At 46.6% G+C, this 144,179-nt stretch overlaps 1 protein-coding gene across 2 annotated transcripts; it reads right to left on the bottom strand.

The window, feature by feature from the left end:
• Positions 1 to 31,028: 31,028 nt before the first annotated feature.
• EMC10 (ER membrane protein complex subunit 10) lies at positions 31,029 to 137,904 on the bottom strand. Of its 2 annotated transcripts, XM_078655294.1 has the most exons (8): positions 137,749 to 137,904; positions 132,187 to 132,253; positions 130,157 to 130,269; positions 127,748 to 127,846; positions 82,732 to 82,913; positions 70,135 to 70,228; positions 68,558 to 68,650; positions 31,029 to 31,634 (listed from the first exon to the last, which is right to left on the bottom strand). In XM_078655294.1, exons 1-7 carry the CDS (start codon positions 137,854 to 137,856, stop codon positions 68,567 to 68,569), a joined length of 747 nt encoding a protein of 248 aa, XP_078511420.1. In that variant the 5' UTR covers positions 137,857 to 137,904; the 3' UTR covers positions 31,029 to 31,634; positions 68,558 to 68,566. The 2 variants fall into 2 exon arrangements, with proteins under 2 accessions (XP_078511420.1, XP_078511419.1); XM_078655293.1 differs by lacking the exon at positions 68,558 to 68,650 and having other exon boundaries at positions 137,749 to 137,903.
• Between the last annotated feature and the right edge of the window lie 6,275 nt (positions 137,905 to 144,179).

Below are 144,179 nucleotides of genomic sequence, written 5' to 3'. Positions count from 1 at the left end.
TCCTAACCAAACAGATACTAGTACATTTAATAAGGCTCCACTCTTTTTGTTAACATCGTGTAGTTCCTCCCAGTCATAGCCCTGCGAGACTCATTTTTTTATTGAAACACATATTGATTCCACATTAATGGACTGAGTTAATTAAGGTTTGTTTCCTATCATATAGGCACTGGGAAAATTGAAACTTCTGCTTCCAATACAATCATAGAATTTCAGAGTATGAATTGCTTTAATCTAAGAAATTCCCCATAAGGGATGCTGTTTTTTAGATTTTGTGGACGGCTACTCAACACATGTAGCGTACTATTCCCAGCTGTTGCTTTTCTGAACAAAGCGGTAGTGATTTTCCCCTCCTGTATCTCGATTCTCAGGTCCAAATAGCTTGCTGCCACCAAACTAATCTCACCTGTGATTCGTAGGATGACTTCATTGTTATTTAGAAGTGTTACATATTCCTCCGCCTGACTAATTGGGCCGTTCCACACCAAGAAAAGGTTGTCGATATATCTATACCACAACACAATATTGGTGGACCATTTCTCATTGATGGAGGCCTAGGCCACCTTCTCCTCCCACCGGCCAACGAATAAATTCGCATAGCTGGGGGCGAAGCAGGAGCCCATCAGCGTACCCGAGACCTGCCTATAGAGGTCTCCCTGAAAGAGAAAGATGTTGTTAAACAGGTAGAATTCCATTAGTTCTAGCAGCATGCTGTTATGCATAGCGAATTTCAATGGACGTTTCTGCAAGAAATATTCTACTGCTTTTAAACCTTGCGAGTGATCAATGGAAGTGTAAAGACTAGTGCTGTCCAATACTATCAGACAGTACGTAGGCTGCCACTCCAACGCCTGTATGAGATCAATGAAATCCGTTGTGTCCTTGATATATGATTTTAAACCAAGAACTGCCTCAAATAAAAAATTATCTAAAAACCTGGAGAGATTTTCAGTCAAGCTGCCCATCGAGGAAACTATTGGTCGCCCAGTGGTCTGTCTCTATCTTTGTGCACCTTTGGTATATATGTAATGCTCCAAACTCCTCCAAGAAATTCTCTCGAAGAAGACAGCACTCACGGGGGCAGGTTCCAAAACTTTATTACGAACCACAGGCGCGTTTCGGCAACAGCCTTCGTCGAAGAACTGGCCATCCATTTGGGAGATTAAGTTTATTCTGATTCATACTTCTCCCCATATATACATATATTTCTTACACACATTTTCTGTATAGAATTGTATAAGTACTTGTACATATAGGGGTACAATCATGTCGCTGATGAGTTGATTTCGAGGTACAATGGAAAATTTAAGTACATGTCTCCAAGTGTTAACAACAGGATTTCTTCATTTCTACATTGATTGATTTTTTTGATTCAGATTTTTTGATCCTATCTTCAGGATTTTAGAACTTGAATTTCTTGTATTTACCATTGATATTTGGTTCCTTTAAGGTTTGCTGAAATGAATTTTCACTGAATTTTTGGAAATAATATTCTGAAATGAACTCCTAAAGATTCTTTTGAATTTTCTGTAATTAATTTGTATATCAATATTTTGACTGCTTTTTCCACCACCTGTACATTTGACTGATGAATTTTATTCCTATGTGGCAACATGGATTTTTTTTTTATCCCTATGAGGCTTCATGGGCGATAATATAATTTTGAAAGCTCAGCCAGGGCAGGATTAAAGATAGGGGGCCATGATATGTCCCATATGGGGTGTTATCGATATATCTAGGGGTGCACGAACGCACAATGGCCCATCTAGGGCGTGATAACTGGGGGTTTTTTGGGGTGGGGTCTGTATGTACAGACTTTACGGATGGCGAGATATTATTTAATCTTTTCCGCATGTTGTGGGGATGAATATGTGAAATCAACTGTATTTACATTATGAAATTGCAAAAGCTTGTTTTAAATGTTATTCACCCTTTTGATTACGTTCTTTTGGTACCCTTTTTACTTGATATGAATTGTGTATCATGGGCTCTATTAATAGGACCAAGATGGCGCTGCCATTAGTGGTGGTATCTTTCACCCGGTCCCATGAGGATTAGTCCTTTGTCAGTGTTGCCACTTGGAAACATGTTGAATGACGTTTAAATATGGTTGTGGTTGGCGTTTTTCGGCCAACATCGAAAAGAACATAGACGAAGGCTGTTGCTGAAACGCATCTGTGCCTGTGGTTCTGAATACATTTTTGGAACCTGCCACCGTGAGTGCTGTCTTCCTAGGGAGAATTCCTTGGAGGAGTTTGGAGCATAATTGATATGCGGGAGCACCCCCGCAGGATCGGCACCCATCCGCGAGTGCATCAAGCTGGTGCGACAGTGGAGCGGTAAATATATATATATATTAATATATATATATACCGTCCATAGATGTATGAAGGACAAAGAGCAGCTATGGAGCAAAGAGCAGAGAAACCCGAGCCTCTGCTTGGGAAGTGCATATGAAAAGTGAGGCCCAAGACCATGTGCACCAACAACGCATCAGACGCAGCACCAACAACGCATCAGACGCAGAACCAACTGTCGACAGGGAGGAAATCAGACAGGTCAAACACCTAAAGGAAGACGAAGGCGAGAAGCACTTCCTAGCACCAAAGAGTAAAGAGTAGACAATGCCACCAGAATCAAACACAGCTAACGCTGTGGCGCAAGTTGGCACAGTAGGTACCCAGTGCCTGCGAACATGCCCAGTGTGTGGTAACATACCGTGCCAGAATGGGATATGGAAAAGAAACTGTCTCTGAAGTGGAACAGAACAACACGCTCACAAGAGACAGACACTGGCTTAAGACTAAGACAGCCAACATAGGCAAAATGGCAGAAACACCGCTAAACGCTTGAAAAGACAGCCTAGGCAAGAATAGGGGTTTACGTGAACAAGTTGGGGCGAGCCAAACGTGGCGCAAACCCAACAATATTCTGGAGAGGTCTGGTATCAACAGAGGGAATTATTTTCCAATCGTAAAGTACGAATATGTAAAAGCGTGAAGAAGCGAAAAACATATCACTAAGTCTACAGCATGAACTATAGTAAAACTCCCCATATAGGAGATAGGTAACAATCCTAAGAGACCTCGCCTGATCCTCAGTGAGGACCCTCCCAATGAAGAACATTTTCTGAAGCATCGTACTCACACCACCCAGTAAGACATCTCCAGTGGCAAGTAAGAATGGCTATACAATAACCAACGAATACCCCACATATGGTATGTTACATCCCTATAAAAGGCAAGGGATCGCCTCTTGAGCCTAGCTCTTATACAGAGGAATTGAAAATAATGACAGAAACAGCTGCATAGCTGTACAGTCCGTCTGGGAAATAACAGCTTGAACCCAGAAACTGACACCAGAGTAAAGTAGTAGTAATAGCCCAATGCAAAGAAAAACAAGAAATCCACAACAAGGGACTAGAAAGAATGCCATTCACTGAAGACCAGACATGAGACGCTGAACCGCGGAGTCCGCATGACTGTCAAAAAGATGGGCCCCATCAAAGGGCAAGTCCCAAAGACCCTCCTGAACATTTTTGGGAAGACTGCCAACACACAGCCAAACATGGCGACGCAGAGCAACTGACCTGGCCATGGCCCGACCCACAGAATCAGTGGTGTCCATGGCTGATCGATTTGAAAATTTCGCCAGCTCACAACCATCCGGAGTATCCGAGTCAGATCAGCCCAAGGGCCTTCCGGAAGGGAGGGAAGGAAGGAAGAGCTCAACCGAGTCCCAGTGGGTGAAAGTAGCCAGTGCAAACACGCAGGATGTGTTCAAGGACCGGAGGGCCAAGCTCCTGGACGCAAACATTTGCCGACCACATGTCTCAAACCAACGGGATTGCTTAGTAGATGGAAGCAGCAGAGGAGAGGACAAGGGCTGCAATGCTGAGGCTGTCTGGACAACTAGCCCTTGAGCCCTGGGGTGTAGGGACAAACAGACTGGGTCATCTTTAGCCGGGCGGTGACGATGTGCAATAGCACATTCCACCGGGTCTCCCGAGGAGGACCTCGCCCAGGTCCCTAGAATGATGTGGTACAACGACCCACCAAAGGGTAGCAATGGCTCGACATCCACGTTGCCCTGGTTGAGCAGATCCGACAAGGGATCGGAGGGCAGAGAGATAGAAGGAGGCTGTAACTGTAAAATGTTGGCAGCACTAGCCTCCGGCGCCATTATTGGAGACAACAGCAAATCATAGTTAGGGGATGGTTGCAGGCTATCGCACCGACCAAACACTAAAGGCCCTCCAGTCCAAGAACGTCCTGGAAGGAGCTGCAATTGCTCCACAGCAACATGTTCCGAAGGTGAACCTGTCGGCAAGCTCCCAATCTGTGTTCCTACCACCTATGTGAGGCCCAAAGACACGCCAGGAAGAGGGGTCGGCCCAAAGGTGGCCCGCAAAGCTCTGTAATATGCTTCCATCTGGGTCCTAGTTGCTGAGGGACCATGTCTGGTAAAGACGGGTGCCGACATCACAACTACGTGAGGCAGACGCCTCCATGACTTACTCTTGTGCTTACCTGAGGAAGGCGAACAACGTCCTCTGGAATGACTCCGCGACCTGCCCCGAACCGAAGCCCCACCTGGAGAGGGAGACCGACGATGCCTGGACTCAAAGGGACATTCGGGTGGAAAATTTCATCTTACGTTCCCGCAGGGACTTCGGTTTCAGCTTCCGCCAGGCGTCGCACTCCTCAGAGTCGTAGTGCTCGCCCAAGCACCACATACAAATCACGTGCGGATCCCTCACCGACATCTGCCACATACAGAACGATTTAAAGCCTGAAGGCATCGACACACTGTTCCCCCGACACGAAAGGAGTCAGAGAGGCCAAAAACAAAAGCAGGCCAGAGGAACCGCTTCTCCTGGATCCGCATCGCAGCACACAAAAGAAGAAAACGGACGTCTGCGCATCGGGAAGGACTTATACGGCTCCACTGATGTCATATCCGTGGACACCGTCAGAGCAGAGCCATATAACGTTGTCCCCCGGCGCACAGAGTTACTGCTGGAAAATCTCCGGATCCAGACTGGTGCCTGGGGGATATTCTAAGTTAAGGAATCTGCAGCTAGCTGTCTCTATCAGATAGGGATGTATGTGCTCCTTGTTATGTCAAAGATCGACAGAGCCAATCTTCCCATAAAACCCATCCACTTATCAAGCCCACTCTTAAAGCTATTTGTGTACCACCCATCCAAAATACATGCAGTCACACCTCATATACACCTAAGACATGATGAAGGCAAAGGACCTAGTAGATATGGTGTCTAGCCAGACCTTTTTTGTTTTTAACAGAGGAATAGGTAAAAAAGCCTGTACCTCTACCTTTGAATTAGGATCAAGCTACCGCTACCATCAATCACCTCACAGCCTGTGCGAAGGGGACGGTAGCCACTGAGAAAGGGGATAGGCGTTTGGTGTCACCAGTTGCCAAAGGACAGGTCCAAAATAAAATGGTAGGGCACATTCAATGGGCTTGCTTGATTGTCAAACTCACTGGAAGTAAAAACACAGGGCAGTCCAGAAAAATGTGATAACTCCGAACAACACAGATCTACAAAGCCATGCAAGTGACTTTTGTTCCAATGTTAACCTTAAGTTTCTTGGGACACAATACACGTACTTGGCATTGATGGAGTGAGGTTCAGTATAATATTTTGTTCTGACTCGCAAAGTTAAACTTCCATAATATTATAACTGTATTAATAAGCACGAAATGAAAAGTACTAATCAACTTAGTTTTAAAATGCATTACACGAAACAAGGGACTAATTTATGTGCTCTATGTTGCACTTGCAAGTGTGTTGAAAATAATAAACTAACCTTGTCTATTGTCTGTCTATTGTCTTTGTCAGTATTAAATGCGGCTATTTAATTAATGGCATGTGCTTATGTTATGTCTTTTCGTTTTTATGTGGCATTAGTTCATGGAGAATTCTTTGCGGCCTAAATGAAGATGGTAGATATAAACATGCTGCTTTGTGTGCGTCAGCTAGGTAACATAGATTAATGGGTTAATAATTAGCAAAGGGGGTGGGTAACAGAATGGGTTTCAATACTTTAATTAAATAATGTCTTGTGTTTGTTTGAATACTAGTTTCCAAGGGAGAGACTTAAGGCCTAGCGTTTTAAAGATGGTGTTTATAATCCTGTCCAGTGTGGAGTCCTGCACGTTTTCAGAAGTGGAAACTTTTACTACATCGACAGTTGTCAAAGAAATATGAAGAATAATTTGTGCAAGACGTGCTCTGAAAGTGACAAAATCAAGGACAGGATGCAGCAAGACTGCCAAGCTAAATAAGTAACGGACTGTTACTTGAAGAATGTTGTATTTCCGAGGAAGCCGAAAGACATGTATTTTGTCGGACAATGAAGTCAAAGAAAAGGCTCGGTTTTGGGTTGGAAACGTGATGAGCTGACATGGACTGACATCTGTCAGCCAATGGGAACTCTGGATGGCAAGAGAAAGAATACATTTTAGTGAGATTAGTCAGACAGAAAAGGTATAAAACCTGACCCCATGAGCAGGAGGGCGCTTCTCGCTTTCCGATTCCTGAAGGGCGTGTCGTGCCATTGGACTCTTTGGCGCACATAAGGATAATAGGCCCAATTGATTATTTCCTTTTCAGACGGAGCAAAGAATAGTTAGGGAATTAGATTGAGGGATTGGAAACCGTTATTTTGCCTTATTTCATGCTTACAGGTTTGTTTTAAAATGTCAATCTAATTGATCATTCCTCATTAAATGCTGCTTATTTGCTAATAAAATAATGATTTATTAAATAAAATGCTTTTTCTTTGAAGAATAAAATTAATAAATTAGATTTTGATTCAACAAGCTGGTCTTGTTTATTCATGGTCTAGTTATCATTAGCTGATCCATTTGCCTTAGTGTCAGGATTTCCCGTCAAGCGGGAGGAAAACGCCGTGATCAGCGAAATCGGACTACAAGTCCCAGGACGCCTAGCGGGCGGAGTTATGCAAGCGGGAGCCGTTGCATAACACAGGGTGCAAACACGCCCATAAAGGAGGAACTCCGAGGGAGAAACGCTGTTGGATATTGAGTTCAGTGCCGGCTCGTTATGCAGCGGAGTCAGAGGCGTTCGGAGTAGCACGGAGCAGAGAAGCTGTCTACGAGAACGGAGGTAGGTTGAGTCGTTACTCCCTGGGCCGTGTCTCGAAACAACTACCTTGAGTCTGCTTTGGTGCTCAACCTAGCCGCTGCATACAGACGCCGTATCAAGCGGCGGATACAAGGCTTGACATATCGGACGCTGGTTGGAGCCGAGGCTCCCAGCCCTACCCGCCTGAAGGCGCTACCTGCTGTGACGCACACCGGGAGGTGTTTGCCGCGTCACAGCCACTAGAGGGACAAGGCTGATCGAGCGGCTGCTCTCGCCTTGAGCTACTGACTGGTGGGGACCCACTGAGAATCAACACCAGGCGGTGTTAAGAGTTCCAGGGTACATCGAGGAAGAGGTCGAGCGGCGGCTCCCTCCAGGTAGAGACCCCGGCTGGGTGACTCCCTGTTTCCTCTGTACCACCATAGCATAACAGTGCCCAGCTCAGCATTTGGGGTTAAGAACTTCTACGACGAGTGGTAACGTAGAAGGCTGGAAGGTCCAGTAACATATACTTTGTTTATGGTAGTATTGTTTAAACAACATTAAAACCCCTACTACTTACTTACGTGTTGCGTCCTCCTTGCAAGTGTGAGATACCGATCCCGAGACCACTGGTCGTTACACTTAGTGACTTAATTAAAATGATATTTGCATAAAATCCATGGTAAGAGATGATAAACTGCAGATGTATATAAATGTGTAAATAGTTTGTGAATAGGTTCTAATTAATTAGGTCACATGATTCAGTTGCCCAAAAATTGCCTCATTGGTTTATGGGCCTTGTGAGTGATTTACGATTAATGGTGAGTATCATGGTGATGGGTAGCGTTGTTGAGACAGTTTTTCTATAGGGGCGCTGGATCAATTCCTTGGTAGCAGAGTTACGGTTGCTATGGTAACTGTCATGCTACATGGTAATTACATAGGATCGATGTTTAACATATGTTGAGTTTGTTCAGTTGTTATATGTAGTCGAAAGGTTTTTTCCAGCAGTGTGAAAATTCCTAGTTGTGCCGGCAAGAGTAGTGTAACAGGTGAAGTTGCACAGTGCATTTGTTCTGTTTCAAAATAGTGGTATTGTCACATATCACTAGTGTTGTGGTTGTACAGCACAAGTTTAGGGATTCTAGGTGTGCTAGGTAGAATGTATAGTGAGGATTGACTATGAAATTCTAGCTTTTGAGTATAGGGACTTGGAGCCAGTTTTAAAACTCACTGTGAAAAGAGTAGTAGAATTTATCCAAGCTTGAGTGAAGGGTAAGGAAGCGTGGTCTATCTTACTGGCGAGTGAGGTTTTCTTTGGTTGGTTAAAGTCCTACCAAGATTCATGTATGATGGTTAGGGATATTTTCCGTTTGAATGTGCGTAAATGAATTTTGTAATACACGATCAAGTGAAACTTTGAATTGTCACTTTAAGTGCATTCAGAGAGAAACTAGTTCGTTATTATCTGTCAGAAGGGTAGCGTAGCCTTACTTTATCAGTGAAACTAAATATTCTGTGAAAATAGCGTCGTCTATTTCACGCAAAAGAATACTTGAGTGACTGTAAAAGCTATCACTGTATTTAGCGAAACGGACAAATGGTTTGTTTTTCTGGAGTTACTAACTGAATTCCATTGAAAAGTTTTGTTAAAATGGCGCTGTGAAAATATTTTGTGAAGGAGGGGTATGCTCTAGGAGTAAGAGAAGAGAAGCTGCAGCGGCAGTGTACGTCACAGGGTCCGCGCTGTGATTGGCTAACATACGTCACAGTAATGGCGCTGATTGGTTCACGTGACTAAGACGAGCTGACAGCTGATTGGCTTATCCTGAACACAGCAAATCTATTGGTTGAGCAAGGTGGTGACGTAGCTTAGCCTGATTGGCTTGTTGGTGTGTTTCACGCACGGATGGGTTGGTTTTGCGGAACAACCGGGAAACATTTACGATCTATTCTAAGTAAGCGGAATCATTTAAAAACATGGATTATTATTATATTAAGCAGAAAAAGAAACTTTCATGGTTTCAGAAACTGAAAAATAAATTGAAATCCGATAAGAAAATTGAAACGCGAGGTGGAAAGTTACTACATAAGTACAAAACACCTGCAGCTTATATGGAAGGTGAATATGGTTATCATACTTGCCTTTGGTTTGAGAATTGGATGGATTATACCAAGAATGATGGTGTTTTAGCATGGCCGGAAGATGGTTCCTTTAACATTAAGGTTATGAAAAATTTAAGAGACAAGATGATGACACTTGAACCAAAGCCTAGACCTACACAATTTGAGGCTTTAGCTGAATGGGAGGATGAGATGTTTGAATTGGAACGGGAGAATAAAGGTATAACAAGAGGTACCAGATTGGACATACAAACACATGAGGATAGAATGCGTCGATGGAGACGTAGTGCATGTGATGGTCTGTATCCAGCAAGATTTGGTGAGGCAACTAGTCAAAACAATGCCCCAAAAAAAAAAATAATGCTGAAGAAAGTGAATTAGAAGATCCAGTTTTAGAAGAAATTTATATTACAAAACAGAAACAGACTCCTTATCAACCAGCTTGCACATGGTCTTCCCAGATGGTTCCTCCAGGAACTACTCCAAGTGCTCCTCCTAGAGAAATTATTAATGAGACACCACCCAGATTAAATCCTAATAATGCAAAAACTCCTGAGAGAGTAGAAACAAGATCTAACTCCAGTATGTCTGGTGAAAACAGAAATTCTGTTGAAACCCCAATTCGCAGGAATGAAACCCCAAGAAATGTAATGAGAACAGAAGGTTGGTGGGAAATGCCAAATACTTCAGAATATTTTCGAACAAAATGATGAATTAATACAGCAGTTAACTAAAAGCATGGAAGCAGTAACGGTACCAGTAACAATTGGACCTGTTCAACCAGTATTTGATCAAAGAGAAGTTAGACACTCAGCTTTAACTATTCCATTAAAAGCAGAAATTCAGAAAGTGGCTAAAAAATGTTATTCAGATTTATCAGAAATTCATCGAGAAAAAACAATGATGCCCGATTTAACTTTTAATCAAAGTCCGTTATGTAGAACACCAATTGGTGCAGAATCTGATACTGATTCACCAGAAAAGAGCATAAATAAAATAGATTTAACGCATACCCCAAAGACTCCAGAAATTAAATTATTTGATGTTGCAAAATTGAAAGCAGATTTGGAGGAATTGATTATTGGCACAATTGGACCTGACAATTTGAAGCAATATCAGGATGATGAATTATTGTTTATTTGCAAAAGTATACAATGCAAAACGAAAACAAAGTATGATCAATTAGAGGAATTAGCTGCTGAACTGGAAATTGACTTGAGTAGACTGAAAAATTTGGGGAAAAGTTACAGAGTGGATTTCTCTGAAAAAGACATAGAGAGCATGAACACCACAGGAAGAATAATTCATATAAAATAATTAATTGTGTTTCTAAACAGATTAGGTGAATTAAGTAAATGGAGAGTGAAATGGACAAAGAAAAGAGAGGAAGAAAGGAGAGAAAGAGGAGAGGTAGCAGGTCAGTTTCCAATGAGAGAAATTGCTGGTGGTGGATATGTGCATGTTCCTTTGTCAAGACAGGACATTTTACTGTTTACAAATGATTTCCCTCGGCTGAGAGAAAAGCCTGTGGAATGGTATTGACAGGTGGATAGATTTATTAAGGTTTCAAAAGTTCTGTGGATTGATCTTGATGGATTCTTGGACATTGTTGCCCCATCGGATCTTTGGACAGAATGTAAAATTTCTGTAAGTTGGCCCAAGGAAGAACCTGCTCGAGATAGAATAACAGGTGCTCCATCAGCAGATGTTATGGATTTGTATGACAAAGTAATTGTATGGTTGAAAAACAAGATTGCTCCAAAAGAAGTTGATTGGGTTAAAATAGACAGAACAAATCAAGAGCCAAAAGAATCAGTACATTCATTTTATGAAAGGTTACTGTTGGTTTTTAAACAATACAGTGGCTATGAAAAATTAAGTGAAAAGGATATGAGCCACTTTATATATAGGTTTGTTTATGGTTTAAGACCTGAAATTGGTGAAATGATTAGAAATGGAATTGTTGGTTGGCAATCACTATCAGTTGATGACATTTTGAGAAAAGCAAAATATTGTAGTGATGAAATAGATGCCAAACAAAAGAAGCTAAAGGAGAAAGCTATGTGGGCACAGGTGAAGGTAGCTGAACAGCAAATAGCAACTCTGGAAAACAAAAATGTTAATCAGAATCAAGGAAAATTTAAAAGTAATAAGCCTAGATTGATGGGAAATATTGAAGAGTTAAAACAAAAACTCCCATGTTTTAATTGTGGCTAAATTGGACACTGGAAGCACGAATGTAAAAATCCGCCCAGAAATTTTAAAAATGCATCATTAAATCCACAGATGCAGAAGGAGATAAATCTGCAGCAACAGCTACAGCGACAGGTAGTGAATCAGCAGAGTCAGATTCCACAACCGCCACTTCCAAACTGTGTAAATGTGCAAAGATACAATACAGAAACGGAATTCTGCGGAGGAGAGCAGGTAAACAGATCGCAAAGAGTGAATGTGCAAAATGTTTCTCAACAATATTTGATGAAAGAAAATGGAGGGAGTGATTCTGAGGACTACTTATGACGGTGCCTGAGAGAGGAGGAAGAGTGTGTGCTTGGAGCCACTCTTGAGGTAGACCAATCAGGTCCATTTGTAAATGGTAAAGTGAATGATGTAGAAATCACTTTTCTTGTGGACACAGGTGCTACCCGTTCTACTGTTAGATTAGTGGAAATAAAAAACCTACCTCTCTCTGGTGATACCATCCAAGTAGTTGGTGTAGCCAATCAACAAATTAAAACAGATTTAACAGAACCTGTCAAAGTTGAAATTGGTCAATTAAAAGACAAACATAGATTTGTAGTTTGTAACAGCAGTCCTATAAACTTGTTAGGGAGGGACATTTTATGCAAGATGAATTGTAAAATATATTGCTCACCAGATGGTATTGAGCTCCAACCTCAAGAGGAAGATGGGCTTTACAGGTTAACAATGTTAAATGGTTGAAGCAGAGGAAAGTAAATTATTTCCTGCATTTGATAAAGATCATCTTCCAGAAGAATTAAAAGAAACAGTCAATGCTAAAATTTGGGATCTTTCAGGAAGTGAAATGGGTTTGATGAAAAATGTAGACCCAGTTAAAATAACAGTGAAGCAAGGAGTAGATTTTCCAAACATTCCTCAGTATAAAATGAAAGCAGAAACTATAGAAGGTGTTATACCTGTAATTGAAAAATTCATAAAGCAAGGTGTTCTAAAAGAAATTGAGAGTAGCCCATGTAATTCACCGATTATGGGAATTGAAAAGCCAAACAGAACTTTCAGGATTGTTCAAGACCTGAGAAAGGTTAATCAGATAGTTGTTCCATGTTGCCCAGTTGTTCGAAACCCTGCGGTAGTTCTTTATCAGAGTCCGCATGATGCAGAATGGTATACAGTTATAGATCTTTGCAATGCATTCTTTACTGTTCCATTGCATCCAGAAAGCCAACAAATGTTTGCGTTTAGGTTCCAGGATCGCATCTTAGCATGGTGTCGTATCCCACAAGGGTATACAGAGAGTCCATCTATTTTTAATCAGTTGTTAAAGAAATCCTTGGAAAAGTTAGATTTGCCTGGAAAATCAACATTGGTGCAATACATAGATGACTTCCTTGTGGCTGCAAAAACACGAGATAACTATTGTAACAGATACTATTACTCTTTTGAATCATCTGGCAGATGAGGGACATAAAGTGTCTCCTGCAAAATTACAGTTTTGCAAACAAGAAGTGAAATATCTTGGTCAGAGGATTGCAAAAGGAATCAGGCAGGTAACAATTGAGAGAATTAAAGTGATTCAGGGAATGCAACCTCCAAAGACACAGAGACAGGTCAGAATGTTTTTGGGAATGGTTGGTTATTGTCGCCAGTGGATTAGTGGATTTTCAGTAATTGCAAAACCACTTCAGAGACTGACAAAAGCAGACATAAAGGACCCGATAACTCTAACAGAAACTGAGTTAGAAGCTTTTGAGCAGTTAAAAAGAAGTTTGTGTGAAGCACCAGCATTGGGAATGCCAGACTATGAGAAGGAATTTGAGCTGTATTGCAGTGAAAGGGAAGGTTGTGCATTATCAGTTCTGATTCAGAGACATGGAAAACTGAGAAAGCCAGTAGCCTATTTCTCAGCAGTTCTTGATCCTGTTGCAAAAGCATTACCTGGCTGCTTAAAAGCAGTGGCTGCAACAAGTGTAAGCCTTGAACAGAGTGAAGGAATTATAATGGGATTTCCTGTAAAAGTTTATGGACCCCATTCAGTTGAGATTCTTCTTACTAGAAGCAAAACACAGCATTTGACAAGTAATAGATTAACCAAATATGAAAAAGTAATTCTGGGATCAGATAATGTTTCAATAGCAAGATGTGTGAATTTAAATCCTTCCACATTATTGCCCGATGGTACAGTAACAGAAATTAAAAGTGAGAATGACATTGATCATGAATGTCTGGATGTTTTAGAATATTGCACCAAACCCAGGCAGGACATTAAAGATGTTCCATTAACTGAATCAGATTTTGTTTACTTTGTTGATGGTTCATGCTTAAGAACAGATGAAGGTGTTCTGAGAGCAGCATATTCTGTCTGCACAGTTGCGAATGTAGTTGAGGCTTCCTGTCTCGAAGGAATTCGTTCAGCTCAAGTAGCAGAATTGATTACTTTGATTCGTGCTTGTGAAAGAGCAAAGGAGTTAAGGATTATCATAGTGACTGATAGTCAGTATGGATATGGCGTAGTCCATGACTATGGCCAGCTCTGGTCTCAAAGAGGTTATTTAACTTCTGCGGGTACTCCAATCAGGAATGCAAAATTGATCAAAAGATTGATCGATGGCATTCAGCTTCCAGAGAAAATCGCTGTTGTGAAATGTACAGCGCACAGGAAGGGTGATGACTATATAACTAAAGGAAATGCTTATGCTGATGAAATCGCGAAGTTTTGCGCGAAAAATAATATTTCAATCAATCGGGAGAAAAACAATGAACATGTTTTGAACTCACTTCTGCTAACATTAGTAGTTGCGACATGGCAAGGAGTAAAAGATTTACAGGATGAGGCAGATGATGAGGAAAAAGACACATGGTTAAAAGCAGGTTGCAGACAGCGAGAAGAAGATGAGATTTGGGTTTACAAAGATGACAGACCAGTTATGCCAAATAGCATGATTGCTGACATGGCTCGAATGTATCATGGTCCAGGACATATTGGAAGGGATTCTATGATCAGGTTGTTTAGGCAGACATGGTACAATCCAAGGTTCAGACTAATTGCAGAATCTTTTTGTCAGAGATGTTTGACTTGCCAGCAGATCAATCCAAACAGAAAAACAGTTGTGAGCATGGGAACCATAGGACGGGAGGGTGGTCCTTTTACTAGATTGCAAATGGATTTCATTGACATGCCACCCCATAACAAGTTGAGATATGTCTTAGTGATAGTCTGTTTGTTTTCAAGATGGGTGGAAGCGTTCCCAACACGTCACAATGATTCAGTTACTGTTGCAAAATTGCTTTTAAGGGAGATCATACCTAGGTATGGTTTTCCAGTGACTGTTGAAACTGATCATGGCACACATTTTGAAAACAGACTATTACAAATGATTTGTGAAGCATTGAATATAAAACAAAAGCTGCATTGTGCCTACAGACCAGAAGCATCAGGTGTTGTTGAGCAAATAAATGGTACAATCAAGAGTAGAATAGCTAAAATGTGTCTATCTACAGGAGTGAAGTGGACAGACGCACTTCCACTTGTTTTGATGTCTTTGAGATGTACTCCTGATAAAAAGACAGGTTTGAGCCCCCATGAGATACTTATGGGCAGAGTCATGAGACAAGCATTTGTTCCAGGTGGTAAATTGATGAGTATAAATGATAACGTCATTTTGGAATACTGCAGGAACCTTTCTGACGTCGTGACTTCTATGTTCCATCAGGTGGGAACTGAAGTGATAACAAGAGAGAAGGAACAGGCTCATGATCTGTTACCAGGAGACTGGGTGAGGACAAAAATACACCGGAGAAGAAATTGCCTAGTACCCAGGTGGCAGAAAGCAAGACAGGTGATACTTGTCACAACAAATGCAGTAAAGTGCAGAGGTTTGAAAAGGTGGATTCATGCTAGCCACACCATTTGTGTGCCACCACCTGAAAATCCTAACGAAGGTGACACTACAACTGATTCAGATTCTGAAGAAGAACCTGAAAGAAATCCAGATCCTGAAGATCGACAAGAAGGTCGACATCTGGAAAATTCAATTGCGAATGAGGCGTTGAATGAAGAAATTGAAGAAATCGTGATACTTAACTCAGAAGATGATGAAAATCTGCTAGAAAAAGAAGCAGAAGAAGAGTCTGATCAAGTGGTGATTCAAAATCAGGAGAGTATTGAAAAGCAGATTGGAAGCTCTGAAGGCAGAATCGGTAATTCTGAAACTGGGAAGTTGGAAGTTATTGCAGAAGAAGCAGAAGACGCAATTCAGAGTACCAGCTATAAGGATGATGTTCCTAACAGAGTGAAACTGCCAAGTATAGAAGAACCTAGATTTAGATTTGAAATCTCAGATACTGAATCAGATGAAAGTGATAAAGAATCCAAAGTGAAAAGTTCAAGAAAAAGAGCTTGGAGAGCAGAGTGTAACTTAACTGAACCAAAGAAGAAATTATCAAGAAAAGGAGATAACTGGCCTAATGAGAATGAAGGTCTGAAATTCAAATTAGTCAACAGATCAAAAGAGCAAATTAATGAAATATCAAGTCAAAAAGGAGATACAGATAAGAAAATTCAAGCAGGGAAAAAGATTGAAGTAATTAGCAGTAGGGCAAAAAGAGTTGTAAAGCCTAACCAAAAGTACAAGTCCCCTGAGTGGACTTCTATAATAATCCCAACAGTAGTGGAAGTAAATAGCAGTAGTCAGGAAGATTTAAATGACAAGTGATAATGACTGATTTTGTTTCAATTTAAAGTTAAAATTTGTTTTTGGCATAAGGCTGAAGAACTTGTGTTAGGTGACACAAGGTCGAAGAAATTGTGTTAGCTGGAAAATACATCGATGCAAGACATATGGTCGAAGAAATGTTGTTAGAAAACAGGTTTAATTAAAAAAAAATATATATATAAATAAAATAGGGGGGTCATTTCATGCAGAGCAGCAGGGCATATAACAATCTGCGCAGCAACTGCTCTCGCCCCTTGGAGGGTAGTAGGAGCATAGTGATCATTTATAGTTGCTTAAGTGAAACTTTGGAGTTGGGCCAGGGGACACATTGGGTTGTTCCAGGTATTACTCTAGGTAATGCTGAACAAAGTTATGGAAATCTGAGCCTCAGTTCCTCTTTCTAAAGAAACCGACGGAACATGAAGGGCCTAAGGGAAAGTGACAAACATATTTGTGGACATTGAGAACGTGACACAAGGGTGCGCATGTTTAAGGTTTAGAAGAAGGACCGAGAAGTAGCTGACCCACTGTTTTTGAAGTCTAACACACAGTAGTCTCTCAGAGCTCGAGAATTAGTGTATTGAAGCGGAGCAAGGAGGAGCCCCTTTAAAAAAAAGTTCAAAATGTCAATACTTTTGAAAGGGAGAGAGAGGGAATAACCGCATCTGTTCTTTAAGTGGAGAAAAATATGTATGCAATGTTGGTGAGTGGACAATAAGTAAGCGCATGGGCAAAAACACAATGCTGCACACAGTACTGAAAAGCTGGATATAAGACTGCTGTTACAAGTAGAAAATTCGCAATATGAAATACAAGCAGGGACTGACAACCATCAACATGCATTTGCTCTCCTTTGAAAATTGGTATTTAAAAGAACTTATCAGGTGGTTTTAGAACTTAGCAAGAAATGGCTGAAGTAAGGCACTGCCTGTCATTTGGATTGCTGGAATAAACAGGTAATGAAACAGTAATTTTATCTAAATTCATCTAATTTTAAGTCCATTTCTTTATTTCTTTGGCACCTAAACTCACTGAAGAACAAGTGATTCACCTTTGGTAATGCTTTCCGGTGGATAGTCTATCTTACTGCAGACTCCTCACTCACCTTTATAATATTCCCCAGGTGCCAGAGTAGGTCTGGAAGTTTTCGTAGCAGAGCTCTTGTGTGCTACTTAGGGATGTTACGCAGCTCGGCGTTGGACTCATTCCACCTGGAAGTGACAGAGCAGAGCTGCATATAGGCACCAATGACTTAAAGCAGCTTTGGACACAAAACAATAGGAGGCACCTGTGTGCAGATCTCAAAGGTGGAACCTTTGTAGATGATAAAAAAAGACAACTCCACGGAATGGAGAAGTGGGAGGGCAGCAAGGCATCTGCCTCACCTTTCGAATAGCTATCAAAGCAGTACCTTCTCAGGTGGAGGGTCTGTGGCGTGGGCTCAGACCAAAACTTCCTGCAGCATCAAAGGAGCTAAATGTCCTTTCCGTCTAGGAAGTCATTCTACATGTGCCCAGACGTCAATGTTACGGCCTGTAAGATGTCTAGAGCAAGCACTCTCCATGTCAATTCAGTGGTAGCATCCTTGGCCCTGGTGAAATAAGCCCTCAGACCTTCCAGAGGTTGCATCTTGGCAAGTGTGTTACAGATCTTTATGCACACGACTATCCACTTCACGAGAATCCTTTTCTGCACTGCTGTATTTTTCTTAGTCCTGAAGAAAACCACTAAAGCTGATCTTCTGCCCAATGGTGTTTTGGGCAAATAATGTAAAAGGTTTAAGACTCCCTTGGGGATCCAGTCCACAGATTTTCTCCTCCTCTTTCGAGGAGTAAGGAGGGGAGATGAATTGATCAATGTAAAAAGGCATCACAAATGTAAACAAAAAGGTTGCCATGGTTTTCAAAACCGGTTTGTCTGAAAAAAAGGTGGAGTAGGGCAGCTGCACCAAGAGAGCCTGATCGTAATGAGGTAGAAGGTTTTGAAAGTCAGACACAAGTAGTCATGCATTGGCTTGAAGGCGGTACATATGAGGAACATCAGGACCAACTGAAGATCCAGCTGTGGAATGATAACCGGTTTGGGAGAGGAACATGTATGTAAAAAATAAATTACATCACAAGGGGGGATTCAAACAAAGATTGTTAGCTTGGCAAATGCAAAAAGGCTGAAAGGGCCAACAAATTACCTTTAGTGGTGCCCAATGCACGACCTTGCTCAGTCAGAGATAAAACAAACAGAGCATTCAACAGTTTTGCTTGTAAGGGATCGGTGTTACGGACTCCAAACTAGACCACCAATTTTTCCTAGAGTCTTGCATAAATAGACTTTGTAGAGATTCACCTGGCCATGAGGATGATTGAGACAACATCCGGAGGTAGATGAAACACAGTCAACTTCTGCCGCTCACACATGGAAGTAGCGATTGCACAGGTTCAGATGCAGAACAATGTCCTACTGCTACAACAGAAGATCCTCCTGCAGCTGAAGCCTTATCGGAGGACAGATGCTCATTCCCAGAAGTCCTGAGTACCACATTCCCCTGGCCAAATCCAGAGATTGTGGGCAGGGTAATTCCTGATCTACTCAGAACTCAGCAGGAGAGGCAGAGGTCGGAAGGTGTACAAGAGGCCTGTACTCCACACTAGCCTGAATGAGTCTCTTACAGACTGCATTGTTGGACGAATGCCAAAGAGTAGGGAAAATGAACAATACCTACTTACGCCTACTACTTAAATTCAGAATGAGGGCGGATATGGTTTAATTTGGTGATTATGATTTTGTGATCTCTCATTCAAATAAAAGATCCAAGACCAATATCTTATCATGTTTAGGTTTAGACCCTATCAAGAGCCATTTTAAATGTGGCAACTGTGTGGCATGTCAGTTTACATCCAATAGTCGCACTTTCTAACATGGTAATGTTAACGTTGAACTTAAACATCATACCAACTGCCTATCCATCAACTTAGTCTATTGCCTTTGGTGCCTGTGTAGATTGATTTAAATAGGTCAAACCTCACGGCAGGTGAAAATGAGAACTTAGCAACACAAGTCGAATTAGGAGCAAGCTTGCGAAGGCCCCTTTGGTGATGGATTTTCTGGAACTTGGTCACACTGAGGATGACATCAGATAGCAGGTGATTGAGAAACCATTAATTTCACCAAGGGGAGATGTGGCATACACCCTGCAATGCATGGAATGCAAGTGGATCGACCAAAGCAATTCCTTAAGGGCAGGACTGACCACCATGGAACGCCACAATTTAATTTCGCTCATGGACTTGCTTTGTGCATCGCAGTATCATGTTTGGTGATGAACTCTGATAATTATGCTGGAATATGGAATTACGTTGTGAAAACAGACACTATGCATGTTTACCTTTGTAATCTTGATCTGTGCCTTTGCACAAGTACATGTTGGGATATTTTGTCCCAGCTGATTTACCTTTGTAATCTTGATCTGTGCCTTTGCACAAGTACATGTTGGGATATTTTGTCCCAGCTGATTAATTTGCACGTATGTAACTTTATGCATTTCATTTGCTTTTTCTAATTTTGATTTTACTGGTGCATGTTTGTATGTTTATTCTAACTAGAATCTCAATACCTTCCCGCCTTGCCATCATGATCTATTTTTTCTCTTTTCTGGCCTCGAAGGGCGCATCTTAATTTTGGGTGGTCTAAGCAATACAACCTTCTTTTGACATGGTCCCTTGGATCATTTGATCCTTCTCGTTGTTTGTGAGACATTTCTTTCCGGCCCCTTACCCTGCCACAGAACTTCACCCCCCTTCCTCCTGGAGATTTTGCGCTCCAGGGCTCGCATGAAACCCCATATTTGTGGTAGGCGTACTCCTGGTCGCAAGCCTCTCATTTAGACAGTGACTGTCCATTGAGACCACAGTTATTCTTCGTTCCGATTGTGGAGTTTTTCAGACTTATTAAAGATGCCTGTTTGCAATTAATTAGCCTCATAGATTTGACCTCTTGCAGCATCACCAATGGTCTGGGAAATTTGGGGTGCATCTGTACTTGTTGTGGAATCAGCTCTTTGATCAAAAAATGGGAACGAGATCAATTGGTCGAATCAGTCTTCAACTTCTTATGCTTCTTCTTAGACTTTGACCACAAAGACATGTTGCAGGAATGCTCTTGAGAGTTGAAATGGATCTGCACCCACAAATTAAGTCCATGACTTCTTTCAGTGTTCTGTGACATACAGCTTCACTTCACCTTCAGGTGCATGAGGGCACATTCTCCACACATCTTGGCATCGTGGCCCGAGCCCAAAAACCACAGATTGACTTCATGAGGATGCATTAACAACATCTGTTTCTGACTGTCATGGCACGGTTTGAACTGTGACTTCTTCAGTGCGGATATTGTTCTCTTGCACACTGGAAAAAGAGAATTTGAAGGGATTTGTTAATCAGTGAATCGGTAAGTGAAGCCATAGATCTACAGCCGAAGGCACACAAAGAAAGGAACTGATTTCAGCATTCTGAGGAGGCACCTATATGCAGCCCTGCAAACTCCGGGGCGGAACGAGGCCAACGAGAAGCTGCACAACACCAACTTAAAGAGAGCAGGAGCACTGCTGTGAAAACGTCTGGATCCAGTATGGCACCTGGGGAATATTCTAAAGAGGATGAATCTGCAGATATTTTAATCAGTCAATTGTCTTTATACCTTGAACAACTAATGACAGACAACCACATGATGTTAGGCGCTGGAGGAGTGGCTAAGCTAATCCTTCTTGTTTAATCACCATGTCCCAAGTGAGTCTGCTAAAGCAGTTGTCATTGGTCTTAAAGTCTCTATATTTAACTTGGTTCATTCTTTTCTGTCTAATCATTCCCAGGCTGGTTCCCTTGGAAACTTTTACTTCACGGCCAAATGCCTTATTGTGGGAGTGCCGCAAGGCTTAGCTTTTTCTCTCAGTCAAATGCTTATTAATCTAAATATATTTCACTGCTGGTTAAATTTATGGATTCTTTTGGCACCTGAATGTTTGGTTGCACACAACACTCAAATCATACTTAGACTGGACAGGGATCACCAGGTACTTCAGGCTCAGTTTAAGACGTGTTCTGTGCTTTGGCCATCTGGATTAAAGCAAACTCACTCTCCTTGAAAGGCAGGAAGACAGAAGTGTTAGTCTTTAGTGATTCCTCCTTGCGGATACCATTTTGGTGGGAAGAAATCTTTAGGTCCATCTCTCTGCCCTTCTACGACAGCTCACACTCTAATCGTCATCTTAGATATATAGCAGATGTTTGAGCCACATTTTACATGTTTACTTCTCCCTGCTGTCTCTTGATGAAGAACATTCAGAAAGTTCTGCCTTTCTTATCAAATTCTACAAACAAAACTTTAGTATATGAACTAACTACATCCAGGTTAGACTATTGTAACTGTTTATTTGCTGGTCTTCTCTGTTACCTGGCGAAGAAACTTTATCTGGTTCAGAAAGCAGCTGCAAGGTTAGTGCTTGGCCTTAACAAGCGTACACATATTTGTACTTACCATATGCAACTACATTGGTTGCCTGTACACAAACAACACTCATGTTTCTATCTTAAGTCAGTTTATTGCTTTCTTTTTGACCGCTACTGTATGCCGCTTCTCTTTTTAAAAAAAAAAACTTTCTTTATTAAGCAGAATAAGCCATTACATCGAAAGCCACTTTCTATAGTATAGCAATCTATCAGCAAGCTAACTGTGATGTACAGTATATACACATCAGGTTCAATTTTCATAAACGGTGCAACTCTACAACTCTCCCCCCCCACCCTCCCCTGCACTAGTCAGCACAATACAGCAATTCAGGTCTAGTGGCGTCGTAACCATGGCATTCGTAGTGATTGAACAATGGGAGTCTCGTCTCCCTACAACTGTATTTTATGAAGTAGTGTGTAATTTCGTAAAGGTCTGCATCTCGGTCCGGACATGAGCTCAGTAGTACACAGATCATTCACGTGCCATGCAAAGTAGAACAGTCCAACAAGATGCCCCACGCTCCACCTCCACTCACAGATCCATAGATGAGCTTATTCATTGTGTTCTTGAAGTCCCGTCTCAAACTCTGTTATCAATGCATTCCAATCAAGCGAAATGGGATGTTTCCTAAGCCCCCTACGCTCCCCTCTGTGTAGTTCCAGCCCTTCTGCTTTACCCCACCGTAACACCTCTTTGCCCCACACCTCTACCTCTGGCGGCCTAGCCGATTTCCACCTCATAGCCACCGCCCTCCTTACCAACAGTAGTGCTAAGTCCACAAATCTGGTAGCTACACTCCTTTTCTTCTCTTTGTGACCTATTCCCAGCATGCCATATAATGCGGATGTGGAGGGTCTATTCGGCGCCAACCCATCTAGAATTCGGGTAATCGAACCCCAGTAATGATCCAACTTGGGGCAGTCCCAAAACATGTGTGGGAGTCCTGTGTCCTCATGTTGACATCTGGGGCAATTGTCAGCTGCGTCAGAGAGCATAATGTGCAGCCTGTGGGGGGGTTAAGTACGCCCTGTGCACAACCATGAGCTGTATATATTTAAATTTGGGGTTACGTGACACCTTCTTAGGCACTTGCAACACCTATTCCCATTCTCTATCAGTGAGGGTTCTCCCCACATCCTCTTCCCAGCGCAGTTTAAGGGGTTGCAGTGAAGCAGCTCTGCCGGTTTTGATACCACTAGCCAGCCACTTTGTTAGATGACCACCCGTCCCCATGAGGTATAGCATAGTGGTCAACGTGTTTGTGTCCCGTTCTGACCCGTCTCTCACCCAGTGTGTGGTCAGGTAATGTGTAACTTGTGCATGCATCATAAAGAGTGCCACTGGCGCATGGTGTATGTGGGTAAAGTCCGCGTGTGTCATGATCCTACCCTCTGAGAAAAATTCCCCAACCTGTGTGACCCCAGCATCCGTCCAACGCCTCAACCTCCTTTCCGTTAGCAAGCCAGTGCCCAGTGGAATACCCAATAAGGGGGATCGTGGGTGCAAATGAAGAATGTCTGTTCCTGTATCGGGCGGCCTTTTTCCAATACGTGATTGCCAATTTAAGTAGTGGTGGAGCCGACTCGGATATTTTAGCCTTTGGAAGCAGAAGCCGGTGTATATCGCCCCGCTGTCTGTCAGCGTCCGTCATGTCCAATTCGTGGAGGTTGCGACCGGCCAGCCAGAACGCCAGTCACTGCAGTTGGCATGCATAGCCATAGGCGATCAGGTTTGGTACCCCCAAACCACCCTTGTCCGGGGGGAGTTGTAATTTGGCCAGGCTTATTCGTCGCCTGCCCGTTCCCCATATCAGTTCGGTCACTATCGCATTGAGGGACTTGAAAAATAACATGGGTATAACAACAGGTAAGTTCGTGAAGAAATAGATTAGCCTCGGCAGTACCACCATTTTAGAGATGGCGACTCTGCCCGCCACCGACAGGGGCAGAGTAGTCCAGAAGCGCACCTGAGATTGCAGGGCGATCAGGGCCTTGCCCAAGTTGCCAGCCAATATTTCTTGTGGCTGACGATACACCTGAATTCCTAAATATTTGAAGGTCACTGCCGCCACCTGAAATTGATGCGGCGCAAATTGGATGTGTGATACATCCAGGGGTTTACGAAAGCCGAAGCCATACGATTTGGCCTCATTGATCACAAGGCCTGAAAGCCCGTGGAAGTCTTCAAAGACCGCCGGTAAAGAGTGTAGCGGGCCGCTGAAATCATTAAAAAACAGAAGTATATCATCAGCATATGCTGATATGATATGGCGGGTGGCAAGTCTGACGATCCCAGCCGCGTCTGCAATAGTGCGCACTTTTATCATTAATGGTTCCAGTGCAATTATAAAGAGTAACGGTGACAACGGGCAACCCTGCCTCGTGCCCTTCTCGATTTTGAACTGGCCTGAGATCTATTTGTGCGAACCCGCGCTGTAGGGTTCCTGTATAGTAAGGACACCCAGTTTATGAATTCCGGTGGGATTCCGAACCGTCGCATTACTGCAAACATATAGTCCCATCGTAGGGAATCAAAGGCTTGCCGGAGGTCCAGGGATATGCACCCTTCTGTGTCCCTTCCCGCATCACTGGGTGACATCAACTTACTGAGTCTCCTTAAGTTTAGGGCAGTGCTCATGCCCGGCACAAAACCGCATTGGTCAGGGTGTATAACGTCCGGAATGCATTGGGAGAGGCGTGTGGCTAGGAGCTTACTGAGGATCTTATAATCCATATTGAGTAGCGACAGGGGTCTATAATTCTCCGGCTGCGGGGCGTCTCTGCAGGGCTTCAGGAGGGACACGATCACAGCCTGTAAGGTTGTGCTCGGTAAGGAGTCACCCCCCTAGTGCCTCCACGTAAAGTGCATGTAATTGGGGGGCCAGGATGTCTACATACGTCAGATAGAATTCTGCCGGAAGGCCGTCCGAACCGGGCGCTTTATTCCGCGGCAGGGCTTTAATGGCCTGCCGAACTTCCATTAGAGTAATGGGTTTCGAGAGGTCCGTGCTCTGTGCCGCAGTCAACTTAGGAACACACATGTCAGAGAAGAACGTTTCGTGATCTGAGAGTGGAGGGTGCAGGCCATACAATTCTGAATAGTACCGTTGGAACGGGTTATTGATCTCTAATTGGTCCTGCACTAATATTCCTGCGTTATTGCTCACTTCTAGAATAGGGGCACTCGTCGGTTCATTGCGCGTTAAGCGCGCTAGAAGCGCACCCGCCCTGTCAGCTCGGGTGTGTTGTCTTGTGGTGTATTCCCCATAATCCACCACTCTTAGTTCCTCCAGTAGCTCCGCATATTGTATGTGCGCTTCCTGAAGCTGCGTGAGAACGCCGTCCGTGCCAGCGGCTTCGCTCTCTAGCATCGCCAGGCCATCCTCCACCACCCTCAGCTTACTAAGTATCGTGCGCTTAACTCCCACTCTTGTACCCATTGCCACAACCCGCACAGTCGCCTTAAGCGCATCCCATTCAATTTGCCTGGAACTGGCCGTACCTCCGTTTTCGGTGAAATAATTTGTGCTTGCATCTAGTAGTGCAGACCTGAACACCGGGTCCTCTAATAGGCTCGGGGAAAGTTGCCATGTCGGGATCGGGGTAGACAGCCTCCCCCAGTATATTGTCAGCTCCACTGGTTTGTGGTCTGACAACGTCTTGCCCATGTGCTGTACAGATACAACCGTTGCCATCAAAGTTCTGGAGCAGAGCAATCTGTCAATTCTAGTGTGTAATTTGTGTGGTGGAGAGTAAAACGTGTACTCCCTATTGGAGGCATTTAGTGCCCTCCAGGCATCGACCAGTTCCCATCCGTCCAACCATCGTGCTAGCGCCGTTGCCTGCTTCCTACTCTCCGTGCCGTGTAGTGGTGGGTGCGATCTGTCCATTGTTAAGTCTAATACTGCATTACAATCACCGCCAAGCACCCACTCATGCCCCGTCCAATCTGTCAACACTCTTCCAACATCGGTAAAAAACTGTGACTGGTCTGTATTCGGAGCGTATATACTACCCAACACTATGCACGTACTATTTAACATCCCCTTCGTGAACACATATCTGCCGTCTTTGTCCACTCTCGTTTCTATTGGTTTGAAAGGGACTGTGTTTCTAATCCATATAGCCGCCCCCCGGGAGAAGGCGGAAAACGCCGTGGCGAAGAGTTGGCCCTTCCATTTCCCCAGAGCATAGCGCTCTCCGCCCCATTTAGGTGCGTTTCCTGGAGATATGCTATATGTATCTGCCGCCTATTCAATTGAGCCAATATTCTGTGCCTCTTATGCACGGAGCCCATACCTCTCACATTCCAGGTGCAGACCTTGTAATCATTAGGAGACGTCATCACCCCGTGTAGTCCCAGTTCTGGACGCCACTTCGGACCTCATGAATACTAACCATATGATAAACATCACCAGTGCTGTGTACAATAGAGTCTCCCCAACATTACGGACCTCTCCCCTTGAACAGAAAGGACCAAACTTTAACACCCAACAGGGGTGTTAACAGAGCGCTATGGTGACTGTGCCTGGGGGGCGTGTGCCCGGTCGTGAGAGTTCAACAGTCACTTAGTAAGAGTCTCTTCTTCAGAGTCCCCATCAAGAGCAGATGTCCTGGGCCCTAGACCCCCCCCCTCTGAAGCCAATTAAGTCAATCTCTACTTTACCAAACCACTCTGTCCGGATCGGTGATCACATGTCTGCTGCCATCTGCGCCGTGATGCGAGGGAATAACTGTAGACTGCCCTCCGCATCCGATGCCGTTGTCTGTGAGCTTGACGGGCTGGCGGGCATCGCCCCGCCGTCGGTATCATGGTCCGCAAGGGCGTTGGATATTAGCAGGGCCGTCGCCATCGAGGTACTCCCCTCCGCTTCTCCGGAAAGTCCTGGCCATCAGAGTTTTGCGTTTCTGGTACTTCCTCTCTGAATCGCGGGGACGGAGGCAGTGTGAGTGTTACCTCCATCCATTCCGAGGCCTCCTCTGGTGTGTCGAAAAAGTGAGTTTTGCGGTCGTGAATGACTGAGCCTAGCCGGGAAGAAAAGGGCATATTTTACATTACGGTCTCTGAGGGCGCGTTTCGCTCCCCAAAAGGACGCCCTCGCCCTCTGCACCGCTTGTGTGAAATCCGGATAAATGGAGATTGTTCGATTTTCATACTTGAGCGGGCCTTGATCTCTCGCTGATTTCAGGATTGCGTCTCTGTCTTTGAAATGGGGGAGGCGCGCTATCAATGGTCGAGGCGGGGCTCCCGGCTTCGGAGGCCTGGGGGGTACTCTGTGCGCCCTTTAGACGCTATACATCTGGGTAAGCTCCGCTGAATCCACCACTGTTTTCAGCCAGTCTTCCACAAAGCGGGTTGGGTTCGTCCCCTCACTTCGTTCCGGCACTCCTAAAATGCGTATGTTGTTGCGACGCGAGCGCCCTTTGGCGTCATCCACTCTCTCTCTCAGGCCTCGCATCTGCTTCTCAAAGTTTTCTATCCACGTGGAATGTTCCGTCTGTTGGGGCAGTAGATCCGCGATGGCTAGTTTGTGTTCAGACACCTTTTCGGCCAGCTTCTTGTGGTCATCCTTCAGCAGTGACAGCCCCGAAGAAAGAGTGTCGATCCGTGTCTCGAGCGCTTCTCTGGAGGCCCTGATCTCAGATAATATAAGATCCAGTTTGTCCTCCTGCGTAGGGGCGCCCGTTGGGGGTATCACCTCTTCATTGGAGGATGCCAGTGGGTCATCCGAGCCGCAGGCATGCGGCCCCTGGCGGAGAGGCTTGTTTCGCCCCATTGAGCTGCGCAGATGATACACTGCGCTGGGCAGCGGTGAGTCCCGTATGTTTCCCGCTGAGCTAGTCTGTCCACACGGTGGGGGTTCAACTATTACGGTCCTTCCAGTCGGAGTCAAAATTAAGCCCCTCGCCTTCCTCCCACGCAGCTCGTGTGATGGTCTCTCGCACTCTCAGGCTCCCAGTCTAGTCATCCCAGGGCTCAATGCATGGGCGTGTGAACAGAGCCAGCCAACCTCTCCGTGCCGTCCGTCTACTGGGCCGGTATGATTTCTTCCGGGCTTCCTACGACCAACTGCCACTCCCCGGTGTACTGGCGCGGTCCGGCCTCGTGAGTGCACCCACAGCAGCTGTGGCACAGCGGGGCAAGTATTTGTCTACACCCACACTATCCTGTCCGATCAAGTTTCACAGGGGGCACCCCCTCGTAAGCGGTCCATCAAAATCCGTACCCCAGGGCTCTGGGCAGCGGTGGTCCACCAATCCCTCGTGTTATGGTGCTCCACAGGCCGCCCGCGTTCACATCGTGGGGCGGGGGAGCCGCACTCCCGGTCGCAGGCGGGTGTTCAAGGCACCTATTTTCTTGTGCGGCAGCAGTGGGGCCCGCGGGGCCACCCCTGTCCGTGCGGAGCTCCTTCGCGACCTTCAGTGCAACAGTCTGACACCGCAGTAGGGCCGATCTCGCATGCAGCCGCTGGGCAGTTCGGAGATTCCCGCACCGTGTTTCAGGGATGCTCAGCCCACTGCCGCCGCCTCGCGTGCCCCCGACCGCGGCGGCCGTCCCACACACCAGGCAGCTGTCTGTGTGTGCCCGCGGGGGCTCCGACGGCAGAAACCGGCAGCGCAGATCCCGCCGTGCAGGAGTGGTGTTGTAGCGCCGGGGACTGGAGCACTTCCGGTCCGCCTCCGTGCGTACGGTGTGCCGCGGCTCCTCCGTGTGCAGGCCTCGTCCGATCTCGGGAGCTCACCAAGGCATATGCCGCATTGGAGTGGTCCCAAGCTGCGGCAGACCTCGTAGCTGCTAGTCGCAGTGGCACAGAAGTTTGGGGGGGGGGATCAGGCCCTATAAGGACAGGATAATTGCAGGATTTCGGGGAATTCTATCGGAGCGAGCTCACTGCACGTCCGCCATTCTCAGCCGTCGGCCACGCCCCCCTGTATGCCGCTTCTCTTTCGGCATATATTCCAGTCAAGACCTTAAGTTGAAGTTCTCGTCACTTTTTGTCTTTGACCCAAATTAGATGCTTCAGGTTAGGCAACAATTCCGATGGCGGTAACTGGAAAGGGTTGAAATGCTCTACCTTTTTGCACTCAATCTGAAAGGTACCTTATTAAATTCCAGAAATTGCTAAATACTCATTTGTTCAGGACTCAGAGTTGGCCTTTCTTAATACTGTTCCTTCCAATCAGCCTTTCTGGGATGTTATGCTGCTTTATAAATTAAAAAATAAATAAACAAATAATGGAATTGATATATAATACTGAACCTACCCTAATGCACTGCTGGCACGACTGTTTTCACAAGTCCAGGGCAGACTTACTTGCATTTTTAAAAAAAAAAGAAAAAGAAAAAAAAAAAAGGTTTGCAATGTCAACCCTTTCATTCATACCAAACAGCACTGCAGGTCTCTTTCTGACTGTCAATAGCTTGGTATCTAGCCTGTGCTGCTTCCACCACCCAAGGGACCAGTATAAAATATGCTTTTCACAATACACCACACAGACAACACTGCACACTGTCAAGCAAATACTGCAAGGGCATGAATGGGCTATATTTTTTCACCAATCAAATGCAGAGCAGCACGTATAAAAGAGTAATCACACACGAGGCCCTTAGTAATATGTAGTAAAGGCATTTTTTTTTTATTCAAGAGGCATGACTGACTTTTTATCACATTGCAGACAGACCTCAAACGGTGCAGAATGCGGCAGCTTGTTTAGTTGAGGGTATTCCTCCAGTATCTCCGTAAACTGCACTGGCTGCCCGTAAGTAAAAGATGTCAATTCAAAGCCATGACATTGGCCTATAGGGCTACGCAGGGAAAAGGCTCGGCCTATCTTAAAACCTGCTTGCGTCCCTATCATAATGCCAGATCACTGCGTTCAAACTCCCAGTTTCTCCTAGTCACTCCCAGGTTTAAGCGAACTCGAAAGGGAGGAATTTTTTTTTAAGTTTCTGCTTCTCAGCAATGGAATAAACTACCTTTGTCCCTCCGAGTATGTCCATCTGAATCTCTATTCCGTAAGGCCCTCAAAACACATCTTTTTGATTTATAATTTGTCCTATATCTGCCCACTGCTTCCAGATTCATTAGCGCCGAGAGGCCCCGTTGGGGCAGCTGCGCGCTTTACAAAACACACAAATAAATAATAAATTGCTAGCTGCATCAATCTCAGGGTTACATTATGATATGAGCAGCAGGTGTTACTATTACCCAGTGCGATGGTATGCTTTTTTTTGTTATTGGCCTTGAAACGAGGAAAGGTTAATCTGGCCTGTTGGCGTTACACCGGTAACCTCCAGGACGTGCATGACACAGCAGCATAACTACATTTCTGTCTTTCATATTACAAACACTGCATGCTTTACATCACAGATACCAACTGGATTGAAAAAGAAGGCAAGCTGGGCTAACAATATTCCTCCCAGGGAATGTTATAAATCTGGATGCTTTCTTACTTTGGCGGTTTCTACAGCTTCACTGTAATCGGTATCCTGGAAACAGTACAATGAATTACAGGACTTGCAGCACTTTCAAACACGACAGTTCTTAAGTCAAGAGTAAAACACAGCACATTATGGTCACGCTCACATGGTGAGATATATTACGAAAACGTACCATTTTCTTTTTAGTTGCTTGTGTGTAAATCGTAGATTTATGTTACATGTCAGCTTCCAGTAGGCAGAGGTTTATACACAACCAGTTTTTTTGTTGTTGCTTTTGTCTACACAAATGGTTAGGACAGTAGAATAGCCTTATGAATGCAAATGATTGCCTTAGTTTAACTGTTCCTGCAGCAGCCATGTTATCTTGCTCATGCTAACCACGCCTAAAGAAAGTGCCCGTCTAGGTTTCAAGTTTTTTTCAAAGCTTGGCTCTCAAAACAAGAAAGTTTGAATAAATTCCTCAGCCAAAAATATATAATTGGCATTCTTCTTACAACTGAACATAATCTTCATTCATCAGGATCTCAGTCTCCAGCACCAGTGTACTCCCTGTGTTAAATTCATGTGATTCCCATTACAACACTATATGAAAAAACCTATAACTTTGTGCATTGCCTTGGTTTACTCCATTGAAAGTCACTGGGGGAAAGATTCTAGAAATTCACAGCTGATCGATTTATTTTTTAAAGAACCCTCTCAGAGTTCGACTGTTGTGTGCCTTAACTCTGACAGCCTCCACGCCCCCAGTTCATTTAAAACATTTAGACAAGTACAATCCAGGGCTCTGAGATTCTGGGAACTCTCACACTGCTTTGAAACTTATATACCACAGATAGTTTCAGACATCACACAAGGGAGTTCTTTGTAGTACATTACTGCAAAAGTACTATCTACGTAAATATACCACTGTGGAAGACCACAAACAAGTATCATTTCTAGAAGTGTTTATTGTATATCATGATACGATCACAATTTAGGTTACCCCTCGCCCTTTGATCCCAGGAGAGCCCCCATGTAGAGGAAATCAAAAATTCAATTTATGCATCCAGCACACCTCGAGAAAAAAACAGCTATGGAAGTCTGAGCTTTCTAAAATGATGAAATTGACAGTCTTTGGCACTCAAGACTCGTTCTAATCCAGACAAAGCACATCTCAATCTCGGGCACGGGATCAATGGCTGCTTCAATCCGTACATAACTCTTACATTTTTTTAACACAAAATACTCCCATTCAAAAGGGAGAATAAATAAGACATTACTCCATATTGTGCGCTGCTCCTGCAATGCCCCACCCTTATACGAAACAGACAAAAATCTTAACATGAGATGTTGTCCTGAGCCGTCTCACAAAGACAGTCTGCAGTCATGTGCAAAGTTCTTCACTTCAGAAATCAGCTCCCATAAGAGAAGATGGATGCCAGAGTTCCAACTTTAGCCAATCACCTTCCTCCCCCGCCGCCACCACCTCCTTGATTTCCTGCATCTGGCGCTCCTGACAACATCAAGTAGAGAACCACGGGAATAATGTACATCCACTAAAAGAAAAGAGGGGAGGAGAGAAAAGAACACAATGACTAACTTCCCGAATCTGGAATGAAAGTACCACCTCAGTGTTGGATGTACAACAGGAGCCATGCACAAAGCAGACACCCACCAGGTTATGGACACCCCACAATATCTATAACGGGTTCAAAGTTATAAATATCAAACAAGACTTTTCCAGAGCGGACATTCAGCTTATAATCACACCTAAACTGACAAATCACACCACAAACAAAACATCACCTATCTTCGTATTACATGCACCTTGTCACATAGTAAAGGTCACTTACTTTAGATACACTTGTATTCTTAGTTCTACTACCACCACCCATTCTTCCATAGTCCCCAAGATAGGAAAACTATTGTTGTCAATCCCAATGTGACTAACTGAGATCATTCAAAATGCAATTAAGGTGATGGCAATCTTTCTCCCTGCTAACTATGAAGGTATAACAAATCTAGAAGAATTAGAGCTATAGTCAATTTTTCTTAATATACCAGAGGGTCAGACGGTGATCATGGAGCTATAGGTCGTGGAGGCTAAAAGTTGGGTCACCAAAGTGAAGTCCAAACTAGCCCACAGTCCAAACATCAAGCCTCCTAAGAAGTTCTCATCCACTGGTCAACTTAGACGCAAAAGAGGCAAAACCAGTCTTGCTGACTCTCTGGCCGCTGACTATACTGAGGCCGAACTGCTCTGCTTGTGTCCAGTTTCAAATTCAGAAGCGCAGATCATCTTATAAACATTAACAGTAGGCACCATTAGCAGCTAAAGCAGTGCACGTATCAAGCATGGATTCCTTTTAATCCATGTAGTCACAAATGCATTTTGGGACTGGTGGATTAAGATTTTCCCAGGCATTGAATCTTGAAGACAATTAAGGTCATCTCCCTGTATAGGTTTGATGAGAACTTCGGAATACCATCTATTGAGGCCTTTCAACCCCCTCAGACAAATTCCTTTTAGGGTAGATGTCCGTCTCTGGGCAAGACCCAGACATTATTCATTTATTCACCATCAAGGTATGTTGGCATTGGAACCTACAGCCTAACACTATGAAAAGCTGAATAAAAGAGTGTAATTAATTACCTTGTTAAGGGCAACAGTAAAACACAAAGCTAAGTCTTCATTCAGGGTCTTCCTAAATTGCAAAAGGGAAGGTTGTGAACATAAGGCAAATCAGTGAATGCTGGTGTCAGACAGAATAAGTATCCTGGGAGAAGACAGAGTAGCGCAAGATGGAAGGAAAGGTTACTTGTAAACTTAGTTCTTCTCCAGGAATATTTTCTCCAAATTCATCAAAGGTAGGATATTGGAGCAAATATCACCAAAATATGTTTTTTCGACAAACATGGCAAATTAGGCTGCATTTACCTTTTTTTTTTTTTAAACCAATACACAATAGCCAAATTGAAACATAAAAGCACATTTGGCTAAAAACACCATTGCATAATACTGTATAATAAACAAAAAGCAGCAAATGATGTCCTAATAACGAACCATAGCTATTTATATGTGCCCGAGAGACTTTCACGAATTCCAGACAGCTGCACGGCCCAACGATGTCCTTGTAGGAGGATAGGGAGTTTGTTTTTGAAGCATAGAGAACATTGTAACAAGAGGCCTAAGTTAAAAATTGTAGCCCAGGGGTGCAGGACCTGTTGAAATATACCGAGAGAATACCCATGATGGAAAACTATGATAACAAGTAACTTCTGTTTCCTCATCTTGGGAATGTCTCCGATATTCATAAAAGGTAGAACAGTGTTCAGCACCAAAGCAAACATGTTATGAAAAGAAACCTGATTCACTAGCATGTCTATTTTGGAACCCAGACAATAATGCTTGGCAAAGGTTTGAACTGATATTCAAGTGGCAGTACTACAACTTTCAGCAATGGGGACATTTCTCACCAGTGCAGCAATGGTTGCTTTTCCCCTTGTAGAGCGGGAAGAATGGGCATGAGACTACCTAGGCAAATATCTATTTGATTTCTTCAACTTCAACTTCAAATAATCTTTATTTCGATCATTGCAGATCATAAAAGATATACACAAAATCACACCATAAAATTTGTAAAAACGAATTCGGTATTTGAAGATTTAAAAGTTCATGATTACAGTCTAAAAAAGTAAGTAAATTTTAGATTAAGAATTAGTAGATCGTGCCTCATTAGAGTCCTTTATAATTCTTGCGCGTACTCTCCACATTGCCGCCAAAAATTTCGCCATGACAAACACAGTTGGAGCTGTTACGTCAGTTTTAAGCACTCTGTAGGCTGGGGCATAAGTTCGAAAACCCAGATTCTTTAAATAGGGGACCAACCAGTAGCTCCTGATCTTACTGTAGGCTCTACAAAACAGGACCACGTGAAGGTCACTTTCCTGTTTGTAGTTGCATGCTGGACAGTTAGCCAACTCCAAGTTACCATCCCAGGATTTAGTAAAGGACCTCAACGGAAGCGAGCCGTATCTCCATTGCAGGAAAATCTTTCTTACATACACGGGAGACATGGCATCTAAGACATTCTCAGGGCTATAGGAGTCTTTTGCTTTGGTAAATATGTCAGTTAAAGAACCTTCCCGGATTGAGCTCAGAGATCTTTGAGACATAAAGCTATAAAACAGTCTGGAAAGTTCTTTCCTCGGAAGCCTTGTAGACGTTACTTCCGGGTTACACCATAGCTCTGGGACTCCAAGGGTCGTACACATGTCCCTAATGTACTTCAACCAAGGGATTTTAGACACATGTATTGACCTAAGTAGCTCCTGTAGTTCGCTTCTATAGTGGCCCAGGTCCTGACTGCTCCACAGACGTCTCCAGTATGTCAAAGGTTTGAGGCCCAGTTCTTCAGTGATTGGACGAAGTGCCAGGTCCATTCTTAAGGGGAGAAGAGGGCTACTCGGTGGGAGAGCCGCTAATTGTCTAATAAAGTTGTTTTCTGCGACCTGTATAGTCTGGAGCGGTGTATGTCCCCATAACTCGGCCCCATAAGTAATGCCTCCTCGAGCTTGTGCTTTGTAAATGTGTATTGCAGGTGTCAGTGGGCGAAGATAGGATTTATTGGCAATTCTCGTGATAGCACCAGCCCTCTGAATTAGTTTTGTGGTTGCCTTTGTTTTGTGTGGCAGCCAAGTTAGATTCTGGTTCAGAGTTATGCCCAGATACTCAATTGCAAAAACTCTTTCTAGGGATACGGGTCCCAGGCGGGGACTTGGGCAGCTTTTGTTTTTTTTGCTGAGAATCATGAATTTGGTCTTGGAGGGGTTTATTTCTAATCCCCTTTCATTACAGAACTCCAAGAACCCATTCAAAACCCTCTGTAGCCCCATTGGTGTTTTTGACAACAGCAGGGTGTCGTCCGCGAACATGATCGCAGGCACCCTGCTGTTGTTTAATTGTGGCGCATCGACATTAGGGATCCTGCTTAAATGTTCTATCACCCCGTTCGTAAATAGACAGAACAGGGTCGGGGCCAACACACACCCCTGCCTTACCCCTCGTTGGACAGGGAACCTATCTGTCAGCCGACCGCCCTTTCCATATCTTACACGGGAGTAGTGGTCTGTATGTAGCCTGATTAGAATCTGGAGTATATCCCCGGGGACACCCAGGTCCGCCAGTACCGCCCACAACTTGGCCCGAGGGACCAAGTCGAAGGCGGCACGGAGGTCCACAAAGACCGCATACAGTGATCCACCTCCTAGATGTGTCGTCTTCCAATACAGGATGTTTAATCTAAGTATTTGATCGACTGTTGAGACTCCCTTCCTAAATCCCGCCTGGAGGGGGCTTAAAATATCAGTCTCCTCCATCCAGCTTTGAAGCCTATCCAGGATTAATCTACCAAACAACTTTTGGGTTATATCAATGAGGCTGATTGGGCGATAGTTGGCTGGGAGCAGGGGCGACCCCTTTTTAAATATCGGGACCACCTCCGCTCCCAGCCAAGTATCCGGTATTTTCAACCCCCCCAGCACTGCATTGAATAAAACCATCAGGTAGGGTGCCCAAATCCCAGGTTCCTGCTTGAAGAGGTCACCCGGCACCCCGTCCAAACCCGGGGCCTTTCCAGAGGAAAGCCCTGCTATTGCCACCCTGATGTCTTTAATGGTAAACGGGGCAGAAGTATATGTGTTATGGGTGATAGGTGTTGTTGTTACTAACTCCTCATTTTCGGAGGAATATAGCTGCTGGAAGTGATCCTGCCAAACGTTTGCCGCAATGTTTGGTTCAATAGCAGAGGGAAGATCCCCGCTTCCATGGTTGATTATTCTCCAGAATCTACGGGAGTCCCTTTCGGCTAGTGACTCCGATAGATTCTCCCAGTGCCGTACATCCCACTCTGTTTTAGCATTGGCTATAAGTGATTTGTAAGCACTCCTTTTAGAGCGGATCTCCTCCCTGGAGCCTCCTTTTATGGTAGATAGAAGGTCTCGCTTTGCCAATCTACAAGTACTATTATACCAGGTGTTTTTGGTTAAACCCTGTGTTCTTGGTTGCCCTGTGCTGAAAAGGTCAGCTTCAAGCTTCTTGATTAGGTGAAGATGTAGATGAGCTAAATCCTCACTAATATCTTTTATGGAGTCAAGGCTCCATAGGTCAAAGGCCTTCTCGAGGATAGGAATAATCCCATCATAAAGGGCGGCTAGCTTCTCTCCACTGGATGCGAGCCTTTCCCATCTTATCCGTCTCCTGTTATTCTCCAAGAGGTGTCCTCCTATCGATTCCTGGGCACATAACTCCATCTCCCCAGGAGAAGGGATGGCGTAGTCTAATTGTAGAGCGGGAAGAATGGGCATGAGACTACCTAGGCAAATATCTATTTGATTTCCCATAACAAGTAACTACACAGAAGACAATTGATCTAGGAATTGTCTGCTTTGAAGCCTGACTTGTCCCAACAGCCCAATAATTTACAAAAAGGGATTTAAAACTTTGAATATCTATAGTTCTGTCTATAAAAAAAACTTCCTTTACCTCAACACTGTATAAACACCACTCTGCCAAAGTTGTTGGATACCAGAAGTCAGTAAACAAGTAGTTTTGCTAATATGAAAATCTGAAAACTATTCTGAAACAAATGTGGGAGTGTGTACACAATGACATTTTATTTTGATGGCAACAAGTATATAGTTCTTCAATATAAAGAACTTGAAGGTAACTAACATTTTTGCCAAAAATAATAGCCACTAAGAAAGCAATCTCTCAAAGAAATATGCTGCAACTCAGCTTAGTGCATCTGTTCAAAGAGGGCTACATTAATTCTGAAAAAGCATTATTTAATTTCCAGTGAGGATATATTTTAACCCCTTCGACGCTCATGACGAGCTGGGCTCGTCATGCAGTAGCCTCCTGCTACGCTCATGACGAGCCCAGCTCGTCATGAATAATGGTAATCATGATTTTCCAGCACAGGGGAAAAATCCCCATAGCATTCAAAAGGTTAAGACCTCAGGAGCCAAGCGGTCAAGTTCAGTATTTGAAGACTTGGATGGAGAATCCTTCCTAATATCCAAGAGTGTACATATGGTATGATCAGAAGCTACTTGTTTTGAGGGAGAGACAACAGGAAAAGGTCTTGGTGGTGCTGCGTATGAACTTTGCAATAACCTTGGTGAGGAAAAGAAATGGTTGAAAAGCGTACAGATTTCTTTTTGACCAAGCAATTAAAAATGCCTTTTTAAGGCAGTGGTGGTTCAGAAAATCTTGAGGCTTACAAATGCCATTTTGCATTTTCTTCTGTTACAAAAAGATCGTTCTCCAGATAGCCTTAGTCTAATGTGATATCAGCTTAAAACATTATTGTTCAAGACCCATTTATGAAGTTTTAACAAATGGCAACTTAATTTGTCTGCTGTGGAAGATAAATTGCAGGAGACTGGTGTTGCTTGCCATCATCCAAGGCCAAATGGTCTGAGCATTTGGAGAAAAAAACTGTCTTTTGTCTCACCCTGCTTGTTCAGATAGTAAGTAGACTGTGGAATTGATGTCCATCTACAGTAGTAAGGGACCTGACTTGCTCACTAGCAAGAATGTCTTGAATGAAAAAAGAAGAGTGAAACAACTGCAAAGCTTAAAAGAAGAGCATTACCAATAATAATCAAAGAGTTTACATGAGAAGAAAGGTCTTCAATTTCTCCCAAAAATATAGGTATTCCGTGATAAGCCTCAATGGTGCCAACTATTCCAGAGCCGAGAAGTCTGGCAGAAAAGTCTTTGGCCCCATATTAGGCATGGTTGTATTGAGGAACGGCTACCAGCTCTAACTGGACTGAAATACAGCGTACGGTTAGGGATGTAATTGCAAGATCTCTTGAGCCATATAGGGCTGCCAATATGGCATCTACAATGTGAGAGTCACATTGCAAACGAGAACAAACGTGAACTAGAATGTGGTGACCATCTCTGCACTGTAGTATAGCAAGGGGCTTACCCTGGAGAACATTGCTTCACCATGGCTATTTTTGGTCTGCTCGGACTTCACTCAGTTTGAAAACTGAATTGTGCTACAATTATCTCTTGAAAATCCTCTTCATAGTATCAGCTGAATTTCTTCAGTGTAACTGATTATTGTTGGAGTGCCACAATCAGTGTTGCATGAACTTTACAATTTCTTCAAAGGCGGTATTATTTCATGACTGATTCTACTAAACTAACATTACATTTTCCCCCATTCTTGCAAAAGACAATAAACCACATACTTAATTAGGTTTTCTGAACGTTTTGTAAAGTGCATTCATTATTACTCAAGCTAGGGCAGGATTAGGCTGTGCATGCATATATCAGTGCACCACAGAGGAGTTGACTTTTGACTAACAGTTAACATTATATGTTGCAGCAATCCATTTATATTCACAAACAAGTAGATACAGTGTGTTATCCAACTGTAAAACGCAAATCATATATTACATGTTAGCTATTTCAGTTCAGGGGAATGTTTACTCTTTAAAAACATGAGGCAAATCTGTACCAGGTCCAAGAGAAGATACCAAGCAGTGGCCTATATCTTTTCTAATTTTCACTTTTGTTTTCAGGAGTGGCTTCCTGGCCTCCTCAGAGTACAAGATGGGCATGAAGGAACAGTATCGTAGTCCATATTTCCACGCAGTGGAACCATGAGTCCAACAAAGGCTTGATGGCCTATGCATAATGCTTTAAAACAAATCCTTTGATGGACTGGGAGCCAGTTCCATTTTCTTCTAGTTTCAGACACCTGATCAAAATTACATAGGCCTGAGATTAATGTCACTACCATTTTCTGAATTAAATGAAGTTTGGTCAGAAAACTTTTTCTTATTTTTTTTTATTGGCATTTGTAAGACTTACAAAGTCAACCGTGAATAAACAAACGGACCGTTGCACAACAACATCCATTATCCAGTTTTGATAACAGTACAATAGACTTCAAATATACATACTTGGTGACGTAGTTAGTACATGCATTTAGTCAATCTGGTACGATTTTAAATAGTCAATTAAATATTTCCAATAATCCCGCAGGTAATTCCTCCTCATACGTTAATAGGGTGTCTTTACAATATACGTCAGGTCTATAACCCACTGTTTGATTTTCGGGGCCCTTTTACCATTCCAACTAATTGAAATCCTGCGTTTAGCCAGAAGCAAAGCAACTACGCAAAACTTACGCTTGGTAGCACGTATATCAGGCACCAGACCCAGTAAACAAGTGGGAGCAGTACATTCAATGGGAATACCCACCATGGCACTCAACATTTTAATCACTTGTACCCAGTGTTCTGCCACCTTCAGACAATACCACCAAGATGTATAAAATCTGCTGCATCTGAGTTACAGCGTTTGCATTTCGAGTCCATGCTTAGCCCGTATCTATGGAGCCGTGCAGGTGTATAATAGGTCTGATGTAGATATTTATAGTGTAAGATACGTAGGTTACCATTGGGCGCTAATAGACCCGTAAGCGTGCAGGTTATGGTCCATTCTTCTGTTGTTAGTGGAGTGTCTAAGCTAGCATTCCATTTTTCTAGTGCTCTCAGTGTGTTTCCCGCTATGTCCTCTTGTAATTTAACATACAGTTTAGAAACTATGTGTTTCGCTGTGGGAGTTGTAAGCAATAGTTGCAGTGAGGACAGTTGTGGTTCCGCAGGGTATGATGGATACAATTTCCTTATCGCTCCTTGTAGCCTAAAACACGTGAATTTAAAAAGTAATGTTGGGTTACTTATGAAGGAGAGGTTGTCAAAGGTTCTAAACTGACTGTTTTGATACAGGTCTCCCATGGTATCTATACCAACTTGTTTAAGTAAATCCATTCCCACCTTTTCCTGAGTGACAGATAGCTCTGGATGGTGGTGCAATGGCATTGCGGCAGCATACAAAGGTAGTTTGTTTGCTTTCCGTCCCATTGTGTGGCAGGCGTCGTTTGTCGAATCTATTGTGTTAATGTCTCTATTGTGTAATGAGGGTCTCCGGTGTGTGATGATAGCCGTCAGTGATATGGGACGCGCGACCCCCTCTTCGATTGCAATGTGTGTAAGGTAAGGGACCTCATGATACCAAAAACGTGCGTACTGTGCTTGCGCACATAAATAATAAAGCAAAATCTGGTACTTTGAACCCCCCTAGCGAATATGGTAATGTTAGAGCACGCATTTCTATCCTGGCTTGCTTAACCGCCCATATCCGGGTTAGTACCATAGCAGAAATCCGACGAAACACTGCCATCTGCGGTTTGATTGGAATGTTATTAAACAAATATAGAAATTTGGGTAGGATTACCATTTTTACTATGGCCATACGGTCAGCCAGCGATAGCGGCAGGCAGTTCCACCTCTTAATTTTGTCTTCTATAGCTCTACCATAATTTGTACGGGTGAAGTTTTGTCAGAAAACTTTTCTGAAAGCTGCAGGTAGCAGGCATCACCATAGTCCTGCCTGGATGTCACACCTGCCACTACCATTGTGGCCCAGTGTTCTTTAGATATGACCTTTAAACTTTCTCAGAAGTTTAAATTGCAGGATAAATGTTAAGATAACCCCAATAACTTGGGATTCTAGAGAAATATTTTCGCCCATAAGAAATTCCAAATTCTTAACACTGGTAACAAGGGAAGTGCAACCACAGAGCGTCCTGGTCATAGATTTTGAGTTCAGAGCATGTCGGGGGCAAACATTTTTCCTCTGTTTTATCAGCCTTAAGCTTAGGCAAGTTAAAGCTGATTCAGCCCTAAACACTGACAAGCAAGGCAGAAGGTGTTCTGGGTACCATATGCAGAGGAATCTAGCGAGAAAAGGATCTGGGTATCATCAGCATAAAGACATGTAGTCAATCCCAAAAGAATAAATCAAACTTATCAAAGGGCAGATGTACATGTTCAATGAAACTGGTGAGAGTGAGGAGCCCAGAGGGGGTTCCGCACTTAAATGGTCTTTATTCTGATCTGCAAGATAAGAGGGCTAAAGATTGACTACATTCGGTCAGGAATGAGGCGAACCAGGCAGGCATCCTACCATCAATGCTGACCTCTAATAAAATTATAACAATAACACGGTCAACTGTGTAGAAGGTGGCTGATATCTCAAGCAAAAAAAAGACCCACCAGTTTGCCTTGATCTAAGTTAAGTTTGAAATCATTGAAGATCGGGAAAAGAACTACCTTGGTACTCATTTCTGGTCTGAAAGCGGCTTGCACCATATCCAGCAGGTTTGTCCTCCAAGAGGCTCCCAAGCCATCGTTCTAGGTATTTCTCCTATTTTAGTCATAAAAATAGTGGAGAAATTGGACCATAACTAGCTTCTGATGCCGGGTTTATCGGTAATTAATCTCAACAGCACTACTCTCAACTTCAACATGTTTATATGATACAACTTCTCCACCAGAGGTCACACACCTTGGGTTGTGAGAGTTCCCCACTGAGCATCTAAAGCCTCCAGAAACGCATCTGACACTAAAGTGTGTAATGGAAATATTCAGCCCTGACAATACAAGGACATGCTTCACACTCCTTCTCAATAAGCATATAATTTTCAATCCTCTTCCTCTGGATGAACAGATGAAGTGGAGCCCAATGCATTACATTTTTTGTCTTAGCAGCAAAATCATCAAAGAGTCACAGCATTTTCTTTAAACTTCAAATCAGAATACGCAGGACACAGCTTTTTCTAACTCTGGTCTTTTTACTGGATGAAATGAACAGTAGGTAACAAAAATACCCAACGTTTGGTCCAAAGTTCCATGAACCAAAGAAGCTAGAGGAGGGTCTTGAGACTTCGTTTGAATTGTTTTGAATATGCCTGGTGTTTGCACCTCTGGTATTGTATTTTCAATACTGAACTTCCCTGCAGCGCTATTAGCCAGCTTGTGACACAAGATAACATTTTCTATGGGAGAAATTCGACAGAGCAGATTCCAATGACACTAGTGAAAGAGCACACAAATCTAAAGATGAGAAGGAATCATAATCGGGGTCAAAATGGTGTGACATGACTGTCTTTTGACTCTTTTTTGCACTAGGAGATTAACTACATTGGTGTTCGGATTGTCCATGACAAGAGCGGTCCTCAGTCTTCACATTTCAACATCTTCAGCGTGACTTTGAAGGAGAGTCCCCTTTTTCTTAAAAGCAGATGAAAATAGCATTCCGCAACAAATATTATGAGAAACTTCAGTCTTAGCTGGAGCTTGTATAGGATTAGGCTGCCCAGGAGCCAGCATGACAAACAATGGTTTTAAAGGCAGTAGATGGCATGGTTAAACCCTTAGCAGCAATAAAGCGGTTACAAGAGGTTGCGTTGCAGTTTCTTCTTCATCAGAGTAAATATGAACTACCTCTTTTTTAACAGGTTGAGGAGAATCTAGAGGCAGCAAGATGCTTTTCCATGTCTTTGGAGCTTACAGCGACTCAATTCTTGCTAAGTGGGTGATACCCTAGGAGACCAGCGACACATCTCTTGAGGTCAATAAATGCCTTGACGGCGAACAGGAATATTCAGAACCTCTCCCTTCACAGAGAGTGTTTCATCATTCACTGATATCATGAATAGCCTCAATATCAACCAGGAAAAGGAGTGTTCTTCTCAGCTCTGAGGAAGGTAAAGATGCTACTAAAGAAATCTTCTCAATTTCACCTGGTTTCATCATTTGGTAAGCTCCCTCTCTGTCCCATAATCATCTGCGTGCAGTTTGTTTCTACAAATGCCACATTCTTTGCTGGTAATTCTTTCAGGAAGACAGTTCACAAACACAGATCATGGCCACTTTTCCTAGATATTTTCCTATCACAGACTGGACATTCATCACAAAGCACAATGAACAATCGTCAGAGAAAAAAAAAAAAACAGAAATTGATTGGTCTCCAAACGAAAATGTAAACCAAAACGGTAAGGACTGCAAAAATAAGTTGAGACTGTGAACCCCATCACTTCCACAGCATTTGGTGTTTTTAGCTTTGCAGAGCGGCAGAAAGCATCACAGAATTCTGGAATTCTTAAAGTGTCAGGGACAATTTTTAGCAGCTCTGCTTTGAGTGTTAGGATATTTCATGCTTTTTTATTTTTCTTATGTAGTAATATGCAGTGGTGTTTTCAGCAAAACATGCTTTTAAATGTATATTTTACCATTTGGATATTAAAAAACAGTATTTGTTGCCTACCTGGAAAACTATTTGCTGAGATGTGTTGCAGTATCTCAATGAGGTAATGAGATATTCTATCTTTTATGAATTACTAGCAGCCCTTCCCGGCGTTGTCCGGGTATGAATTGCTGCCGGCCAGTAGTATATTGTTTTGTAGGATTTCGTTTTGATAGCATTTCTTATCTGTGACGGGCCTGTGAAACGCTCCGATTCACGGTGCACTGCAGATGCACTTAAGAGTGCGCGTTCAGTAGTGTGTGAACTCGAGTTTCCCTACTTTATTTTTCCTTGCAATATTATATAGCGCAAACTCGACAACATGGCATGAGCACAATTTACATTACAGAAGAACACATTCATTTGTGGTAGGCACGGGGAGACAAAGCGATTTGCCTGGAATCACAGGATGTTGAGCTGATGCCGAGATTCGAACGTAGCTCCCCAGCTCTAAAGTTCGCAATTCTAGAACTTGTGGCGGGAGGTGTGTCTAAAAGTGTATGTCGGTGCTGGCCATCAATGAGAGAGACCTGTGCATTTTTCAAATTAGTGGTGGAAAAATATGAGTATGTTGCTGGAGATGTGGGCCGCCGTGCCACCAATGTACTTACCGGGGGAGGGTAAACACCCATTATTCCGCAACTTTCTTTCCGCATACCATCATTCCGCATACTTTCATTACGAAAGTACCATGACTCCGCAATGCCATTATAACACATGGCATTACATTTTATATGCTTTTACCACGCATACATTTACAACAAAATTCGTTGTAAATGCATGAATGGTAAAAGCATGTTTTTTTTAATGTCTGGATAAGGCAAGTATGGGTATAGAGGTATATGTTTTGGGGTACAGAGGTATATGTTTTTGGGGTGTTTGGGTACTTTAAGGGTTCAGATATAGTTTTTGGTTATGGGCACAGGGGTAGTTTTAGGATTGAGGGCTAGTTTTGGGGTACAGGAGTATTTTTAGGGTTCAGGGCTAAATTTGGGTTGGGGTACAGGGGTATTTTAGGGTTCAGGGGTAGGTTTGGGTTTTGGGGTACAGGGGTATTTTTAGGGTTCAGGGCTAGGTTTGGGTTTTGGGGTACAGGGGTATTTTTAAGGTTCAGGGCTAGGTTTGGGTTTTGGGGTAGGTTTGGGTTTTGGGGTACAGTGGTATTTTTAGGGTTCAGGGGTAGGTTTGGGTTTTGAGGTACAGGGGTATTTATAGGGTTTAGGGCTAGGTTTTGGGGTACAGGGTATATTTATAGGGTTAAGATGGGTTAGTGTTCAAGGGTGTTGGGGTATTTTAAGGAGTAAGGGTGGGTTATGATTATGGGGTGCAGGGGTATTTAAAGGGAGCAGGGTGGACACTCGGAGCTGGAATGTACAGAACCTGGCAAGAAAAAACAATGAAATATTGGGCACAACGCTGGCTTTTTTTTCCCCGTAATCCCGCGCCCAGCACACCCCCACGCCACCAGCACACGCCCACAGCACACGATATGAGACATGGCATGAAGGGCGGAACGTACCACACGCCCCCAGCGTTGTCACGCCCCCAGCACACGCCCACAGCACAACGCAGACACGCCCACAAGGGACTACTTTGCTGGCACGGTTCTTTTACCTTTTAAATGTATATGGTGGGCGTCTGCATAGCCTATGTCCTTCTGCTGCAACTGCCCTTTCCAACGCTGTATTGGGTGTTGTGATTGGTGCTGTGGTTTCTGAGATTACCCGCCTCAAATGTTTGGGCTCTCTCTTTATTATATTAGTATGGATGAGAAAATATCCCTTTTCACTTACATTCTTTCCCAAATGGGAGAGCTTCTCTGGGAAGAAAAGTCATGCCAATGAGAGGTCGGAGTGTTGAAGCACAACAGATTACTTGAAAATCTCATGGGGTTCCAAATGGGCATTTCATTGGAGAGCGGGGGGGAGGCTGGGGAAAAGAGGTGAATTCACACTAGCCAATGAACTCTACCCAAGAGTCTTCGCAAAAACAAAATCAGAGTAATAGTGGGTATCTAAACGCATTCTGTACGAGCCACCTGAGGGAAAAATGCAATCTCCCCTTACTGCCCTTGCATTCACTGAAACCATTAACCTTCAGAATAAGCAGGAGTCATGAAGACTGTGCGAATCTGGTCATCTGACTGAAAAGGTCATCAGGGTGCTAGAAGAAAGAGGCCCGAGTATTCTGTAGTGATGTACATTATTCATAAACATGTCCTGCCTTCCCAAGTAGAGACACAGGGCTGATGAAAGAAAGTCTTTTGTGTGGGAATACTGCCTGTGCACTCAGGAGTACAGTTTATTTTAAACTTCTCTTAAGCTGCGCAAATACTAACTTAATTCTCCTTATCGTTAGAACATCCTACAAATATGGATGAAGAGGGCCCCGAGTGTAAGAATACACAAGCATGCTTCATTCAGCTACTCCTCAAACAAAGTACTTTTTACCAGCGTCTAGTTACACTGCAAATGTGAGCATAATGCAGTTGGCAGCAAGTTGGTCTTCTTGGAGCACTCAAATCCCAGTTTCAAGATACAAAACAAAGGGTCCTTCAACAAACTATTAGTCCCAGCAAAAGGAAAGTCTTCCACTCACAACTCCAGTTCATGCATAAAGAACATACCACACAGCTTCTTTTAACACCCCATAAAGACATACCACATCTTGCTCACATTCTGAGGGACATCGGACATGTTCTGGTCACACTACAAGAGGCTCCACAAGGTTGCAGTCACCTAGTACATCAATGTCTTGTATGTCACTGGACAAAATTTGATTTTTATTCACTTTACCAGTATTAATAGTATTTGGTTGCCACAATACTCATTTTATACACTCTAGTGTAACATAAGGGATAGTTTTGCATAGCTTCTTATCATACAATAAAAATCTCACAAAGCTTCTCATCATACCACACCATCAGTAGCAGATGTTTCAGAATTATTACAGTAAATCAAACCAGACCTCTTGTAAAGTGTCAAGAAAAAGCCTTAAAAATCACTCGACTTTATATTTGCTTTTGACCATGTAAAGCAATCCACTGCCTTTCTGCTAGGTTCGCTCTACCAAATACTACATGCATGCATAAACATAAAAGAAATCTCTTGTACAACATCTGGTCAAACCACAAGAAACTTCTCTCAGATTCCAACCACACCAAACCAGATCTCTTTCAAGCCCATAGGTCATGCCTCTAGCAACTCTTGCACATTTCTCAGGTCAAAAAGGGTAGGTATGAAATGTCAAGAGTGAAATCCCAAGTTACCAGAATATCAAAGCCAAAATATAGAGGACCAAAATATTGATATGTATGCATAGTAAGTATAGCTTTACTATACTAATTCCACATCTATTTACCTTGACAATATATCACCAAGGTACGTAGATGAGGATCTAATAATAATAAATCGATACTTATCTATATGCAATTACCTGCTTGATATTTTATCCCTCAATATTTCGGCTTTCATAGTACGGTAACTCGAGATTTTACACTCACTATTCCAAACTACAAACGGTCGTACATCAGGAAACATCTCTCACAGTCTAACATTTAACCACACACAAGACCCTTTGCACAGTTGTTGAAATATCACAAGAGGCCTAACCCACAACCCCACGTTCTATCACTAGAGCTCTTCCACAATGTTTCAGGTCAAACCATAAGCAGCCTCACACTTATGTCCGGTTAAGCTTTAGACGGCCTCACTCGTTATCAGATCAAACAAGGAGATCTCTCATGCTGTATGTATCATGTCAAATTAGACATCTTTCATAGTGTCAGATGAAACCACAATTCCTCATCTCCAGCCTCAGGTCAAATCATGCAAAAGGTAAAAGCGCTAGAAATCTTTCCCACAATCACGTCACACCTTGCGAGATCGCTGACAGCATAAAAAAACAGAATAGTCTAGGCTGTATTCAACGGTAGGACAGAGTGAAGAATTGGCAATCAACGCACATCTTCGTCCGCATGCAAATGTCTCAAATACTTCATGGTTATGTGACCTTGGGGTCTGCATTTATTGACAAGAACATGCATGCAAAATCAATATTTCCTACAGAACAAACACATTTGTCCTTATGAAAATGATGGCACTTGTCCCTTTTTTATCATAGTGTTTTGCCTTTTCATCAGTAGCAGACATTCCGCTCCACAAATATGATTCATGCAGGGAGCTCAACAACTTGTCATCTCAGTAGTAATCACCAGGACCCCACTCCATTCATTGTATGCTAAACTACAGCAGTGAACAAAAGAGCAGGATGTGAGGCAACCCATCACCAGAAGTGAGGAGGGACAATAGGGAGTGGGGTGTAGAGGCTACTAGAAGCAGAGGGAATAGCACAGACAGAGAGGGAGAAATGCAGAGTCCCTCAGGAGAAGAATGAATAAATGCAGCTGAGCACAACGCAGCACGGGCGGTATTTAAACAGTTTTAAATGGAGTGAGACTTCAGGCAGGTACGGTAAGGGACAGAGAGATGGAAACTGAGGAACACCAGAAGTATAAACTACATGGAAAGGAAGATCAAATATTGGAGGGTCCTGAATGGAAATCACAGAGCATAATATGGACAGAAAATGATGCAATGGAAAGTGAGATCAGAAGTGTAACAATAGTGGCACAGATCTCTCATGTGACTAATAACCACAGACCTGCGTTGCAGGTTGGCCAAATAATAGCTTTTAATGTGAGACACTACCAATTACCATCTAAAATAAGGTGGCTCCATGTGAAAATACTGCAGAGGAAATGACAGCTAATGAGTTTACCTTAACAAGATAACCTTTGGAGGTAAGATTATGTGCCTGGCTTTACATCTAAAGGTAGTAAACAATTTGAAATAAGACTTTATTTAATAAAGTCGTGGAGAAAAATAAAAATACATTTTACATATTCAATTCAATTTTTTAATTTGATATACCAAACTAGTGACTGGATACTGAAATTAACTCTGTGGCATAAGGAAGTATGGTAAGAATGACTTAATTAAAAAAAATTGTCTATAGAAGGAGAGACTGATACAGAATCATTGTAGAACAGTTTCTGGTCATGTGTGAGTGAAAGGTCTCAAGGAATGCTAAATCAGCAATAGCATTAAATACCACTAAATGGGGACATATCAGCTAGAGGCATGTGCACCTACTTTAAGTCATCGTTAGAGTATTGTCATCAAAAGTCATGGCTGCTGTTTTAGAGTTGCATGGATAGTGAAATGCAGACCGTATAAATGGTGAAGACTATCACTGAACATGTCTCGGAGCTGATTAGATTAACAAATGCATTCTCAAATATCGTAAGTAATGGAAGGGAGGTGATGGGCATTTGCTGAAGGGCACAGTAGAGTATTTGTTATTTTTCATGCAGGGAATGATCTGTTGGTTTTTAAGAGGAAGGTAAATTCCTGTGAGAAAGAACGTATTGACATGAGAGTGAGGTGAGCAGCTACTTTATATGCAGAGTCAAAGTTATGCCTTTTTAATTTCCTACCCTTTCCCGCAACGGCCAGCCTTCAAACTCCTATCTTTCCCAGATCTCATTGACAGACCAAACTCCCTCAAAGCCACTTCTTATGAAAATGTCTTACCATCATCCTTCACTTTCATGGCTGACCAGATGCGCCCACTCCTAAAGCAGCCTAAATAAGACCCCGATAATCTTGCCAACTACAAGCCGATTACTCATCTACGATTCATTGCAAAGATCTTTAAACAAAATGTCCATGTTCAGCTCCAAGATCATATCCATGCTAGCCATCTCCTGCATGGCTACCAGTCTGACTCAAGATCATGGCAGCACATACACATTGTAGGCAATGCCCTCTTCATGAAAATGACCACTGCCTCCTCCTTCCATTCCTAGCAATGTTGTACTCCTACCTTTCCAACCGAGTTTGTACACATGGGCCTTTCCAGGTCACAAAAGATCCCCTTCACCTGTAGAGTCCTTCAGGATCCCATACGGTCTCCTGTCATCTTCAACCTGAACATGGATCCGCTTGTGCTCCATTCTCCAATAACAGCATCAAGATTAACCAATATGCCAATGATACACAATACTTCTTGAAAGTCCCCTCTGCTTCAGATATCCAATACTTCAAACTCCACTCGCACATCATCCAGACCTGGATGTCCAGATCCTGCTTGCGGCTCTACCCAAACTAAACAAAATTCTAGTTATTTGCCATGAATAACAAACAAGTAACTGTACAAACATAACACAATTATATTAACTCTGACAGCTTTGAACCTCAACTTTCACCAAAAACAAAGTCACTTGGATTCACCCCTGATACCAAACTTGTGTCTCAAAGAATAGACGGTCATTCTCTTCTGAAGAAAATCCAACGTTTCTTACAGAAACTGACTTCAGAATGCTGTTCAAGCCCTCATACTCTAGCAACTGGATGGTGGTAACGCCCTACTCCATGGGCTCCCAGACTACACACTGATACCCTTTCAGGGCACCCTACACACCGTAGCACGTTTCATTCAAAGCCTAAAGAAATATGATCACATCACTGCCATCCTGATGGAACGCTTTTAGTTCCCCTTGCCTGCCTGCCTGCAGCATCTTGTAAACCAACTTGGACGGGGCAGCCATCTGGGGGATATCAGAGGTCGCTGGTCTCCAGCGGAAATCCGGACTTCACATCAACTTTCTAGAGTTACGGACGAACCGGCTGGTATTAAAAGCCCATCCATCAAGGGAAGCCTAGTACACGTGGTCACGTGCAACACCACAACCATGTGGGACTGCAACAAACGGGGATGGGTGGGGTCATGGACTCTTTGTCAAGAGGCCCTGCGTCTCCGGGTGTAACAGCAGGGCATTTCCCTGTATTGAAAACCAACTGCATCATTTACAAAGTCATCACGACCAGCACCCCCGCTTATCTTGAAGACAAGCTCACCAACTCAGGTGGTTCTCAGCACACCCATAGCTAGGACACCATCAGTCTGCAGACTAAGAAGAGCAAAAAAAAAAAAAGATAAGACAGCAGAAACCACTTTCAATGCCACTGCAAAGGACACTGGGCTTTGCGCGCCTTCAATGAACCTTGCCTCTCATACCAGCCAAGAGGATTTTAAAAGCCCAGGGCTGAGTGCACACCGGACTGTTCTCTATTGCAACAGTAACGAAGGGAGACTGGACCAAGCTCACCAATGGGGGCTGTTATCCTTTTAAAATCCTCTTGGCTGGTATGAGAGGCAAGGTTCATTGAAGGCGCGCAAAGCCCAGTGTCTTTTGCAGTGGCATTGAAAGTGGTTTGCCCTGAGGAAATTGCCTGATCGATACCAAGGCAATGAAACATGTCGGCTGTAAGTAGGGTGTGAATCGATTGGCAGTATTCACATCTTCCTTTTTTATTGTTCATATATGTACCGTTTGCAACAAGAAGGAACACCATTAAAGAAATTGTCCCAGTTGCAGAATATATTATATGTTAATTGTTGAATGTTGTATGTTGTGTTACATATAATTTGTGTTCACTGCACCACTCACTGTCTTTTCTTTGGGTTTAGGACACGTTTCCGTTATAGCTTGATGGCACCAATGATGATAACAGGGCCATCCTGGTGAGTACCAGCCAGGGGCCCCATTGGTGGTGCGCCCGTGAGGTGCCATCTCGCTTTCTCACCTTTTTTCTGTTGTTACACTAGGTGAATGTGGGTTTTGTACTTGTTTAAGTCCGTCTATCAGAGTTGGGCTATTTTTAACAGTGGCAGCAGACTGAGACATCCCCTACTCTAGATTTATTGTAAGAAGAGAGGTATGTTGTAATTTATGTACAATAGTAGTTTGTTGACTTATTGAGTGGAGGGCGTCCTAGTTGTTTGTTTCCCTCTTTGCTCCTATCTTTTTCCATTAACTGTCCACAAACCAGCTTCCCCTCATGTTACTCATTGACTTAATGCTCGTCTTTGACCATGCACAGTGCTCCACTACATTTTGTCTGAGTTCGGTAATGCCTTATCTGGTACAGACCATCTAGCTGCTGATTTCTTATATTTGAGCTATCCCCAAGGTAAGACTGGATCTGGATATTTTTTGTGAGCAGTACCCTTGCATGCTGATATGTGGAGTCATTCGGCCTATGCGTGGCAACAGCGTCTGCCCTGGAAGTGACGTTGTAGCGCCTATATAGGCATCACCCTAGTGCACTAATGTCAGTTTTGTGACTTTCCACGCCAGGAGCGCACATCGACGAAGAACAATGGTGTGAGAACCCTGTCCCCAGAAATCCGTTCGCAGAGCGGGGAGGATGGATGTGTTGGTAACTAATCTGTGGCTAGATAGAGTCTCGAACAGCTAAAGTGTTACCGAAAATAAGTAATCCAATAGAGACTTCTAGCTGCAGATTCCATCCCTTAGAATAGATACCCAAGGTCTGCAAAACTATTTTACACTAAAATCTTCTGTAGGTCCGTCCAGGAAGTAGTGTTTTGTGAATGCGTGCAGAGGCGCCCACGTTGCTGCCTGGCAGATGTCTAGAACCGGGACTCCGAGTGCTAATGCAGTGGTTGCAGCCTTGGATCAGGTGTAATGAGCAAGCAAGCCCGTTGGGGTGGGGGTTTGCTTCTTGGCCAATGCATAGCACATCTTTATGCAGAACACGTTCTATCAGGAGATGGTCTGCAGCCTTTTCCTTCTTTGCTCATACATACCCCATGAGGAGTTGGTCATCCACCCAGAAGTCTCTTGTGCAGTCAAGGTAGAACGACCATGCTCTTTTTGGGTCCAGAAGTCAGAGTCGCTCCTCTTCTTTAGAGGGATGTTGTGGAGCGTAAAAAGTAGGTAGGGGGATGGACTGGCCTATATTAAAAGGAGTAACCACTTTCGGCAGAAAGGAAGCTCTACTGCGAAGAACCAGCTTGTCTTGCTAGAAGTTGAGTTATGGAGGCTAAGATGACAGAGCCTGAAGTTCACTGACCCTCTGGGTCGATGTAATTGCCACCAAGAAGGCAGTCTTGACGGTAAGGAGCCTGAGAGGACAGCTTTGGAAGGGCTCAAATGGACTAGATTAAGAGCCCACTGAGGTATGATGAAGGGGAAGGAGGAAACATATGTTGCTACATTTGAATTACCTTCGTACAATAGGGGATTTAAAGAGAGATGCCTTGTAAGGCAACCGCAGAAAGGTTGAGACAACAGAAAGATAGCCCTTGGAGGTGCCCAAAGCAGAGCCCTGCTGGACAAGGGGAAGGATAAAGAGAAGGACATAAGAGAGAGGAGCAGAAAGAGGGTCAACTCAGTTTCTCTGCACAACATGCCACAAACTTGCTCCAACGACAGGTGTATAACTTCTAGGTGGAGAGACACCTGGTGCCCAAGATAACAATGCAGAGTTTGGGTAGAAGATTAAAAAATGTTAACTGTCATCTCAATCTCCACGCAAGAAGGCGGAGCTTTGAAAGGTTCAGGTGGATAACCTTCCCCTGCTGCTGCAACAGAAGTTCCTCTCGAAGGGGCAGCCTGATCGGAATACCAAAGCCTCAGAGACTAGTCTGGAGCCATATGGATGACTTGGGCCCAGTCGTTCCTGATCTTATTGAGAACTTTGGGCAGGAGTGGCATGGATGTAGAGGCATACAGGAGGCATGGAAACTCCGATGTGCAGAACTGCTGACATTGCGTGTGCTCTGTGATGGCGAACAGATCTAACCAAGGCTCACCCCGCTGAAGAAAGAGACTTTAGACCACCTACGGATGTGGAAGCCATTGTAATCCGCTACGCATCTTAAGCTGAATTCATTCACCCTGGCATTCAGAGAGCCTGCCAGAGAAATGAACTGCTGTTCCAGCCATGTCCAGCGACGGAGAGCCTCTTGACAAATGGTCCACGACCACATCCCCGCCCTGTTTGTTACAGTAACACACGGCAGTGGTCTTCTCCATGAACACTTGTACTAGCCTTCCCTTGATGGAGGGTAGAAAGGCATTTAATGCCAGCCAGTTTGCCCAGAGCTCTAGAAATCTGATGTGGAGTCGGGAATCCACCAGAGACCTCTGATCTCCATCTCTCTAAGATGGCCACCCCATCCCAGGAGAGACGAATCTGTCACCACTGTGAGATCTGGTTGATAAAGGGAGAAGGGTCTGGCTCGGGACCAATCGCGGTTTATTATTCACCATTGCAGAACATTTGCAGTTCACTCCGAGATCTTGACCAAGTCGAAGTGATTCCCTTGATTGCGGAAATACTGGATCCCACTGCAGAGCCCGCATATGCCAGTGGACATGTGTTACAAGCAGGATGAACTAGACTATGAGTCCCAGCAGCCTCAGAATCAGTCTCACCAAAATCCAGGATAGAGGCTGACACATCGGTATCATAGCCTGAATATTCTGGACTTGTTGCTTTGGTGGATAGGAATGAAACTGTACCGTGTCCTGGACAGCTCCGATGAAAGGGAGTGTCTGAGATAGAGTCCGGTCTGACTTTGGCTAGCTGACAGTGAACCCCGACAAATGCAAGCGGTCTGCCGCAATGTGGAAGTGGGTGGCGAAAGCCTGGGGTTAGCCGCCTTCAACAGGCAGTTGTCGAGATTGGGGAATACTGGCAAATCTGATCTGCACAAATGAGTTGCAACCACCACTATCACCTTGGTGAACACCTGAGGATCCCTGGTAAGGCCAAAGGGGAGCACAGCAAACTGAAAGAGCTCATGGTCCATCATGAACAGCAGGTCACACCTCTGGGCAGGCAGGACGTGAATGTGGAAGCATGCGTCCTGCAAATCCAGCGCTACCATTGAGACGTCTGATTCCAGGGCAGGTAGGACTTGAGCAAGCATGATCATTTTGAACTTCTTCTTGAGGAACACTTTAAGAGGGTGCAGGTCTAGACAATGACCTCCGTCCTTCTGGAGCACCTGAAAGTAGCAGGAATAGCATTGGCACCCTCTTTATGGCTGCCTTGGTCAAGAGAGCCGTCACTTCCTGGTGGAGCAAGGTAAGATGGTCCTTCATCAGCCTGTGGAAAGCAGGTGGAATGGTTGGTGTGGTAGGCACGAAGAGGAGGGAGTAGTCCCTTCAGACAATTAGAAGATCCCATCGCACTGATCTTATAGACCTCCAGTAGGGCTGGTGATGGTGTATCCTGCCTTCAACTGGGTGTCCGTGATGGCAAGAGGGCAAAGTATCCAAAGGAGGCTGCAGCCGCCGGGTGGGTGGCTGGCCCGCCCGAACTCTTGCTGCCGGACCCACAAGTTGTGTTGGTGCTGCATCCATGACCACGCAGAGGCAGGGAAGCTTCTGCGCTGTGGTGGTTGGGAGGGTATAGACAGCTGGAATCCCTTTCTGTGGCCACAAAAGAAAGACAGACTGAGAGTGGCAAGGGGCCATGGAAAAGGCCAAGGATCTGGCCGAAGCCCTGCTGTACTTCAAGGGCTCCAGCTCCGACAAGGCAGAAACCAACAAAATGCATACCCATAAACGATGCTTGGATATCCAGTGAAAAAAATAGTTGTTCTCAGCCAGGCATGGCGCCGTAAGGCCACCATCAAAGAAACTGCTCTGCACAGAGAGTCGGTGGTATTCAGTCCACATCTGATCGTGAACTTAGCTGCATCTCTCCAGTTAGCAAAAGCTTGGAAAAGTACAGTACGGACCTCCTTCGGAACCAAGGGCAGCATCTTCACAACCAAATCCCATACAGTATGGAAGTACTGTCCCAAAAAGCACATGGTGTTCACAGACCACAGTGCCAGGCTGGTGGAAGAAAACTTCTTGCCTAAGATGTCCAGCCTCTTGAATTCCCTATCTGGTGGGGTAGAAGGGAATTTCCCCAGGAGTTACACAAAGCGGAGGCTAGGACAACCAAGCTCTTTGGGGCACGGTGTTGTATGAGGAAATTGGGGTCCTCTGGGGCAGGGCAGTGGCGAGGCAATCTTCCAATCTTCCACGTTCACAGGAGCCCATGTGCTGGGCTTGGACACAGTCCCAAGCAAGATGTCTGTATGGGCTTCCTTAAATGGGAGAAGCAGTTCTGCGGGGTCACTCCCGACTGAAGCACCTCAGTCAAGACGTTAGTCTTGACTGCCACGGAGGGTAGTCTAAGATCCAGGACCTCAGCCACCCTTCTCTCCATCATTGTAATTGAGGCTCTCTCCTACAAAACCGTGGTAGGTGGAGAAAGCAGGCCAGTATCAGGAGAAGTGTCTGGTCCACTGGCCTCGGCCAAGTCCTCAGACCAGTCGATGTTGGTACCCGAGGGCTGGTATTCTTCAGGCTCCTGGGACCCCCTCACATAGGAAAATAGCTCTGGCCTGGAAGGCATGGCTACAGTCGGTGACAAAGTCAGCATAGCGACCCCCTCTGGCTCCGTGTCAGATCAGAATGGGGATGGCACCGCTGGAGAGCATCAGCAGTGCCGGGACCGGTGCCGGTCGAGATGGTACAAGTGTCGTCAGCCCGGAACGATCGGTGAATACAAGGGACCGACTGGTGCCGGGGGCGGAGCTGCCATTGTGGAACTAGAAGGGGCCCCTGGCGTACATGCGGGGCCTCAATGCACACCGAAGGGAGTGGGCCACTCAAATTTGAGGAGCATGACCTCTTAAATTTCCTGAAGTTGAGCGGGGTAGCTCCAGCTCCTGGAAACTTGGGGAAGTGCGGATTCTGCCCAGGATCATCAGCGGAGCCTGGCCTTGAATAAAGACGCTCCCTCATCTGAAGAAGACGACGGACGGGGCAAAGTGAAAGACCTCTTTCATTCTTGCTTTTCTTCTTTTTGTGGGACCTAAATAGCAGAGTGTCATTCCTGAACAACTACAGGAGCCATCATTCCTCTTCCATTTTCCTAGAACACACCCCCCTCGAACCTCTACGGAATGCGGAGGAGGTAGATCTTTCTCCTACCAGGCTTCGAATGAGTGGAACAAACTCCCTTGTAAATTTTGATCCACCAAATCGTTTCAAGAATTCAAGAGCAATCTTAAAACTTGGCTCTTCTGATCTCCTGTTGTTCTTAAAACTGCTAATCAATTTAGCTTCTCTACTGGTGCATACCCTTCAGTAGGTGGTATGTGCACAATACAAATCTCTTTAATATAACATCCCACATTATGACAATGTGCCAGGGACTGTAAAATCTTTGGGTGCATATGTCTTCTTAACTGCTATAACCTCAAAATTACATACTACAGGATCTTAACCCAGTGAGACATACTTCTTGACGATAAGGAGTATGTTACTTGCCCTGTAAGCACCTACTCGTAGTGTGGTGTGCTGCAGAGTTGCATGCTATGAAAAGTCCTAACATCTAGTGTTGGGTCCGGACTCTGCAACTTGTTTTTCTTCAGGGACGTTTTATAATCTGCACCATGCGTCCTTTCTCCTCCCCATGAGGTACTGCGCATGTTTAACTGCTTTGTTCGATTTTTTTTTTTTACCCTTGCCATATACAGAGTGAGGATATAGCCTAACGTTTGCTGTTGAACATGCTGTATTTCTGTGGTTTTCTCTCATCATCTAATACCTGCCGGGGAGGACGCATGTGAATCTGCAGCACCACACGCTACGAATAGATGCTAACAGGGATAGTAACATACTCCATTCATAGCATGTGTTGGTTGCAGATGTCTGTTGGTGTACTGTGATGTCTCACCCTGCCTCCGCTATGAGTGAGTAGGTTTGGCTAGTTGGGTACCTTCTCGTGAGGTACTAGTGATAGCTCTAGCTATGTCGTGTACCACGGCTGTCGGTCCCAAGTAGGAGCAATCAGTATTGGGGTAACTGAAGTCTGTGAGTTTTCTGACCACGTATGGAATGAGTGGGAGAGGAGGAAAAGAGAAAGCAAACATCCCTGACCAGTTCATCCATGCAGCGTTCCCTTTGGATAGCGGGTTTGGGTATTTGGATGCGAAGCTTTGGCATTTTAAATTCTTGGCGGTGGCGAGCAGATCTAGTGTGGGGGTTCCCCATTGGTGCAGTAACAGTCTGCATTTCCCGCTCGTGGACTTGGAGTTGTGTCCGCAATAGAGTTTTCCTGCCCTGGTATATACTGTCCCAGAAGGAGGCTCTTTTGTTCATTTACTCATTTACATAGGGTTTGTGCAAGTTTTGACGGTTTTTATTTGGGGTAGGGGAAGGGCGGGGGGGGGGGGTGGTTGAGGAGAGTTTTATATAGCAAGCACAAGGAGATAATGGAAAGTGCACTAAAACTTTTCAGGCACTCAACCCTTGTCAGAGTTTTATATAGCGCAAACTTGACCCGAAGGTATCAGAGCACTTTACACGAACACCAATTGCATTACAAACGGACACATTAATTTTGTTGGGTACAGGAACATTAAGTGATTTGCACAAGAATCAAAGGATGTTGAGCGTCCCTGCTGAGACTGGAATCCAGCTCCCCAGCTTTGAGGTCAATATCTCTAGCCATTACGCCACATCCTCAGTTGTATGGAATGCCCCCTGTTTCAGAATGTAATACATGATAGTCATATTGTCTGTTCCTAGAAGGGCATTTTCCCTATAAGTTTGTTAGGAACGCTTTGAGAGCCATATAGATGGCTAGAAGGTCCAGTATGTTGATGTGCATTATCTGTTATTATCTGTTGTGAGGTCCAGTGTTCCTGAATCACAATGTCCTTCATGAGCACCCCACCCCATGAGTGATGCATCAGTTGTGATCGTCACCTGCGGAATTGGGCCTTGAAAGCGGTTCCCTTCAGTAGGTTTGAGGTGTTCCAACATTGTAGTGCCTGATGGACCTTGGGTGAAAGGGTGTCCTCCCCCCCCCGCTTGCGGCCATTGAGATGATAAACTTTCTTGGAGAAGTCTCAAGTGTAGTTGTGCATGTGGCACTATCGCTACGCATGATGTCATCATCCCTAGTAGGTGTATCACTTTTTTGACTGGTAGGTGGTGATGTGGCTGAAAAAGATCCATTTGTTTCTGGGGATTGAGAACCCCTTGCAATTGGGGTAAGTCGGTCTCAATACTGAACTGAGTATTGCTCTTGAGTATGTTTGTACCTGGAGGTGTTGGAGATGTGATTTTGTTGCATTGATAGTGAAGCCCAATTGGTGTATTAGGTTGATTGTATTTTGAACGTCTATTAAACATTTGTCTTTGAATGGAATTGTGATCCGCCACTCGTCTAGATAGGGAAAGACATATGTTTTCCCTTTGTAAATTTGCTGCTACTAGTGCCAATCATTTTCTGAACACCCTTGGGGCTGTTACTCCAAAATGGTAGGACCTTAAATTGATAAGTATGTCCACGTACCACAAACCGTAGGTATTTGCAGTGCGCCGGGTGGATTGGAATGTGGGAGTAAGCGTCCTTCAGGTCTAATGCAGTCATGAGATCGCCTTTTTGTAGTAGCGGCATTACAATTTGAATTGGACTCTATGAAAGTATTCGGATTGTATGTAGCAACTGAGGTTCCCCACCAGTGAAAGTATTGTTGCAGTAACAGTGTGTGTATTTTCTCACTCGTGAACTGGTTGCTGTGTCCTGCTGAGCAGATTCGCAATGGAGTTCTCCTGCCCTGGTATGTATTAGGCCAGGAGGAGAATCTTGTGTTTGTTTGCCTGTGCTGGCTGTGACAGTTGTATGGAATGACTCCCCTCGTTTCAGAATTTAATACATTCCAGTCATATTGTTTGTTCATAGAAGGGCATTTTTCCCTGTAATGTTTTTAGGAATACTTTGAGAGTCATATAGATGGCTAGAAGCTCCAGCGTGCTGATGCAGGTCCAGAATGGGTCGTTGTGAGATGCCTTACATTGGTATGAGGAAATGGAGGGAGTAGACTCCTTTGTTTTGATGTTTGTGCTTTGGTGCTGGCGTAGTACCATAGCTGTTCACGCGCTCTGGTCTTTTTACCCAATTGGTATTGAGAAAGTTTTCATCCCTTCTCGGCACAGAGGCGTGTTCACAGTGTTGGCATGAGCCAGAGGGCTGCTGTGATGTACCGCGGCGTGGGTAGTTAAAGTGAGTGTAAGATCTTCTTTACACAGGTTTCAACAGTACCCACGGTATGTGGAGTCACCTTGGTCCTTGTACCAGATACAGGGATCAGCCTAGGCAATATGGCCCCCTCGACCTGCACCAGAATGCGTTTGTCCGCAGTGGATGAATCGGAAGCAACTTAGTGGGGGCTGGTGATGGCCACTTGCCTCTCTTTACATGTCGCTGTCGAGCAAGAACTTCACCTCAGCCGCCAGTTCCATGGTGTGTGCCAGGTGTCGATGCCTAGGGTCTGAAGTGTCTTTCTTTTTGAACAATGCGCAAGGCATGCACTAGTCTTCTTGGTACTCTGGAGATAGGCACAAATTACACACTTTGTGTGTACCAGAGTGTGTGTATTTGGCCTTGCACCGAGAACACCATCGGACGAGGTCCTTCATTATCTCCATCACCCAGAGACTGTCATTCTTAACGGGAGTGTGTGTATTAGGTGCCAGGTATTCAGTCCCGGGCACCTAGGATCAGTGGGTGTTGTCTACTGGATCTCCAGTCACTTCTTTTCTGGACTGTAGGCTGCATGGGCATCGAACGCTGCAGAGCTACGACGCAGTGTGTCCGAGCCCGATGGCAGAAAAAACTTTCTAACAAAGGATCAGTTGAACATGCACAATACCTTGAGAGGAAGGAGAAACTATGCACGACGTCGCTCATAGAACTTCCTAGATTAAAAATAACTTGCAGAGGCCGGGTCCAACACTAGATGGCAGAAGTATACATAGCATGTGTAATTGCAGGCAAAACATGCTATGAATATGTATTGCTATAATGTAAACTTTGCAATAGTATATACAAGTGATGAGAAAATATACACTAAACAATCAAGTCTGTGCTTGTTGGATCCCAAGCGCAGGGGTCCTAGCTTATCACAGGAAATCCCTCCGTTGTGCTTCCTGTGATGACCTGGTCGGACTACCACAAGCCTGGGTGCTGGTCGTCTTTTTTATACAAAGATAAGCGCTGCCTGAGGGCTTTTGAAGATGTAACACTTATTTTGATACAAAACAGTCAGATGGCGCAGACCGAACATGGTGGACATGATACCTGTTGGGTGTAGTATTCCCATGATAGGAAGATACCGCAGCAAACCTCTTGTTTCACCAGGGTGAAGTCTGAGAAAACAGAGATTGTGTTGCCATTATGTGTAAGATCCCGCTTCTCACTTGCCAGTCTAAAGCAGTGTCCTAATCTTTGAAATTTCCCTTTGCGATTCAGGAGAAAGGAAGGCAGTATCCTATTCCCTTAGTAAGAGTAAACCGAATGGTGGCACCCATGCTAACTTAATGTTAAAGACAAGGGCGGTTGATAACCTGTTTCTGCTACCCGCTTGTTGAGCATAATACAGAGCAGCAAGGCGCTTTTCAATTTATGGGATAGAGGATCCGACATTGCCGCGCTGTAGCTCTTAATATAGTACGGTTTTATAATTTTTTTTTACAGAAAGACGCCTCAGGCCTTTCACCTTGTGGGCTTGGCAACTTCAGCCTGCTTTGTTTCTATTCTTCATTATATTGTCACACTTTGAGGAACCTCTGTACAACAATGCGCGTGGGTTTATCAGTCCTGGCGACAGTCACGGAGAGCTGGCCTCATTCATCCGGCGCAGTGATGAGCAGGATTAAGTGGCCGATTCCTCTGCCAGTAATCAGTAAATGGATTAATTAGACTTCATTCTCTGTAGCACACTCAAGGTAAAAGGATTTAGGAACTTTTCCTGTCGCTACACCCGTGCCGCCTTGTGTGAGCGAGAAAGTGCAGGTCGAAAAGTGAAAAATATATCTGCAGAAAAAGGAAAAGTATATCAGAAGGCAAGAGAAAATTAAGAAATGTATGCAGAGAATCCGTTTGGCCGGCACTTGTGGGTTCAGTTGATGAATTGGAAGCAATAAAAACCCACAACAATGCCTTATCAGTGAAACCTTTCGAAGATGTGAGACTTATTTTGATACAAAATAGTCAGATGGCGTAGACCGAACATGGTGGACATGATACCTGTTGGGTGTAGTATTCCCATGATGGGCAGATACCGCAGCAAACCTCTTGTTTCACCAGGGTGAAGTCTGAGAAAACAGAGATTGTGTTGCCATTATGTGGAAGATCCCGCTTCTCACTTGCCAGTCTAAAGCAGTGTCCTAATCTTTGAAATGTAGGCTACTGGGAATAATGGGGTGTCCTGGGGCTCTCAGCAGGGGTCTCAGAGCCATGGAAACTTGCTCTACCACGAAAAGGTGAGGGAAGTTGTGCATATCAAATATGTTAGCAAGCAGCTTTTTGATCTCTGCCAGCTTTCTAAGATTTGCGGTTTCTGGTATCCCCAAAATGTACAAGTTACTTACCATCGGTAATGCTCTTTCTGTTGGTGGATACTCAACCTAACTGCAGATTCCTCACCTTTTGAATATTCCCCAGGCGTCTGAATGGATCTGGAAAATCTTCAGCAGTCCTCCTGAATGCTTGTAGGTGGCGTTGCATTTAAGTGCCACCCATGCACACAAATATCAGTTGCTTTCTAGGCTGTGCCCCCAGACACAGAACCCATTAGCAGATTGGCAGTGACTAGTGTGCCGATCTCAACACCTGAGACGTTGCTAGACTGAGAAAAGGAGCCCAGTTGACAGAGCCAGGAGGTTCAGAGTGGAATCTGTGTTTAGATAGAGTATCCACCAGTAAGAGCGTTATCAACGGAAAGTAACTTGTTCTTCTGATGAATAATTCTAAGCGTAGATTCTCCACCTTTGATAGATACCAAAGCTGTACCCTCTTGGTAGTGGGTCTGCGAACTGGCTCAGACCAAAACGTCCTGCAAGATTGAGCAGGCAAAGACCCTTCCAGGCAGGGGTACTTTGTGAATGTATGAAGGGACGCCAACATAGCAGCCTGGTAGATATTCAGAACAAGCCTAGGTAAATTGGCAACAAGGGAAACATTAACAAATACGTTAGAAATTGCTTAAGTGTATTTATATGTGCTGAAAAGGGACACGTTGATCCAATTGATTGGAACAAAACAATAGGAATGATTCAGTCATTGAAAATAAAAAAAATAAAAAAAATATCAGATTGAACCAGGGAAAAAGACCAGGCATACACAGTTGAAGATATGATGGCGGCGTGGCTTGCGCAAGCAAGATGGCGGCCGCGATCTGAAATCGCTCCACCACACACCCAAAATAATCCTAGTATTAATCCTGCACGAATGCCATCCGGCTGTCTCGGGCACAAACTATCCATGGGGCTATCGAAAAGGTGCCACTAGCCCTGGTTGATAGGAGATGATTTCAATAATGTACTAGACATGACATTAGACTGCTCTACCTCTGAGGGGCACCTCAGCTGCCAATGGGGCCTCACTGCTACGGGCATACACTCCAAGTCTGCATAGACAGGATTCTACGCACACCGAATATGTTACCCTATGTAACACAGGTGGAATATATGGGCAGAACGCACGTGGACCACGACCCTCAATACATCACTTTAACATGAGATACGCCGCACTCTACAACCCAAGCTTGGCGTCTACAGCCTGCCTTGCTGGAGGATTCTCCGTTTCGGTCCTCCCTTAGCACTGCAGCTGAGAATTTGTTTACACAAAACGCTGGCACGGCGTCGTCGGCACTGCTGGAGTGGGACGCCTTCAAGGCAACAATATGGGGCACCAGCATGGGGCTAGGCAGGGCCATGCAAAAACAGGAAAACAGGAGCATCGGGTGCTGGAGCAAACACTGCTGTCTCTGGAGACACGGAAGGCTTCCGATCCCTCCTGCTCTTTCAAGCTATCAACAGTGCGGGGCCATCACTCCATGTTATTAGAGAGGCTGAGATGTTTCAATTATGTGGCGCATTCGACTAGGATGCACACCCTATCGGACAGATTGGGGTATTTACTTGCATGGCTGGTAAGGCAGAAACAACCACGGGGTCCCTCTTTGCTCCTGCTTTGCTTGGGGTTTATGAAGAGTCTATACATCTAACCCAACTCCCTAACTTTGTGCGAGGCCTCCCTGATGACTTTTTTTTAAACTGGAAAGGGATCCCACCAGACTAGTCTCCCATCGGCCGCTGGCATTATTGAAAGCAGATTATAAAATATTGGCAAGCCTGCTGGCCAGTAGAATCGCAGAATACATACCCCAATTGGTACATGAAGAACAGAATGGGTTTATACCAAACAGATCCACATCTCAACCTGCGAGTTATTAAGGATCATGCGATATGCGCCTTCAACCTGGCCCAGATCTGGCAGTATGGTACTGGACTTGGAGATGGCCTTCGACACATTGGAATGGCCTTATGTATTCAATGTCCTGCCTTGGTTTGGCCTCGGATCAGATTTCATTTAATTAATAAAATTATTATATGTCAACCTGAAGAGGAGAGTTAAAACTGATCGTGTACTATCAGAGCCCATCCCGGTTTCCAGAAGCACTCGTCAAGGCTGTCCCTTTTCTCCCCTTCTTTTTAGGTCGAGCCTAGTGCAGCGCACACACTCTGCTCTAGGAGAGGGCCTATTGGAATCCCTCCAGACTTTCGCTAAACTCGTGAGTTTGGCTTTTTATTTTCCACACATTATATTGGCCTTTGCGTGTGGCTTTCAAAAATAAAAGCACGCAATTGGCCAAAGGCGGGTGTATGTCCCACCTGTTAAGTAAATGTTCACTCCCACGGCCTCCAACTGTAGGGAGCGAGCAGAGGCACGCAGGGTGCCATCTGATGTGGATCATATTACAGATTAGTGCGGTCACTTTCATTTTCGCTGTAGCGCTTGTTTTAAGTCTCTGGGCACACTTTTCTTTAAGGAGTTTCTCTACGCATAGGCACGACTTGCGCTGCTTCAGCTGATTGTACATTTGGAGTGTCACTACTAACGCTCTCATTACGCAGATCCTGATACTTCTAACAGTGCTGGTAACAGGAGTGAACTAGCCCATGTCGGGATTATAATACATTTTGCGGTAACACATCATGCCCGTGCTGTTTCACGTGCTGTAAATAAGCAACGTCGCCGGGTGTAATAACGGGAAAGAACATGTTAAAATCGGTATGATAAATCTGCCTTTCATTACAAAAGAACTCATAATACTCTTACCCTTGCAGTAAGGCAACCACGATAATGGTATTTCCAGGTCTAGGAAATAATGGAAATGATTACTGGTCACTCGTAATGAAGGCCTATGCGTAATAATGTTTGCTCTCTGCGGTTTGATTACTTGATGGATCATCATCGTGCGGTTGTTTCACTGATAAGGCATTGTTGTGGGTGTTTATTGCTTCCAATTCATCAACTGAACCCACAAGTGCCGGCCAAACGGATTCTCAGCATACATTTCTTAATTTTCTCTTGCCTTCGGATATACTTTTCCTTTTTCTGCAGATATATTTTTCACTTTTCGACCTGCACTTTCTCGCTCACACAAGGCGGCACGGGTGTAGCAACAGGAAAAACCGCAAAGTTCCTAAATCCTTTTACCTTGAGTGTGCTACAGAGATTGAAGTCTAATTAATCCATTTACTGATTACTGGCAGAGGAATGGGCCACTTAATCCTGCTCATCACTGCGGCGGATGAATGAGGCCAGCTCTCCGTGACTGTCGCCAGGACTGATAAACCCACGCGCATTGTTGTACAGAGGTTCCTCAAAGTGTGACAATATAATGAAGAATAGAAACAAAGCAGGCTGAAGTTGCCAAGCCCAAAAGGGGAAAGGCCTGAGCCGTCTTTCTGTAAAAAAATTATAAAACCGTACTAAATTAAAAGCTACAGCGCAGCAATATCGGATCCTCTTTCCCATAAATTGAAAAGCGCCTTGCTGCTCTGTATTATGCGCAACAAGCGGGTAGCAGTAACATGTTATCAATCGCCCTTGTCTTTAACATTATGTTAGCATGGGTGCCACCATTCGGTTTACTCTTACTAAGGGAATAGGATACTGCGTTCCTTTCTCCTGAATCGCAAAGGGAAATTCTACATTTAGAGCCAAGAACAGCTCCGCTTATGTGGCTGGGTGTCCACATAAAGATGCTTGGCAGGTGGATATGGTTTTTTGCAACTTACAAAGTACCAAAGGCGAGACCTGTTCGCTATGCCGATACTTGTTTCAGTAGCTATTGAGCCATTGGCTCTAGCTCTCCGGACATCAGCAGCTTCATGTGGCATCCATATGGGTTAGGATACAGACGCAATATCACTATGCTGACGACATTCTTCTGTAACTTCGTGACATCAGGGAAGTCCCTGACACTATATCTACCATACTTAGTCAATTTGCCCATCTATAGGGAGTGTGGGTCAACTGGGAAAAGTCCAGCACACAGACCCTACGCTTGTCATTAATGGCACCCCAGTTATTTGGCAGCCAAACATGTTCCGCTACTTGGGCATCAGGTTATACCACAGCGACCGAGATCTCCTGGAGGGTAATCTTACTAGGGCACTGAACTACTTGTCTTCACAGATGGCCTTCTGGAAGACGCTGGCTTTATCAGTGGCAGGTAGGGTCTCACTAATTACGATGATAGTGCTCCCCCGCCTTCTTTATTATTTCATAAATCTGCCCTTATATTTATTATCTTCATTTTTCAAGCTACTTGAACAAATGCTCTGTCGTCTCATATGGAGCAAGTCACATTGCAGAGTTGCACTCACGAAATTGTACCCATCAGGCCAAAGGGGGTTGGCCGTACATAACCTGGAGCACTATTACATAGCATCCCAGCTTTAGTGGGTGGCTCGTTGGGTAGAGGGCAGACATTTATCAATCACAGCAATAGGGGGAACAGCATGTTCAATACCTATTATTCTTTCTATCTTTCACCCCTGTAGCAAGAGGAAAGGCCCTTTCTCTTTATTGCTGCAGGTGGCCTATCACTGCTTTTGCAGAGCGCTATTCCTCACCAGACTAATAAAAACCATATGCCCCAGTGATTACCGTACTCTGCGCACCTAGAGGGTTCCGCACCACTACGGAGACTGATCTGGGAGATTGGCATAATGCAGGTATACATACGTTGGGAGATCTGTATCTCGATGGAACGCTTTTACCTTTTAACGAACTGGTACGAGCAGAAGGTCTGCCCTCAGGGCACTTTGTAATATACGCCTCCTGGACAAGATCATTGCAAAGCAGATGGGAGGACATCACACAAGAACTGCAGGCAAATATGATTCTCCAATATATCCATGTCATGGGGAACAGCAGCTATCTCACTCGCTGGTTTGCGGACGCACTATGCCTCCACACGACAGTAGACCTGTCCTCCTTACGTACGAAATGAGAGACTGATTTAAGACGCACATGCACGGATACTGAATGGTCCACGAGACTAGTAAGCCCTGTACACATCCAGCGCAACGCCAGATTTAAATTAATACAATTTTACATCGTGCATATAGAGCATATCTCACCCCGGAAAAAATAAACTGTTATTTTCACAGGAGCGACTCGCACAGCCCCGATGTAATAATTTAGATGCAGACATCACACACATGCTTTGGTCGTGCCACAAACTGCAACAATACTGGGAAGGAGTGACAAAACATCTGTGCGAATGCACTGAATGACAAACACACACTCCTGGAAAGGATGCATACTGGGGCTATTTCCTAGAACCAAAGCACACAGAGCCACAAATCGATTTCTCGACCTGGACCTGGTAGTGGCTAAAAGACTAATAACAAAACGCTGGAAGTCTCAGGATCCTCCGACACTGCTGGCATGGACCCATTCAGTTGTTAATTGGACTTTTGCGTGCACCATTTCATGCAGCCTGCCATGACAGACTGCATGAGTGTGGGGGGGTTGGTCCCTTAGAGTGGCACAATACGTGCAGCAGCTCTTAGAGACCGTCTTTGGTGCACTTGCCCTAGGTACCAAGGTAACATTTACTAGGGACTTACAAAGGTGCCTAAGGCCTTGCCAATAAGGGAACAATTGAAGAGCTACCTTGTTTTTGGAAAAGAACAGTGGCACTGGGGACGTGGTTGGCAGGAACCCACTGTACTTCAGTCAAAGTTGCATCAAATAACACGCAAACAAATGGGGTGACCATGTCAAAAAGGATCACCTTCTACAATAGTGTTGGATAGTTCCTTTTACCTGAACCATACAAGATAGGTAAGGCATTTTTCAACTATGCTGTGTCAATACACACCATAGGGCCTGCATTTCAGTTACACTCTAACTTGTCTTCTACCCTGATCTACAAACATCTGCTCACTCTCGGCTTTTCATTGTTTATGTGTAGCACGATTGTCTGCTTGCGAATTATGTCCAATGCAAACAGAAAATGTTGACAAAAACCTTCAGAGTTTTCCATGCAGATGATGCAATTCTTAGCTGCTATTTAGCCTTTACTTAGAACATAATTTCTGATTTCCAAATAAACCACTCCATTTCTTCTTAGCCACAATTACGATCAGAGCGTTCATTGTCCACATTGAATGACAGGACGTAATTAAAGAACAAGCAAAAAGAACCAGTTAAATTAGAGGTGCAAGACAACCGTCAACACAGCGGAAAAATAGTTACATCATAATCAAGTCTGCCATTATCCAATAAGCCCATGGCTGCAAATCCAAAAAGCCGTCACTACAAAAGCGAAGGCAACAGCTGCAGCATGCTCTAAACCATTGATTCAAATCTGCAAAAATGAAACCCGCGATTGTACAAAAGCACAACATTATATGGATTCTTGGGTAGGCTTAGAAAGACTACTTATACCTCATCACCTTTGACTCCTCCTACATGTCACAGAGTGCAAGGTACATAGTGCAAAAGATGGTGACCAGAGAAAACCGGGGTTGCTATGCATGGCTTCAAGTGCGGATCACAGAATCTAATTCCGCTAAAACTAAGATGATGTTTCGAAATACATCAAGCTGCGAAAGCTATGTTATAAGTACTATACCTCTAAATATGCAGTACCAGTTCAATTTGTCATATATTTGTGGAGTAAGGAATTCGAAGCATTGTTCTAGTATAGAGCATAAACAAACAGATTAGGATATTATTTTTTACAATTGCTGAACTATTAATCATTCCACTTCTACCCTATCCTTCAAGATACACATTGCTGCGACTGTTGATTGTTATCGAAGAGCTGTTACAAATTGATCCATGTGCCCCTTTATTTATTCCTCCCAAGTAGCAATACCCAGAGGTAGCAAAGAAACAGAGTAATAGGAGCTTTAAGCACAGATACCGAGTCTACGTTTCACTAGCAAGGAGCAAGAGAAAGCAAGAATGGGTGTGATGGAGCTAGGAGCAGAAAGTGATGGAGAGAACAGAAGAGAGGTGGGATAGTTGGGTGAATTACTTTAAATCCTCACGCCTGCTGTCCTTGCTCTCTCGGGACTTTCATCGAATTGGTTACCATAAGAAGCATGGCCCCTCCCAGAATTAAATGCCACTGTGAGAAGGGAAAGATAAAAGAGATAAGAAACCACCGAGTACAGCACAGTCCGTAGGGCAGTCTTTACTACCCCACCAATCAAAACACTCAACACTTCCTCACCAATGTGACGTTCATGGCGTAGCACAGGGAATACTCTACGGCATAAAGTTGATTAAGGCAAGGAAAGGCATCAAAGACTAGGAACTCTCTCTTACCCCACTCACCTTCTTCCATGTGCGCAATGCAGGGCTATAATTCATACTAAGCCGCTATTACCTTTCTAATAAAGCCAATCACACCCTCCAGGTGCATAGCGCAGAGGGGCAATCATGAATGAATCTCTAGTATCCCTCTAATACAGTTACTATCATCATCGCCTCCATGAACAGTGCATAGCTGCATCTATTAGGGAGTATCTACTACCCCTGTAAGGAAACCACCTTCTTCCCATGTGCACAGTGCAGCACAGCAATCATTAGGGAGTCCCGAATAACCATCACATGTAGCCACTCTCACATTCTACATTTGTGCACACTGCAGGGTGGCAGCATCTTTTAGGAAGATTCAACAACCACTCTAACGAAGCCACTCGAATCTGAATTCCTCCAAGGATATCAGAGAATGACCTCCTCTCTAATCAAACTGCTCACTCCTGTCTCAACCATGCACAGGGCAAAGCCCAGGAGTTTCTCTTCTATTCCCTAATCAGATGACTCCCTCTTCCCAGTGCATCCTCTAGGAAACCAAAGGGTTTATCATCTGTCTCCATGACAACCCACATACTCTGCTCCATACCATCTAGAGCAATAATTAGGGGGCTTTACTAAACCACCTATGCAGACTAAGGGCCTGATTTAGAGTTTGGCGGACAGGTTAATCCGTCACAAACATGGCGGATCTTCCCTCCACCTCATTACAACTGCCATAACACATAATAAGGATGAAAGGATATCAGTCACGTTTGTGATGGAATAACTTGTCTGCCAAGATCTAAATCAGCCCCTAAATACTTTCTCCCCTGACCACGCACCGTGGTAACTGTGAAGGGGGTCTCTACCTCATCCTTTTCTCTACTTGTGTGTTTGGGGAGCGTCTGCTAGTTTTTCGACTACAAGTCTCATCTTTCTCTCCTAAGCACTACCCAGAGCATCTCTTACATGCTTCCATCCATGCTCGGGCCTCACACCAAACTTCCAGCACTGAGCCACTGAAAAGCCTAATGGATCTGGTTAAGCTGCTGCACTATTCTCCCAAAAAGCATCAGGATTGTTACGCTGCATTAAGCTGTTCCTCTTTCTTCTTCCTTCATAAACCACTTACCCCATGACTCTGGTCCTTTTCTAGAGACAGCTCGCTCTTGATGGAGTTTCTTAAAAAACAGTTGAGTCCCGATGCTTTTACGATTTTACAGAATAACCTAAGTGAAGGCAGAAACTCCAGGACAACATGGGCCAAGCAAGGCACTAAATCCATACCAATAAACTGTACATTCAACTTACATATTTGGCAAAAAAGGATTTCTGCTCTTGTGGATTCTTGGCCTTTTGTGCTTGCTCCATCTCCAGACGCTCTATAAATGCTGCAGTCTCAGGCCTGACAGGAGAGAAAAACATCAAAAGAACTGATGAGTGAAGCACAATATGTTGTAAAGGAAGTCAACGTGGAGTCTGTGTACAACTGAGCAATAGTGGCAGAAAGACTCCACCCAACCTATGAACGATATTGGAAATGGAGGACCCAAACTCAAGACCCCCCAGTATGCTCCAAGAGACATGTAGACAAGAAGGGACGGAAGGGGAGTATCTGCATTCTCAGACAACTGCAGCAGCCAACACAAGTGCAGGACCCTTGAATGAGGGATGCTGGACAGGTCAAAGCTCTCAAATGCACTATAAAGGGATCTGAGACAAAGCAGTGTTAACAAACATTTCACTCTTAGGAACCTAGTGGTATGGTGCTGGTGGGGTGAGTGGTAGCGCAGTATAAAACATAGGTGAAATAGTGGGTGATTTGTTAATATAACTAAAGCAATATGTGGCAGCACACAGTCATTTACTGACAGCATAGTTTCCATTAAAATAGCCACTAGATTTGCACAGACATACATTTTTTTTCACAACAAATTTTATTTGTCAACAGCCGTAGAAACCCCAGAGTATCTTGGGTTTTGGATGATACAATATAAAAGAAAGTTCCACCACTGATGTCGATCGTTATGTCAAAATTGGACAACTGAGAATCAAAAATTAAACTATCAATTGACCAAATATAAAACCGTGCCATAACCAAATTCCACATTCTGTTATAGGCAGTTCCCAGCCACCCCCACCAAGAGATTGTATATGCATGTTGGAGTATAGCTCTGCACCATCGTTTCATCTCAACAGATCCGTGATTGTTTTTTATGGGCTCTAGGTACAGCCCACTGTAGTCCGCCCATGTCTTCCAGATCTTGTGGTGTTTCTGGGGCACCCCCTCGCCTTGAATATTGGAATTTCCATTCCGATACGGAAGTCCAATCCCCGCTTCCAGACCTCTACTAATGGAGGAAATGTGACCTTCCATGCCTTGGCAATGTCGCGCTTCGCCAAGGTGGAATCCAGGAGTAATAAATGACGTTTCAACTATTGCCCCCTATCCCCTCTGTGATATGTAGAATGGCGTGAGGGGAATATCCCATCCCAGCACCTCAGAGAGGCATGCAACCACTCCCCGCCAAAACCTCGAGAGCACAGTACACTGCCATATTGTGTGTAGGAGGGTACCCTCAGCATTTCGACAAAGCAGGCAAAGAGGGTATTCGACTAGTCAGGCCCTCCATAATCTATACCTTGTGTAATAGACCCAGTGGAGGTATTTGAATTGTATAAGACGTAGGCTTGTCGCGATAGCAGCATATCGCGGCGATTCGGGCACCTCGGCCCAGTCATCGTCATCTAGTGGGCCTAGATCCTTTTGACAGGCGTCTTGAGTAGTAGTGTCTAGTGTGGTGGGGCTATTAGAAATGAGTGTTCAATATATTTTAGTACTTTTTATGGTGTCCTAGATTCCCCATAAAGACATTGGCCTCTATCGGGTTGAATTCAGGTAGGTCCTCTTGGTGTTTAATGTAGGGGGACAGTGAGTGCCGCAATTGAAGGTATTTGTAAAACTGAGTGTGGAATGTCGTATTCTTTCTGAAGCTCCTGGAAGGACTTTAGAGTCTGACCCGGCAGGAGCACCCCCAGCGTAGATATACCAAAGGCCTCGCATTCCCAAAAGCGGGAAAATATCGATATTTGTGGTAGGAGACTGTTATGCCAGAGGGGGGTATCTTTCGTCAGTCGAACCCACCACCCCACCTGACGCAGCTACTGCTTCCACACCATGAATACTGTCCTCATTGCTGGCAGTAGCGCATCAAGTGCCGGACCAGAGTATAATATCATATGTAGGGATGTATTCCCCTTTAGCCAGCATTCAACTGCGTATGCTGGGTCCCGTTGATCCCCATACAACGAATTGTTAAGAACAAGACAGTGGGATGCTGCATGATATGCCTGGACAGCGGGGGTCGCAAAGCACCCGCAGTATTTGGAATGGATGAAAACAGGTTTTCAGCCCCACCCTTGCAGAACCCCCGACCCAAAGGAATTGGCCCAGGATCGCATTTAGCTGTCGGAACCTGGTGGGCAGGATTGTGAAGGGGTAATTCTAGAGTTGGTACAACAGGCAGGATAAAGAGACCATCTTGAAGATTGCTGATCTGCCAAATAGGGATAAGGGTAAATGTGACCAGGCGCGACCCTGCTCCCTGAGTTGCACCCATAATGGAGCCAGATTTCTGCCCCACAAGGCAGTTTGTAAGAGGACAAGAACACCCTAAGATATTTGAACCCATTTAAGATCACCGTCACCTCGACTGACCATGCACCCAGATGATACCCACCCTGCACCGGCCACAGAAATTACTTGCAGGTGTTCATGTATAAACCAGAGGTCTCGCCAAAAATCTGCATTATCAGGAGCAGCCTGAGGGCTGATCAGTTAGGGTCAGTAAGAAAAAACAGTACATCTTCCGCATATAATGCTATGCGGTCCGAGACCTCACGGGACCATTCAAAGCTGCAGACCTGGGCTTCTATCCTAACCTAACCGCAAGCGCCTCCATAGGGAGCGCAAACAGGTATGAGAAAAGAGGGCAGCCCTGACGGGTACCCCGCCCGACAAAGCAGGTCTGTGAGACCGAATCAGCTACTCGGACAGAGGCAGTAAGGTCGGTATATAACAGTTGGATATATGAAAAAAGGGAGGACCGAAGTTTAGTCGAGGCAGGAGTGCAAAAAGGTAAGCCCAGCTGAGTGAATCGAAGGCCTTGTCGATGTCGGCAAGCAAGAGTGCTGCTGGCCCGTCAAGGCGGGCCACCGACGCAATGGCATTTTGGCACAACGGATATTGTGTAATGTGGCACTGCCCGGCATAAAGCCTGCCTGATCAGGGCGAACAAGGGCTGTGATATGTGGTACAATACAATTAGCGATGACCTTGGCCAGGAGTTTGGCCTTCACATTAAGCAGAGATATTGGAAGATATGATGCATGGTGTTCAGGGGGGTCGACCGGGTTTTAGAAAAACAACTACTTCAGCGTGCCTCTAGTCTTGTGGGAGGCACCCCTCATCCAAGGCAGTGTTAAGCACCGCTAGGTTGTGGGTTCCTAGTTGAGATGGAAATATTTTATAGAATTCACAAAAAAGCCATTCGGACCAGAAGCCCTGTCACTGTATCAGACAGGGCTCGCGGAGGTAGATCGTCTATGAACTGATGTACAGTATCCACCGGTAGGAGCTCCCTGGGGGTATGAAGGCCTGCCAAGTAATCTGCTAAACTTGCCGCAATTTCTGCTGGATCTGAGAGTATCTTTCCAGCGCGGCCACGGATGCCCGGGAGGGCATGTGGGCATAATGCCCGCTGACAGACGGTGCAGCATGGAGCTAGATTTATCTCCCCATTGATATATACTGCTGCAGGTGGCTAACCAAATCGTTCTAGCTTCGTCCATCAGTTCACCAGCATATAATTGTTGCGCGAGTAGTAGCTGTTTGCGCACCCAAGTCCCCTTCTCACCCCTGCTCCCAAGCTTTAGACTTTGGAGTTGGGCCTCAGTTTGGGTAAATTTCTCATGCCGCTTTCTGCGCTGTGCAATGTGAAACATCTACGCCCCTGAGGGTTGGTTACATGGCCTTCCACAGTATTTCTGGAGATTCCACCATCCCCTCGTTATGTAAAATGTAATCTGCGATGCCCGTGTGCATATGGGATTTGTATTGCTCATCATGTAGTTGCCATGGCAAGAACCGCCACTGGAACGGAGGGTGCCAGAGGCCCAGTCGCAACCCCAGTGCCACTGAAGAGTGGTCAGAGACCCATGGGCAGGATTTCTGCTGTTGCAAGTCTATGGAGCTGATCTAAGGAGATATATATATATAAATAAATAAATAATCGAGGTGGGAAAAAGAGTCATGAACACTGGAGAAATACGTATATTCTTGATTTGTTGGGTGGAGTCTCCTCCATGTGTCTATCCATCCATTCCCCTGGACCAATGACTAGTTGTGACTCACGCGTTGCCATCTGCCTCCCAGGGGTGCGCCATCTGTCTCGGTGTGGACACATTACGTCATTCCAATCGCACCCAACAACCGTCAAACCCACTGGAATCTCCGTCCAAGGGCTAAGGCTCTATGAGGTTCCAAGCTATGGGCAGGAGGTCATACACACTAGCCAAAATGAGCTGCTCCCCCTATAGTGTGCCAGATATAATGTATCTACCTTGGGGGTCTGACCAAATCTTATTATGAGTGTATGGAACTCTGCAGTGAATTAAAATCGAGACCTCTGGAACACCTAGTGAATCCTAAATAAAAAATCTGAATAAATTCAAAGCGGGCGAGGCAGATTACCTTGGTGCATAGCAGGTGAGTTTCTTGCAAGACCAAGAAGTCTGGTTTGTACCGCTTGACCGGGCGCAGTATGGCTCCTCGTTTAATTTTGTGAAGGAGGTCACGGACGTTCACCTAATTACATGGAGCTCCCTCCTGGAGGCCTCAGTAATGTCTGGTGACGTCATACTCAGTGCAGTATATGCGTGAGGGGTGGCATGTGTATGGCGTGGCCAGAACGTGACATGCGTAAGCGATAAATATATCACTAAAAACGACAGGTAACTGCCCAATATCACCCCCCACTTCACCCCACCCCAATACCTCATAACCGATGAAAGACATACAGTTTTACTGGTAAAAATATATTGCACACAAACAATGTGTGGTAATCGGGTATCGGTGAATATTTTATTTTGACATCAACAAGTAAAGAGTATTGATTTGTTTCCATCCTATTAAAACCTTTGCTTCCACCACAGTTTGGGAGACAGTGATGGAAGGTCATGGTGCGGGGCCAATGAGGACTCGAGAGCATGCACTGGTGATACATGGAAGAGGACCCCATCAAACATGACAGCTTGATGGGGACCTCTCAGTGGTCTGGAGGGGTGACTGAATTAATATTCGTAGAAGGCTTACACCATGAAGAGGTAAACGGCTGCAGTATAGAGGGATGTAGAAGATTACGGTTCTAAGGACCTGCATTGCACTAAGTACTCTGAAGAGCATGCAGTGCAGGAAAAATAAATACACTAATAGACAGGCATTTGGAAACACAACAAATGTATGTTTCAAGTACATGCTGTGTGCTGATGTTTGGGTGAGTCAGAAACCATCAGTACTCTTGTGTACTTAAAGTATGGAAATGTCGAAGATGAACTTAGGAATGGGTTATAGCCACACTACAACAAACCAGCCTTAATTATGCGGACAGCATTTCCCCTCCATCCACAACACGGGCCCTAGCTGTACATTTCACAATTCATCTGTCTTAATAAAATGAATATGCTACTTACCAGTATGCATCTGTTCTTGGCATGTAGGGCTGCTAACATTCATATCTAGTGCATAGATCGCCGCCTAGTGTTGGGTCCGGATGATTGCACATTGTTGTCCTGGAAGAGTCTTCGAAGTATCACGAGATAGGTGGCTCCTCCCCTGGACTACAGTGCGCATGGGCATCGACTCCATCCCCAGATTGTTTTTAGCCATTGTGGCAGAGATGGAGTGAAACAGTGTACAGGATGTCCATGCTAATGATGAATGCAAGAGAGTGTCTGCAGCCGCTACGGGCACCGGGGAGGAGGGCGGGCGATATGAATGTTAGCAGCCCTACATGCCAAGAACAGATGCATACTGGTAAGTAGCATATTCAGTTCGAGGCATGTGGGCTGCTAAATTCATATCTAGTGCATAGAATACACAGCAGTCCCTCCATTAAGGGCGGTTGCCCGTGCCAGCTACAGAAGCTTGAAAAAGTGTCTTGAGAACAGCCTGTCCTACAGCTGCTTGCTGTTTGGAATGCACATCTACGCAATAATGCTTGGTAAATGTGTGTGGTGTAGACCATGTGGCTGCTCTACAAATGTCTTCTAAAGGAATGTTCCCCAGGAAAGCCATGGAGGCCCCCAATTTGCGTGTAGAGTGCGCCCTTGGGGGTATTGTTAAAGTGCGTTTAGCCTTTTGATAACAGATTTGAATGCATTTAACAATCCATCTGGCTATTCCTGCTTTGGAAATGGGGTTGCCTTTGTGTTGTGCTGAGAAGGCAACAAAAAGTTGTTGTGTGTTCCTAAAGGGTTGTGTCCTGTCAATGTAGTACATTAGCGCCCTCCTAACGTCTAATGTATGAAGCATTCTTTCTGCTACCGTTTGCGGGTTTTGGAAAAATGCAGGCAGGTCAATAGTTTGGTTGATATGAAACTGTGACACCACCTTTGGAAGGAATTTGGCGTTAGTGCGGAGCACTACCCTGTTAGAGTGTATTTGGATGAATGGCTCTTGGATTGTGAGCGCTTGCAGCTCACTAACACGCCTGAGCGACGTGATAGCAATGAGAAAAGCCACTTTCCATGTTAGAAATTGAAGTTCGCATGAGTGCAGTGGCTCGAAAGGTGGGCCCATCAGCCTAGTGAGGACCACATTGAGGTTCCACACAGGAGCTGGTGGAGTTCTAGGAGGAATGACTCGTTTCAGTCCCTCTAGGAACGCTTTAATGGCAGGCACTCTGAAAACAGAGAGGTGCTGCCGATTCTGGAGGTAAGCCGCTATGGCGGATAAATGTATCCGAATGGAGGCGTATGCCAGATTGCATTTGTAAAGATGTAACAAATAGCAGATGATGTTAGGAATGGATGCATCTAGCGGGTTGATATTGTTGTCTGTACAGTAAATGACAAACCGCTTCCATTTTGCAGCATAGCAAGCTCTGGTCGTGGGCTTCCTTGCCTCACGGATGATGTCCATGCATTCAGGAGGCAGGTTGAGGTAGCCAAATTCTAAGACCTCAGGAGCCAGATCGCCAGATTGAGCTGTTGCGGATCTGGATGCTGAATGTCGCCATGGCTCTGCGTCAAGAGGCTGGGTGTGAGATGCAGCCTTTGATGCGGTACCACGGAAAGTTCTAGAAACGTGGTGTACCACGGTTGGCGTGCCCATGTTGGAGCAACTAGGATGAGAGTCATCGAGTGTTGCTTTAGCTTTCTTGCCACCAGCGGAATGAGAGGCGCTGGGGGAAAAGCGTACGCAAATTTGCCTGACCAGTTCATCCATATCGCATTCCCCTGCAATTGCGGATGAGGGAACCTGGCGGCAAAGCTTTGGCATTTTGCGTTTTCCCTTGTGGCAAACAGGTCTATCTGTGGATGACCCCACTGCTGGAAGTACGGGTGGAGCACTGATGGATGAATCTCCCACTCGTGCATTTGATGGCTGTACCTGCTGAGCAGATCCGCCATCTGATTGTCCTTGCCGGGGAGGTGTTCTGCCATGAGGAAAATGTTCCTCTGAATGGCCCACTTCCACATGCTCTGAGCCAGATGAGACAGCTGTGGTGAGCGAGTACCTCCTTGCTTTTGGATGTAGTACATGGCTGTCATGTTGTCCGTCCGGATCAACACGACTTTGTTGCACAAATGTACCTTGAAGGACTTTAGCGCCATGAAGATTGCCATCAATTCCAGGTAGTTGATGTGCAACTTCTGTTGTTGAGTGGACCACAGTCCCTGCACAGTGTAGTGGAGCACATGAGCTCCCCATCCTTCGAGAGATGCGTCCGTCGTCAGGATAATCTGTGGCACCGGCTCTTGGAACGGTCGTCCCTTGCAAAGGTTGTGTGGATTCCACCAATGCAGAGAGTTGTATGCCCGACCGGTCACCAACACTAGGTCCGTCAGTTGTCCCCGAGCCTGTGTCCACTGATTTGCCAAGCATTCTTGGAGAGGACGCATGTGCAACCTCGCGTGCGGGACTATGAAAATGCAGGAGGCCATCATGCCTATCAACTGCATGAACACTCTCGCTGGTAGGGAGTGTTGCGGTCTGAACCGTTGGATTAGTGACTGGACGCTGTTGATCCTGGCCGGGTTTGGCTGAGCCATAGCAGTCAGGGTGTTTATTGTCGCGCCTAGATACTGCCGCACATGGGCTGGTTGAAGGTGCGACTTTGGGTAGTTTAGCGAGAATCCCAGATTGTGAAGGAGTTGAATAGTGTGGGACATGTCCGCGGCGCATTGTAGTTCCAACTTCGCTTGAACAAGCCAGTCGTCTAGGTACGGGTAGACATGTATGTTCTGCCGTCTGAGGTGCGCCGCTACTGTCGCCAGACACTTTGTAAACACTCTGGGGGCAGTAGTCACCCCGAAGGGTAGGACTTTGAACTGATAGTGTTTGTTTTGAACGGTGAACCTGAGGTACTTTCTGTGGGATGGGTGGAGTGGGATGTGGAAGTAAGCATCCTTGAGGTCTAAGGTTGCCAGGAAGTCCCCTTGGTTTAGCAGGGGAAGAATTTGTTGCAGTGTCAGCATGTGAAAGTGTTCTGACAGTACATACATGTTGAGGGGACGTAGATCCAGAATAGGTCTGAGGGATCCGTCCTTTTTTGGAATGAGGAAGTACAGGGAATAGACCCCTGTGCCTTCCTCCTCCATTGGTACGAGCTCTATTGTGCCTTTTTGCAGCATTACCAAGACCTCCTGCTGCAATAAGTGCAAGTGCTCTGCCGACATAGGACGGTGTCTTGGGGGAATGTTGGGAGGAGTGGATGTTAACTCCAAACAATAACCGTATTGGATTAGTTTTCTCACCCACCTGTCTGTGGTGATGGATGTCCAGAATGGCAGGAACTGCTGGAGTCTCCCCCCGACAGGTGTTGGATGGTCGGGGGGCAGTGACAGAGAGTCACTGTTTGTTGGCGGCAGAGGAACGGGAGTTGTTGTTCCCTCTGCCCCTGCCCTAGGCACTGTTACCTCTGTAACCCCCTCTACCTTGCTTGGGGTAGGAGGATTGTGCACCACCCTTTGTAAATTGTGATTGTTGACCCAAGTGTCCTCTGGTAACACCACGCGCTCCTGAGCGACGAAAAGTGTTTCCCCTGAATTGTTGGGACTGAAGTGCCCCCATGGACTTAGCATTCTCGTTGTCCTTTTTAATCTTTTCAAGTGTGGTGTCTACATCTGGGCCAAACAGTCTGTCAGGATTGACGGGCTGGTTGAGGATTGTAGTTTGGATGTCAGGCTTAAATCCAGATATACGAAGCCAAGCTTGTCGTCTTAGCATGACGCTAGTGTTAATCCCCCTAGCCGCCGTGTCTGCCACATCAAGTGCACACTTTATTGCAGCGTTTGATATAAGCTTCTCCTCTTGTATGAGCATTTCGGCTGCTTCTTTATACTCATCAGGTAGATGTTGAAGGAGCTGTTCTAGGGTGTCGTAATGCGCCCTATCGTAACGCGCCAATAGTGCCTGTGTGTTTGCTATACGCCATACATTGGCAGCCTGCGCAGCCACCCTCTTGCCGGATGCCTCAAGCATTTTCGACTCCTTGTCAGGGGGAGGAGCTTCACCCGTAGTTTGGGAGTTTGCCCTCTTGCGGGCATTGGCGACCACCAACGAGTCCAGAGGCAACTGTCCTCGAATATATGCAGGATCTCCAGGTGCTGGCCTGTATTTTTTCTCGATACGTGGGTTCACCACTCTTGCCCTGGAAGGTTCCTTAAAGATCTCTGGGGCATGTCTAAGGACACCTTTGAGCATAGGAAGTATTTTAACAGTTCTTTCTGAGACAGAGAAAGTGTTAAACAAAAAGTCTTCCTCCACCGGGTCAGCATGCATGTCTACATCATGATTTGCTGCTGCCCGTTCGATTAAACACACTTTACGCCGGAATCACGACAAAACTGCAGAAAAAGCTCCAGCGTATCCAAAACGCATCAGCGAGACTCATATTAGACATCCCGCGCCAAGAGCACATCACCGGACACCTAGAAAACCTCCACTGGCTTCCCGTCAATAAGAGAATTACCTTCCGCCTTCTTACCCACGCACACAAGGCCCTTTATAATCTGGGACCCGAATGCCTCAACACCCGACTATCCTTCTACATTCCCACCCGCCAACTAAGATCATCCAACCAAGCCCTCGCCGCAGTCCCGCGCATCCGAAAAACCACCATGGGTGGCAGATCATTCTCCTTCCTGGCTGCCAAGACCTGGAACTCACTTCCCACCCACCTCCGCCTCACTCAGAACCACATCTCCTTCAGAAAAGAACTGAAAACCTGGCTATTCGACAAATAGTGAACCCCTCCCTCTAGCGCCTTGAGACCCTCTGGGTGAGTAGTGCGCTATATAAATGCACGAACTTGAACTTGAACTATTAAAGCATTAAATGCTGCAGAATCCTCAGTTGGAGATGTACGTGCCCCAAAACCTTGTGGATCTTGTACCACCTGCTGTCCACCTTGGTCCCCAGTGTCGTCATATGTGTCCTGCTGAACATCAGGGTCATTGTCCACTGGGAAATTGTATTGGTCGTCTTCCTCATCATCCTCTCCCCCTGATTGGTTTGGGGAAGGTGATGGACTCCTTGGTGGTGGTAGAACGGGCTCAATAAGGGCAGGACTGTCCAGTGCTGTCCTCTTTTTCTTCAGTGGAATAACATATGATTCCAGTGGTTGGGAAGTGATCTTCCTTTTGTAAATGGTCAGTTTCCCTGTGTGGGCATCGATGTAATGCTCTGATTGGTCATCTGAGGCCTGAAGCGCCGAAGGAGCCGAAGTCTGTGGCACCGATCTAGGTGCAAACGCCTTTGGTGGCACCTTTGGTGGAAGAGTGTAAAGAAGCTTGGCTGATGACTTCTGAGGAGCGTCCACCTCCTTTGGAGCCGACGGTGTGGGAGCCGTCGTCGACAAAGGTTTTTCCCGAATCCGTTTCAGGGAGTCGGTGACCTGCGCGGTGAAGGAGGCGGAGGGTGTGGTAGCCGACGGCCGGTGTCCGGTGGCGTCGGAGTCCCTCGGTGTCGACGGTATTTGCGTCGACGAATCTTCAGCCGCATTGTGGCGCGGGTCCTTTGTAGACTTTGGCGCCGACGCTGCAGATTCGACATCTTTGTGCCGATGCGTAGTGCCTGCGGCCTTCGGGTCGTGGCTTGTAGTCGACTTTTGTTCGACTGGGCGTTTAGTTGGCTGCGCCGTAGGAGCGTCTGAAGGCGTGTGAACCGACTTCGACGATCGTGCCGGAGCAACAGAGGCCGACTCTTGACGGACGGCCTTCTTGGAGGACAAGTCCTTGTGCACCTTGTGCGGCGCTGCTGTCTCGACAGCCTTCTTCGACTTCTGTGGGCCGGAGGTGGACGGAGCCGATGAAGGAGCCGGTTTCGATATTGTTTGCTGGACGTCAGCCTTTTTTGGTGTTGTCGCGTCCGGTAGTTTCGTTTTCGCTTTTGCCTGGACGTCGGCCATTTTGTCTTTTGTCGAATCCGTGGGTTTCGGTTTCGATTTCGGCTGGACGTCGGCCATCTTAGGTGCCGTAGAGACCGAAGGTTTCGTTTTCGGTTTCGATACGGTTAATGGCGGCTCCGCTTGAGTGTCCGTGGCCGGGCGAGAAGGCGGGGCCGGGGATAGCGATGCGGGGTCGTGGGTAAGGCCGAGTGGCGATCCCGTGACCTGAGCCTGAATTATATAGACTTCGGGGCATAGCTCTTCCTCCGAGCTATCATCCGCGGCCCCATAAACTTCTTAGTCGTCCCCTACCTCCTCAACGTATTCAGTGTCCTGGCCGTGCCCTTCGACGTGTTCTTCGGCATCGGACTGGACCTCCGTCGTCGGAGGCGAAATTTGGAGATGATGGCTACTGCCTTCCACCGCGGGGTCGTCGAATATGTTGTCGGGTGCCGGTGCCGCTCGCTGGGCCTCGAGGCGCGCCGCGCGCCGATGCTTGAGCGTCTTCTTCGACCTGAATTGAGAGCAGGCCATGCAGTTGTCTTCGTTGTGGTCCGGTGACAGGCATTTGTTACAGACCGGATGCACATCGATGTGTGGATATTTGGATCCACAGATGGGGCAGTATTTAAATGGGCTCCGCTCCATGGTAAGGTTGTCGGGTCTTGCTGCGACGAGAGGGCCTCGATGTCTGAAGAGTAACTTGACTCCGTTGATTTCCGGCTCCGAGAGTCGGACGACGCTCGAGACCGTGCGCAAACAATACCGACGCTGGTAACGAAGGCCTTTTGGCCTTAAGAACAAAGTTTATCGGTTCCGACACGGAGACGTCGAGAACCACATCCGAACCCAATGGCGGAAAAAAACAATCTGGGGATGGAGTCGATGCCCATGCGCACTGTAGTCCAGGGGAGGAGCCACCTATCTCGTGATACTTCGAAGACTCTTCCAGGACAACAATGTGCAATCATCCGGACCCAACACTAGGCGGCGATCTATGCACTAGATATGAATTTAGCAGCCCACATGCCTCGAACCTGCACATTTCAAACCACAATTGTATATGTCTCAATGTGTTATGATCATTGTAGTTATTCATAAGCACATTATGCTCTAAAGTAACTATGGAAGATTAGCACTCGTGTACGATTGCGGTATAGAGGGGGCTTTTGCGTCCTATCGCCTAGATGTGTGGAAAGGAGGAGTATTTTTAAGGAGCTGCGGTACTGATACTTACACTGCTGCTGGCATAGGCTGCTGCAGCTGAACAGTGGTGTTGAAGAGTTCGAGGTCAACATCCTCAACTTCCGCTCCAGAGCAAGCTCCAGGAATCGTCACAATGGAAACTCCAATAATGTTCCCAGTTACATCTGTGTGCACACTTATTTGGTCTGATAGGTGAGACTCCACAAGGGAGCACTGTATTCAGAGGCAAAAAAAATATCGGTTAGAGTAGGTAAGGACGCCAGAGGATTTTATCACACGAGGAGGAAGAAGACAACAGTTAGTAAGCACTCCAGCAAGAAACATTGCTGCCAGAGACAGTAAGAATGCTGGACTAACCTTACCACCCACAAGAAAGCACAATTAAAACTAAAACAAGTGCCCAACTAGGAGGCTCACTACATGTACAGTACGCCTGTAAAGCTAGCTCAGAATTAAACTCCAGTGATATACAGATACTGTGAAGATCAGAATTTCTACTGTGGAAATTCCAATAGCTTTCTAACTTTTACAGCTCAGCCTGGTCAATTAGCACAGAAGTCATGGTCTGCACATCAATATAAACGTTTCCCCCTCACTCTGGTAACATTTCCCTGTGCAAATGTAGTCTTGCAGACTCGATTGGAATAGCAACTCCCATCACTGGACACATCTGAATTTTAATACAACTTTTTTAATTGGGTTTTCTTTGTGCAATACAAACACAAGACAGTACATCCGTAGCATCTTGCATTTACCAATTATTATACAGTACATAATCTTCAGTCGAATGACTGGATGGAGTTTTGCCCCATCAGTTTCTCCCTCGGGTTTGACCCTCCCTCGCATCTGTTCCCGTCCATTCCTATATGTCATCATCCATTAAGCATGCACATCCCCATCATCTAATCATAACATCTTGCACAAGAGAGTTTTTGTGTCCCTTCCTGCTCTCCCCGACAGCGAACCGCATCTCCTCCAAGCAGCAGACGCTCACGGTGGGTGCATTAACAAACACGCCTTCAAGGGGTCCCATATATCCCTAAGTCAGGAGGTAGGAGGGAGGAGCTCTGCATAAGTCATGGTTTGCTTCTGCCATAGTATTAGGTCTTGTAATCAGATCTTAAAATTAGGTGCTCTGCCCATTCCCCTTTTTTAAGCTAATAAGAGTCCCAGTGCAATGAATTTCTTATATGTCGCCTCAATTTCCGCAGTGTAGCCTAGCAGTGCTGTGACCGGCAATGCCGGAACAGGAGCTCCTATCATTGCTCCCAACACCCTTATAACCTGCTACCTGTATGCCTTTACAGAATCACAGTTCCAGGCCAGGAGTAAGAAATCGTCATTTGTCTGTCTGCATCCATCGCATTTGCTATCTTCCCATATGTGGAATCTATGCAGTCTAGAAGGTGTATAATATATGCGGTGAAGACATTTATAGTGTATAATGCGCAGACAACTATTAGCCAATAGGTTCCCTGTCGGGTCACAGCAATATCTCCATAGATGATCTGTGAGAGATTAGCCCAGGTCGGTCTCCCATATTTGTCGTGAGTCAGTGGGAACCTCTGTCAAGGAGGTCTGTCTCAGGTGCTATAGTAGAGATACCCAGTGTGCCCTTGGGGGCAGGGGGGGTGCTCTGCAATATGGCATGCAGCGGGGCAAGCGCGGGCAGTTCCTGTGAGTCCCTGGGAGAGTGTAGGCATGATATGTTTGACACTGTGACAAAGCCTTACGTGGTTTCGTCCCCATTGAAGAATTGCTCTCTGCTTTTGAAAATCCGATTAGCATAAAGGTCTCCCCAGGAGTGTACTTTTACCCTCTAACATTCTGCGGCATCCTAGCTATTGTTGTCACCTTGAGGTCTGGATATTGTGAGAGAAGTAGCCTAGGTTAGAAGAGCATGGGCGCCTCTATTCTCCAGGCTGCCGTAGTGTAGTACACTGTAGTGGGATCAGGGTCCCAATGTTTGAGATTATGTGCCTTAAAGCCCGAAATGGGATGGGATCCATGTATCCGTGCTCAATAGCGAGATGCGGCATGTAGGGGGGAGGGTGGAACCAATATATTGCATAGTGCGCACAAATAATACAGTTTCATGTCAGGGGCTTCAAAAGCTCCCTACGAGAAGGGCCGTATCAGGGTTTCCCATTTAAATCTGGGTTGTTTTCCCTTCCCATGCCAATCTAATGAGTTGCGTTTGAAGCGATTTAAATAAGTGCCGTCCAGGATTATAAGGAATGCTCATAAATAAGTATAATAATTTAGGAAGCATCACCATTTTCATTATTAAAGAGATTCTTCCTGCCATCGAGGCGCGCATGGCAATCCATCTGGTTATCATGTCCGTGACGGAAGTTAATACTTTCCCATAGCTGGCCCATAGATGCTCCGTCCTATTCCTGGAGACCATCATCCCCAAATATTTGGCCTCCTCCTGACACCAAACGATGGGGTAATCTAGGGAGTATTCCCAAATCACTAGTGAATAAAACAAAGGCCCCCTGAGTAACAAAGAATAAATAATTCCTAGATCAGGGTAAAATCATGTGTGTAAATATATATCTAGGCAATTACAGTCGCTTGTATCAAGAAAAAGATTATAGGCTAAAGATCATTCTCAAAGGTATAGTACTAAATACATTTTATTGACAATATTTCAATTCATAAACATTTTTTTTAAGATAAAGAACAATTATTTAATGCAACAAAAGAATAAAAATGGCCCTACTAAGGGCATACAGTACAATTATAACAAACAATTACAAACAGGAGTAAATGAGTAAGGGGTACAGAATAAAATATGTGGCAAAAAATATCTATTCTCGACGCGCGTTTCGGCGACCAGCGCCTTCTTCAGGAAGAGCCACAAGGTAACCTAAATATTTAGGTTACCTTGTGGCTCTTCCTGAAGAAGGAGCTGGTCGCCGAAACGCGCGTCGACAATAAATATTTAGCCTTTAATCTTTTTCTTGATACAAGCGACTGTAATTGCTTAGATATATATTTACAAACCTGTATTCCCAAATCACCTCAGTTAGGGGGAATATCAGCTTTTTGCCCCAGTTAATGTTGATTCCCAAGATCCCTCCAAACGCAGTGATCTCTCGCTGTATGGGGTTTAGAGTGATACGTGGATCGCGCACAGAGTGTTATTTCGTTTGCATATAGGGATACTAGAATAAGTGTATCGTAATGCGTAGGTTCTGGAGCTGGCGCAGCTTAGCTGCCAGTGGTTCCACTGCTTACGCAAAGAGCAGGGGAGAGAGCGGACACCCGTCTCGTTCCTCGCTACACTCTAAATACCCCGTTGATCAGAACCTTCAATTGCGGCTGTTGATACAATAGCCTTACTCACGAGAGAAAGCCGGGTGGCATCCCTTAGCGCTCCAATACCCTCAAAATGTACCCCCATTCCACCGAGTCAAATGCCTTGGTGGCATCTAAGAAAACCGCCATCGCCTCTAACTCGGGGTCCACATCTTGCATCTGCTAGAAGAAAGTTATCAGGTTGTGCGAAAAAATCTCCCGGGAATGAACCCTGCCTGATCGGGTAGCATTAAAGCATCCATTAAGCGTCTCAGTCTGTTAGCAAGCACCTTAGCTAATATTTTAACATCACAATTGATCAAGGAGAGTGGTCTGTATGCATTTACTCCCGGGCTTCCCCGGCTTCAATAATAGGACTACTGTCGCCTCCCCCATCGTAAGGGGGAGGATACTCTCTTCCTGAGCTTCCTCGTACACCAGTTTAAGTATCGGAGTCAAAGTGTCTACGTAGGTTTTATAGAAGTCGGCCGGGAGGCCGTACGACCCAGGGGCTTTTCCAGAATGTAACTAAATCACTGCAGCTTTGATTTCATCTTCTTCGATGTCGGTGGAGAGAAAGTCCCTTTGTGCGTCCCCAAGCCATTCCAGCACTACCTCTTCTAAATAGGTTTCTAGTGGGACAGGTTGTGTTACTTTAGTTGTGTAAAGATCGGTATAATAACTGGTAAAAGCGTGTAAGAATTTTTTTGTGTCTGTATGTATGGCATCCCTTGCCTTCTGTAACTCTAATGAATATTGGACGTTACAACACAAACAATTAGAACGCAGCTTTTACATCGCAACTACCATTACAACGCATGATTTTACAATGCATGCCATTACAACGCAAAATACTTTTGGGGCAACAGTGGGGTAAGTGTTGGATTGTGTAGGGGTAAAAATTACTATTCCTACTCCAGTGAGTTCAACAGTGGGGTACGTTTTGGATAGTGTAGGGGTAAAAATACTAACCCCATGTACCCCAAAACCCATACCCACCCTAAAACAAAATAATCCCTATTACTTACCTGATAATGTGTGGTAACGGCATGCGTTGTAGTGACATGCGATGTAGTGGCATGCGATGTAAAGGCAGTTGCGTTGTAAAGGTAGTTCATTGTAAAGGTAGTCCATTGTAATGGTTGTTTCCCATCTCTAATACATAGTTGGATAAGCAAAGATGTCTAATTTGCTCTGCCAGTGCCTTCCCGGGCCTCTCCTTCTCCTTATCTATGGGCCCAAAAGTACTTCCTGTTCTGCCACCTCTCCATATTCAGTCAGTTTATCCCTTATATTACTTTTTGTTTCTCCAGACGGGGAATCTAAGTGTTCTACATCCAAAAGTTTTAACTGTTTCCATGTGTCCCTCAGCACACCTCCCCCTATGAAATACAAATGCCACGTATGGTGACCATAAACGCCTTTCATATTGTGGACATGCGGGGGACCAACCGGGCATTTCTATGGGAAAAAATCCTGTATTTCTTGCCCCACCTCCTCTCTAAAGGGAGTGTCAAGTAACGCTGTAGGGCGGAGTCGCCAAGCGGCCCGAGGTATGCAATCTACAGGTAGAACTAGCATGATGAGAGCCGAGGAGTGGTCGTAAAAGGCGCGTTCTAAATGCTGGGCTTGTGCTACCCAGGGGTCCACCCCCTATAGACAAACCACTAATCCAGGCAAGCCCATAATGAGTGCATTGCCGAATACTGAGTGCCTTCCTCTAACTGGGGATGGATATGCCTCTATGCAACTATCAGATTGTGATCCTTGACTATGTTATGTAACTGCCGCTGCGTAGCTGTATGGTGGTAAGGTTGAATCTATCCTATGAGGGTCTAGCGTGGTATTACATATTTTACAACTTACATATGTGGATCCTATATCAAGCACCTTGCCCTAAAGGGTATTGAAAAATGAGGGGTCATCCACGTTTGGGCCATAGCAGGACACTAAAGTGACAGAGTACGTGGCTAGACTCCCCCACATGATACTGAATCGTCCCTGTGCGTCTTGCCACGACCCCATAGCCACATACAGAATGACTTCTTTTATAAGTATTGCTGTACCCCTGGCATACGTAAATTAAGTGGAAAGGCATCTATGTTCCGCCCAGCGAGATGCGATCCTCATTCCTGCCCCCACTCCAAAATGTGTCTCTTGTAGCTCGGTGATATGGGTGTCATGCCTCTCTAAGTAAGCTAGGATTTGTCTGCATTTTCGTGGGTTCCCCAGCTCTCTGATGTTCCATGTTATAAGGAAAAAAACCTTTATTCCCTGCTGACTTGCCATAAGTAGGGTATATGACTTGCTCCATAGTCTGGTAGTGGGTGTCTCCCCCAGGGGCCACAGCAGAGCCGCTCTGTGTGTGTCTCAATCCAATACCTCGAACTGTACAAGTTTAAAGAAGCACCGCCCCCTTCTCCCCCTCCATCGCCGACATCTCCAACTGGTCTGATAACAACTTCCCTCCCCCCCACAAGCCAGTGCCTCTGAAAGGCAGAAAAGAGAATGTAGACCCCCTCCCTCTCCCACAACGACCTCCCCAACTTAGAGAAAAAATGACCTCTCCCCCCATGAACTAGTTGTTCAAATGCCAATATACTTGAGTCTATTTTAATACCTCCCATTACATACAGTTCGGGATTAGTACAAAGCTCAAGCAATAGAAATGGTAACCTTAGAATCCAGGACAACCGTAGTAGGTCCCAGGTGGGAAACTGAAAATAAAGAGTAAAACAGAAGAGAAAGAAAAAGATCTCAACTAATCCAGTAGGATTCTCCTTCTGGGGTAGCTATCTCCAGGGAGCACCACAGCCAACCCCCTTTCGCATTACTGGAGGAGGGGTGCCTGAGTAATGTCACAGTTCTGTCCCATTTCAACCCTAGAGTTTGAGGGAAGAAAGATAGGGAGCCACAATGAGAAAAGTAGTGCAGGGGCCTATGGCTTGAACAGGCAGTGCTTATTCCATCCCCATCCCCAGGTTATAGGATACTTCTGTCTAATTTGCTCTACACACCCCGCCGGGATGCTAGGATCTTCTCCGAAGTTCTGCCACAGGGAGGGGTCCTAGTCCTGCTCTGACATAGGCGATCAGGAACATCCCGAAGAACGTCCAGCATCATAATCTTTTGCAGCTTGGTTAGTACGTTTCAGAAAGTCCTCCACTTGCTGAGGATTAGTGTAGAAATGTTGCTTTCCCTGGCGAGTGATCCGGAGACACGCTGTGTACAGCATTGCATAGTCTATTTGGACCGGTCTCAGCTTTTTGTTGACGGCCAAGAACTTTTTCCTGGCCTTCTGCATCACCAATGTAGTGTCTGGATAGAGGGCAATGTTGCTTCACTCGAATTGGAGTTGGTGCTTCTCTCTGGATAGTCCAAAGGCCACATCCCCATCACGGTAGTTCAAAATGCGGGGAACATCGCCCTCTGGGAGTCCCTCAGGGGGAGGGGAGGGTAGGGCTCCAGTGTGCGGTGCACCCTTTTTACCACCAACTGCGCAGAGAAAGCTGCAGCACCAAACAGGGTTGTCAGTATTCGCCCCACAGGGGAACAACCATCTCAGCGCATGCGTTACGACGCATGCGTCGACACCGCATGCACTTACAACGCAAGCAACGTTACGACGCGTGCGTTGTCTACGCACGCCATTACGTCGCATGCGCATTCAGAACGCATGCATTTTCAACGCATGTAATGGACGTCTGCTCCGGGGGACACAGACGACAGGCAGACAACGCTGGAACAACGACAAAGAGACAGGTAAGGAGGCTAGTTGCAGTATGGGTACTGTTTTGGGCTTGGGCTTTAGGGCTACTATTCGAATAGTTGCTATTTGGGGTTGCGTTAGGGCTACTAGGAGAATTGGTGCTGTTTTGGGGTTGCGTTAAGGCTACTAGTAGAATTGGTGCTGTTTTGGGGTTGCGTTAGGGCTACTAGGGATATAGGTCCTGTTTTGGGGTGGAGTTAGGGCTAGTTGCAGTATAGGTAATGTTTTGGCCTTTGGGGATTAGGGCTTAGGTCGTAGTATACGCTTAATTCACTGTTTAGGGCTTAGGGGAGTGTTAGCGATATTGTAGGGTACTGTTGTCTGTTTTAAGGATTAGGGTTTAGGGTCGGGTAACGGGAATTGCGCATACGGGTAAAATGTGCTATGTAAAAGCATGCACCGTCTGTATGCGATGTTATGTTATGTTATGTTACATCTGCTTATATAGCGCGGCGGCTGCCCCAGCGAAGGGGCGTCCCGGCGCTTGACTAGACAGGAGAGTACACAACATACAGACAGGTTATCAGGTCAGTTTAGCAGAACAGGTGGGTTTTTAATGCCTTTCTAAAGGTAAGAAGGTCATTTATACTCCGAATCCGCAGAGGTAGTGCGTTCCATAGTTTGGCAGACATGTATTGAAAGGAACGCCCTCCTGTGCGGGCTAGCCTAAAACGGGGAATTGTGACCAGGTTTTTTCCTTCGGATCTGAGCGCTCTATTGGGAGTATACTGCGTCATAAGATGACATAGCATGGGAGGTAGAGATTTTTTTTGGATCTTAAAGGCCAAGCACAGGGCCTTAAAAGCGATTCTCTTTTCCACCGGCAACCAGTGCAGTTTTACCAGGGTCTTGGTTGCAGACTCGAATCGGGGTAGCCCTGTTAGGGCCCGCGCTGCCGCGTTTTGGACGCGCTGAAAACGTTTTTTTTCCGCTTGATTGGCTCCCAGGAGTAAGGAGTTAGCATAATCTAAGCGGGAAAGAATTGTGGCTTGGATGATTACCCGACGTGTGGAGGGGTCGAAGAATTTTAGTATCGGTCGTAAATTGCGCAGGATACCGAAGCTTGTGGCAGCTACTTTTTTTGTGTGGCTAGTAAAACTCAAAGTTGAGTCGAACCACACCCCCAGGTTTTTTACCTCTGTATTGGGGTTGGGGGGGGGGCCAAGATTGTCTGGCCACCAGTCTTTTCCCCAGGTTTCGGTATTTTTTCCTACTATTAACACCTCCGTTTTACCGGCGTTGAGTTGTAGGTAATTGGCCGTCAGCCACTCAGTTACTGCAGTGAGGCCATGTTTAAAATTCGGTGCTCCTGATCCGTTGTCATCACTCAATGTTACCACTAGCTGAGTGTCGTCAGCGTATGATACGATGGAAAGGTCCCACCTTTTGGCGACCTCAGCTAGTGGTTGAACATATAGGTTAAAGAGTGTTGGGCTAAGCGCTGAACCCTGAGGTACTCCCTGCCTTATGTTGCACTTTTTAGAGACAAAAGGAGGAGTAGCTACCTGGAAAGATCTGTCTGATAGAAATGCTTTAAACCAAGCCAGAGCTGTGTTCTTCACTCCTGCTGCCTCCAGTCTGTACAGAAGCACCTCATGAGAGACCGTATCAAAGGCAGCGCTGAGATCGAGCAGGATCAGCGCTGCCGTTTGACCGGAATCTCTGATGGATCTGAGATGTTCTGTGACACTAAGAAGTGCCGTCTCCGTGCTGTGGTCTGCACGGAAACCATGCTGGGAGGCGTCCAAGATATTGTTGGCATGGAGGTGTGCCGTAAGGGTGGTATTCACGTGGGATTCCACAATCTTGGCAGGCCATGGCAGTAAGGATATGGGCCTATAGTTATCAGGTTTTGTCGGATCTAAGTGAGGTTTTTTAATTATGGGATTAACCCATGCCTGCTTCCATTCTAAGGGGATTTCTGATGTTGCCAGTGAAGTATTAATGATGTCTTTTAGTGGATCAAGTACTGTGGTGCCTGCTTTCCTGAATTGCTCGGGCTTTAAAGGGTCGAGGGGAGAGCCTGACTTAATTTTTTGACAGAGTCCGACAAAAACCTCCTGATTTAGCTCCGGGATGCTGGTAAGTTCGGATATAATTTCTATTTTAGAGGGGGTGAGCACAGGCTTTGCGGGAAAGACATTGTAGATTTTTTCAATTTTATCCACAAAGTGCAGAGCCAATTTATCGCAGAACACCTGTGATGTAGAGATGTTAGCTTCTGCTTTTTTTGTGCTCAGATCTTTTAGAATTTTAAAGATTATCTTGGAAGGATTGGAACTTACATTGATTTCATTGGCATAAAAGGTTGCACGGGTTTTACAGATCTGTCTATGATATTTTTTCTGAATTATATTATATTGAGCTTTTAGCTCGGAGTCATAGTGTTTCCTCCATTTTCGCTCTGCTTTTTTACAGCTTTTTTTCAAAGCTAATAGCTCTTCGTCAAACCAAGGGCTTGACTCCTTGGCCCGTGTTTGAACCCAGGAGGTGGGAATCAGTATATCCAGGGCCTGGGTTATCCAGTTACAGTAGTTTTCGTAACATAGGTTAGAGTTGTCAGAGTGGGATAGCGGTAGTTCTTTGAGCAAGTTGGCAAAGTCTTCTATCCGTAGTTTCCTCCACATGTAAATGTTTGTCGCACGCATTGCTATGCAAATGCGACGTTTTGATATGCGTTGTGATTACTCGTGATCTAAGGCGACATGCGATGTAAGAATTGCGATGTTATGGCACACGATGTAAGTGTTTGCGATGTATCATCATACATCCGCCCCACATAATCCTCCATCCTACCAGAGTTTGTGCTTTCGGGTCATCCAGCTGCGAGGCCCACCAACAAGGTGGCACTGCTACGGCGCGATCTTTCCTACCCCACCCCCCCAGCAACAAAGAGGCGCCATCGCGGGCTCGCACGGGTGACTCACACCACCATCTCACCCCATCTGTGACCCATCCTGCATGGCCGCTGGAGGAGGCGCGGGAGAGGAGGGCATATGACAGGGCCGCGTGGTAGCGCCAGGGATAGTGTGAATGGGACGTATGGTGGCATAGTACCCCGATGACACTGGCAGTGAGGGCAGGCAACACAGTGCTGCAAGAGTGGGCCCAGCCCGGTGCCGACGACCCCTCTGATACGCAGCCCTGCAACCTGTGGGCTCCTGTTTGCAGGGGGTGTATCGCGGGACCGGAAAAACCAGGTGGTGTTGGAGGCAGCAACTCTCGCTCACGCACTCCACCTACCAGACAGGCGCTGACACTCACATAACTGACCATGCATGAAGGGCAGCGGTGGTGTCCTGCCTGCCGCCAGACCCTTTGAGTGGACACCCAGTGGCCCATGTTGCCTGGAGAACGCATGTGGACCGGTGTTGGGGGCACAGCAGCCCCACCCCCACAAGCGTGACCCCAGGCAGACAAAATGGCAGAAGAGGGAACAGCTGATCCGATGTCACACAAGTAGGATGCAGTACTGGAGCGGTGGAGAAGCTAAGGGAAACAATGAACTAGATCCGCACCTGCCTGGAAAGCAAAATAGACAAGGTGGATGTTGATCTCACTTTGCATCATGAGGACCACCAAAAGCTCGCGGTCCGATCCACCACTGCCGAAAATGCCATTGCTGACGTCTCCCCACGAGTGGCCGCGGCGGAGAAGCACATCCAGGGCCTTCTCAAACAAGTAGAGTTCTTCGAAGACAGGGCCGAAGATGCTGAAGGCCGGGCTCGGCGCAACAACATTCGCGTGGTGGGCCTGCCGGAGGGAAAAGACCCGGTGGCCTACACAGAACATTGGCTCAGCACGCTACTGCCTGGGGAAGCCCTCGCTCCCTATTGTGTTTTCGGAGGGGACACAGAGTGCCAGCTAGGCCCCCGCTCCCCAGGCTCCAATCCAAGACCGCTTCTATTCCACCTGTTGAACTACAGGGACAGAGATGCCGTACTCCAAGAAACCAGGAAGTTAGAAGATGGACAGATAGACAACCACAAAGGCAAGGTTTCCCCGAACTACACACTGCAAGTTCAGAAACAATGATCCTCATACATGGCAGTAAAAAGACAGCTCCGGCAAAACAATCTCAAGTACTCTTTGCTGTTTCCGGCAAAGCTAAGGGTGATCGCAAACGGAAAGACTCACTTCTTTACCACCTCGGAGGGGGCAGAAGACTGGCTCGACACCTATGACTCCACGGGCGGCAGGGCCCAGACCACTGGAATGAGAGAGCGGAATCACACGGTCTCCACACGCCGTCGTCGCAGGGTGAAGAAAAAGACACAGCCCTCGACCTCTCGAACTCTCGGACCAGTTCCGGAGCTGATATGGAGTGGCCAGCTCCAGGCGGCTGCAGCCATCAGCGGGAAACAGGATGAAGAGGCTAACTCAACTTCTGACCAGCAAGGTCCGGCAAGCGACAACGATCTCGGACAGTTTTCTGGCTTCACAAGATTCATGTGAACTACCTCAGGTCACTCCACAGACCTCTAATGACATTGTCTAGACTCCCGCATTTTACATCTCCTTCCAAACACAAAGAAGACTATGACACCATATACGCAAGTATCAGATCTGCGTTCAGATCGCATGCCACATTTGTTTGCTCTCCGTGTCAGCAATGTGTATTTGTGCTAGGGCTCTAGCTGTAAGCGGGAGGTGGGAGCTATAGCTCAAGACAGATCACAGTGTTAACAGGCAGGCGCTTCCTTCCCTCCCCTTATCTGGAACATCATGTTTGACATTTAAACTGCAGCACTGACTCGCACAAGCTTGGCCAGAGGTTGGGGAGCTGCCGGAGACGGACCCCCATTATTTGGCACTTCACAGATTGCTCTGTGCTGTAGCCCACCCCTAGACATTAGTTAAATGTTGCTTCTGCTTCTTGTTTGGACGGTTGCCTATTGCACACTCACCCTTTTGGTATTTTTAATTGAATACAGTTTGTGTATTTATAATGCTATCATGTACGCACCGAGGTATTGTAGTCAGGTACAGAATGGGGGTACAGAATCTGCAACTGTTTTCATGTACAATGCTTTAATTCTACAAGATCATCGGCCTGACAAGGCCTTACGCGATAACTATAATCACACACCATGACACTCATTAGGATAGGCACCTGGAATGTGAGGTATACACAGCCCATCGCGCTACCTCATTTATTCAGATCTAAAATGACATCACATACAAATAGCTCTCCTCCAAGAGACACACTTGCCCAAACCAGAGGTGACAACAACACAGGAGGTGGAGGGGGCAATTATACGCCACAGGCTATTCAGCATAGGCAAGGGGAGTTTTGATATGGGTGAGGCCAGGGACTCCCTTCCGGGTGGTAGACTCTTTAATGGATGCGGAAGGCAGATACGCAATAGTAAAGGGCACTCTGGACGGAAGACCGGTGGTTATTGCGTCATTGTATGCGCCGAATTCCGATCAGGCCGCCTTTTTGAAATGCTATCTCACAAGCTGGCCATATGGCATGATACCCCCATGGTGTTAGGAGGCGATTACAACAGCGTCTTAAACGTCTCGTTAGACCGCTTCTTCCCCCCCTGCCTGGCACAGCCACACATACTGCAATGAAAGCGTTAAATAACTGGGCGACACTGTGGCACCTAACAGACGCCTGGAGGAATAGAAACCCGCAAGACATAATGTATTCCTATTATTCAGGTGCACATGGTCTCCATGTACGCTTAGACCGATTTATGATATCCAGTGATCTCTTACCATGTATTTCTGGGTCGCACTACATGGGGCGGACACACTCAGACCATAACCCGCATGTGCTGGAGCTAGTGTGGGAAGGTGATGTGCCGCCGATCCCTGTCTGGTGCCTCCAACCAGACACTATACTTGACGCGCCACTTGTGACTTATTAGCCACTACCGTAGCACAATACTTTATTATTATTTTTTTTTTACTTTGAATTTGTTTATTGGTTCATTAATAGCCATACAGATACAATTTGATGACATTAGCAAATCAAGCAATATATCGTTTTTGGAAAACATTAATACATAATATACATCACGCACTGTCAGCACAGTTAGTAGGTCTACGCATCTCCAATTCCACCATAGGGGACACACAAATATCTCCACGGTACTTATTCCACATTGAACACTTCCGATCCCACTTTTTCGGGCACCCCCTAGCCATAAAATCTTCGGTTTCTGCCACCATGCATCTGTCCAGCTCTTTTGCCCATCCAGTTATGGGCGGCAGTTTTGATTTCCCCCCCCCCCCCCCCATCCTCTCGCCAGTTCTCTCTTAACCAACGTGTATCCCAGTGTAGTGAATTGCTGTTCGATTTCCCATATACTGAGCAGTCCCAGTTGTGGCGTCAACACAACCTCCTAACCCAAGGCCGTCTGCATATGCTCCGAGGCTCCCTCCCAGAGGATACGTATCCTTGGATAGCTCCAAAGAATATGATAAAAGGTGGCCTGCTGTCCGCATCCTCTCAGACATAGATTGTCAGGTCTAGAGTCTATTTTTGCCAAGGGCAGCCCTGTCATGTATGATCAGTGAAGTATCCTAAGCTGTATGAGCCTGAATTTCAATGTGACGACCGCCTCTCGTGGGGACATAAGGGCCGCCTGCCAGTCCTCGTCACTCATTGGGCCCAAGTCTTCTTGCCACCTCTCCCCGAGCCTTGGAAAGGTGTCCGGTAGATTATTGCACAGCTTATTGCATGTGAGGGATATCGCTTTGGAACTCGGGCCCATCTAACAGCCGGTCCTCCAATGGGGACGAATACAGTACATCCTGAAGAGACCGAAAAGCCACCAGCATAGCGTGCCTAATTTGCAAGTATCTGTAAATTTCTCCCTGAGCCAGGTGATATTGGCTCTGAAGCTCCCCAAATGCGAGTAGAGCCCCCTTCTTAAGGAGGTCCTTCACTACCGAGATACCTTTAAGGCCTCACTTATCAAACCCTGGCTGGTAGCACAACATACCCAATTTGTGTGTACCACAACGGCACTACCTTTGGGAGGACGCCTGCCCAACCCAAACGCGAGTGTACAATACGCCAAATTTCTAACGTGTGTTGGGTAGGTCCAAAAAATGTGTTTGTTTTTCCTATCGCTAGTATACAAGGCCCCCAGATAGCCGGAGCGATCTGTCTGATAATGGTCGAGAACGTATGCTGGGTCGTCAGGGGGAGTGATGTATCCAATGGTTGACTGTCATCAATTGTGCCGCCCAATAGTAAAGTTGCAGGTCAGGCAACGCTATACCCCCATAGTACCAGCTTTTCTTAAGTTTCTTAAGTGCCACCCTAGGGGCCTTCCCATCCCACAGCAGCGTACAAATTTCCCCTTCTACTGCTATAAAATACGAGTCTGGGACTTTGTGCGGGCTAATTGTGGAGAATGTAGAGCAAACGAGGGGGCGAGGCTTGGAGGCCGATAGAGCTGGCTGCGTGAGCGCCGAGCTCCGTGCTGATCCCCATGTAATCCTGCATTAATAAGGACCTTGGGACCCCCCGGTGGCACCTGGAGTCACGAATGATTGGTGACCCTGCCCAGGAGGCTGCTCGGTGACTCGTGGAGCGAGGTGTGGGGGCTCCGGGACCTTTTCCTGGCCCATGTTAAAAGGAGGAGGAGGAGGCGCAAAATGTCGACGGAGCTGGCGACGAATGCCCGGGCCTCCAGCTGAGGAACGGTGGGGTCGCCAGAGGCTTGGGACGACTGCGGCCTGAGCTGATAAGGACCGGAGTAGAGGAGCAGGGCGAGGAAGCTACATCTGCGCGGAGCACGCCCGGTGCGGTCCTACGCTGCGAGGGACCTGGGGCAGGGCACTTGCAGCACGGAGAGAGGGCGGCCTAAGGAAGAGCGGGTTCGGCGGCCTGGAGATACCGCTGCAGCCCTCCCGCGATCAGGAACAGCTCGGAGGAGAAGAGCAGGGGAGCGGAGAACGGAGGAGCCCTTCCACCCTCCTGCCTGTCCCGGTGAGTGGGGTACTACGGTCTGTCCCGTGGCCCTTGGCTGCGGAGGCGGTCGTGGGGCCGGGGGGCGGCTGTGGCCTGCGGGCTGGGGTAGAGGCGGGGGGGGGCGCAGACCCAGGGGCCCGCTGCATGAGGTTGCGGCGTGGCCGCTTGGAAGAAGGCATATGGCGAGCCCTGGTTCACAAAAGGACACCATCTGGAGGGGAAACCCCAGCGACACGGGACACATTAAACGGAGGTGTGCGGCACAGCGCGGAGTGGGGTTAACGCCACTAGCCCTGGGAGAGAGGACAGACGGGCAGATTAATTGAAGTCTACGCGCATGCCACTAATGTACAAGAGGAGAGGAAACACCCATGCCGGGCGCTTATTGAGTGGCGGTGCATAGGCTGATGGGAACTGAGCTGGGCCTGGCACCGGGAAAGGAGCACGCACTGAGCGGGGCTGTGGGCAGTACGGCAGAGTCACTTTAACTTCCAGGGAGAGCGGAACTATAGCTGTCCCCCCCCCCGATGCTGCAGTCGCCAGGAGCTGATGCCCGCGATTGAGGTTTGGGGAACCCCGGGTTCGATAGACACTGATTACCTTCAGCCGGTGGACAGGAGCGGTCGACTCACACGCTGAAACATTGGGGCTGCTGGGGGTGGTCTTACCTGTTGGGCGAAGCACCCGGCTCCTAGGAGGCAAAAGCGGGAGTTGGTATTGGTCCGGGAACCTGGAAGACGGTGGAGAGTGCACTAACACCCCGTTAGTAATAAGAGTTACTGCCCATGGGGAAACCAAGAGGGAAGCAGGGCTGAGCGGCCCAGCCACCGGAGGGTGAGCTGCAGTCACAGGTTGAATCAGAGGGAGCGGAGAAGGCCCAGGAGCCTCAGTTGCAAAGACAGTTCGATCGTATACTAGCAGCAATCGCGGATTCACGTACAGCTCTGCAACAGGACATTGCGCAAGTTGCGACGGGGCTGGGTCTATTGAGGGCAGACCATTCTAAGCTGGTGGACAGAATGGAGCAGGTGGAAGGGACATTACAGGAGGTGACGCTGGCCCAAAAGGTACTGGAGAGCAAGGTGGCGGATGCGCTGGATCGCATTCAAGCGTTGGAGAAGCGAGCGGAGGATGCCGAAAGCCGCAATAGGCGAAACATTCGCATGGAGGGGTTACCTGAAAAAGTGGAGGGGTCAGATATGGTGCAGTATCTGGAGCAGTGGTTGAAGACCGTGGTGGCGGCGGAGGTCTGTCTCCCTTCTTTACATTGGAGTGAGCACACAGGGTGCCCACCAAACCACCGCAACGTCCCCCGCGCCCGGTGGTAGCTAGACTCTTACATTAGAAGGACAGGGATTTGCTGCTCCAGAGGGCGCGGGCAGATGGGCTGTATCAGGTTGATAATGGCAGAGTGACTATATTCCCGGATTATACACTGGAGATCCAGCGCCGTCGCACTTCATTCCTATCAGTGAAAAAAGAGCTGCGGTCGGAAGGCATCCAGTACTTGTTACTGTTCCCTGCGAAATTGGAAATAATGCTAGATGATGGTACTCATTTTTATGACACCCAGGAAGATGCATGGGCGTGGCTGGAAACATACGGAGCTGGCACAGATTGGATGGAGTGACGATTGCAGAGACTATCTGAAGGGCTACCTCAGTGTCAATCGCAGCGCCTTCGGCGTAGGTGGCCAAAAGTGCGGAAACCGTCGCAGGCACAAACAGCGTTGGGAAAACAAGATGCACTGGAGGCAGTGTCGGCGTTGGTCTAGCAGTCAGAAATTGCAGTCGCCGGAGAGTACGGACACGGAGAAGGACAAAACACAGTCGGATATGGAGGCGTCAGAGGTCAGGAGTGTTCGGATGCCGCAGGTCACCCCGGCCACAGCTGATGGACTCATGGATGAGTGATAGCTCGAATTTCAGGGTGCTGGGACTAGAGGGCGGCTGAGCGGGTTGTGCGTGGACTGCGTGTTATGCTGTAGTAGAGCGATAGCAGTGAATGACGGACAGAGAGAGTGCTCTGGGAAGTGGCCCCGGGGCGGGGAGATACCTCAAGGAATGATGCTTTGTTACATTGCTGACTGGTGCACAGGTGGGGTAGCAGGCTGCGTTTTCTTGGGGGATCACAACAGAGTTAATATGTGAGCAGGAGCGGTCACCCGCTGGCACTAGCCCCCCCCCCTGTTGCCCCCAAGGCAAGCCTGCAGTGGCTACTGCTGGGCTTATGTATATGGTGTATGTTGGTAAGGTTTGGATGGGGACTAACAGTTTTGTTTTAGGACCTGTTCTTGGTAGGGTTGGGGGATGGAGGAGTTGTGGATTGGGTTGGTGTGAGAAGTTGGCCTGATGTGCAGTGTTCACTATTCTAGTGATCACTATATATCAGTCCAAACAACCCTTATTGATGATTGGTTGTAAGGCAACCTTATAGACCAGCTATCCTAGTAGCATGGATACGAGCAGTCTAAGGCTAAGACTCTAGAGGGCGTGTTAAGCCAGCTGTTTTACCATCACATTACCCCTTGAACACCCAGTGAAAGGACACCACACAAGTGTTATGAAAATAAACAATGTATTTATTAGAATCACAACAACCCTGTACTCTTTATGAGGACAGGGTGCTAAGCACACAACAAAACTCTTACGAAAATACTTAAGTTAGCACGTTATACACAAATGCCCGAGGGGCACGAAAAACCATATACTCTAAAAGTGGAATGCGAGATTACTAGCAGGTAAGTACAGTACTAATAGGCTTTGGAATCGCTAGGACTTGACTAGGGAATCGTTAGATTACTTCTAGGAGACCTAGGGGACTCGGGTGCAGAGTGTGCACTCTCACGCGGGATGCGGGACAAAGTCTATGGAAGCTAGTAAAGGCAAAGTTAGTGTTCACGGACGAACCCGACCTGGTAGGGAGAAAACGACAGTGGATCCTGACCCTTGGATAGTGAGGCTATGCTGGGACACCGAAGTGCCGAAGTTACCTAGCCCAGGGGCTGCAGCTGCATAGGTCTGAAAAGACGTCGGGAATCTCGTTGCCGGACCAGGAGCCTGGAAGAAGGAAGTTGCTGGCAGGCGACCAGTGAAGAAAAGTTCGATGGATCCAAGCCTGGATCAAGGAAGAAGAAAACCTGAAAGCAGAGGGGACCAAGTTCTTGAATCACTAGCCAGTGATTAAGTGGGCACCAGGATGGCACCGGGCGAAGTCACCGCAGTCAGGTGAGTGGGCGCTGCTGGGCTCTGCAGTCTCTCGGACCAGGAGGCGTTGTCGGCGACCAGGATGGAGGTGCGAGCTGTCCCACGAAGGTTCTTGCTGTCGACGTCGCTGGACCCAGGATTGGGCAACAAGTCTTGGCAAATGCAAGGCCCACGCGGTGGACCTAAAATGGCGTCTTAGCCGGACCAGGAGGGTCCAGGGTACTTCTCCGATGGAGGGAAGCAAGGGCCAGTCTGGAGCCACCAGACCAGCAGCAGTGTTGTCGTCGGGCGTCGTTCGGAAGGCCACAAGCCAGCGGGCTAGTAGCCAAACAACGCGGTGAGCAGCAAAAAGCAGAAGGGCCCCACGCCGATCGTGGAGATGCTGGGGGGCTGCTCTTCGGTGCTGGAGCTGCTCAGGGTGGGGGCTTCTCGGACCCCAAAGCACTCACCAGGAAATTACTCGGTGGGCTTGCTGTGCAGAAGTCGTGCAGTCTTGGCGATGGCCGGTCCCTCGAGGTCTCGTCGCACCCACGGTTCTCAGCTGTGCTGTAGAGGTGGGTAGAGGTCAGAGGTGCCAGGGAATCCGGGTCTCGTCGAGCTGGGCAGTCGGATTCCGGAGGAAGGACGTGCAGCAGACCGCAGTGTTCTTAGATGGTGCCTGCGGATGCAGGGTGACTACTCCTTAGCCACAAGGGAGAATCTTGAGGAAGAAATCGTGAAGTCCTTTCGTGGAAAGTGGTATCTTGATTCCAAAGATGATCTGTTTTGGAAGGGGGCCAGTCTCTACCTTTATCTTGGAAAAGGGGGCTGGCACGCGACTAAGTCCTGCCCTAGGGGTGGGACCAGGAGGGGGGTGGTTACACCCACTTCCTTGGCGGGCTTTTCCCCAGCACAGGGTCTGGAGTGTCCCTGGAACTGGTTTAAGCCAGCCTATGCACAGTGAGCACCGGGGTGCCACGTGCAGTCACCTTCCTCTGAAGCCCTGCCTACCTACAATACACAAAACCCTGTCTGGGACGGTGCTGGCACCGCCCCTGGCAGGAAACCCTTTGTCCTTATCTCCTGCTCTGGGAGGACTCCCAGCAGCAGGAGGGCAGACTTGTGTCTCGGTGGCAGCATCCATTTTGTGGATGCTAAGGCTCTGTCTGACTTTTAACCGGGTTATAGGTTACATACATGTCGTGTCCCTCTAGAAGGGTGGAATGCTAACCCCATCGCCAGAATTGGCGAGGGGTTAGTATTCCAATTCGTATGACACCTTACTCGACATGTTTTGATAAAGCGATACCAGAGTTGGCATATAACCGCGAGGATTATAATGCACTTAAGAGTATATGGTATGCGATATCATGGAAACGGCTAAGGGATGGATCCCGAAAGTCGCAGACAGGCTCAGCTCATGCCAGAGCACCATCTCACACGATTCCAAGCACTCTGCCTTCAGGATTGTTAAGGCCTGCCATAGGAGTGACTGATCGGAGATCTGTGTGTCCATTTTAGGGTTAGATATAGGTATACTATATCTAAAGCAAAGGGTGAGTACACCACCTTGCCCCAGCTGTCGTGCAGCCAGTTGTGTCGGTTTAGTTAGTCAATCCAGGGGTGGCACAATACATGCTTCAGCCCCTGGGAGACTTCTGGGTACACCTCAGCCCTGGGTACAGGGACTTGGAGAGGGCCCAGTGCCAATTCAGTACCTGAGTACAATTTGGATAGAGAGAACAGCTAGGCTGTGGGTCTGATTAGCAGGCCCACAGCCAGGGAAAGTCGTAAACCAGTGCAGCAAAAAGCAAAAAATCTGGGTGATCATAGGATTGCAGACCCTACCCTCCTACATGACCCCCCCCAAACTTTGGGACAATAAACTAACCTTGACCAGGTGAGTCTTCTTGCTCTAAGTGGAAATACCTGGAGAGCCCATCAGCATTGCTGTGATCAGTACCAGGTCTATGCTCCACTGTAAAATCCATCCCCTGTAGGGAAATGGACCACCTAAGCAGTTTGGGGTTTTCACCCTTCATCTGATTTAGCCACAAGAGGGGCTTATGGTCTGTCTGAATGGTGAAGTGAGTGCCAAACAAGTAGGCCCTCAGCTTCTTCAGGGCCCAGACCACAGCAAAGGCCTCCCTCTCAATAGCTGACCAATTTTTCTCTCTGGGTGTCAACCTTCTACTAATGAAAGCAATAGGCTGATCATTACCATCAAAATTCAGTTGAGACAGAACAGCCCCCACACCCAACTCAGAAGCATCTGTTTGGACATTGAATGGCTTGGAGTAATCTGGACTCTTTAGGATAGGTGCTGTGCACATGGCCTGCTTTAGGTCATTGAATGCTTTCTGACAGCTTGCTGTCCACTGAACTTTCTTTGGCATCTTCTTGCTTGTCAGGTCATTAAGAGGGGTCACTATGGACCCATAATTTCTGACAAACTTCCTATAGTACCCAGTCAGGCCCAAGAAAGCTCGAACTTGAGTCTGGGTGATAGGAGGAGTCCAGTCCTTGATGGCCTGTATCTTACTCTCCAGTGGCTGAACCTGGCCTCCACCTACAAGGTGGCCCAGGTATACAACCTGTGTCTGCCCTATCTGGCACTTTGTGGCCTTGATAGTGAGGCCTGCCTTTTGCAGGGCCTCTAACACTTTCCTCAGGTGGACCAGGTGATCCTCCCAGGTGGAGCTAAAGACAGCAATATCATCAAGATAAGCTGCACAGAAGTCATCCAGCCCAGTGAGGACTTGATTCACCAACCTTTGGAAGGTGGCAGGTGCATTTTTCAAACCAAAGGGCATTACCACAAACTGATAATGCCCACCAGGGGTAGAAAATGCTGTCTTGGGTTTGGCCTCCTCAGCTAACCTGATTTGCCAATACCCAGCTGTCAAATCAAATGTACTTAAGAATTTGGCAGAAGCCAATTTATCTATAAGTTCATCTGCTCTTGGAATTGGGTGGGCATCAGTCTTAGTGACTGCATTGAGGCCTCTGTAGTCTACGCAAAACCTCATCTCTCTCTTACCACCCTGGGTGTGAGGCTTTGGCACTAGAACTACTGGGCTAGCCCAAGGGCTATCTGAGGGCTCAATGACTCCCAGCTCCAACATTTTCTGCACTTCAGTTTTGATGCAGTCTCTAACATGATCAGGCTGTCTGTAGATTTTACTCTTGACAGGCAGACTGTCTCCAGTGTCAACATCATGGGTACACCAATCAGTTTGGCTGGGTGTCAGAGAGAACATATGTCTGTAGGATTGCAGAACTTGCCTGCAATCCTGTTGCTGATGTTCAGTGAGGCTGCCACAAAAGACAACACCATCAACTGATCCATCATCAGGATTCTGAGTGAGCAGGTCTGGGAGAGGGTCACTCTCTTCCTCCTGTCCCTCATCTGTGGCCATGAGCAAGCTCATGTCCTTCCTGTCAACATATGCCTTGAGCCTGTTAACATGGAGCACTCTGAGAGGGCTCCTGGGAGTTCCAAGGTCCACCAAGTAGGTAACCTCTCCCTTTTGCTCAATGATGGTGTGGGGCCCAGACCATTTGTCTTTCAGAGCTGCTGGGGCCACTGGCTCCAGCACCCACACCTTCTGTCCTGGCTGGTACACAGTCAGAACAGCCTTTTGGTCATGCCAAGCTTTTTGAAGTTCTTGGCTGGCCTCAAGGTTTTTAGATGCCTTTTCCATGTACTCAGCCATCCTGGAGCGGAGACCAAGTACATAGTCCACTATGTTGGTTGCAGGCTTTTTGAGAGGTCTCTCCCATCCTTCCTTCACCAAACACAGGGGTCCTCTTACAGGATGTCCATACAGAAGCTCAAAAGGGCTGTAGCCAACCCCCTTCTGTGGGACCTCTCTGTAAGCAAACAAGAGGCAGGGGATCAGGACATCCCATCTTCTCCTAAGAGTTTCAGGTAGTCCATGAATCATCCCTTTGAGGGTCCTGTTGAATCTCTCAACAAGCCCATTGCATTGTGGGTGGTAGGGTGTGGTGAACTTGTAGTTTACACCACACTCCTTCCACATTGCAGTCAGATATCCTGACATGAAGTTTGTACCTCTGTCAGAAACGACCTCCTTGGGGAAACCCACTCTGGAGAACACTCCAACTAGGGCTCTTGCCACTACAGGTGCTTTAGTGGTCCTAAGGGGAATAGCTTCAGGATACCTGGTGGCATGATCCACCACCACCAGTATAAACTTGTGCCCTGATGCTGTCTGGGGTTCCATTGGACCAACAATGTCAATCCCCACTCTTTCAAAGGGAACCCCCACCACAGGTAGTGGTATGAGGGGGGCCTTTGTTGTGCCACCTGACTTACCACTGGCTTGGCAAGTGACACAGGAGCGACAAAACTCCTTGGTATTCTCATTCATATGGGGCCAGTGAAAGTGTGAGACAAGCCTGTCCCAAGTCTTTGTCTGACCTAAGTGACCTGCAAGGGGAATCTCATGGGCCAAGGTGAGAAGGAAACCTCTCAGAGACAAGGGGATGACCAGCCTCCTGGTTGCACCAGGCTTGGGGTCTCTTGACTCAGAGTACAGGAGTCCATCTTCCCAGTATACCCTGTGGGCACCTGTGGCATTCCCTGCAGCCTCAGCAGCAGCCTGCTGTCTGAGGGGTTCAAGGGAAGGGCAGCTCAACTGTTCCTTCCCCAGGTCTGCTCTGGAGGGTCCCCCTGAGCCCAGAAACTCAACTTGATCAAGTTCAAGCTCTTTAGGCTCAGTTTCCCTCAGCTCTTCCAGATCAGCCTCCTCAGAGACTTGATCCTCAACCTGGGGCAAGGGGGAAGGCAAAGCCTTACCCTTACTGCTCTTCTTCTTGGAAGGTGTCTGGTCCATAATTTCAGGATCCAGCACCTGTTCAGTGGGGCATCTTCTGGCCTGTGACCTAGTCACAGCAAGCACATGTGCTGGCAAGCCTAACATCTCCATGTGAGTCCTCTGCTCCACTTCTGACCATTGTGATGACTCCAAATCATTGCCCAACAAACAATCAACTGGGAGGTCTGAACTGACTACAACTTTCTTTTGTCCCTTCACTCCACCCCAGGAGAAAGCCACAATTGCCACACTATGACTAGTAGTGACATTGCTGGCATTGGTCACCAGGAAATCAGTACCTGGCATGATCTGTCCAGGGTCCACAAAGTTAGGTGTCACCATGGTGACACTGGCACAAGTGTCCCTATAGGCCTGAGCCATTTTGCCATTTATCAAAGGTGTCTGCCTGTATTTGCCCAAAGTATTGGGACTTATTTCAGGGGACATATCCATATCCCCTGTACAGACAAGGACAGCCTGAGTGAGTGTGCCAACTAAGTTGTCAGACCCCTCAGTACCCAAGGTTAACCCAACTAATGCCTTGGGAGGTACACTACCACTACTGACTGTACTAGGGGGTGCAGTTGCCTTAGGGGCTGTAGTGGCAGGAGTTTGTCCTCCTCTTTTGGTGCACTCACTAAACCAGTGAGATTTACTTTTACAGTACTGGCACCACCTTTTTGACTGGCCTTCTTGAGTCTTCTTCTTCTGGGAAGCCTGACCCCCACCCTCTTTGGTTTGTTGGGGACCTGGTGAAGACTTCTGGTCATTTTGCTCATTCTTAGCATTACCTTTCTGGTCTGCTTTCTTCTGACCACCCTGGTTCTGGTTCTGGTTCTGCTTGATCCTTGTCCTGACCCATTTGTCTGCCTTCTTTCCCAATTCTTGGGGAGAGGTCAGATCTGAATCAACAAGGTGCTGGTGCAACAACTGGTTCTGACAATTGTTTAAAATTTGTTCTCTCATCATTAGATTATACAATCCTGTGTAATCTGTAACCTTGCTACCCAGCAACCAGCCCTCCAAAGCCTTAGTGGCACAATCCACAAAGTCAGACCAGTCCTGAGACTGAGTTTTCTGGGTGTCTCTGAACAGCAACCTGTACTGCTCAGTGGTTAAACCAAACCCATCAACCAGTGTATTCTTCAGGACCTGGTAATTGTTAGCATCCTCTACTCTTGTAGTGAGGAGCTTATCTCTACCTTTACCATCAAAGGAGAGCCACAGTATAGCTGCCCACTGACTCTGGGGAATGCACTGCACAGTGCAGGCCCTCTCCAGAGCAGCCATCCATTTCTGGATATCATCCCCTTGCTTAAAGGGGGGCACTATCTTAGTCAGGTGTTTAGTATCTAAACCCTTCTCTCTATCTCTTGGGAGATTGCTGCCACCAGTGGGAGCTAGCCCACTCATCTGCTGCTCTCTAGCAAAGGCAAGCTTCTCTTTGGCCAGGGCAAGTTCTTCCCTTTCAATCCTCAGTTCAGCCTGTCTCATCCTAGCTTCATGCTCCCTTCTCTGAGGGGAAGTAAATCTCCTCTGTGGAGGATTCCTTCTCCCCTGAGAAGAGGCATTAGAGTGCAGAGATCTATTGGAGTCCCTAGAAAGAGATCTATCTCTCCTAACTCCAAGGTTAGGCCCACTTCGGGTTAGTACTGGGGGTCCCCCAGATCCTAGCCCAAGTAAGTCTAAGTTGGCCCTGGTTAGCCTTCTGACTACCTCAAGACCTTTGTCTACCTCATCCCCAGAGAGTTCCTCCTGATCCTCCTCCTCCTCAACTGCTGTAGCAGTGTTGGGGAGGTCTGGATCCCCAGAGGTTCCCTCCAAGGCTGGCATGTTCTCATGTAACTGAGAAAGCTTTCTGGCATCATATGTCTCTAAGAGACCTATCAGAAAGGGAATGGTGGGGTTAGACCCCTGCTTCAGTTTCCTGGAGACACAGATCTGTCTCATCTCCTGGAAACTGAGAGCTGCATATCTTGAAGTGACCTGTGGAGGGTCAACACTGACCAGGGGAGTCTCAGTAGATTCTCCCTGGGTAGACATGCTTTTCTAGTGAGGTGTAAGTGGTGCACTTACCTACACTATATGTTTGCCTACTGATCCCTTGCTAGAGTTGTAGTTTAGGGTGTGCTAGGCCCTAGGAGCTACAACAGCTGGTTCAGTAGAACTCAGAGTATTCTAAGCTAAGATATATGTACCTTTAGTACTTATGTGATCTTTCACAAGATATTCTTAGGGCATGTGTGGTAAAACAACAGCAAGCTCAAATCCCAACCGCTGCTCACCAATGTGAGAAGTTGGCCTGATGTGCAGTGTTCACTATTCTAGTGATCACTATATATCAGTCCAAACAACCCTTATTGATGATTGGTTGTAAGGCAACCTTATAGACCAGCTATCCTAGTAGCATGGATACGAGCAGTCTAAGGCTAAGACTCTAGAGGGCGTGTTAAGCCAGCTGTTTTACCATCACATTACCCCTTGAACACCCAGTGAAAGGACACCACACAAGTGTTATGAAAATAAACAATGTATTTATTAGAATCACAACAACCCTGTACTCTTTATGAGGACAGGGTGCTAAGCACACAACAAAACTCTTACGAAAATACTTAAGTTAGCACGTTATACACAAATGCCCGAGGGGCACGAAAAACCATATACTCTAAAAGTGGAATGCGAGATTACTAGCAGGTAAGTACAGTACTAATAGGCTTTGGAATCGCTAGGACTTGACTAGGGAATCGTTAGATTACTTCTAGGAGACCTAGGGGACTCGGGTGCAGAGTGTGCACTCTCACGCGGGATGCGGGACAAAGTCTATGGAAGCTAGTAAAGGCAAAGTTAGTGTTCACGGGCGAACCCGACCTGGTAGGGAGAAAACGACAGTGGATCCTGACCCTTGGATAGTGAGGCTATGCTGGGACACCGAAGTGCCGAAGTTACCTAGCCCAGGGGCTGCAGCTGCATAGGTCTGAAAAGACGTCGGGAATCTCGTTGCCGGACCAGGAGCCTGGAAGAAGGAAGTTGCTGGCAGGCGACCAGTGAAGAAAAGTTCGATGGATCCAAGCCTGGATCAAGGAAGAAGAAAACCTGATAGCAGAGGGGACCAAGTTCTTGAATCACTAGCCAGTGATTAAGTGGGCACCAGGATGGCACCGGGCGAAGTCACCGCAGTCAGGTGAGTGGGCGCTGCTGGGCTCTGCAGCCTCTCGGACCAGGAGGCGTTGTCGGCGACCAGGATGGAGGTGCGAGCTGTCCCACGAAGGTTCTTGCTGTCGACGTCGCTGGACCCAGGATTGGGCAACAAGTCTTGGCAAATGCAAGGCCCACGCGGTGGACCTAAAATGGCGTCTTAGCCGGACCAGGAGGGTCCAGGGTACTTCTCCGATGGAGGGAAGCAAGGGCCAGTCTGGAGCCACCAGACCAGCAGCAGTGTTGTCGTCGGGCGTCGTTCGGAAGGCCACAAGCCAGCGGGCTAGTAGCCAAACAACGCGGTGAGCAGCAAAAAGCAGAAGGGCCCCACGCCGATCGTGGAGATGCTGGGGGGCTGCTCTTCGGTGCTGGAGCTGCTCAGGGTGGGGGCTTCTCGGACCCCAAAGCACTCACCAGGAAATTACTCGGTGGGCTTGCTGTGCAGAAGTCGTGCAGTCTTGGCGATGGCCGGTCCCTTGAGGTCTCGTCGCACCCACGGTTCTCAGCTGTGCTGTAGAGGTGGGTAGAGGTCAGAGGTGCCAGGGAATCCGGGTCTCGTCGAGCTGGGCAGTCGGATTCCGGAGGAAGGACGTGCAGCAGACCGCAGTGTTCTTAGATGGTGCCTGCGGATGCAGGGTGACTACTCCTTAGCCACAAGGGAGAATCTTGAGGAAGAAATCGTGAAGTCCTTTCGTGGAAAGTGGTATCTTGATTCCAAAGATGATCTGTTTTGGAAGGGGGCCAGTCTCTACCTTTATCTTGGAAAAGGGGGCTGGCACGCGACTAAGTCCTGCCCTAGGGGTGGGACCAGGAGGGGGGTGGTTACACCCACTTCCTTGGCGGGCTTTTCCCCAGCACAGGGTCTGGAGTGTCCCTGGAACTGGTTTAAGCCAGCCTATGCACAGTGAGCACCGGGGTGCCACGTGCAGTCACCTTCCTCTGAAGCCCTGCCTACCTACAATACACAAAACCCTGTCTGGGACGGTGCTGGCACCGCCCCTGGCAGGAAACCCTTTGTCCTTATCTCCTGCTCTGGGAGGACTCCCAGCAGCAGGAGGGCAGACTTGTGTCTCGGTGGCAGCATCCATTTTGTGGATGCTAAGGCTCTGTCTGACTTTTAACCGGGTTATAGGTTACATACATGTCGTGTCCCTCTAGAAGGGTGGAATGCTAACCCCGTCGCCAGAATTGGCGAGGGGTTAGTATTCCAATTCGTATGACACCTTACTCGACATGTTTTGATAAAGTGATACCAGAGTTGGCATATAACCGCGAGGATTATAATGCACTTAAGAGTATATGGTATGCGATATCATGGAAACGGCTAAGGGATGGATCCCGAAAGTCGCAGACAGGCTCAGCTCATGCCAGAGCACCATCTCACACGATTCCAAGCACTCTGCCTTCAGGATTGTTAAGGCCTGCCATAGGAGTGACTGATCGGAGATCTGTGTGTCCATTTTAGGGTTAGATATAGGTATACTATATCTAAAGCAAAGGGTGAGTACACCAAATTGCCCCAGCTGTCGTGCAGCCAGTTGTGTCGGTTTAGTTAGTCAGCCCAGGGGTGGCATAATACATGCTTCAGCCCCTGGGAGACTTCTGGGTACACCTCAGCCCTGGGTACAGGGACTTGGAGAGGGCCCAGTGCCAATTCAGTACCTGAGTACAATTTGGATAGAGAGAACAGCTAGGCTGTGGGTCTGATTAGCAGGCCCACAGCCAGGGAAAGTCGTAAACCAGTGCAGCAAAAAGCAAAAAATCTGGGTGATCATAGGATTGCAGACCCTACTCTCCTACAGTTGGGTTCTGGGGTTCGCAGGTGTGTTCAATATTGACAATGGAAGGAAGAAGTGGTTGAATTGTGATACTAGGGACAGTACCTGATTTGAGATGTATTACTTGGAATGTGCGGGGACTACATACAATGACAAGGCGCCACAAGGTTCATGCATATCTGGTCAGGAGGGGGGTGCACATAGCATTGCTCCAGGAAACGCACCTTACTAAGTCAGAGAAATTAGCGCTGCAGCTTAGATGGAGGAGAAAGGTTTTTGGCACATCTTATTCAGCGTTTGCAAGGGGAGCATTGATTTGGATCAGGGTAGGGGTCCCCTTTCAGATGCTTAAACAAACCATAGATGGCGAGTGAAGATTTGTTGCGGTCGAAGGGCGCCTGTATGGCAGGGAGGTAACCTTATGTAGTATTTATGCCCCTAATGTAGAGCAGGCGCGATTTCTGGAACGGTTATCCGGTACGCTGGCACCGTTCCTGGCGGGGCCGATAATATTGGATGGGGATTTTAATTCAAGAGCAGATGCGGTCTTGGGCAGATCTCACCCTCCCTTGCGAGAGTCTCCAGTACATAGATTGTCCAAATATAGGCTTGATTGGCAGGATAGATGGCATCTGGTAGACGTGTGGAGGTCGCATCACCCGCAAGATAGGGATTACTCCTATTTCTCAGCACTACATGAGCTTCATGTTCTACTAGATGCCATACTGTGCTCCCCACTGGTAGTGTCTTCTGTAACTAATTCTGAATATCTTACTAGGACCCTGTCCGACCACAACCCGTTGCTGATCACCTTGCATTGGACAAGGGACAAAGCTGAAATTCCCACATGGCGATTGCGCCCCGAGACATTAGATGACCCAGTGTTCCGCAGAGAGATGGAAGAGGGGATAGCACACTACTTCACTGAGACTGCAGGGACCGCTACTACTAGGGGGGTGGAATGGGACGCCTTTAAGGTGGGAATACTGGGGATAGCCATAAGCAAGTATGCTGGGGTAAGGAAAACCTTGCTACAGGACGTCGAGAAAGCGGACCGACGATTGAGGTTAGCGGAGAAGGCAAGGCCGGAGCACCCGGAGCTCCAGAAAGAAGTAATAGAGGCTAAGGAGATGCTGGCTACGGAGGTAGAGAGGCTGCGCTGCTTTGATTACAGGAAGTATGTTGAGAAGGCTCATGCGGAAGGCGACAAGGCCGAAACGCTGCTGGCGTGGTTAGCGAATCCTATACCGCGGGCTCTTCGATCTTGGCCCTGGGGGCGGGTGACGGCAATATGGTCTATACTCAAAGGGGGATTATGCATGAGTTCCGGAAGTATTACGAGAGCACATTAAGAGCAAGCAAGACTGATATGGAGTCCTTCCTGGAGGACATGACACTCCCACAACTAGATGAGGAACAGGCGAAACATCTGGGCCGGAGCATTACGTTTGAGGAGATTAGAAGTGCCATTAAACAGATGGCACGGACTAAGACTCCGGGTGTAGATGGGTTACCGGTTGAATTTTATTTGCAATATATAGACATATTGGCACCAAGGCTACTGGAGGCCTATAGTGAGGCGTGGGAATTGGGACAGCTGCCAGGGACGATGCGTGAGGCCCTCATTGTCCCATTATTAAAGCCGGGACGGGATAGCACGGACATGGCGGCGTATCGCCCATTATCAATGCTGTCCACGGACTATAGGATCCTTAGTCGGATCCTGGCGCCGCGCCTCCTGCAGCATATGACTAGCCTGGTACACGAGGTAAAAAAAACCATATAATAAAATTAATATGGATGTAGAGGAAACGAGGAAGGGCCAGCATATTGAAGAGTGAAGCACGGCCCACCAGAGAAAGAGGTAGGGACCGCCAATGCTTCACATTCGCGTGCAGTCGAGCCAATGGGCGGGCCAAATTGGAACTGTAAAAGCGAGCTGGATCAGAGGTGACATAGATCCCCAAATATCAAAACCCCTCCTCTGCCACTGCTATAGTGTAACCGGCTGGAATTCGGAGGACCTGACCGTGCAACATAAACAATACGGATTTGTGCCAGTTGATTGCATACCCGGAGTATTTACCAAAATTCGTGAATGTGTCAAGTACAACACTGAGGGATTTGTACGGGGATGCTAAATACAACAACATATCGTCGGCATATAAGGATATTACGATCCTCCACATCGGCCGCCCATCACATCCCTCGCACCACCACATCTCGGCGCACCCAGGCCGCAAGGGGCTCCAGTAAAAGGGAGAATAGCAGCGGGGATAGTGGGCATCTCTGTCTAGTGCCCCTATGCAGCCCAAACGTCCGGGACCTATAGCAGTTAACCCTCACCTGCCCCAGGATATCCGTGTACAACAGCCTCACCCAGGTTACAAACTTAGGGCGAAGTCCAACTCTTTCCAGGACTTCAAATAAATAAGGCCATTCTATGGAATCAAAGGTCATGGAAGCATCAAGAGATAGCACTGCAGCATCTTCCTCAATATAGTCCCTTCTAGCCGTCACGTTATGCAGACGTCGGATATTAAGGGCCGTATTTCTTCCTGGCTTAAACCCAGATTGATCCAGGTGGACCAATGATGTGATAACAGTCACCAACCTATTAGCCAGGACCTTCGCCAGAATCTTTGCCTCTACACTGAGAGGAAGAGGTGTGGCGCCGCGGCCAGGGCGACTGACTCCGGAATCTGGGGATCACGGTTCGATCCCCGGCACCAGATTAGCCCAGCACCATGTGACTCTGGGCAATAGCTTGCTTAATCTTCCCGACGGCACCCAGCGCCTAGAGACCCTAACGGGTGATTGTGCGCTTTACAAATGTGGATATTATTATTATCAGCGAGATGGGTCTGTAGGAGCTGCAAGTATCCACCGGTTTACCCGGCTTGTGGATTACCACAATAGTAGCTAACCGTTGATCCGCTGGTAGCCGACCCACCTCCAAGCTTTCCTCATACACAGCCTTTAGATGAGGCACAGTCAAAGAGGCAGTGGCTTTCAAAAACTCAATCGGCACACTTTTAGGCCCCATCGCTTTCCCAGATTTAATCTGCACAATGGCCTTGCTTATTTCCTCATTTGAGAGATCAGCATCTAGGGTCTCCCTCTCAGAGTCTGAGAGGGCCGGTATGTCACTATCTTGGAGAAGTTGGCGTGAATCATCAGCCGTGTATTGTGTAGAGGGGGTGTACACCCTTTTCAGATGGCAGGCGAACTCCTCAGCTATTTCCCGAGGATGTGTCGCGATATCGCCCCCTGATGTTGTCAGTTTATGTACCCATCTCATTCCCTGCTCTCGCCTCTCCAACCACTCTAGTGCCCTGCCTGCTCTATCTCCCATCTCATATTCTATGCTGGGTGTTGCGATGTTTAGCCAACATGTGTTCCCTAGTTTTTATTCGATATTCGTCTTGCTTCAGTAGAAGCCTATGGCAAGTGTCTGGAGAGGGATCTTGTGCATGTACCTGCTCAGCTTCCAGGAGGTCTGCCTACGACTGGACCAGAAGTTCACGCTTCTTGGCAATGTATCCTGACTTTAAAGATAGGGCCTGCCCCTTCAGGACCACCTTATATGCTTCCCAGAGCGTGTGTGCAGAGTTAACCGAGCCCACATTTTCAGTGAAATAGTTCTCTGTTTGGGTACGTATTTCCTCCCTAATGTCCGGAATGTGTAGGAGCCATGGATTGATAACAATGGTGGTACGCATCTGCTGTTCTCAGTATGTGTATTCTACCCAAACTGGGGAGTGATCCGACAAACCCCTTGCCAAGACTCGAGACTGGGCGAAATACCCCATGGAGGACAAGTGCCTAAGAAAGTAGTCAATTCGCGACAATCTCTGATGCACCCCAGAGAAGTACGTGTATAAGTTTCCGGTGGGTTGAAGCGCTTGGCCTAAGTCAGTCAAACCCACTGCCCCCACAAAATCAGCCATTAACCCACTTGATTTTGCTCTGGACCTCGGTGGATGCCGTTCAACTGTGTCATCTAAAGTCATATTGTAGTCCCCTCCCATGATCAATGTACCTTCCCGGAGTCTCGTCAGCCTACTACCAAGGTCCTCTAACGCGGGCGGTAAATAAACTGAAAGTATATTTATATCTCTTCCGTCCCACTGGGCTTCCACCCCAGCGAACCAGCCTCCCGGATCCGCACACGTCTTGTGGACTATAAGAGGCGTATTTTTCTTCACCAGGATTGCCGTCCTTCTTGACCCGGTGGTGTAGTCTGCATGTATCAGGAGCTTGTACCCCCATCTAGTGAGGGCCTTAGTCTTTTGTCCCACCAAGTGTGTTTCCTGCAGCAAAACCACGTCAGGGGCATGTCTCTTCAGATACTACTGCACTATCCCACGCTTTATCTCATCGCCCACCCCATTGACATTCCAGGTTAATACAGAAAGTACCCTGTCTCTATCCCCCCTAATATCAGTTTGTAACCCTGTTCTCTAACTTACGGATCAGTTCAGACCGAGAAGAAAGTTGCAGTATCCCACTTATTTCTGTTCGTCTAAGTTTCAGCATAGCCATTTTGCTTAATAAGGTCTCAAAACCACACATTGCACCAATAAAACAATAAACAGTTAAACTCCCCCCCTCTTCCCAACCCCGAACATCCATCCCCCCCCTGCCCTTGGATTTAGAACTACCCACTCCCAAACGTGGAAGAGTGCCTCTCTCCCCCCCCCTGAAATGCTGAAAATGCACGGGATTAGCAAACTCCTGTACCCACATATACATATCACAACCATTTTGAAGTTTTGCCACCCATTATGTCCATTGATCTATTCTCGTTCACATCACAGCAAATAAACTCAACAATCTCGGTCTGTTCATTTGTTCCCATCCTATAACGTGCACTAATGGGTATCACAAATCATAACCCTAGCCCCCCCCCAATAATTGCACTGTCAGTGAGGCCCCCTCTCTCTCAGCAACAGTCTCTAGGGGTTGTCACTCCCGCTCAGTTATCTGAGTTTCTTCCTCTGTTGAGCCATTGTTCGTAACTTCTGGTCTGGCGCCTCTGTGTTGGCCAGATCTGCCGGGGCGATCTAGTCTTTGGCCCCCAATCGTGGTCCAACCTTCCATCCAGTCCCAAACTGCCTCTGGCGACTCAAAGAACCACGATCTACCATCCAATTCCACTCTCACCTTTGCCGGAAAAAGCATTGCATATTTAACCTCACGGTCTCTCAGTTCCCTTTTCACTGCCTGGAAGCTGCGACGCTGTGCCTGGACCTTGGCCGTAAAGTCAGGATAGAAGGCAACCTCGTACTTGTCTATTTTCAGAGGGAGATTTGATCTCGCCGTCTGCAGAATAATGTCTCTATCTCGATAGTTGAACACTCGGGCAATAAGGGGCCTCGGTGGCGCTCCCGGCTTTAGCCTCCCACCTGGCACTTTGTGGGCTCTTTCAATGGAGAAATAGCTGGACAAAGTCTTGGGCTTGAGATGCTTTGTAATTAGGGTCCTCCACATATAGGTCCGCCACCAGCCCCTCAACTCGTTCCGGAATCCCCAGGATGCGAATATTGTTACGTCATGCCCGGCCCTCGTTGTAGTCTAGCTTCTGCGACATCCGCTCCTGTTTCTTTTGCATTTCGAGCATCTGCGTTTGAAGTTCCGATGTATCCGTCTGCAGGGCACTCGTGACTATCTTAAGCTCTTTGACTTTCTCATCCATCTTCCGTAAGTCAGCCCTGATAAGAGAGACCACCACTGTAACAGTCCAATGAGGCGGTTACCCCATTGATTGCTGCCATAACATCATGCAAGGTTGGCTCCGGTTCCTGCTTGGAGGCAGCTGCCCCCCCCCCCCCATCTTTCTCCATCTGCGGCGAATCGCCTTTCTCTCCGGCCTTAGTCCAGGCAAATTTAGCTAGTTGCTTCTGGGCGTTGGCCTTGTGACCTTTCCCGCCCGTTGCCATGTGAGCCTGCTGGTATCTTCACCAAAGGAGAATAGAGTGCAGCACAGGGTAACCCACAACACGGTGACGAGAGTACCAGGACTCCTATGAGACCTCCCTTGAGCTGTCCCTTGACCGTTGCGCCTCCAGTTTTAGTTATCTCCAGGTGAGGCCCCCCCAATAGTTGCAGCTCTCCGCCATCTCAGTGCAGCTTGGAATACCACCTCTTCCCAGAGTAGCCAATGCACTATGCTACTGCCCCAAAAGTTAGGACCTCCTCCAAGAATGGATGACATTGCGCCTCCTTATCCACGAAACAGCCCAAGCCGGTCACCTCCCGTAGACCACACTTCCAACTTCAAGAGCAAACCAAGTCCAGTCGCTGCAGCCACAGGGCTCTCAGAGCTTCACTTTGCTCACAGTGTACGGAGCCTGAAGAGTCCGCGCTCCGAACCTGCCGGACAAAACTGCGACCTCCTGTGCCACTCCAGGTCAGGTGATTTTGCTTGGGGGGGGGGGGGGAGGGGTGGGAGACCCTCTACACCTAGGTCGTCCCCCGCTGTCCACTGTCGCTTTATAACAATATGATTCCCAGCAGGCCCTAATCACATTCAACACTGCCAGCCAGTGCTAGACTTCAGCCTATCCTCGCATATCCCAAACTGTCTGTGGTGGCCAGTTCCAGAACGGTCACGTGTTGCCCAGCCCAGAACTCAGGCCCAATACGTAGTCTCTGAGGCCCAGCCTTTCAATTTACCCAGGCGACTAGGCCAGTCATTTCTTCAGAGTAGCCACTATCGGACCCCAGGGGGTGCCACCCACTGCTCCTAAGCTGCCCCTTTATGTGCAGGCTACACCTGGGCGCCTCCTGAAGGGACGCAGGACCGCCTTCTCACCTGCTCAGCCCTGGCATCAGTCTCTGCACGCTCTTCTTTGCAGGCCGTAAAGCCGGGGTCTCGATTAGAGACGGTGCGCCTCTTCCCTCCGGATTCAGACCTATACGCCCCCTCCCGTACTCGCATCTCCCGCGCAGCCCCCCGATTCGGAAGCCCGGCACCTCCGCCCTCTTCCGGTGCCTTTGTTAGGGCCCCCAGAGCCTCTCACTCTCCAGGTCCGTGCATTCGGCCTCAGCTCACGGAGACGTCTGGGCTGCCAATCCCAGGCCCTCGGCCGCCGCGGCACCCGCTGGATCGCATCAGTGCAGGCAGCCTTTTAGAGCATGGTGTCGCTCGGTCCCGTATGATGCAACCTCAAGTCCTCCACTATGTGCGGGGAATCGCCAGATCTATCCCAGATTCCACGGGCTGTAATCTCCGCCACAACTCAGAGGCCGCATCCGCCTTCTCCCCCCCACATCAAGGAGCCGCCATTGCCACTCCTGCAGGACCACTGGGAACGGTCACCCACTTCTCTGATTTGTCTGCAGAAACTTGCCAATTTTACCCCAGGGGGGTGGGGAGCAGGGAACAGGACACAGCAATTTCAGCACAATAGTATCCACGGATGGCACAGGATAAGGCAGGATGCTGTGTAGGGACACGGGAGCTCCCTCAGGCTACGGCCATTCTCGGTGGCTGCTAGCTACGGCCCCCATAGCACAATACTTTAACGAAAATGCAGGCACCGCTATTGGAGTGGGCTGCCCTCAAGGTGGTCGTGAGGGGGCATTGTCCGGGAGCACAAGCAGGCATGCGAGTACAGCTAGAGAAAGATCTCACTACTATAGAGAGAAAGCTGGCACCCAGAGAGCAAGAGACGGCTGAGGGATCCCCCAGACACCTTACACGCCATAGGGAGGAGCACGCTCTGTTACTAGAATGGCTCCGATGCCTTAATTATGCAGCACATTCGTCGCAAGCACATCACATGGGGGACAAAGCAGGAAAACTGCTGACATGGTTGATCCGCCAAGACAAGAGGACAACACCTGTGACATCTATACGGATGGCACGGGGTTACAGTATATACACAGCGAGACATACATTGCGAGTTTGTGGCGCATTATCGGGAACTATACAAATCCCACAAGCAGGTTACCCCAGTGGACCTACAGCTCTATCTTGAGGGAGGGGGGGGGGGGGGGGGGAGGGAATGGGAATCACCCATCCTCATTCCAAGCATGATCAGAGAGCAGAATTGAATGACCCTATCCTTCTAGAGGAGGTATGGGACAGCATATTCTCGTTGTCTAAAGGCAAGTTACCGGGACCTGATGGAATTTTACAAGGCCTATGCACATATACTAACGCCGCAGCTATTAAAAGTGTACGAGACTGCTGTAGATGACTCCACACTCACTGGCACACAAAATGAAGCGCTATGGATTTCTCTCCTCAAACCCGGCAGAAACCCCGAAGCTTTAGGTTCTTATCGTCCACTAGCCCTCCTAAACACCGACTAAAAGATCTTCGCATCAATTCTGGCTAAGCGCTTAGCACCATAGGTTAAAACACTGGTGCACCCTGACCAGAATGGTTTCGTCCCCGCCAGAAGCACCTCACTTAACATACACAGGTTCTTCAGGGTACAGAAATGCGCATTGCACAGATGGCCATGCTGTGGCTGCCTAGTGCTGGATCTGGCCTTCGACTCCCTGGAATGGCCCTATGTGGCGGCAGTATTACACAAATACGAACTAGGGGACCATTACATGAGCATGGTCCAACTGTTTTACCAACGACCTATTGTTCGAGTTAGGACTGGTCGGATCATTTTGGACCCCATCCAGGTGATTAGAGGCACGCATCAGGGATGCCCCCTATCCCATTACTCTTCTCTCTAGCTATGGAACCACTAGCGGTACTACTTCGCAAAGATGGAGATACGTGAGGCATACAATTAAGTGATGAGATGCATGCCATTTCTTTATATGCAGACTATCTGCTACTGTATGTGCGTAATCTACATGATATTCCCACGACCATAAAGGACACGCTCAAGGACTTTGAGAAAGTGTCTGGACTGTGGGTGAACTGGGCAAAATCGGGAGTCTACCCCTTTAGCGAAAATACGGTGGAGACGGATGTGCTTATAATTGGCTCCACTCACGTGGTACCCCACTACGTTCCGTTATCTTGGTGTCTTTGTATATCCATCACCTGCCAACATACTGGAAGGAAACATAACCAGAGTTATTTCAGCTGTTCGGGCTTAAGTGCAATTTTGGAAGTCACCCCCACTGAATGTCATGAGCCGCATCACTTTGATAAAGATGATAATCCTACCCAAATGATTATACTATTTTTTAAACCTCCTTATGTCCCGACCAAAATCTTCTGTGAGCTGGAATGTATGTTCCGTGACTTAATCTGGAACAAAGGCAGGGCCCGGGTTGAATTGTGAAAACAATACGCTCCCACCAGCCAAGAAGGACTGGACATGGAGTTATACTATTTAGCGGACCAGTTACAATGGGTGACGAGGTGGATAAGTGGCAGGGGATTAGAAGATACGGCAACCCTGCAACAGACATGGACACAATCTCAGATTTACCATTGCTAAACTTCTACGCCCATCCCAGATACATCTGGAACTGGCGCATAAATGCTACAAGAGGGGCCGGTACCTCACCCGTGCAGTAACCCCTATGCCCCGATACTGCCTCTCATAGGGACACCCAGAGGGAGGGAGGGCACCTCCGAAGGGATTCTTACACACTGGCACACAGGGGGCGTAGACTCTCTGGGCGACCTTTATGTAGATGGCTCCCTGCTCTCTTTTGAGGCACTAACAGAAGACCATGACTTACCGCCAGGGCAATTTCTTCTGCACACTTCTATTACAAGATGTCTAATCGGCAGCATGGGGCGATATCACGACCGAATCGACAACGCACCTGCTGCTGCAGTACTTACACATAATGGGTGCGGGTTCACACATAGTACACTGGTTGGTGAAAGCTCTACTTATACATACATTGAAGCCCATGCTGAGTCTTCGTACACAATGGGAAACGGATAGAGGGAAACCATAGACGGAGAAGGAATGGGGCACGGTCCATGCTAGTTCCTCATTCATACAGAGAAGCTCAAAATGTAAACTCATACAAACATATATAATCCAGAGAGCATACCTCTCGCCGGATAACATAAATAAGTATTTCAACATTGCCACTTCCGTGTGCCCGCGATGTCAGCAGATTAACGCAAACCTTTTTGCTCTGGTCCTGCACCTCCCTTCAAAGCTACTGGCACACAGTAACGGTAGCACTCGCAAACTGCACTGACGTGCCTCTACCGCACACGTGGGAGGTCTGTATACTGGGTCTATCTACCAGGTCTAAAAAGAACAAAGTCACCTCCCGGTTTAGAGACCTGGGACTGATAGTGGCAAAGCGACTTCTCACGAGGAGGTGGAAGCACAATGCCCCCCGGAAAGAGACAGCTGGGAAAAATCACTTACAGTATGGGCACAGGCAGAAAGTACAACCCTGCAAAGGGAGGAAACTGCAGGACTCCGCAAGTACCTGATAGCGCAACAATGGGACATCATCCTTACAGCATTCACACAAGGGAACCAGAACGCTGATGACAGCGCCCTCCCTGAAGGCAGCCAATACAAACACTAAAGCCCCAAGTTAATGGGCGCATGTCATCTAATATCTAACCTGTGACCTATAACGAAATACGCTTACGGCCTGAACCCACTGCTGTAAACTTACCCAGGTCCCCGGCCGACCACCTAGTGCGCATAGCTCTTAACTGTATGCCACCCTGGCGAGCTAATATGACAAATGTACGAGATGTACATATCCAGGCCCAGGTGCGATACGTTCTTGATGGCAGTTTGTTTAACAAGTTACTATATCATAGACTTATTCGTTTTATACAGAGGTGATCATATATGCATTGCCCCCATTGTGCTAAACTATTGTACATTCTACGTGACAATTGAAAATAACCATGTTTGGTGCGATTGTAGATCTCACAGGCGCCATCATTTGTAAACAAAGTGACACAGAACAAGAAAGAGGCAGTATACAACTGTTTACTTTAATATTACAAATGTAGAGGCGTATACATACATGTTCTGTAAATGTACTTATGCTACGAACCACAGCTGCATCTCTTTCACGATGCTTGTCTGTGTATATATGTATATTGTTTTGAACGTCCTCAGAATGGTAAAAACTTCAAAAAAGCACAATAAAGATTTTTTTTTAAAGGAATCTATAACTAACCTGTTTCTTACAGAAATATTGTTACAGAAGGTAAGCAACTTGTTCATCTGAAAGTAACAGTTAGTTCTAGATTACTTACCTTAGAATAGATACCCCAGCAATACCAACCCCAGAGGTGGGTTTGCGAACCAAGTTCACACCAGAAAGTCCTGGAGAACAGAATGGCCAAAGAAGCGGCCTCTCCGGACTGGGCAGTCCAGGCAGTAGTACTTTGTGAACGAGTGCAGTGATGCCCACGTAGCTGCCTGATTTCATTGAGGGAGACTCCTTGTCCCAAAGCAGTAGTTGCTACCGTCACCCTGGTGGAATGGGCGCGCAGCCACACTGGAGGCTCCTTCTTTGCCAAAGAATAGCACACTTTAATGCACAAAACGACCCACCTAGAGATGGTCTGTTTGTGCACGGCCCAACCTTTTTTGACACCCACGTAACCACCAAAGAGCTGCTCATCCACCCGGAATTGCTTTGTGCGATCCAAATAAAAAGTAAGTGCACGTTTTGGATCCAGACGGTGGAGCCGCTCTTCCTCTTTGGAAGGATGCGGAGGCGGGAAGAAGGTGGGCAAAGTGATGATCTGTCCAATATGGAAAGGAGTAACCACTTTGGGAAGGAAGGATGGATGGGTTCTAAGGACAACCTTGTCCGGATGGACAGTCAGAAAAGGAGGCTTTGAAGAAAGAGCTTGGGAGCTCACTCACCCTACGAGCAGAGGTGATGGCCACCAGGAAGGCAGTTTTTAAAATCAGAAGCCTGAGAGGACAGTTATGTAGCGGCTCAAAGAGAGCACACATAAGATACGTAAGAACCAAGTTCAAGTCCCACTGGGGCATTACGAAGGGAACAGGAGGAAAAAGATGAGTAATGCCCTTAAGGAAGCGATTTACAATGGGGGACTTGAAAAGAGAAGGCTGATCAGGATGCCTAAGAAAAGCTGAAATGGCCGAGAGATAGTCCTTTATAGTGCCCAGAGCAGAGCACTGCTGGGCAAAAAGAAAGGAGGAACAAGAGAACCTCAGAAAGAGGGACAGAAAGGGGATCCACAGTCTTTTCTGCGCACCATGCCACAAACTTGTTCCATCTACAGGCATATACCATCATAGTGGAGGTACTCCTGGCTCCCAAGATAACATCACAGACTTCGGGGGGCAGGTCAAACGAAGTCATCTGCGCCGCTCAAACTCCACGCAAGTAGGTGGAGGCTGGACAGGTTTGGGTGGAGGACCGTCCCTGCTGCTGCGACAGAAGATACTCCCAAAGAGGCACTCTGATTGGAGGATTGATGGCCATGTGTAGCAGCTGGGGATACCAGACTCTTTGTGCCCAATCCGGAGCCACCAGAATGACATGGGCCCGGTCGCGCCTGATCTTCTTCAGCACTCTGGGCAGAAGTGGTATAGGCGTATAGCAGACCGCAATTCCACTTGCGACGAAAAGCGTCGCCTAGCGAGTGCTGCCTTGGAAATTCCAATGCGCAGAATTGTTGACATTGCACGTTCCCTTCGGTGGCGAATAGATCTAATCAAGTCTCTCCCCACTGTTGAAAGACCTTGCATTACCTCCGAGTGAAGACGCCATTCGAGTCCCAATTTTGCACCTGCGGCTGAGTTCGTCCACCCTGACATGCAGTGAAACTGCCCTAGATATGCCCAGATTTTCCAGCCATGTGCAGCCTCTTGACATAGGGTCCACGACCTCACCCCGCCTTGTTTGTTCCAGTACCACATGGCGGTGGTGTTGTCCATGAACACCTGCACTACTCTTCGCCAGACAGAGATAAGGAATGCTTTGAGTGCAAGACGAATCGCCCGAAGCTCCAGAAGCTTGATGTGAAGACCCGGACGCTGCCGGAAACCAGAGGCCTCTGATCTCTGCCTCCCCCATATGGCTGCTCCATCCCAGAAGTGACGCATCGGTCACCACAGTGAACTCTGGTTGGGGGAAGGGAGGGGGATCTGCCGTCGACCCAATCCTGGTTCGTTAGCCACTAATGCAAGTGCAGTGCCCTCCTAGATCTGGATGCAACTGGACAGGTTCCCTTGATGTTCTGGCCACTGGAACTTCAGATCCCACTGCAGAGACCACATATGCCATCTGGCATGGTCCACCAGCAGATTGCAGGAGGCCATCTGGTCCAGTAGCCGGTGGGTAATCCTGACCGAAACCTGGGGTAGAGGCTGAAAGTTCAGAATCATAGCCCGAATATCCCAGACACGTTGTTCGGGAGGATAGAACCGAAACTGCGTTGTGTCCAGAACCGCTCCGATAAAGAGGGGCTTCTGAGAGGGAGCCAGGTGTGACTTTGGCACGTTGATGGAGGCCCCTAGCGAATGCAGGATGTCGGCCGTAGTCTGAAGGTGGGAGACAACAGCCTGGAGAAAGCCCGTCTTCAACAGCCAGTCGTCGAGATAGGGGAAGACTGGAACCCTTGATCTGCACAGATGAGCTGCGTCCACCGCCATCACTTTCATGAAAACCCGAGGGGTGCTGGTAAGGCCAAAGGGGAGCACTGTAAACTGAACGTGCTAGTGACCTACCGTGAACCATAGGTAACGCCGTTGGGCTGGAAGGACAGTGATGGGAAAGTAAGCATCCTCCAAGCCCAACGGTACCATCAGTTCTCCAGGGTCGAGGGCAGACAGGACCTGGGCTAGAGTCAACATATTGAACTTCTCCTTCCGGAGGAAGCGGTTGACGTCCCTGAGATCCAAGATAGGACGCAGGCCTTTGTCCTTCTTGGGCACTAGAAAGTAGTGGGAATAACAACCACAAGCTACTACTGGGACAGAAACTCGCTCGAAGGCACCCTTGGCCAAGAGTGCCACAACTTCCTGTTGGAGAAGGGCTAGACAATCCTCCGAAATGCAATGGTACTGAATTGGCATGGATGGAGGGGTAGTCTTTGAAGGGGAGGGAGTATCCCCTCCGGACTATTTGCAAAACCCACCTGTACAACGTGATGATGCACCAGTAGGAGAGGTGATGGCGAATCCTAGCGCAGAGTAGCGACTGAGGGCCCTGAAAGGTCGGACTAGGAGGGTTTGGAGGCTGCGGCAGAGGGGGCTGTGGTGGACTGGCCAGCCCGCTGGCCCCCAGAACCACAGAAGTGGTTCCCACGTCCCCGGCCGCGCAGGGGCTGAACAGCTTGCGCTGGCCTGTGGCTCTGGGTGGGACGTGGCGGGGCACCCCTTCCGTAGCCACGAAAGAAGCGGAAAGCAGACTACGCAGGGTGGGTGGGTGAGAGGCCCAAGGACCTGGTCGTAGCCCGAGAGTCCTTCAAGCGCCCCAACGCGTTATCTGCCTTGTCGCCGAATAGGCTACGGCCATCAAAGGGCATGTCCACAAGAGTGGATAGGACATCCCCTGAAAAACTAGTTGACCTCAACCAGGCGTAGCGTCGAAGGGCTACCGACGTGGAAATGGTCCAGTCTAGTGAGTCGGCCGTATCCAGCCCACACCAGATGGCCCGGGTCTCCTCCGGGCACTAAGGCAGCACTTTCGCCACTGTATCCCACATGGAGTGGGTTTAACGGCCCAACAGACATGCAGTGTTTACCGACCGCAGTCCCAAGCTGGAGGAAAAAAACAACTTATTCCCGAGATGGTTCCCGCTTTTTGGGATTCCCTATTGGGTGGTGCGTTAGGGAATGCGCCTTTGGAGGTAGAAGATTGGACCACCAAGCTCTCAGGGTGGGGTGTTGGGAGAGGAAAGATGGGTCGCCTCAAGCCGGGCGGTGGCGTTGGGCAATCATCCTATCCACAGGAGCCTCTGTGTTGGGCCTGAAACAGGTGCCCAAAAGGATGTCAGTGAGGCCTTCATTAAACGGAAGTAGGGGCTCTGAAGAGCTCACCGCCGGTTGAATCACCTCTGTCAGGAGGTTAGTCCTGACTGCCACTGTGGGTAGCTTGAGGTGGAGAGCCTCGGCCGCCCTATGCAAAACTACGGCGTAAGACGCTCCCTCCTCCGTAGCCACGGTAGGAGGAGACAACATACCAAGGTCTGGTGAGGTATCCAGACCACTGGCTTCCCCAAGTTCCTCTCTCCAGTCCGGTTAATATCCTAACTGGTCAGTTAGAGGGTCACCAGACCCCTCCCAGTCCTCCTCTCCCTCTTATGGCTGCCAATCTGGTCTAAAAGAGCCAGGGTAGAACAAGGGCACAAAAGTACCCGTCTGCACCAGATCCAGAGTCGTTCGACGCCGGTCCGGCTCGGTGTTTACATAGAGGTGGAGGCCGGACGTCGTGCCGGTGCAATCCGCGCTGGGAGAGGTGTCAAGGTCAACCGGCGCCGATCCAGATCTAGGCCAGGATCCAAGGGGACCCTGCGGCACCAGGTCTGAAGCAGCCGACATTGAAGGCTCAGGGCCACCAGCCGAGGCCACGGGACCCAAAGGCGCGCCGGCGGAGTTGGGCTGCCCAAAGATGGCATGCATAGCTTCGTAAAATTGACAAAGCTGGGCAGGGGTCACTTCGGGTCCCGGGAAGGGAGGGAAGGCCGGAGTCGAAGGTCACTACCCTTATCCCGTCGGACGGGAAGAAGTTGAAGAGCGACGATGCTTTTTCGACTTCTTCTTGTGCTTCGACTTAACTGATCCCGAGTGCGAAGACCTGGAAGATGAATGATGGTGGTGGCTCCGCGACCGGTCCCTCGACCTCCCACGCGACCGAGACCTCGAACGGCGTGGAGTCGACTGCCGGGCCTCAAGAAGCTTTCGGGACCACTCCTCAATGACTTCGGATTCATGGCCCAACGGTCGGAGCACAACTTGGGGTCGTGGTCGCGCTCCAGGCAGAACAGGCATACTAGGTGCGGATCCGTCACTGACATCAGTCGGTAACCGGAACCGCAAGCCTTGAAGCAGGGCATCCATGACGTGCACCAGGAGTCGAAGACTCAAAAACGGTGTCGCCATAAGTAGGCAAATAAAGTCAGTCAAAAAGTGACTGGAGGTACCGCTCTTTCCGGATCTGAGCTGGCTGGTTCGGAAGAAAGAAAGAACAGACATCAGCTCGCGAGGGCGGCATCTGAGTAGCTACTGCGACTTCATCCCAGCGACCATGACGCCAACAATGCACACGGAGCCGAACGACACCACCTTTCGACACGCATGGGTACTGCTTACGAAAAACTTTCCGGATCCATTCCGACGCCTGGTGGTAATTCTAAGGTAAGGAATCAATAACTGTTTCTTTCAGATTTCTTTATTCAGTGACTGCCACTTCCTCTCGCCTCTATTTAGGAAACTGTATAGCTGCCTCGTTAATAACAGTAAACTCAATACACAACCCAGGAAACAGTGGTCACACACATTGAAAGCGTGCAAGAGTTAGTAAGGATTGCCTCAGAGTAAACAGCAATCAAATGAAAAAACAGGACACAAATGAAATCTGGGTCCCACATAGATCACCAATGTCAAAGCACTGAAGGAGCCTGGTACAAGCATGTCCAGGATGTTGTATTTGAAGTTACTGTATAATGCTGACCCTGTAGGAAGTATAACGGACATGGACTTTACTCCAGTTACTGGTGAATGTGTTTAAGCAGAATATATCTTAGCCATCAGGAGCTTTTGTCTACTCACTGCTCAGCCCTCAGGCTATCTGCTGTCTCAGAAGTATAACCTACATAACACCGCATTCTATCTGAGCAGGAAACACATTGGGCACTAACATAAACACCAAGGCATATAAGGGAAAGTGGACAATACCAGGCACCATGTTCACAAACAAAGCAATATTTACTTCTTACCAACCTGGCCAACCGAAGCCACTTCCAAAAAATAAACTGTGAGGACAAAGATCTACTCTGCCTTGCTCACTGGCAGGAGAAAATGCCCTTCACAAACTGCAGAACTGAAAGAATATTTACCTTTGAAAACAAACATGAAATAGTAAAGATCGTCATGAGTGACGGGAAATAAATAGAAGCTTGATACTCACAGCACGGATGAAGGACGTGACATATTTGTTTGAAACCTCATCAACTCCCAAATGGATTGGAATCCTGATGCGGTAGATTCCGTTGAGGCTCGCCAGATCCTACAGTAGCCATAAGCAGAAAACAAGATGAGAACTAGAGGGGGAAGGTCTATAATAAGCCCATAACACAGAAATGTTGCAACCTTAACCAGTAAATTCTTCCTTATATTGTACTTACTGGAGGCATTTCAGCTTTGCTGTATCCAAGGGTAGTAAGAGGGAGCAGTGATGAAACTGGCATAGGAACGACATATAGCTGAATAAACAGGGTGAGCAGCAGATTTAAAATAAAAAGGGGTAAGACAGAGGTGACCACTTGGAAAGGTCTAGCACGATAGAACGCAACATATCTTTTAAGACTACTAGAACACCATGGAGGGCATCTGCATGGTCCACTAGCATGGCTTCAAAACAGCTGAAGTGATCTTGGATGGGAGAAGCAATTAACTAGCACTATGGGTGAATTGAGGTATCTTGTAGGTTGTGGAAGACTCAGACAATAACTAACTGAACTACAGGCAACAGTGGAGGAAAGTAATGGACATGACAAAGTAGGTGTAGAAGGCATACAGTCTAGTTGCTTTCCTTTAAATACTTTGAGATATTTAACAGTTAACATAACATTTGTACATTTAAAATAGTAATTATAAATCTAAAATAGTTATATTCATTCCTACAAGCAGGTATACTAACATATTTACAAAAATGTGTAATCCTTTTACTTTACATGCACAGGAAGATAACAGGGATACTATAAAACTAACCATACATTTGAAAAAAAGTCAACCATCCAGATCAATAAAAGAAGGCCAGAACTCCATATGCTGGTCTATACTTTTTCCTTAATCGTATGTTATCATTCAATGTAGGACCCACTGTATTTGGTATCCTACTTTTATTGCATTTATCAGAATCAGTAAACGCACACTGACAGTCAAGGGCTTACGCAATATATATCAGGACTACAATTTAGGAGTGCCATCAGTTAAATTCTATTCTTTGGCCTGCCCTGGTTTGGACTTGGCTGCAGATTTAAAAAACCACGAGAGAGAAAGAGAGAGCACCCTGAAAGTTATTGCCACACAAACTTAAAAATGGCAGGTCTTTCACAGGACACGGTGATATAAGGGACAGCCATGATTTATGAAAGAACAGTCTTCAGTGAATGGTCCACCAAGGGTTGGATTCACAATAACTGTGGTAAAGTCCTAAATGGTGATGAATTGCATAAATGGGGCAGTGTCATTCAGTAACTCTTCGGTGAAGCTCAGGAAATGAAAGATGTGAGGAAGACCCGCCGTGCCCATTAGTAAATCATGCACCCCATCAGGTCGAAACGTCAACGTGCTTGTGATAATCTTGACCCTACTTTCTCCGCCCCACGTGAAACAAATTTAAACCCCCAAGCAGCGCAGAGCTTTGTGCACCAAGGGATGGATGTCTTTTGAATGACCACTTTTAGCATTGCGTATAGCACTGTATATATCTTGTTCATTTTCAGCACTTTTTTCGCACCTTTTTTCACCATATCACTTGCGCTGTTGGAAAAAATGGTATGTTCATGAACTTTGACAGACTCTTAGTCATTTCGACACCATAAAATGTAATGAACATATGGTTCTATCCTTAAATAAAGACCTTGATTGATTTAATTTTTTGTTCGTTGATTCATGGCATTTGCCTTTTCTTCTCTTCGCTTTTCATTGACTATTACTGATTATTGATTACTGTTATTCAGTAAGCCTAGAATCAATTCTGTATCCGACAGAACCAATATTTTCCACATTCCTGTACACCCAGTTTCCGAGGGGCACTGGGTCACCTCATTATACTATATGTAATTCTAAGGGTGGTCAGCAAATGATTAGCAATGGTTTGGCAATGATCCGATTAAATATGTATTCTTTTGTGTGCATTTGGCATAAGGAATGTTAGTAAAGATCAAGTTATTAAAGGAGTGTTACAAAGAACTGAAAAGGTTAGCGGTTGTGGTTACTCAAGTCAATAATATAATCACCTAATTAAGTGTTGCTCTGGGACAGCATGAGGGTTGAGTTGAGGTATTCGGCGAATTGTAACTCAAATAAAAAAAAATTAAAAATTGGGTCTTCAGGTTGATTGGGGTAGATGATGTGTACATAGTGGGTTTCTGACCAAGAAGCAGAAATGGCTACTTTGAGGGATTTGAGTAAGGATGAGGCAGGGGTGATGACACATGCGCAACTGATTGACTCTCTGTGAATGATAGCGATACCCAACACCTTGTTTGATGAATTCTATCCTCCAGGGTAATGGCATATCCAGGTGGTACCAGACAGCCTATCAAGGACTGAGAGTGATCACAAGCTACAATAATGTAAGTATACTTACTCTTAGGGTGTTTCTCTCATCCTCCGTTAGCTGCTTCTGAGAGATGGTGATGCTAGGGTCCGGCTGGAAGCCCCAGACCAGAGAGCCCCTTTTCTTGAAGTTGATGCTGTCATCTACAGGAAATGAGCGAAGTCAAAAGAAGTAGTGCCAGTTGGTATTTTAAAGGATATTGTGGGGGACAAAAGTGTAGGGGGTTCTGAGGATCACCACTGTACATTGTAGAAGAAAAAAGGAAACAATCAAAGTTTGTCCATTCTTTAGGAATGAGGTGCCATCACTAAAAGCACATTAACAGAAATTACCTAACAGTCACGGATTTGCTTTATCAATTGGCAACACATGAGCTGACAATGAACAACAAAACCATGTCCTCTGTAATTTACAAAAAAATGAAACCAGACCCCAAGGAGTGGACTAGGGAAAATGACAAAAACCACACTGGACCCAAGGCAAACCCCTCCCTGGTGCATTTAAATAATGATTTGTAATGAAAGCATTCCCCACAATCTCCATTCATTGGAGAATAAGTAATGCTAATAATAGAAAGGCGGAGCTCTCCTGGTTCTCTTTTAGGAAGTTGAGTTACAGTGCATATATAACCATCCTGGACAGACTGTCCAGAGAAAAGCATATAATGCTGAACAAAGTGTGAGAGGGCCACTTCCCATTCACATGCACTGTCCATCCAATGGATACAATGTTACATATTATATAAATGCTCACATAATACCTCTTTCCTTTTATTGAACAACCATTCTCTATTAGATTGTTATGCTTACAGTTGAAGTCCAGATAATTTATTTTTTGGGTGCAAACCCATTTGCTCTTTAATAGGCAGAGTAGAAGATATGACTAGATTTAATGATGCTGTATGTATTGCCGAGTTGGCCAACTTATATCCCGGTTATCACACTAGATGTCAGCATTGAATACATAGGCTCAACGTCTGTGTTGCTTGAGCTTCCAACTCACATTAGAAGATAGGAAACGTAGTAGATATTTACATAGTATATCGTCCCACTCAGTAGGTGCTGCATACAACACATACAAATGCATTCCTATATTGTTGTTTTCAGGAAGCTGGGGCCCTGGGAAGGCTTTGGATGATCATATAAAGAAAGTGAAGAAATACCACCCCCTTTAATAGTATTTTGTTCATGGTGTGTCAGAACTGCTCCTAGTCTGTCTTTCGAAGTAGCTCTACTGTACATAGTAAGAACAATGACCAGATGGTACACGTGGCCGTTAGCTGTTCAATCTTTTTGTATGAAAGAATATTGGAGGTAGCAAATGGTTTTAATGGAACCAGGCATAATTTGCCCCATCTTATTTTTCAATATCAAAGCAGACACAAAAGTAACTATGTTTTAATTTTTAAATACCTTCACTGTGTTAAGAGCATCTAGCCAAGCACCCTGGGCCATTAAACAATCTAACGGTCACCATGCTACCTGCCTTTGGATTAAGTGATCTCTGCTGGTGGAAGCTGTTTTCAGCAATCAAAGCCTAGCATTCCAAATTTGAAATTAAAGACACACAGCGAGTAAGAGAAATGTTTCAATTATATTTTACTTTGCTTATTTTCATAGACACTTCAAAGCCCTTCAACATTTATGAAGCCTTTCTGTCTTCTTGGAATAGCAGGAAGGCAAAACAAGTAACAAGCCCACCACCCCATTCTATGAACCCTGCCTGACCACAGACGCTCAACCTTTCATGTGCTACTAATATGTTACCAAGACATTATAAATTAGCCTAAAGCGCTCAGGTAAGTTCAAAGTCATATTTGTGCCGATTATACTAATCAGCGCTTGGGCCATGCCACCATTGAGACGTACGTTACCTAAATTGGAGAAGTGCTTAATAACCAGTTGGTATATTCAGAGATGAGCACAGACACTTAGTGGAAGCTGTCCAAGGGCATCCTGATCCACATAGAAAAGATCATTTCCAACACAAAGAAAACATCCAAGATTATTGTGTAATTCAATGAGGCAGAAGAAAAGGCAATGAAAAAGAGAGAAACTCACCAAGTTCAAAAGAATGTTCCAAATGCACACTGGAGCCACATCCATCAGCGTCTCTGCCCTCTCCAGCCTATCACAGAAAAAGCATTTATCAGAAGGGAAGCATGGAGAGTACTAACATGGCTTAAACGTTCGGGGTTCTGAAAAAATATTGGTACAACGCAGGAAATTACTTCGCATGCCTTTGCCACACATTTTTTAGTGTGCATGTTTTTACCGCGAATATGCATTTACAACGCATGTCAATACCAAGCATTGTTTTTAGATTTAAAAACAATGTATTTGTGGGGGGGAGACCTCCCTCCTCCCCCCAACTTACCTTAAATGTGTGGTATTGGCATGAGTTATAAATGCATATTCGCTGTAAAAATATGCATGCCACAAATTGCGTAGTAAAGGTACGAGGTAAAAACCGCATTGTAAAGGCTGTTTTCCCTGTAACACAGTACAGTTGTAATTCATTTACTAGGAGAGACAGTTTTTGTAAGCCGTGTTTCCATAAAAAAATTAAGATTACAGCTGTAGATATGTAAGGCAACAGCGAACCTGTACAGGAATGGTGATACTCGAGCAACAGTAAAAATAAAAATAAAAAATAAAGACGATCAGCTAAGGGTTATAGAAATATCTGAAATGTTTGGAGATAATAAGATTGTTCATAACGGTTGTGCTTGCCAGGGTAGCAGCTTGAAAGAACTACCAGGAGGCAGGGATTTGGAATTCCTATAGGCAGACGCCCGGGACATATTGTTTGGGGTCAAGGGCAACAAGTTTTCATGTGTATTTTGTCCTTGTGACAAGTAGGCCAAACCCCCTACATCACAAACGCTTTGACTGCCAGTTTACAGTGCCACATCATGGATCAGGGAAAGGCACTGCCTGCAGTTAAGGTAATATTTGTGTCAGTGTGCTTATACTGTTCAAACTTGTATTTATGGTTTATTGATGCAAAACATGTATTATTAGGGTGACCGACCTAAGTACATGTTGTAAGCTTTGACTGTACTACCGACAGTGGTTCCAGTATAAAAATGTGTACACACGTTTTCAATGTTTAGCAATATGATGCTATGTATACTGCTCCCAAAATGCTCTCGGATTTGATGCAAATATATACATAAGCTTGAAAGCAAGATTGACGATTCTTTGCTTTCAAAATAAAATGTGCTAAACTACCGTTACATTTTAGGTACCATTTTTCTGCAGCATCATTTAGTAAAATGTGTTGATGTATGCTAGTATTTCCCAAAAATATTCATAATGGAAAATCAGTGTAACCAGTTTTAATAAGATTATGGGAAACATGAAAATAAACCATCATTGGTAAAGCCAATAGGTTTGAAATTGTTGGTCAGCCTTTTGGTGGTGTCATGGCGTGACTTGTTCTGGCATGGTTTTTGTAAAACCTTATTGGTGTGGGAGCTTCTGGGCCCTCATCATTATAACAAACACTGGCAAAAGCAAATTGGTCTCAAAAAGCACACGTGCCACAGTAGTTTCTGGCACTGAACAAAACGACTGTGTGTTGATTATTCTCCTTGTGAAAGAACAGAACTGTCAATCACAGTGAAGCTAGGAGATAGACAGAGAGAGACAGAATTTAAATAAACACAAAAGGTCATGGTTAACGCCAGACCTAATTAGGGGCCCAATTATTAAATAAAGTCTCAAAAGTGCACTCATGTCCTTGCATTAAGTGCAGATTTTTGTGAATTCACAAGACTTTAAAGAAGTAGGCCAAGAAATAGTTCTCTGAGAAAATATTTGTGAACTGGCTTTTTAGCATATGCAAATATGCAGGTGTAGATTTGCTCATGCGAAAATCTGAGTGCTTGAAAGTTCAATTTCCCTCCCCCCACTTTTTTCCCCCAACCCTGGAAGAAATGTTATGTCTGCCATTGTCAGGAGTAAATTTCCAACTTTTCTCAGTATGGGAAAAGATTAGAGAAGAGTTGGTGAAAACCCTTAAAACACGCAAGTTAGTAGGTTTGCACAGACTCAAAAGGGCATTCCAACCCTGGCACTGTTGCTTACCATTACCTTCAGCGTCAGTATGTAGATCTGTGGAAATGTGGTAACATAAGGGAATTGCTAGTATTCAAACCCTACTAAGGAAGGAGCCCTGGCATAATTAGAGAGGCTCTTATATAATGAGATTGTGCCATAATTTGTCACTGTATTACATGGCACAAAAGGGGCAAAAGGATTTTTTTACAGGACAAGTAGATTTATGAAGCAACCTGCCCCATGGACAAGTAGTTATTTTATTAAATTCCACACCCCTGAGTAGGAGGGACACTTGTCCTTGTTAAAACAAATCAGCGATATTGACAAAACATTGAAGCTAAAACATGTATTCAGAAAGAATGCCTCCAATGCTCTCTTCACAGAGCTAGCTCTTTCTCGCACTCTAAAAGACACACCAAAACTTCAAATATAATTCCCAGAAACATACCAATGGTGATTATGGAAGGGAGTGATGAAAAGGAGAAGTGACACAGGAAGCAGAGGTAGGGAAATGTCCTGTCTAAATATTTCCCTTCCCATCAGAGCAAATAACAAAACACGGATTAAACTTTGGAAGAATGCTAAACCAAAAGGAATTGTCTTGATTACAGAAAATAGATGAAAAGGCACTTAGGTGGACTTGTTCCAGGACCTAAAATACTTCAGCCAGGTAGTTTTGCGTTGGTATTGAGATTCAACGACCCACATGAGGGATCTGCTTGTATAGCCTGGCGCTAGCCCATAATAGACACAATTGAATATTTCACTAATCTCTCTATGCTCAAAGTTCTTCCAGCTTCAAGGACACCATGTTGCCTTTGACCCGTGTTATTTTTATTTGTATAGCGAATACACAATCCTTGTAACCATAGGACTCAGTTTTTGGGTCTCGCCTAAGCAGCGCATGCATTGTCTCTTCGAGACAAGCTGTATCAACTCTGTTGGCTTGGAGCATGCCCATCGCTTACCAGAAAACACTTGAGAATGGGGTACGTACCAGGAATCTCCGCTACACTATGTATGTGCTGGTATGGCGCTGCTATACCCCATGGTACAGTAACTTCTCCACGCCCTCCGCTCTCAATAGAGGTTTGAAAAGCAATTCCCTCCTTACAGTAAGAGTCCCTGCACAAAAGAACACATGGGGCTGTGAGTCTGACCTTCACTCTTCCTCCTCCCATGTCTGCTTGTGTCCCGATTCCTCAGACTATGTATGTGTGGATCTCTCTGCCCATATGTCTGTCTTTCATAAGATCTATGGCCCTCTTCCATCTTTTTGCCTGTTCTCTCTGGGATTGTCCTTCTGTGCTATCCCTGTCCCTCTAACTATCTACGCCCCTGTTTTTCTCACAGTCCCTTCCTGTCTGTGCCGTTATCTTTGAGGCACCCTCTACCTCTTCTGTCAGTCCCAATTTGGCTCAGAGATTATTTCTCTTTTTCACTGTGTTGACCTCTTTCCTTCTACTTGTCTCTGACCCTCTACTTTCTTCTCAATGTTCCTTTATCCGACTGTCACTTCGTCTGTCTCTTTCTTTCTGTCTTGATATTGCAGCCAACCTCTGTACCACTGTCTCTGTCACACGGTTTGCTCGTCTGTCTCCCAGTCTGGATTTCCATCCCACCTTATTTGTCTCACTTTATGCCCCCTGTATGTCTATCCTTCGGTCTGTCTCTATTCCCCTGACCTCTCTGCGTGTCCCTCTGCCTGCATCCTGTACATGGTACCCGCAGAAGTTAAGCCCCCTATCACCAGCCCAACCTGAAGCAACTACAAATCCCAGAAATCTTCCCCCTTGAAGTAGCAGCTGTGCACACTGGAGCAACTTCTCACTCTAGTTCAGGAGTTACCTCTGAGCACCCCCCAGCAGCTAGTGAAACCTGTGTACCCTTGGCAGTTGATGCACTTACCACCCTGGAGCTCCCAAGGCCTCATATGTACACGTTTATCAATATCTACAAGCTATACTTTCAGTGAGCAAGAGTTCAGACTGTGTTTGTAGAATCGCAGATCAGAGCCAGCTGCACTCACTTCAAGAGCCAGGATTCAGCAGTTAAGACAGATTGATATCCATTTATTAGCTGATTTGTACAAAGTTAAACTAGAAAACCTGGACATATTGTGGCTTCCTCACTTAAATAGTATTATCAAGCAAATTATTTATTTCACTAAAACTCTTTCATTTCTTCACTGTCGTGTTTGAAAGCACTTCCAGATATGGGAGTTCAGACTACCAGTTGTACAAAAATAACACTTTAAGTACTTCTCATTAAAGTGCTATAACATACCCATTAGTGTCAAAGCTTCCATGTTAAAGAACAGTAGATGCTGTAGCACCCAAGATAATGCGCTGCATGGCTAAATACTCATAAAGTCCCAAAGGAAAGACGTATTGGCTATGCCAATGTTTGTTTTCAACACTGCCGGCTCCCCAAATTCCATCTAAGATCATTCACACTGCATTAGGTATCATATTTCTTTAATAACTCAATAAGGTTTGTGATACTCTCTTCTCCCACTTTATCTCTGTGGCTCCAGCCTGGATCCCCACCATTCAAACAATGTGCTGTTAATTTAGTACCCAGATATCTTTCCCTGCATGACAAAAAAGGGGGAAACCCCTGCAACCGAATTTGTAGTCGTGCGGTAAGACTTGCATATTTTGAAGGGATTTCTGAATTGAATTATCCATAACAGAGGTAAATAGATAAACCTTTTATCATCCGATTGGTTACTTCCACCAGCACATTAGCCTTAGGAGAGTACATGGCGGTTATAAAACAGCATACCTTCTGCCAATAATTCTTCTAATTTCCACAGATATAACATGTGTGGAACGGGTGGGGTAAAGAAGAAGGGCCAAAGGGAGGAGAAGTAGGAAAATGCCCTGGCTACAACACGACGTGAAGCAAACATCTCGGGATGTCCACAGAATGGAGGGCAAGGTAAATAAACCAGTGCATCAGAGGAGAGAACCCACCCAAAGGGGTCTCTATTTGATAAGAAGTTAAATGTCCCGCGTGCACTATTCGCACTGAACCTGTGCCGTTGACAAGGAAATAGTCATCTGGAACCATGGAGACACTTGTGCAATATCCCAGTGATATAGAAATAAAGTAGTCTGAGAGCATGTCCTCAAATCCGCCATTTATTGCAGTTTTATACCTCTACTTGCACTTTGTACGCTTTTGTAATCATGCACACGTCACTTTTCCTCTTGTAACGCATTGGATATTGTTTGCTTTTGGTTCATGCACACTTGTCACTATTGCCACATGTAACGTAACGTTTGCTTTTGTAACATGCTCACTTGTAATTTTCTCCTCATGTATCATTACTGTTCCTATTGTGAAGCGCTCTGACACCTTCGGGTAAAGTCCGCGCTATATAAAAACGCATACAATAAAATAAAATAAACCTGTGGCTCACAAAGGTGACAGCGAGCTCTTAGAGTGAGCGGGTGGTTGTGGACCCGGCACCCCTTGTGGAGCGAGAGGGGAGGCAGGAGCTGACAGAAGTTGGCCGGCTTCCAAACATGCAGTTGTTAAACAGTGACTCACCCTGAGAATCCGGCAGGTGCTCCCCAAAATCTCCTTGGTGCACACGCTAAGCAAGAGCAGCAGCACGACAGGGCCCGTGCGAAGACGCAACCTACAGAGCGCCGCCATCACAACTGGGACTCATCAAGGTACACGAGATGTCGAAAGAGAACTGAAACTAGCCACGCCCACCATGCGACAACTAGAGGACACAAAAGACAGCATAAAACACGTCATGAAGAACCACTGAGCAAGATCAAACAACAAGCACTGGCAAAGTCAATAGGTTTCGCCTTAGCTAATTGTTTTGGCTTTTGTCAAAGCAAGGTGTTTTACGTGTTGCACAGCAGCGTAATTCAGGACAAAAGGTTAAAATTGAGGACAGAACGTACGTTTTACAAACATTTCAGAGGTGGTCGTGCAATAGTATATAAGTAAGTAAATTAACAACCACCTAAGTACAAGTCTAAATAAGTTTATATTAGGTTGAGACAATCATGCACTTCACGTTTTTTCAGTATGGCCGCAGCTTGCTACCTTAGACAATTCAAAATTCGCACCTTGCTCCAGCAGGTAGATTATACACCAGACAATGGTGAACCGCACCTGAATATAAGTGTAAAGAAATGGATGGTGTCAGGAGTGGAAAGGCGTCTTCTAGACTAGTGAGATTAATAGCCAGGTTACAAGAGTACAATTTTGAAATTCTACATATTCCTGGGGTTAAAAATTTCACAGCGGACTGTTTGTCAAGACTTCCACCTGTTGAGGAGTGTAACAATGAGACTATTGATCAACATGAATGTGTTGTAGCTTTGGTTGATGCTATTGATTCTTTTAAATCTGCTATTTCGGAGAAAGAGTGGATTGAGGCTATGGATAAGGATTTAATTCTTAACAAGGTGAAGCAGTTTGTTGTCAAGGGGTGGCCTCCTATTAAAAATTTAGAGGAGCATTTAAAGTGTTTTGCTCAACTTGCTGATGAACTAAGTATTGAAAATGGTATTCTTTTGCGTCAGAATTTATTTGTACCTCCTGTGGGTTTGAGGAATAAACTTATGATGTTGGCTCATTCTGGTCATCCAGGAATCTCAGGTACTAAGAACATTCTCAAATCTAGGTACTGGTGGCCAGGTATGGATGCTTGTGTTGAGAGACTTATTGACAATTGTTCTATTTGTGTGAAGGCTGACAAGCATTGGAAAGTTTCATCTCAGCCTTTGTCTCTTCGTGAGGGTGCAGTCAGACCTTGGGAAGAAATTTCAATAGATTTTTCAGGACCTTTTGAATGTCTGGGTAAAGATCCCATCCTCGTCGCCAATGTAAAGAAATCAGCATTCCAAAGAATTAAAATTAAAACACTTTATTAAGTGTATAAGTAAATGACCCACTGGAGTCACAGGGAAAGCGTCTAAGCTGTCCCAAGTACAACCGTCTTCATGAGAATCACTTAACATCAAACATTCTAATCACATCATAAAATTCTACATATGACATACATAAATTCTACAAGATTACACAACAAGAACCATCAAAGATGGAAACTAAGAAAAGACTCTAATACCACAATAAGTGAGGCCGCTTTTATTGTTGATTGAAAACTACTGGCTATACAAGGAACTTTGCAGTGCCAGCCCCCAGTAACAAATCCCCCCTCCCCCCTCCCCCCTTTCCAGCCTCCCAGGGAAACATCCGATGCCTGGTCCAGCCAGTCCGGCCTTGCTACCACCCTCCAATGGTGCCCCTCATCTTCACTTAGACGGTCTCTCATGTGTATTTAATTTCTTTTATAGTGTTACTCATCTCAAGTATGTAGCGCAGGGGGTCGGAGTGCGTTACATCACACACACATTGTATAGAGACAATGACTCATATTAACATGAAAGTTAATGTATAGGAAATGTTACTTAAGATAATGGGTGCTACAAGGTGTAATCATTCTTTCATCTATCATTCAGTCTTATACCATTCATTCTGTCCTTCCATCTGTGTGCCCATCTATATCCAAACATATTCAACCATTTGCAAACCTATCCATATATCCTTCCATCCATCATTTCACTCATCCATCCCTCCATCCACCCTTTCACTCATCCATCCATTATTCATCTACCCACCCTTTCACCCCATCCATCCGTACAGTCATCCATCCACTCTTCCACCCATCCATCTATTCAGTCACCCATCCAGCCATTTACCCTTTTACCCATCCAGCCATCCATTCACTTTCCATCCGTCCACCCATTCACTTACCCATCCATCCACCCAGTCACTTATCCTTCTACCCATTCGCCCTTTCAGTCATTCATCCTCACTTTTCTCTCTCCATCCCCCTTTCACTTATCCATCCATCCACCCACCCATCTACTCATCCATTCATGAATCTATCCATTGATACTATTACTCATCCATCCTTTCACTTATCCAGCAATCTGTTCTCTCATCCATCCACCCTTTCACTCACTCATCAATCCTTACATCCACCCTTTCGCTCATCCATCCATTCACCCTTTCACTTATCAATTCATCCATTCACCCATTCACTCGCCCATCATCTACCCTTTCACTCATCCATCCATCCTTTCACACACACACCCGCCCTTTTACCCATCCATCTACCCTTCCACCCATACATCCATTTACCTTTTCTCTCATCCATACTTTCACTCATCCTTCCATCCATCCTTTCTTTCATTATCTATCCATTCCCCCCTTTCATTCATCCTTTCAATAATCCATCCAGCCATTCACACATTTCTATACTTATTTACTCACCCACCTTTTCACATTATGAGCCGAGCCTTTGTCTGCAGAGTTGCAGACAGACTAGGCCCATCAAGAACTTCTCCTTGCTGTAGTTCCTAAAGCAAGGGGAGGGGTGTGGTGGGGGAGAGTTCACGATGCCCCTGCACATAGGCAGACTGAAAATATAGAAGTCATGAGTCATGCATGATGCACAATGCCAGGATGTGAGGTGACTGTGACATGGTGTTGTTTCCAGGGCTTTAAGTGGTGTAAAAAAAACTGGTGGGTCTCTTAAAAGGGGGTGTTTGATGTAATTAAGAGCGTGGTTTAAAAAACGTAGTCTAAAAATCTGCACTTAGCATAGTGTTGCGCCCGACTGGTATTATGTTATTTCTGTCATTGCATCCAGGTATATAATACAGCAAGTATCAATATACCAACAACAAGCCAGGACTATTGGCTTTGTCAATGTTTGCTAGTTCCTTAAAATAAAAAAGTAGCAACCATGGCTTTGTTGAATATTATATTGAAAATACTTCAGTTCTAAAATGATGAGACAGTGAAAGAACGATAATCCGTTCTTTTTAACTTGTTTTACTGGCTTCTTTAAATGAACTGTTCTCTTACGTTGCAGCATGGGCGTTTTAACTTTTATCTAACTTAGATAAAAGGTAAAACGCCCATGCTGCAATGTCTAACAGAATGCCGGGCCCTAGACTGAGCAGGAGGAGGCAACCACATGAATTTAACACACCAGACTGTCCCATTGACATTCTGTATGTGGCAATTACCCAGCATACAGAATTACATTGGGCGAGGTGGGGCTGCTCTTGTGCTCAGAGGAGTGGGAGGTGGCCCCATCAGGGGGGGTGAGGCCTCTCACAGAGGAGCTGTGCTGCTCCCTGTGATGGCCAACATTACGGACAAAAGGTGTCCGTAAAAGGGATCCTCACGGACAACGGACGTGAGGTCCCAATTACGGACGGTCCGTGAAATTTACGGACGGTTGGTCACCCTACATCGGAAGATGGAGGGAGTAGGCAATGCAGGCCAACATACCCACACAAAACAGACACAAGTGCACACACACACATCCCTCTCCCCCCCAACCTTGCCAAGTACCACGCATCCGGCGTTAGACTAACGCATTTCAGAGTGGTGGTCCACATCATACCACTTAAATGAAATTCACGCATAATAACACCTCCTCAGATGTCAAGTAGAGGAGACGCTAGTTAATTCTGCATCACATTGAAAGTAGAACTGGAGTGGCAGCGCCATGCGTGCTGCTCTCGGGAGGCTTAGGACTCCCGGCTGACACAGAATCCAGCAGCTCTAAACAGCTACAATGTAACAGGCCGATTCAAAAGACACGCTGCATTTAGTAGGTGGGACAGGATGACCTGCTGCAGCCCGGGGTAGTGCTAGCACGGCTGCAGTTCATGATTAAAGTTTTGGCAGTTTGCAATGGCACAGGCAGCGCTCCTCTCACCACATTGTTGTGCCAGCCTGTGGGCGTTTTTAATTTAATTAGTAGATCCAGCGACGGGACCCTCACCCGACCCCACCAACGGCTGAGATACATACAGACTGTGGCAGCTGCTGGAGTGTTTCAGCAGCCCACTGCACAGCAGTCAGAGTCCCTGTGCGCCTACTGCTGCTGAGCCTCATGATGCCCAGGTCAGTGTTTGCCACGGGAGTCATTGCGGCCAGAATTGCCAGACCTTACGAATTGCCGCTCTCCTCTCAAAGTAAGTGAGTGCCTGTAAGGTAACTCTCTCAGCTTAATCAGCTTTATAGCACTAGCGCGGGTATCAGCTCCAAAAGATACTTTTGAATATTAGCTGTGGTGAGGGATGTGGTGTGACTGGTGAATAAGAGATTCATGTGTATATTTACGTCAATCAGTTCACCCTATGGTTAACTTGTCCTGGGATCTCTACTACCCCGAGCTACTCGCTGTAGAGCCGGAAGTGATATTCGAAAAGCTTCTCCTCTGTTTTGTTTACATTTGAAAAGAAGCCGATCAGTGTATAGACACTTTCTGTTGCACGTCAGAGATGTGAGCCCTTGCAATTAAACTGTAAAAGTGTTAAAATGCATCTGGGCCTATACCTTGGCCACGTCAGGTGGTGGGACCTTCACATACATGCCAATTGACCCCTGAGAGATCACTGAACAAGGATCTCTTTCCTTGTGTGCGTCTGGCAGATGAGGACGGGGACCCCCAGAGGCTGTAGTTAAGCTGGAGTAAAGCCCTTTTTAGGTCTCGCCTGAGCCAATGCGCTTGCATCCGGCGAGATTATAGTAAGCGGAAAAGAACAGTCTACCAAAACGTCTGCGGATCGCATACAGTTCATGTGATCTATGCTGTCGCTCCCCCGCCCCCCCCGCGTGCACATCGCGCACCACCATTTGTCTGTGCCTCTGCATCAGACTTCAAAGGCTGCCGCTCCCCCGCCCACCCCGACGCCACAGCAATACCGAGAGCTTGTTTCTGGACGAAAGTGAAAGCCTACCATGCTTGTTTACAGTAGCCTTGCTCCTCAAATGCTGTTGCTGTGTTGCCATCTCTCTAGGGATACTCAGCTTGAAAACACTCGACTTGCTGGCTGCAATGCTACATCTGCTATGCTTTGCCTCTAGACACGTTGATCCCTCTCAGACTGTGCTGATTCTGAAACTGACCAACGCAGTCACCACGCAGTCTCTTCTCTCTGTCTTATGATGTCTGCCCTGCCGCCATTTACTTCAGAACCTCACCCTCACACCTCCTCACCGTCACACCCCTCACCCTCACCCTCACCCTCACACACCCTCACCCTCACACACACTCATCCTCACACCATCACCCTCACCCCCGTCACCCTCACCCTCCCTCACCCTCACACCCCCTCACCCTCACACACCCTCACACACCCTCACTCACCCTCACACCCTCACCCAGGGGCACCACTCAGGGGCACCACCATATCACTCAGGGACACCACCACATCACTCAGGAACACCACCACATCACTCAGGGACACCACCACTTCACTCGGGGACACCACCACATCACTCGGGGACACCACCACATCACTCGGGACACTACCACATCACTCTGGGACACCACCACATCACTCAGGAACACCACCACATCACTCAGGGGCACCACCACATCAGTCAGGGTCACCACCACATCACTCGGGGACACCACCACATCACCCGGGGGCATCACCACATCACTCCGGGGCACCACCACATCACTCGGGAACACCACCACATCACTCGGGGACACCACCACATCACTCAGGGACACTACCACATCACTCAGGAACACCACCACATCACTCAGGAACACCACCACATCACTCGGGGGCACCACCACATCACTCAGGGGCACCACCACATCACTCAGGGGTACCACCACATCACTCAGGGACACCACCACATCACTCAGGAACACCACCACATCACTCAGGGACACCACCACATCACTCGGGGACACCACCACATCACTCGGGGACACCACCACATCACTCGGGGGCACCACCACATCACTCGGGGGCACCACCACATCACTCGGGGACACCACCACATCACTCGGGGACACCACATCACTCAGCGACACCACCACATCATTCGGGGACACCACCACATCACTCGGGGACACAACCACATCACTCGGAGACAACACCACATCACTCGGGAACACCAACACATCA

The sequence above is a fragment of the Lissotriton helveticus genome, chromosome 7 (genome assembly GCF_964261635.1).
Source record: "Lissotriton helveticus chromosome 7, aLisHel1.1, whole genome shotgun sequence".
NCBI classification, from domain to species: domain Eukaryota; kingdom Metazoa; phylum Chordata; class Amphibia; order Caudata; family Salamandridae; genus Lissotriton; species Lissotriton helveticus.
Note: the sequence above shows the minus strand (reverse complement) of the source record. Positions and strands in the feature narration are given on the sequence as shown.

What these genes read in the sequence shown, in the direction of transcription:
- EMC10 (XM_078655293.1), bottom strand. Translation starts at nt 137,856, where the DNA reads ATGGCGGCGCTCTGTAGGTTGCGTCTTCGCACGGGCCCTGTCGTGCTG. An exon ending in GCACCTGCCGGATTCTCAGG is followed by an intron (nt 132,254 to 137,748) that starts GTGAGTCACTGT and finishes TTTCTGTGATAG; the next exon opens with GCTGGAGAGGGCAGAGACGC. An exon ending in AATCCTTTTTTGCCAAATAT is followed by an intron (nt 31,635 to 70,134) that starts GTAAGTTGAATG and finishes CTTTTCTTTTAG; the next exon opens with TGGATGTACATTATTCCCGT.